This window comes from Phycodurus eques, chromosome 15 (assembly GCF_024500275.1).
Source record: "Phycodurus eques isolate BA_2022a chromosome 15, UOR_Pequ_1.1, whole genome shotgun sequence".
Taxonomy (NCBI): Eukaryota; Metazoa; Chordata; class Actinopteri; order Syngnathiformes; family Syngnathidae; genus Phycodurus; species Phycodurus eques.
This window is the reverse complement of record NC_084539.1, coordinates 12,363,918-12,508,096: the sequence shown is the minus strand read 5'-3', so window position 1 is coordinate 12,508,096 and position 144,179 is coordinate 12,363,918. Positions and strand designations below refer to the sequence as shown.

Genomic DNA, 144,179 nt, shown 5'->3' with positions numbered 1-144,179 from the left:
CGGTGACAGATTGCCGCTCGGCCGTGGTGGCGGAGAAGGCGAGGGGAGGACACCGATTGGCTCCATTGGTCAGGAAGTGAACGCTGAGCGCTGGAGAAGGAGGCGGAGGAGGTAAGGTGGATGACAAGACCTGACTGAGTGACCTTTCTGGTATAGCGTAAATTACTTAAAGGGGCATGGGCCCTACCGTCAACAGGATGCTTAGCAGTGATTGCCGCTGTGGTGGTTGCATGCCCAACATGGATGCCAGGACAAGAGGAGGTGGCCCCTGGTGCAGAGTTGCCTGGTTGTGCCCAGGACCCTGCTGTCTGCACAGAACCTTAGTGAGGAGAAGTAGAGGACGACTAGTCACGCCTAATAACCTCTTCAACATTAGAGGTGATTCAAACATCTATCTTAGACTCTTCAAAGTCATCACAGAGTTTGAGGAAGGAGTTCAGGCCCGGATCCAAAATGAGAGGGCACAATGCCTAAAGGTAAAAAACGAACGCCAAAAATTTCCACAAAACTTTGTGAACGAATTTGAAATGGACCATGAAATAAATCACTAAATTATGGTGCTGAGCCATGTTTTTTAAAATGTATTTGTTGTGCAAACTCATTCCACGATAGTGGACATATCTTATTCCCCTTGGGTTACTTGCTGTTACCAGATTACCATGATACATTTTTAAAATAACGTTCTTACTACCCTCCTTCTTTTGGAAAAAGTGTCACAAAATGTCCAATACACATGCACAGTGAACCCTTTGATATGTAATATACTTGTAATATGATATCTGTAATGTGTGATGTCCCTGAGAGGCTTGAGTGATAGGATGTAGAGAGTCAAACACTTATGTACATGCGTAGGCCGGACAACTTGATGAAGGAATTTAACTCCCTAAATTGCTAGGGGAAAAGTTTTTCGAAAACCTTTGTTCAAGCTACAAATTGTACAACTTTTGGGGCTGCAGGTTCAATGTCAAATGTATCCAACCAATTTTGAAATTTTGAATTTGTTGACTACCACACACAAGTTTTAGTGAACATGTACAGGTATATATATATATATATATATATATATATATATATATATATATATATATATATATATATATATATATATATATATATATATATAATGCATAACCTCCTTAAGTAATTAGAGTCTAGATCAGAGATCTAGACAGGAGAAACAACTTGTGCAAACATGTCCCCAGAAAAACTAAAACTCAAATGTTTAAGTTAAATACTATCTGCTAAGTAATCTGGAAAACAGTAGACTGATGCCTTGATTTCAAATGTAAAAACACAAAAACAAAGTGACATGAAAGTACATATTTGAACAATTTAGCAGCAGAGATCAAAACTGCACAAATTCAGAGCATTGACCATGTGTTCATGTACAATGTCATCAAGGGGAAGGGTTTTATCAGGTCTAATTACTCCCGATAGCTGTAATTTACAGGTTTGCAGGAGGGAAAAGTCGGCCAGATTCACACTTGTGTGGATCAGCATCTGTCGCCATTACTGCACAGTGCATGCAGCCGGCCAGTCGGAGTACGGAAGGCAACGATAAACAACGAGCGGCGTGTGACAGATTAGCCGCGTGGGCTAAAGGACCTTCCACTGACACATCATTTCTCTTGCTAAGCGAGTTTATTTTGCAGCAGATGTCACCAGTAAAGACAGAAACGTAGGAGACGGGGAGGGGAGGTAGTGACACCAGAGGTGGCTTTTGTTCCCGATCCAGATAGGAGGTGAGGCTGGTGAAAGGGGCAGGGTATGAAGGACTGAAGGCTACTTAGTAGCAGGAGTGCGACCTGTTTAAGTCTACTTTACTTTTTAATTGAACATTAACAGGAAAGCCAACTTTATACTCCATGTTTGTTCTGACTGTAATTATCCTCACTGTTTTCATTTTTAGCTCTGCAGGACAAATTGCCAGTGTCACCCTGAAAAGGTAATTTCAGTGCCATTTGCATCAGCCTGTGTAGTGCATTTGACAGGGAGATATTGCAGAGGCTAAGCATGTTCTCTTAGTATGTGTGAATATTTTGTTCTAACACTCCACCGCTGCAAGTGCTTTACACACATATTGCTTCCTCTACACTTCATCCTGCATCTGCCTCCAAGTTACACAGGTTCTCTGGCAAGCCCCTGTACTCTGTACTGTCCTGGCAAAGCCATATGTCCTTGACCTCCAACAAGAGGATAAGTTGTTTGCCCACACACGATATGACTGCAGCTATAACAGCTTTGACTCTTCTTTAAAGACTTTCTGTACAATCTTTGAGTGTGTCTTTGGGATTTTTGTCAATTCCCCCACAAGAACATTTGTGATGGAACCACCCAACCATGCCTTTATGGACCATGCTTTGTGTAGGCCTACTGGGCTACGGTCATGCTAGAACAGAAAACAGCCTTCCCACTAAGAGCCTGAAATAGCTGGTGCTAAATTGTGTGTTCACTCCAACAGATTGTGGGTGCTGTTGGTGGGCATATGTTGTGCGTGATCTACTAACATTGCAATCATTTGCTAAGATCCCAAATAGCAGATGATAAATTTCACATATGCTCATTCCAACAGACTGCGTGTGCTATTGGCACCAGGTGAAAAAGTGCTAAAGACTGCTTTATTTAAGAGGTTTTTGCGCATTAGCTAGCTTTGATGGTTTTTACCATGAATCTTTTTGGTGAGCACCACGAAGGGCAAAATTAAGTTTCAAGTGGTGGAATTGGAAGTGTTAGTGGAAGAGGCAAATAAACATATTGAGTTACAGAAAATAACTAGATCACTTTGATTTTGAGGAAGCCAGCAACCATATTGATTTAACTCGTCCTCAGTGCATGGCAGTTGTATCCATGCACCGATTCTGCGTAACATTGTGTTTAAAACTTGGAACAGTACACTTACAAAAATGCCCTGGGAGAGGCCAGTACCAATTTTCGCAGTGCGCCGAAATAAGACTAGCAAAGCATCACAAGTGATAAAATCCAGCATCTGGTGTTACGTTCCAGACTTCAGGCTGTAATTGAATGCAAAGGATTTGCAAACAAGTATTAAACAGTCAAAGTTTGATTTATAATTGTTAATTTGTCTCATTACTTTTGGTCCCTTAAAAAGTGGGAAGCACATATACATACTGTTGTAATTGCTACACCATTCACCTGGTTTGGATTTAAAAATTCTCATATTAAAGCTGCAAGTATTGAATTAAAGCGTATCCTTCATTTCACATCCTTTACGTTCATTTTAAATGCTCTCCGTTGGTCTTTAGAGCCAACACTATGAGCTAATATTTATGTTCCAATATTTATGGACCTGACTGTATCACCAGGTGTTAAAGATGATGGCATGAAGCCATCTTAGTCGAATAAAATCAGCCATCACCCATAGGGAAGGTCGACACCATGACCTGTTTGTCAGCCTAGAATAGCTCGAGTGCAGCAACCTGTAACAAATGTTTTGCTTCCATTCAGCCAATGAACGCTTGATTGTGAGCTGGCCAATCCCCACGCCAATTTTGGACCAAAGGACTGCTGTGACCCTCTCATTGCCACTCCCTCCTGAGCTGAAATATTGAAGCCCTCCACCAGACAGTTTAAACTGAAGCAGGGTATTGGATTAAAAAGGTACATGGTATTAGGGGACATTCACACCACAGCAACCAAATAAAAACAGAAACGTATGTATGTAAGAGTCACATACAGCATTGTCAAAACAATCCCTGTTCTGGCAGGAGGTGGTGCAAGTGTACAAGTGTGTCTAGTCCAATTAGCAAACCCATCTATAACACGGGCCAGGGACTAGGTGTTCTAAGGTCTGCTCCTGTCCTGTTCAATACCGAACAGGAGACTGCCTGGTGGCTGTGCACTGCCAACCTTCAGAGTCTTCTTCCACTTCTACTCACAAGTGCCATATGGACGACCGAGCCCCATTCCATTAGCAAGAGCCGAGCAGAGAATGGGAGCAGGTCTGGGCCCCAGCCCTCCTGGCCTTCCCCTGGCACTGCCACAGGGCATGCCCTGCCCACTGCCAGCTGCCCACACTGAGTCCAGAGACACAACAGCCGCTAGCTACCCGAGTTTGGCGCCCAACTGCGGCTCAGTACACTGAGACGCAATCCATCAATGTGGAAGATCTTCTAAAGAAACTTAAACAACAGAATCTCTTTGGCCAATTCACTCAGACAGCGTTGGTTGACACTGGAACTTAAACAACACTAGAAGACAACGGTACAACCAAAATAACTGCAGGCCCATAAACCTGTCAGTCAAGTACCAATAACGCTAAGCAAAGCTAAGCTACAGTATGTGCACACCTGTTTAACTAGAGGTTTGCGCATGCTAATACACACCCAAATTTGTGGAAGCTGATCTATTAACCAGACGCACCCAGGATTGTGTCTGCCAAAAAAGCAATTCGTTTTGCAGATTCTGGAAAGAATGGATGCAAATAGATTAATTTTGCAAGTGTAATTTGATTTATCAAACCTAATAAAAATTACGCTGTCTGATTTTGCGTCTTTAAAATATCGCTTCTGGAAGCCTAATGTAAAGTGGCATTGCTGTGGGTGACGACGACTGTAATTATTGTGACGAAGAGGAAGCGTAGGCAAAAAGAGAGGCAATGGGGAGAATTGATCTTTTCTACCGGTGTAAAAAATGTTTTTTTAATTGTTGTGATTCAGCAATGACATTTTAGAGCGTCTGAAAGTTATAAGGGCTGACTTCGAAGCAGTCAGATGAAGGAGTTATACATATATCACCTACGACAAAAATTCCATTAAACGCTGCAATTCCTTGTGTCTGGGTCATTTCAGTGCACTGTGACCACTGGTGCTGGCCTCTCTCAGAGCAGTTTTTTGGGTGTGCTTTCCCAAGTTTTAAATGCAATGGTATGCAAGATGGGCTGATACATGCAATTCTCACGCACTCGGGATTGGTTAAATCAAACAAAACATATTAGCTTTTATGGGGTTGCTGACTTCGTGGTTGCAGGTTTCTGACTATTCTGTAAGAGCAATACATTTCTTTCCTGTAACACAGTAATACGTTTATTTGCCTTTTCCACTAACACTTCCAATTCCATCAATTCATTTTGAACTTCATTTTGTCCTTGCAGTGCTCTCCCAAATTATCTATTGTGAAAACCATCAGAGCTACAGTACCTAAAGCACAAAAGCCTCTTTTAAATACCGCAGTCACCGCCACTTTTACACCAGTTGTCAAAAGCATGCACAATCTGTTAAAGTGATCATGGATTTAATGTGCTAGTTGGGATCTTAATAAATCAGGCCTGCAGAGACAAACTTTGCCAAAGATGATCACAAGGTCTTCAAGGTAGTAAAAACAAGTACTACTGTATTTTATTCAAGATATAAATTCATTATCATTACATCAAAATCCTCACCTCAATGGTCAGGCTCCCACTTACTTGATCAATCTGGTGTCACTTTATTTTCCTGTTAGAGGCGATAGAGGCATGCAGTCTGATGCCCCGAAAATATGTAATGCGCTTCCATTTACGCTAAAAGCTGCCTATTCTGAACACATTTTTAAAAAGTACAATAGTGAAAAATACAAGTGTTTAGAAAAGCACTCCAATAGGACTTGTTTTGAGTTGGTTTTTTTTTCAGTTACCACCCATATTATGTGTGTGACTGTATTTTAGCCATGTAAAAGCACTTGGTAGGTCCTCTATGTAATAAGTGGTACTTCCATAAACATTTTGCATACTTATTTACTTATTTATGCACACCTTTTTGTTTGTTGTTTGTCAATTTCACAGTTTTAGATATTAGGAAGCCCTTTCTTGAAATATTTTAAGGTGATCCAAACTATTACCCGTCTTTTGGTAATTGGATTACCAGTTAGTTCTATAGTTGACAGGTGCTATGTCAAGGATGTAACGAGTAACTGGTATTATAAGCCTCTATCTGGCCGGCAGTGTTACAGCAATTCACAGCATGTTATTCCTTCATGACAGCTTTTTCCTCTAATCCTGACATCCCATCACCTTGACCTTTAACAGTTGACTGAACATCCCTGAGGAAAGCTAAACAAAAGGCCATCACTGTGTTTCCTACTGATATCTCTGATGGGATATCAATTGGTATCTTGTAGAGAACGGGATTTGCTTCGCTGCTGCATGAAGCTCTCTTCATCTCAGAGCATGGCCGGTTAGAGGATGTCACAGTGTGTATAAAAAAATAAATAAATAAAAGAAGAAAAAGGGGTGTGGGGAGGTCTTAACCACCACCCATCACCCCAAGGACGGCATGGGAGGGCAGCGAGAGCGCTGATTGAGAGCACCACCTGTCAGGTACCTTTCGCAATTGACGGTGCAGAAGGAGCGTTGAGTCGACTGCTTGTGCCGCTAATATTTGACGTGGCTACTACGGCACGTCTCCAGAGGCGGGATGCCAGTGTGCAGGCTCACAAAGGCTCATCCGGGGAACACATTCCGGCTAATGTCTCCCTGAACAGAATGAAGTGCGTTGATATGCTCTAAATACATTTCATTATCATCATCATGATTCTATCGCTAATTCTGTGTTGTGGGTAATGTGCTGCAGCAGCGCCCTCCTGGGACATGTCTGAGAGACTGAATGATTAAAACGTATGATGAAGCGTTCATCAAAACGTCCCTCCAGGCTTCCACACAAGATACATGTAAGCAGCTCCACTGACACTTGGAGGCAGCCAACAGCAGAGGAGGTGCTCCACTGAGGCTGAAGACGAGCCTCCTGGTAATCACAAGAATGCAGTTTGATATGCAACGGGATTGACCTGAGCTGAGCTCATCTATAGTATATTCTTAAATCCACATTATACCTTTGGTCATGACTTGAGTGCAGCTATTCTTCCTGTAGAACAATAGCAGTTTCACTGTTTAAAATCAAAGGCGGTCTTCTTTGGCCTGTGTGTATGCATTGGCCTGTTTTTGTGTGGCTGGAAAGGCGAGGATAAAGTTTTGTGACAGCATTTGATGAATGTTTAATCCTACATTCATACATGGCAAACTGGGATTTGGTCCCCAGTCAAAACCCACCAAAGACACACAGCAGGTGTGTGAAATATTCATTGACTACACGCTTCATTAACAATGAAACATACCGTGGTCGCCTTTCATGTATTCATTTCGATTATTGAAACAAAAGACAGAAAAATGGGAGATTAAAACATAGTGGGCGTGCTATTCTATATTTGTCTTGCAGATTTGTAACCATTTGTTTTGTGACAAATAACTCTGTCTGCTAAAATCCCGCTGTCATCTTGCTGGGAGTCAGGCAGCGTTCATGTTGTGGGCTGTGACAAATGCCTGCCTGCGACCCTTCAGCTCTGCATGCCGCTGCAGCAGTTTGACCTCTGACCTGTTCAGGAACATCTGCTAACTCGTCTCATGAAGCAATCTGCTGAATGTCCGAGCCATGTACTGATCAGTGTTCCTATTTGTATTAATTAACACTGAAATATGACAGGGAATGATCTGTCAACTGTGCTGACTGACAGCAGATGGATAAAGTGACTGATGTCATGCCTTGCAGGGATGGAATCTGTTATCTTTCCCACACAAAGTGATGGCTATGTCACTGTGGAATGTCAGCGCTTTTTCAGAAGAGAGCCCGCCTCTTTGAATGGATGTGTCATGTAGATTAACAAATTTCCCAGTGGAGATCATTAAAGTTTCATCTAATCTCATTTAATTAAAACATGAATGTGCAAGTCCTTGACACACTGTCCAAACCTATATAGTTCGGCCGCATCAGGGTTCTGACAAAGTCATAAAACAAACAAAATGTAGTCATGCAACATTTCAAGACAGTTTTAAGGTCAATACACCTTATTAGGAAAAGAACATAAACCGGGCGTATCATATTGCAAAACAAAATGTTCCTCATTAGCCTTCACTCACACACTCTTATCTGCAATCTGCCAGAACTGGCTTTGTTGTTTAAATAATCTTTTTCACATAACACAAAACAGCAAATACAGTAGTAGGACAGAGTTGTGTCATGTGGGCCAGTAACAAACCCACTGGAATTTGATGAGGAGCTCGGTAAAAGTTAAAACACAGTAAATTTATTTTTACAGTTACAGTCACTAGAGAATCAATGGAGCCTTCCACTCCTGAGAATCATAATGGCAGCACCCATTTGTTTGTCAACCCTCATTAACCAGAAAGTAACACATAGTCCTGAAACAACGATACTGTTATTTTGAGGCATGTGCAATTGTTTACCTTGATGTATGTAAGTTCAATTCGTAGCAGATGGCCAACTGGAGGTTTTAATGTTAAATATTTGTTTACATGCGACGGAAGCTAGTAATAGCCAATAATCTGAGTGAGGGATGGTGGTTAGTTCAGACACTCTGGTCCTGATTTACTAAGGATCCAAATAGTAGTTTCTAAATTGCGTGTTCACTGGAACAGATGGAGTGCGTTGTTGGTGGGTGTGTTGCGCATGATCTACTCAAATTGCAATCTTTTACTAAAAATACCAAATACCGACCTTACAGCTCACATTGCATGTCAGAGCAAATGAGAATCATGAGGTCAAAGGAACCGCCTGAAGAGCTCAGAGACAGAAATGTGGCAAGGCACAAATCTGGACAAGGTTACAAAAAACATTCTGCTGCACTTAAGGTTCCTAAATCCGCTGTGGCCTCCATAATCCTGAAATGGAAGATGTTTAGGACGAGCAGAACCCTTCCTAGAGCTGGCCGTCTGGCCAAACTGAGCAATTGGGGGAGAAGAGCCTTGGTGAGAAAGGTAAAGAAGAACCAAAAGATCACTGTGGCTGAGCTCCAGAGATGCAGTTGGGAGATGGGAGAAAGTTCTAGAAAGTCAACCATCACTGCAGCCCTGCACCAGTCGGGGCTTTATGGCAGAGTGGGCCGACGTAAGCCTCACCTCAGTGCAAGACACATGAAAGCCCGCATGGAGTTTGTTAAAAAACACCTGAAGCACTCCAAGATGGTGAGAAATAAGATTCTATGGTCTGATGAGACCAAGATAGAAATTGTTGGCCTTAATTCTAAGTGGCATGTGTGGAGAAAACCAGGCACTGCTCATCACCTGTCCAATACAGTCCCCACAGTGAAGCATGGTGGTGGCAGCATCATGCTGTAGGTGTGTTTTTCAGCTGCAGGGACAGGGAGACTGGTTCCAATCGAAGAAAAGATGAATGCGGCTAAGTACAGGGATATCCTGGACAAAAACCTTCTCCAGAGTGCTCAGAACCTCTGACTGGGCCGAAGGTTCACCTTAAAAAAAAAAAGGCAATGACCCGAAGCGCACAGCTAAAATACCGAAGGAGTGGCTTCAGAACAGCTCTGTGACTGTTTTCGAATGGTCCAGCCAGAGCCCTGACTTAAACCCAATTGAGCATCTCTGGAAAGACCTAAAAATGGCTGCCCACCAACGTTCACCATCCAACCTGACAGAACTGGAGAGGATCTGCAAGGAGGAGTGGCAGAGGATCCCCAAATCCAGGTGTGAAAAACTTGTTGCATCATTCCCAAAAAGACTCATGGCTGTATTAGCTCAAAAGGGTGCTTCTACAAAATACTGAGCAAAGGGTCTGAATACTTATGGCTGTGTGATATTTCTGTTTTTCGTTTTTAATAAATCTGCAAAAGTTTCAACAATTAAATTTTTTTCTGTCAATGTGGTGCTGTGTGTACATTAATGTGGAAAAAATGAACTTAAATGATTTTAGAAAATGGCTGCAATATAACAAAAAAAAACTTTGCGTACCCACTGTACCTTTTGGAATTATGGCCAGTCAGACTACAACATATATTCCCACGTGTTTGAGAGAATTTGCTATGGTCCTTTTTATTCAAATGAGTTGTACAGGTTATAGGTGGAAAATGTTTTGAAATGAATTATCTTGGTCTCATTTTTTTAATATCACAAGAACCTGACATTTGAACAGGGGTGTGTAGACCTTTTAAAGCAATTTACTGCAATCTGTAATTACGTATAAAATGAAATCTTCATAGGCCTCTAACACTGCTCGGTAACTAGAATAAGACAACTAAATAAATAGGGAACACATATTTAATGCATATTGGCACAGATCCTCAGCTCAAAGAGAGATTATAAAAACACACACAGATTGTACAAACATGTTCACCAAATTGAGAACATGAGTGAAAATTCCGCCAACATATTACGAAAGGTTCCTGCAGAAAAAGGATGCTGCAAAATCAGAAACATGCTAAACTCCACTGTTTGACAAGTGAAGTTGACTGTACTAAGCCAAAACCCTAAATACTGCACATACGTTATTTGTTTCTATTTGTTTGCGTTATCTATATCTATTTATTTACCAAAGTTACACTGTTTGAGCTGTCAAGGCTACCTAAAAAGAAAATCACTTCTTTGCTTACCCACTACCCAGATTCCTATGTAAGTTTTAATTTGCAGTGGGCTTTCAAAAAATAGACTTTACATTAATAACCTTGGGAAAGAACAAAGCTTCAAACAAAAGGGGCCAATTCAAAATGTCTGCCCTTTTCCAAACAATTTTTATCCAGTCCTTCCCACATGGTTTTGCAAGGATAAAGGCTGTAAACACCCAATTCATTTTATGTCACAGCTGTCATACCTCAGTACGTATGCGTCAAACACCTAAAATAAATACTCAGAATAACAGTAATGCTGAGTGCATCTTGCAGCCATAAACAGAAATGGTAATCAAGGAGGAGCAGACAAATGTGTAGGGCGACGCCTTCATGTGTCTCTCTCTCTCGAGGAAGAAAAGGTGTAGGCACTTTAATGTGAAAATGTAAAACAGATGTAACATTTTTATGCACAAGGTGATTGTTGAGTTTTGACCCACCAGCTGTCAGAGCTGGCACTGATCAAATGTGGAAAACACGTGCCTGATCTCTGAGATGTTGTCCTTTGAACTCATCACTTCACTTGAACGCCAATCATTACACCACACAGGGCCTGATTTACTCAAGGTTTGCGTGTGCAAAATTTGCCGTAAATTTGATTGCTCATGCATGTGGAAGCTGATATACTCACCGGATGCAGACAGGACTGTGTCTGGCGAAATGTGCGAAATTTTCATTTTCCACTTTCTGGGAGGAATATACGCAAATTTAACACATGAAAGGGTTTTACAAACCTGAGTTGAATTGCAATGGCTAATTTTGCGTCTTTAAACACCGCGTCTGAAAGCACAAATGGCACTGCTGTGCATCACCAGCAGGTAAACTGAGAGGCGACAAGGAGAACGAATCGTTTACGTTTGTGTAAACATTTTTGAAATGCCAGGAACCAAAAATTAATCACGACATATCGTCCATTTTTGAGCTTCTGAATGATCTAGGGGTTGACTTGGAACCATTCACAATGAGGAGTCATGCCATATTACATTATACTGTATATACAGTGGGTACGGAAAGTATTCAGACACCCTTAATTTTTTCACTCTTTGTTATATTGCAGCCATTTGCTAAAATCATTTAAGTTCATTTTTCCACATTAATTTACACACAGCACCCCATATTGACAGAAAAAAAAATTGAATTGTTGAAATTTTTGCAGATTTATTAAAAAAGAAAAAACGGAAGTATTCAGTGCCTCGGCTCAGTGTTTAGTAGAAGCACCCTTTTGAGCTAATACAGCCATTTTAGCTGTGTGCTTAGGGTCATTGTCTTTTTTGAAGGTGAGCCTTCGGCCCAGTCTGAGGTTCTGAGCACTCTGGAGAAGGTTTTCGTCCAGGATATCCCTGTACTTGGCCGCATTCATCTTTCCTTCAATTGGAACCAGTCGTCCTGTCCCTGCAGCTGAAAAACACCCCCACAGCATGATGCTGCCACTATCAACTTCTATCTTGGTCTCATCAGACCATAAAATCTTATTTCTCACCATCTTGGAGTGCTTCCGGTGTTTTTAGCAAACTCCATGCAGGCTTTCATGTGTCTTGCACTGAGGAGAGGCTTCCGTCGGGCCACTCTGCCATAAAGCCCCGACTGGTGGAGGGGCTGCAGTGATGGTTGACTTTCTCCCATCTCCCGACTACATCTCTGGAGCTCAGCCACAGTGATCTTTGGGTTCTTCTTTACCTCTCTCACCAAGGCTCTTCTCCCCCGATTGCTCAGTTTGGCCGGACGGCCAGCTCTAGAAAGGGTTCTGATCATCACAAACGTCTTCCATTTCAGGATTATGGAGGCCAGATCTGTGCCTTGCCACAATTCTGTCTCTGAGCTCTTCAGGCAGTTCCTTTTGCCTCATGATTTTCATTTGCTCTGACATGCACTGTGAGCTGTAGAGTCTTATATAGACAGGTATGTGGCTTTCCGAATGAAGTCCAATCAGTATAATCAAACACAGCTGGACTCCAACGAAGGTGTAGATCCATTTTAAGGATGATCAGAAGAAATGGACAGCACCCAATTTAAACATACGAGTGTCACAGCAAAGGGTCTGAATACTTATGGCTGTGTGATATTTTGGTTTTCCTTTTTTAATAAATCAGCAAAAATTTCAACAATTAGGTTTTTTTTCTGTCAATATGGGGTGCTGTGTGTACATTGATGAGGAAATTATTAAATGAATTTGTTAAATGATTTTAACAAATGGCTGCAATATAACAAAGAGTGAAAATTTTAAGGGGGTCTGAAACCTTTCCGTACCCACTGCATATTTGGTACAAATACGACAATGCTCATCACCAAAGAACACCATAACTACAGTGAAGTATGGAGGTGGCAGATTCATGCTTTGGGGCTGTCTTTCTTTATCTGGAATGGGCCATAGACAAGGTGAAGGAAATTATGAACAGTTAGGAATAGCAGTCAGTGTTAGTACAAAACTTTCGGTGTTCTGCTACAAAGCAAAAACAACAACAGGATAAGGTTGAAGGTGAAAATGAACTGTGGACTTATTTTTGGGGGACTTTTATTTGAAATGTAACACAGAACATGTAAAATATATTAGCAGAAATTGAGTTTTGTGAATACTTTGTAGACTAATGTGTGTACTCCTCTCTCTAATAATGTTAATAGGCTTCCACTCAATAAGTTATGCACCTTGGCTTTCATGCATGGAGCCTCCGTGGCACAACAAGTAACTTCTCTTATTTCAATTCAAACAGAGGACAGTGGTCCTGTCTGACCGCTTGACTCATTTGTTAGCTAGAATTCCAAGTCAGGTAACTCCTACGTAACAACGTAAACGCTGACCTACAATTAAAGGCAACAATAATGACGACGAGTAATGATAATATTGTGTTGGTATTGAGTGGTTGAAATTAAGAAATGTGCCACATATCTTGGTTGAAGCCAGGTCGATGTAAGGCATCACTCGAAGGCAGCGTATTGTTTTGTGCAGGTAGAGCGCCCAGAACCCATTCGCGGGGACGAGGGAAGGATTGAGTGGAGCAAACATTTTTTAGGGCAATGGAGTGTTGATGTATTTTTGTTATTTAAATATTACGTTTCAACGAAGTACTGTATGGTTTTACAAGTTTCTAGGCTGTTGAATTATTTTTTTTAAATCACTAATTTTTTAGGCGTGCTGGGATTCATTTTAGGGGAGCTTCAGCACCCCCAAAAATGTGCTAGAAACGCAATGAATTTAATTGAGTTGTGCAGGTTATAGATCATATTAATGGTGAAAACGTTTTGAAATGACTTATCTTTTATCACAAAAAACCTGCCATTTGCATGGGGTGTGTAGACCTTTTATATCCACTGCACAACAGCACTTATTAAATTAAGCGTAATTTAATTATAAACATCAAATAACAAAACATGATCGATCAAACATTATATAAAATACTTTTTTATTCCTGAAAAAAAAAACAGAGGAATTTACGTCATCGCTGACGCCACTTCCGCCAAACAACAAATATGGCTTCCCCCTCCGAGCTGTCTAATGTTGCGGATACTCAGCCCCAAAATGAACTTATTCAGATGGAGTTAGAGTCCGCTGAAGATGGTGTCGTAAGGAAGCGGGACGTGCCGGCGAAACGGGATCCGGCAATTCCGCTCTTGTCACCGCTGACCGGTACGCGGCCGCTTGTTTGGTCGGAGGATCACCGGCTAGCAGTGTGCACCGCCAGCTCGTTGGCGGTGCTGGAGTTGCTTTGCGACACCCACAGCATCAAACAGGAGCTGATACTCAACAGGACTTCCATTCCGGTCCCGAATAATAGTTATGAAATGCGGGTAATGACGCTCTAACTTTGAGCACTTTCAACACGAGGGCAGCAGGCTTCTCAAGGTTCAAGAACATCTACACAGCTCAACTACATTCAGACAACATACAGATTGAACTCATTTTAATCAGGTAAAAGTGTAAGGTAGCGCTCCTAAAATGAACTTAAGTACAAAAGTAAAAGTGCATTTTTCGACGGTCAATTATATACACTACCCGTTTTGATAACAATGGGGGGTACCTTTTTCGTTCCCAGGATCCCACTAAATCAAATTCTCAAACCAAGTTGACGACCTTTTTTTTTTTTTTTTTTTTTAATAAATATTTTTTAATTTTTATTTTTTTTTAACATCATGTGGTCAAATGCAAAGGTTGGGGGGGAAAGCAACAGGCCTACTTTGACAGAGTGAGGAGTAGGAAGTACAAAATCTGTTTTCAAATGTAGGGAGTAAAGTTGTCGAAAACTAAATGCTAAAGTACAAATCCTTATGTACAGTACTAACAAAGTACTTGTACTTGGTTACATCCCACAACTGCCGTTCATGGTTAGAAATACCTTCACGGTGTTAACAAAAAAACGGATCTGTTCTTTCATAAAGAATGAAATTTCATGTTCTTTCTTTTTCCAAATTACTGCACACCTCACAAACAATCAAACGGAAATAAAAAGTTCCTTGACAAGTAAATACAGTATAATAATTTGGAGATTGCTTCTCTTTCTGATTTGATTTTTGATGACCTTGGATTTCCCCTAGTAATTTTTTTTTGTTTTGTGTGTGTGTGTTGTTAAATGTCTAGGTTGGACCCCCAAAAGAGCAGGTTAAAGCCATGAAGCACTTTAAGACACACCCTGACCTGACCACAAGGCAAGAGTTTCAGCTGGATCGGGTGATGAAACCCTTGGGAGGAGTACACAAAGGAATTAAATACGCTAGTTGGTCGCCGTTTGGGTGCGATTCCAGCGGCCGCTGCTTGCTCGCGTGCCTAACTCTTGACCACAGACTCACCATCCATCACAGTCATAAGTGTCTTTTATGGAACACGCTGGTCAATCTCACCGACAAGTACGGTGAGATACTACAAGAACGAGGCTATGCTAAAAAAGACGAGAAGCTGCCTGAGAAAAACCTCTTGGACTTTGAGGAGCTGCAGCGGCGTTACCAGATGCAGACCCCTGTGAGGATGGAGTGGTCGAGAATTTACACGCTCAAACAAGTGCAGTCCGACAACTCGTGCCTCGATGTGGAGATAGTCTTCCTCGCCGTCCTGATGGAAAACGGCGACCTTGTTTTGTGGAAGTTTGTGTTGCCCTTCGAGAACGGTGTGGATGTTTTCTTTTACGACGCCATTGAGTCAAGTGTTAGCAGCCCAATTGATTTGGCATGGTGGGAGTATAAAAACGCAGATCGGCGAATGAGCGGCTTGATCGTCGGCAGTGAGTTGGGCCCTATAAAGATCATGCCAGTCAACTTGGTGGGGGTCAAGGGTTACTTCACTCTGCGACACCCCGTCATCCTCTGGAAGGAGTGTGACCGGATCCCTGTCGAGAACATCAAATGCGTGTCGTTGGTCCACCCGCTTCACAAATCAAGCTGCAGCCTCATCGTGGCATCTCGCGGTTGCTACATCTTCTGGTGTTTGCTGATGATTTCGCCAGCCGGACTCAATGTGCACAACTCGCACGTGGTGGGCCTTCACTCTCTCCCTGTGGTCTCGCTAGCAGTCGGCCAGCACGGTGTTGTGTACACGTGCTCCAGTGACGGGTGGATCAAAAAGCTGACACCAAAAATCACAGAAAGCACGCTGACTTTCAATCAAGAGGACATGTTGTGCCCTGAAAGTCTGACTAACCGGCGCCTGTATGGGATTGCGGTGAGCCACAATGAAGCCTATATTGCGCTGGTCAGCACACAAGGTTTGGTTGACTCGTTTCACCCAATTCACAGGACCTACCATGTGAACTTTATTTCTTTAAAATTGCCAGAAACAGCAGCTGGGCTCCTGCTAAAATCTCCCTCGCAGAACCTGTACAAGCAGGCCGACCTGCTGGACCTTGTTCGGTGGAACATCTTAAAAAACAAAAGCATTCCCAAGGCATTGCTGCAGGAGCTTGATCAAAAGATCCGTGAGGTGGACTCTCCCTACTTCTGGCGCTTGAAGCTATTTTTGGTTCGTTTTCTGCACCAGTCACTTCAGACACCGCTGACAGACCACCACTGGAAACCTTCTCAAGAGATCAGCAGTGTGCTCAATCAGGACGAGGAGGAAGGGGCCGGAGAAGAGGACAAAGATTTGACTGGAGAGTATGATGCGCCCGACTGCAGTAAAGCAGGAAAGCAGGAGAATGCAGAGGAGGAGATGGAGCAGGTGCAAGCGTCTATCAATTTGGTGGAGACCCACCTTGTGAGAGAGAGAATGAAGAAGTTGCTTGGGGAGGTGTACCTCAACACCCAGAAAACACAGAAGACGTGCATTCCAACTAGCGGACTGGCTGAGCACCTCTTGAAGGACTCTGATGACAGGAATGTGGAGGTAACACCCTCTTCACTGTCTTTTGTAATCTCAGCTTCTTAACAGAAAGCCCAGTCTTTTGTAACCTAGAATCCTGAAATGAACCCTTACCATTCAACGCTTGTTGTATCTGAACAGTTTGAGAAGCATTTAAATCAAACGTGGTAATTGTCAGTGGTGTCATGCTTACTGGTTAATTCATTAAGTAAACCTGCTGTAATGCAAGACAGCCAAACATGTATTATACCTGGTCAGGGAACTTGGACACACACATTGTGCTTGCATTCATTAAACAGCACTAGGATAAAGAAAGCCACTCTACAAATATTCAAAATAGTTCATGCATATGAATAAAAGAAACTGCAGTTGGATGACATTTTGGTATTGTATTTCTGAACTTCCACTTTTGAGTTTGTTTTCCCATTTGAAACTGCGGATGCATTTGAGCTAATAAAGAAAACAAAGATATCTTATTTAATGCTTTGCAATGATAACTGCATTGGTAAGTACATGAAATAAAGGCTACATACTCTCCCTTCACTTCAAAGTAAATTGAAAGTTCAATTCACTCATATGGGGTCTTGGATTAAACTTGTCTCCATCTTTGTCTGTGGGTGGTTAGGTCCTGATTGGTCACATCAAGAAAAAGATGAACAAGCAGACATTCCCGGAGTGCTGCAGCTTGTGTCAAGAGGTGCTGCCCTTCACGGACCACAAACAAGCAGTGTGTAAAAACGGTCACATGTGGCTCAGGTACTATACTAACCTGTCAGGCAGTCTGGACCCAAAGTGAATGTTAATAACTAGATACTTTTTTTAATGATTTATTTACCTCCACAGAGCCGTAATGATGCCGTGTAATATTTACACATGCAACTCACTCGTCTGACATCCTCACTATCAGCGCTCATAATTTTCCTATGATCTCGTCTAGGTGTGCGTTGTCCTATCAGGCTTGCCAGGCTCTGACGTTCAGACGCTGCCTCTTGCAGGATAGCATCTCCGGAATCCCAGAGCCTGATGGTAAGATGCACTTCCTATCTTGTTTATTATTTCCTATATTAATCGTTTAAACTGTATCTATTCCACAAACTATGATACCAAAATGTGTTTTCATTTCCAACTCATTTTGCAACATTTCCCTTAGTAAATGGTTGATGATTTGATTTTGGAAAAATGCATCCGAAGGGAATATGTACTGTACATGCACGTAGCGAAGAATCTCCACAACGCAACTTTACAACACAACTTCCACTAACAACCGAGGCTAAACTTAGCTCCTCCCTGTCATACAAAGCTGCTGTTTCAGTCGAGATACATCACTTTAACATACTTCCTTGACAGCAGTGTCCGATTTAGACAGTGCTTTGGCCGTGTTTCAGAAAGAGCACAAAACATGTACATGAATAGTTGAATTTGTGAGTAGTGAACAGTGAATATGTGCGGTGGCACAGTGATGAGTGGTCACTATATCAGCCTCACAGTTCGAAAATTAGGGGTTTGAATCTGGGCTCTGGCCTTCTGTGTGGGGTTTAGTCCTGGTACAGTGGGTGGGTGGGAGGTATCCCACCTGTCAAAAACATGTATGTTAGGCCTGCTGCACACAAAGATAATCAGGGTGTTTTTGTCCCAATTTTGTTCCTACCTAACCAAGGACAACAAAGGGAAGATGATCTTGTTTTATAAAATTATCCTAGAAGATTATCCTCTGGTCTGAAGTGTATTAAGAGGGAATTTGTCCCAATAATAGGGACTGAAACGTAGGGTTCGGCGATCTGGCAAAAAATAATGATCATGATTTCAGAGCTACCAAATGTTACGGAACAACCGTATTTTGTTACGGAAATCACTGAACGTTGACTCGATAGGGCCATAACACTGGATGTTCCTGATATTGGAGGGGGGGGGGGGGGAAGAGCATCTGACATTACTGGCGGATCCGAATTGAACAGCTGCTTGTTGCACACTATTTTATTACGTCTCCCCGGCTGCCAAGCTGCAGAGGCGAAAGTTCTCTTTGCGTCCAGTGTCAACGCATTGTAAGTCATCATCGGCACCATAGTAACGAATAAGCTACAATTGCATGCACATGCTTCTTACAAAAGTGTCACAAAGGGAGGACGAGGAGTGGATAGGCGAAGATGATGTCAAAGCCATGCTAATTGCTAAGCTATCGTGTCATCCAGTCGCAAAACATCGAAATAAGTGATTTGGTGAAAGAATACTTGTCACATAGGTCTGGAACCACGTTTTCGCAGAGTAACCAACTTTGAACAATAAAATCACAGGCCAATTAATACCCGTTTAAAAATATAAATATAAATAAATAATACATGTTCACACAGGGTGCCGCGTCTGAACTGGAAATTAATTAGTACGTACTGTCACTGCACACGTAAAAGTATATTTGTATTATTAATAAATATTTGTAATAAAAGATAAGGTAACCTTTATTAGTCCCACAATCGGATTTGCATCGTTTCAGCACCTATTGTGGATATAGGAAATATAAATATGTAATACACTGTACATAGCATGCAAGAGATGTATTTACATCACTTCTTACATGTACAAGAAGTACATTGTACAAAATAGAAACAAAAACTATTGTCCATACTTAAACTATCCAATTCGGTATATCAGCAATGTTATTTGTTTGTTTGCTGAAATTTAATTTTGATATTTAGCCTGTTTATGATATATATCAATCTGCTTTAATAGACGTGTTTTTGTTTGTTTTTTTTGTTACCAGGGTTTAAAACAGAATTGGCAGAGGTGAATTAATCCATAGACACAGATATTTTTGATGATGGAAAGTCAAAATCGCATATACTGGTACTTTGATCCAGGCTGCAACTGCATACACCATTGCAAGGTTGATTTAATAAAAACATTTAAATGAAAAATACTGAAGCCATAATTTATTAACAATTATGATTATGACTGTCGAACGGAAATTTTCTTGACAAAATTTGGAAAATATGAAAATTCAGACAAATTTGGACAAATTGTTCTGGAAGTGAATTTTTATGGGTTGGCAGCTCTGTGATGATTTTTTTTATATTGTCTAATCTTAATTATCATCACAATTAAAAACATTTTTTTTAAAGTAGCCTGTTTCAAAGCGTTTGTGCTGAAAACTAAAGAAGCTAGAGAGTTGTTCAACATTTTATTAATGTTTTTTGTTAACAACACTTCTCATAGTCAATATTTAAAACAGCAACCCCAACATGATATGAGCATACTAATCAAATAAGGCCAATAAAATAAATATAGAAAAATATAAGAAACATTTTCACTCAACAGTGAACAAATGTAGAAAAATATAACAACTGTGCATTAGTTTGAAGTCCTGAGTATTTTTGGAGGTACAAGATACAAAATAAACAAACTGCCCCCTCTGGCATAATGAGGACACGTTGGATTGCAAACATTATCATTCTCCAGTTATGATGCTGTATATATACCCTGTTAACATTATTGCTACTTCAAAATTTGCATCATCTTTAATAACAATACAGATGAACTTGTTTTGCCATTTTACAAACCACCATAATAATGATGACACGATTGATTGTTTAGTCGGGTGCCCTCACCGCTAGCAGTGGCTAACTACACCCAGAGCTCGTGGCTTTGTGTGCTGGCAGCAATAAGTGACAAGATGTACTGACTGCGCTCACATTTTTATGCGTTCCACATAAGCACTTGGGTGGTGGCACGTCTTCAAATGAATTAAGACAGTGTTGCCCGTTTGTGAGGGCGCCAACACACAGTACCTTGCACATGGCTAGTTGATATCATTGTTCCATGTTGCTTTGGAGACGGTGCCACACAACCGACATTGGCAACTCGCAGAGCGCCCAGCCGCCTCCATCGCAGGTCCACAGCCTTCTTTGTTCTTGTTAGATCCTCTTTGATCACGCGAGATTTTTTTGTCTTGGCGGACTACATTCAAGATGGGTGGTGGAACATAATCTTTATGGTATGTGGTGTTTGTTTGTGTTGAAATTATCGGAGCACATCATGCAGGCTGACTATGGCCATTATGGACAGGGACTTTCAAACAGGTAGAAGGGGAAGAGCGAGGCATCTGAAGCTTTTAAGGAGCCCGTAGCAGCTCAAAAATTATGACCAAGACTGCTAATACATTTTTGTCTTCTTTTGAAAATACGTATGGCACGGAATTTTGCACCAGGGCCGACCAATCACCCTAGAGACGCCCCTACTGCTCCCATGTTCCTAACTGATTGACTGATTAGTGGGTGTACATAAGGGGCAAAATGATAAAGTGATGCCCCTGATACTTATTGTTGGCATTCTTAAGAGGCCTTATTCCCCTTCACAGCACAAGCCGTGTCCCAGATGTCTCAGGGTTTGATGTTAGTATCATCAAGAATTCTCATTTTACAACACCCAAAAGGCCTGGTGGAGTTCTGCCGACTGGGTAGATATACAAGGGAAGAAGAAATTATGCAAATTAGATTGCGCAAGTACAAAATGATCTCTACTTCCTTCACTTTGGTTCTCGGCTGACACTCACACACCTCAAAACGCCAAATCAGAGTAACTAGTTCAAGCAAGTTTTCTTCAAGTATATGTACATGGATTATTGTTCTAAATTAGGGCTGCGCAAACCTTTGTGCTTAAAAGCCACATTTTATTTTTAAAACAGACAGATGGGCCTGGTCATACTTAGACGAGGATAAAAAAAAATGTAGGAAAAATGTGTATGTGAAATCCATCCATCCATTTTCTGAGCCGCTTCTCCTTACAAGTGTCGCGGGAGTGCTGCAGCCTATCCCAGTTATCATCGGGCAGGAGGCGCAGGGTACACCGTGAACTGGTTGCCAGCCAATCGCAGGGCACATATAAACAAACAACCATTCGCATTCACACCCACGGGAAATTTAGAGTTGTCAATTAACCTACAACGCATGTCTTTGGGATGTGGGAGGAAACCGAAGTTCCCGGAGAAAACCCACCCAGGCACTGGGAGAACATGCAAACTCCACACAGGCGGGGGCGGGGATTGAACCCCAAACCTCAAAACTGTGAGGCAGACGCTCTAACCAGTCGTCCACCGTGCCTGTATGTGAAATATACAGTATAAAAGTTTGTTTTAATAAAAAATACAATAAATGAATATCATTAACCAATTAGTTAATTATTTATTATTATTTTACCGTTTCTTTTATTTTATTTTGATTTACCTACCCCCAAAAAACTATCAACCAATTATTTAATGACATCAATGAATTAAAAAAAAAAAAAAACTTAACTAATTTCAGCAAAAAAATGGCAACAAATATTCCAGGGCCATATTAAAGAACGGAGTAGGCCCCATGTGGACAACAGGCCATAATTTACCCACTCATGTTTAAGTAAAACTCCCAAAGGTGTCTATTGATTTTGAAAGGGTATCTGATCCAAGATGCTTGAAGTCAAAGTTGCTTGCGACTTTCTACCAATGGGTGGATTTACATGGGGCCTTCTTTTCCGATTACAATCGGTTTAGAAGCCCAAACCGAATGAAAATCCTCCATATAAACACCTCGGTCGGAATAAACGGGCTGAATCCAAATGGAATTTCATTCGGTTTCACAGGGGTGAAATATTCCTTTTGCCAAACTGATCAGAAGTAAATTTTCTTCACGTAAATAGTGTATCGGAATGGTGCCGGGCTGCGCTCTATCTGCGCATTCTCTGTCTTGACGTAAATGCGCACCGACTTCGTTTACGCATGTAAAAATGGCGGCATCCAACCAGAGCTCGTACGTGACGAAGATCTTGTTTTTAACTACTTTTAACTTGCTTTAATTAAGCTATTGTTTTAATAAAAGTGTGAAAACAATCCCAACTACTGTGCTAAATAGACGCCTGAACTTCATCTTGCTAAATGACGTCAATGTGTGCATGTCACACGGCTTTTCCGATGAAATGTTGGGCACATGTTCTGTATACGCCCGATCGGAATAGATAACGTCACATGCAAACAGTTGACCAGAGATCTTCAATTGGAATGAATTCAATCGGAATGACAAAAAAAAATTGCATGTAAACCGGACTTTCTTCACCAATCAGTGATGGCCTCTCTGGAACTACACCATGTCATCTTCCATAGTTTTCTATTTCATGATCATGTGGGTGTGCTTTCAGAGTACGCTCCTAATGAGAAAACCCTCGCATTAACTACAGTAATAGATCAGTGTGTCCTACTGCACTGCATCCAGGCGATGGAGAAATGTGCTACAGAAACTTCACAGATCTAGTTGAACTGCCCCTTGCTCATACTAATGGAAAAGTTATGTTCTCGCTTAGCTCGTTGTATTGTATCATATGTTCATATTGTTGATTTCTTTCCCTTAGACCCACAGTGGATAAAGAAGATACTGGAGGCGCCGTGCTCACTATGTGACTCGCCGATGATGATCTAGATCTAAGCAGCAGGAACATCAGCAAATTCCTGCAACCGCTACAGTTTTACAATCACTGCAACATATCTGTTAATTATATCATGTTATATTTATGTCTTAAAATTGGAATTAAAAGTCTTTGAAGATATGTTGATGCTTGTATTTCTTCACCAGCCGAGCCTGTAAATGAAGCTGCTTAGGCTTTGAATTAGTATTTTAATGAGGTAAAACATTGTGGACTCAAACTTTATACTACCCCCCCAACACCCCCCCAAAAAAATCCCAGTCAGACACAGTGTTTGCACAAGAATACAAAGACAAGTTTGAAATATGGTTATATCTGGAGGCTTTCATTATTCAGTAGAACTTGAGGGCACCATAAATAAGTTGCCTTGTTTTTTTTTTTTTCATATTTCTCCTATATTTCCAAACCTTTGGTGTAGTTTTATTGCAAGTAAGTGGAACTTACTCCTAGACCTATTTTAGTAATTTTATACTTTCTTTTTTGAGTGCAACAAATAATACATTCTGAATAAAACATAGTCTTGGAAAAAATATCTCAGCGTACCTACTTTAATTGGCAGCGTAAAACAATTTCCATGCTTTGGGAGGAGGAGGAGGGTGGCGGTGCTCAGTCATTCTCTCAGATGAGGACTTCCGCTAATGTAAACGCAGAATAGAAGAAACGGCGAGGCAGATGAGATGAGCAAGAGGCAGGAAGAAAGTGAAAAGTGCTTAAAAACCTGCCGTGCTCCCTCCCGCGGGAACAGCTTGTAATGAGATTCAGCAGTAATGAGGGACAGAACATGGTGCCAGATGTGATTCTAATTCTAATCAAGTACGGGAGGGTGGTGGCGAGGGTGTGTGAGCATATTGTTAAATACAATTAAATTTTTTTTATTTATTTTTTTTTAATTTGGATGGTATGAGCTTAGGGGAGTGGAAACAGTCTTGGTGGCATTTTCTCCATGCCTTCATTGGGCCCCTTATTTTGTAGTGTGTCGGTGTCTTGGGAAGGGAAGAGGAAGGTGAGCCTAAGAGAGTGGGTCATCGGCACGCCTCTTTGTAGGGTCCCTAGCTTGCCAGACATGGCGTAGACAACAGCCTGACCTAGTAGTAGATGTTCACAACAATCTTTGGAAGATTTTTCCAAAAAGTGAGTTTTCAGAATTCCGCTAGTTTTGATAGCTGTACAAAGTGTAGCAAACTTAGGATAGGCAACCATCCATCTACTTTCTGTGCCGATTATCCTCACTAGCAGGTGATCTAGAGCCTTTCCCAGCTGAATTCAGGTGAATGGCAGGGTGCACCCTGGTCTGGTCACCAGCCAAAAACATTTACACCGCAGGACCATTTAGAGTGTTCAATGAACCTGACACACATATTTTTGGAAAGTGGAAGGAAACCAGAGTACCCGGAAAAATTTGCAAATTAGTTATGACAATGTGGAATTAAAAGAAGCTCTTTTACATCCTAATACAATAAGAAGCACAGAGTTTAACCACAGATTGAGGGATTTTCCACAAGGACCATTGGTAGGTAGTGGTTCACAAATAAGTGTTTCTCAATAGATTACATAATTAGAGTATCATGGAAAAGTAAATTTCAGAAGTTCAATTCAAAAGTCACTACATAGACTGAAATGTTTGTTTTAAACATAATTTTTGATAATTATAGTTTACAGCAAACAAAAATCCCATATTCACCATGTTTTGTTTTAATAAGACAAATCATCAATCATACAAGTGAGTTAGAAATTGGCCTACTGTAAAGTATTTTGCTTTGAGCTTCCCTTTTTGAATTGAACTGCAGAAATGAATAATTTTTCCACGATATTGTAATTTTGTGATATGCACCTGTAGATTACTTTTGTGCAGCTGGTATGGAATCATTTCCCACAGGGATCTCCATTCACAGCTGCCCTTTATTTGAATGGTGATCCACCAGGGTGTCTTCTGCCTTTCAGCTCAAGTCACCTGGGATAGGCTCCAGCTGTGACCCTGAACAGGATTAGCAGTAAGACTAGAGGATGCCTGTTCCCAAAAAGTACAAAACAACTTAAAATATGACACAATCACATTTGGGTCAAGAATTTTGTGCTGTCTGTGCTGTGGGTGTTATATTGAGATTCCTGTCACTGATCTGTAGAGGCAGACAGAGGGTGGCTGTTTTTGGTTGATCCTCCTCCTATTTCCACAATAAACTGCCAAAGAGCATCTCCACCAGTAATTACCTTCTTCTCCTCCCATCTCCCCCACTGTCTCCCCTCCGAAGGCTTCAAACAGGGTTTTTTGTTCTCTTTGCATACAATATTTATACCCTTTATGTTAGTGTCAGGATGGTGAAGATCACTGGCGGAACCTTTTCACACCTTAATTCCATGTGATATTCCTTTTGTTTAGACTTGATTTGGAACATGATCCTCCCTGCTGTATTGTCTCAAGAGTATCAGTTCATTCCGTCACATTCAGTTTATGCTGTAAAGCACAGCCTGCATCACCTGATGCGATAATGATGCTTTTCAGTGTTCTCTGTTCACAGGGGTCTGGTTAGAAAAATGGCAAGCAGCTGCTGTGCAAGACATAACAGTAGGTTTCGACATTTCTGAATAAGGATGAAGTTTTGGCAAGTACTATACACAAATCAATCAACATTAGGTTTAATATTACATATATTTTTTTGAAATTTCCATTGCACAGCACTGCATCATACTTATTTGTGTCATTTTGCTACGAGTCATAATATTGGATTTTGAATCTTAATAACATGCAGCGTGCACACACACTCACACAATCCATCCATCCATTTTCTGAGCCGCTTCTCCTCACCAGGGTCGCGGACGTACTGGAGCCTATCCCAGCTATCATCGGGCAGGAGGCGGGGTACACCCTGAACTGGTTGCCAGCCAATCCACTCACACAATAATAAGCAAAATGAATATTTCATTGTTAGAGTGACATTCAACTGAGTATTAGTGTATTTGTAAAGGCAGAATTTTTGTTACAGGTCTTGTATTAGAACACATTAGTTCGTGCAGATGTGCCCAATATTGTGTACTGTATGTTTTTTTATTCCCAACTTTGTTTACTACATATTCTACTATCTGGTGTAATACCCTCCCTGATTTTTCTGTCTTGAACCAGTGTATTTTTTTTGTTATTTCAAAGCTGTTAAAACCATCCATCTATCCATTTTCTAAGCAGGCGCCAAGTTGCATTTTCAGTCGCTCTAACAGATTGCACAAGGGTTTTGCCCTTTAAGTAGCTTTGGTGGTTTTCACCACAGAACATTTGGGAGAACACCGATGAAATTTAGAGTGATGGAACTGGAAGTGTTAGTGGAAGACACACAAACATATTACTGAGTTACACAAAACTGCTGCGCTGATAAATTTGGAGAAGCCCGATTTAACTTGTCCCAAGTGCCCATCCTGTGTTGTGTTCACAACTTTAGACAACATGCCTGAAAAACTGCTCTGGGAGAGGCCAGCATCAGTCATATTGCACTGGAATCAAATGACCCCGAAGCAAGGAAATGCTGAGTTGAGAGGAGTGTTGTTACAGGTGATATGGCATGACTCCATCTTGTGACTGGCTCCAGGGCAGCCATGATCAGCTTCCACATCTGTTTGCATGAGCAATCAAGTTTTCACCTTTTCCATGCAGAAAAAAACTGTAGGTAAGTCAGGCCAATAGTCTTTCCAGCGTGTCCTGGAAACCTTACTCAAAAAAACCTGTGCTTTTTGGCTTGTAATGTTTGATCTGAACAATACAGATAGAGATGTACACCAGTCTTTTGTTGCCTGATATCAGACACACACACACACCCACACAGTCAGTGTTAATGAAGTCAATATGCAAGGTTGTCTTCTGCAGTGTGGCGCTGATGGGGTGAACATGGTTGTCAACTGGTTGACTTTCCTGCTCTGCCATCCCTTGGGAAGGGGAGGGAGGGCGGCCAGTGACCCGAGAAGGGCTGAGGGGCGCTTGTGTGTCCCGTCATTAGAGTCCCGATTTGTCTGTGGCTTGGAGAGCACTGAAGTGGAACTAATACTGAACAGCAGAAAGGACATGAAGAGGGAGGGCCACTTTTTACTGCTACATTAATTAAGCTCACTCTCAACATGCTTCCTGTCTCTTCTTGTTCTGCTGTAATTAAGAGGGGGGTACGACTGCCTTGACCTCTGTGATGTTTAACAGCCCCTCGCTTTAGAAGGCACTGCATTTCCTCAAGTAGTGTGTTTTAGTGCACGATAAGCTTTCACTTGAATTTATGCATTTTAGATTTCAACTCACTTTGTGATTGCTTAACACAACCATGCAAATTTTAATGTGCTAGCATCATGATTCCAAAGTACTATCTGGTTAAACCTTGCATGATAGCGTGGTCATTTCTCCAAATCATTTAACAAACAAAATATGTGGCTCCTTTTGCACCAGTGAGCTTTTACTTCTCAGACCTAAGACGTAATGGTTCTGCAACGTTGGACTTTTGGGCAAGACGGTCACTGATACATACAGAGGGATACAATTATAGACAAGAAAGTAATGATGGCACGGCATGGCACACTTAAGTGTCTGATCAGATTGCTCTGACACCAGTCCTGAAAAAAAAGTGCAATGACAAGTTTTATCATGTTTTCATAAAAAAAAAAAAAAAAAAATTTCCTCTTGCTGGCTCGACCTGTATTTAGCAATATTATTGTCCTAACTTAATCTCCTTATTTGGCATTTCGTCTAAAACACAGCATTGCTTAACATTCACATACAATTTTCTACTTCAACTTTGAAATGTAGTTCACACTAGGAATACGTTTCCACAGCAGATTGTTTAGATGTGTCCAACAAGGAGCCCAAACCAAAATATATGGTTTATAATAATAACAACTGGAATGTTAGATTACAAAACATTGAAACTAGTGTGTGCGGCCGACTGGTTAGAGCATCAGCCTCACAGTTCTGAGGTCTGGGGTTCAACCCACGGCACCGCCTGTGTGGAGTTTGCATGTTGTCCCCGTGCCTGCGTGGGTTTTCTCCGGGCACTCCGGTTTCCTCCCACATCCCAAAGACATGCCTGGTAGGTTAATTGACGACTCTAAATTGCCCGTATGTGTGAATGGTTGTTTGTTTTTATGTGCCATGCGATTGGCTGGCAACCAGTTCAGGTTGTACCCCGCCTCTTGCCCGATGATAGCTGGGATAGGCTCCAGCACTCCCGCGACTCTTGTGAGAAGCGGCTCAGAAAATGGATGGATGGATGAAACTAGGGTGCTGTTAATGTCTCCTTGAAAATGTTGTCCAACCCTAAATGTTCTAATTTCTGAGATGGTGAACTTTAACTGAATGGGTTTAATATTTCATGTAATCACTGACCATTTTGTATATGTAAAATGAAATAACATTACTTATAGTATAAACTGGTATGAATCTTCAGTTATTGATAGATGAAGAGATTACTGGTGTATGTATAGAGCTAATAGGGTGCAAACCAGGTCCATTTAAATGAGGATTTAAACCTGAAATCCTGACTTAATTATCCTAAGAACTGTGAAACTAATCAAATATAAAGGAATAACTCCATAATGAAAAAAAATTGTAAACTAAGCATTGTTTACACTAGTATGCTTGTGGCTGAATTAACTTAAAAAATAAACGAAATAATTTGCTCCTTGAGTATGTGTTCTTTTCACCCTATTGAGTCTATAGACGTCAGTAAACATTTAGTGACCTGTGTCATGAACGGAACCGAGGATAGGACTCAAAAATGCACGACTCCAAAACAAATGGACAGTTTCAAAAAGAGAGGTTCAATATACGGTTAGAGGTCGGTACACAGGCAGGCAATCCAAAAAAAGGCAACAGTATCCAATACGTGAGGCAAAAAGGCAAGATCGGTAAACTGAACAGGGTCTAGTCTTACTGTGAGTCGGTGACGTGGAAACAAGGAATGCTGGAACGCGACGACAAGGTACAACGAACTGGCGACCAGAAAGAATGAGACACGAGGTTAAATGCAAGGGGTAATTAGGGTGAACGAGGCACTGGTGGTGAAGATGCTCTCAGGAGCAGGTGTGTACGAGACAGGGGGAAGACAACAACCGGAACACACACCCATGACACCTGTAGCTGGTCTTGCTGCTACTTTTTTCATATTTCTTCAACGTTAACGTTGTCTTTCTCGATTGTTTATATCCTGACATACAGTATATGACTATTAAAGAGGCTGCATACAATTACAAGATAAATATTTTTTTTAGTCCCTGCTTGACATAAATTGAACAATGCTTGTAAACTTATACTCACTATTTTAAATTACTTCAGATTTAAAATTCAATTGATTTGCTCAAAATATACACTATATATTAACAATGACATGCAGGGACAATTATGTAATAATGCGATGAGGCGATTAAATATGCATTACAGTATATGATTTTCACAGTCATAACGGCCCTCTGAGGGAAACCATAACAACCATGTGGCCTGCAATGAAAATGAGTTTGACACCCATGCAGTCGATCTCAATCATGCCAATCACCCCGTGTGTGGAATGCGAGAATACAAATATTGTGCTAAAATGGGCATAATGGATCCTCTTTAAATCGTTAACAGGAATAAATACTTGCTGCTTTTTCTGATGTTAAAAGTCTCGTTTCGCTAAGATTTTTTTTGATGTTGCTCTCAGAGAGATTGATGGACAGTTATGTTTTCATTGCATATGGATGGTAAAAGTTTCGTTTTTATTTTTTTTTTAATAATGTTTTCAACCTTAAGATGAGAGAGATATGAGAACAAAAAGCCCTTTTGGAAGTCTACCAGAATGCGCCTAAGCACATCTTAAGTGAAACACACTTCTCAGCAGGCCTGCAAGACATCACATGACGTGCAACGTGGAAGCGGCGGATGATGGATGTCTGTCTCCATCAGCGCTGCACCGTCAAGTGACAGCTCTCGGTGACGGTGACAAGTGAGGTTCCAGCCGAGACAGATTGCCTTCAGGTGGCTCACTTTTCAAAATCTCGCCGAGAACGTGCTGCGCTTAACTTTCCTTTTGAAGGCGGAAGGGCTCTCAGTGTCATTTTTTTTTTTTTTTTACAGTATATGCCACATTTCAACGGGAAGAAAAACTGGAGAGCGGGGGTGGGGAAATGGCTCATTTGAGAGTTTGCTTTAATATCTGCCTTTCGGAGATCAGAGTCATATTCTCACACCTCATATTTCAAAACGTCTATCACAGGCCATGTAAAATTCCCTTAAAAGTGCATTATGCAATATAATAGTAGTTTTGAGTGACATTTACCTGCCAAGGAGGGGGGTACCTGCTGCCTGTGCTAAAAGGATTTGTTCACGCAGGAGACCTCAGCTGTCGCTGTTGACGAAAATTAGAAACGAATGTGCCTCTCTCGTGGATAAATGCATTTTAACAAGTTAAAGCTGCTCAAAAGCAACTGTATTATTTTGTGGTGTAGTTCTAGTGACTGTTTAAGCAGTTGATCTGGATAAATCTCCTGCCTTCCTCTGTGTGTCTTCTTGGGGAGGAGAAATTATTTCAGAGCCTGGTTATGCAGAATTTGAAATGAGTATTTTTGTTAGAGAGGGAAGAAGAAGATGAAAATACCGGTAATAACTATGTGCAAAACCATTAGAATACATATTTATGTTGCTTGTTATGAAATATTCATTAAGTTGGTATAAAAAAAGAACAGCCGATTGGGGCTGCAGAGGAAAAATGTGTGTTTATTTGCGTGTTTGTGTAAAATGAGGGCGATGGGGCACTCATCACCTCTTGCACAGGGGTGCTGACAAACCCCTCAGATTGAATATCTGACATACCTTGTTTTGTTTCCTTCCATCTCTTGCCAATTTTCTCTCTTCACACCTTAAGTCTCTCGTTCCATTCCTCTCCTTTCCGATATTTCATTCCCTCACTTCCCAAATTAAGAAATTAATGAGGGATAGGTTCTTTACCAAGTGTGCCGGCAATGTTTACCACTGATGAAATTATAATGTTGGCCCTGCTGTATTATTTATGAGCCAATTAGGCAAAGTGTTACTTGGTTTGATGGGGAGACGACACACAGTGTACATTTAACTAATGGAGACCAAGAGAGTAAAGGGAAGGAGGGGTGGGAGGACAGCTGAGGCGGCCTATTCCACACATTGCTCTAGGATTACGTGGCTAATTGCCCTGCTTTATCTGTCTGTCATGGATAGCCATGCATATTTTAGCGTTCCCAAACACTTTGATTGTTTGCACTCGTGTTGGGGCTGTAACAAATAGAGCAGAGGCCAGAGTGGAGTGTAGTTACAGGGCGGTGGTGGAGAAGGGGGGGGCGAGGACGTGGGGGTCCCGAAACTCAGACACAGTGACAGGTGGACGGAAAAGTTTTCACAAAGAGCAAAGGTGTATCAAGTTGGAGAAACAAGGCGTTTCATACAGTTGCTGCAATTAGAAGGAAGCTCGAATTCATTGTAGTGTACTTATATTTTCCTGTAGCCCAGTAGATGTCCTGATGTACTGTTGCAAATTCTTTATTTTTAACTCTCATTTGCACTTCTTATTTGCGCCATACTGTGCCAAAGTACAGTGGTAGCTTTATAGTCAAGCACAGTCAGCAGTCAACTCTGAAACACTGGTGGACCACCAATTTTGTTCAAATGTATTCTTAATTGGGGTCAGCCAGGGCAAACAGGTCCTTGGTGAAGGGACCAGATGAAGCACAACACAGAACCCCCATGACAAATAAGAACAATTGAAAAAAATTTCCCAGGCCCCCCACTGGAGCCAGGCCTGGAGGAAGGACTCGATGGCGAGCAGCTGATGGCTGGGATAGGAGCCATGGCTCAGCCCAAAACGACAAAGTGGGGTCCCCTTCTCATGGGATCGCCACCTGTGGGAGGGCCCAAAGGGGTTGGGTGCATTGTGAGCTGGGCCTCTCCACTCTGGAGGTGCCAAGCAGGTGTGGGCATACTTATCGCCACCCAGCTCCGTGCCTGTACCTTGGGGTGGACGAGAAGGTAGCCTCCCTCCGCCTTCGGGTGAGGGGACGGGTCCTAACTATTGTTTCTGCCTATGGACCAAACAGCAGTTCAGAGTACCCACTGTTTTTGGAGTCCTTGGAGTGGGTGCTGGAGAGCATTCCAGCTGGGGTCTTTCTCATTCTACTGGGGGACCTCGATGCTCACATGGGCAATGAAACCTGCATGCAGATCCTGGAGCAACTCTGACTGATGAGCTCTTTGAAAGACGATCAGACACTCATACTACGAAGGGGAAACTGGAGCAAAGGGATCCTTAATTATCTGATGAAGGGAAGCTTATCTGAACGGTTTCTTTTTCTCTCCCTTTTTTATCCTGCTGTATCGTGTGGCGGATCTTTACATAACAAAAGAGCAACCTGGCTGACCCGCTTCATCTAAAACTCCAATGTGATCCGCAGACACTGCATTTGAGGCTGTCTCTTCTTTTTGTTAGTTTGGCTCAACTTACTGTAAATGGTCATCTCTGAAAAAAAGTATGCGGTAAAAAGTTCACACTAGGGCATGTTGGTGCAGGGATGGATCTTCTCCTTTCCATGAGTATGTAATTAATTCCCAGTTAAAAGTATTAGTATATGACTTTGTGCGGTGATTTATTTAAAGGTTCGTACAAGGAAACTCTGGCTCAATTTCCTCCTTTCGGAAATAGGTAATAATATCCTATGCCAGGCCTTGTTTTGCATTCCTATCACCACACACGCTTCCATTGGAAGCCCACACATAGACCAGGAGCTCTGTCACCAACGTTGACACCATGTTAACTTATTCATCCCTGTTAAGGCCCATGTAAGGGGATAGCTGTTAATTAATATAGCTGTCGGGTAAATGGTTGCTGCCGGACGATTGCCACCATCCATCAGCAACATAATCTCGGGCTTGTTTTCATGCCAGGCCTCGGGCTCAATTAAGATAATGCAATGCAAACGAGGTCTCTCGCCATTAGCCTCATCAAGAGGGGCTGTTAATGGAGTAATCGGGCCACTCCAAGAACAATTACTGTGGCATCTCCTCCCGACTGATGAGTAATCGGCGTGAGCATGACTGAGGACTCACGGGGTGGGATGGCCAGACAGTGAGTTGGGCCCGCATGATGACCCTGGAGGTGGGACAGCAGCCGCTGGGGGGCTCAGACATGCGACAGCAGCCAAGTCTGGCCCCTCTATCTTCTCTGATGGAGACAGCAATTAACATACTGTATGAGGCACATACTACTGTATCTAGCAAAGTGCCTTTGGTTGTCCTGAAAAGCTATACTGTAAGTGTAGTTTATTATCATCCATCCATCCATCCATCAATCAGTTTTCTGAAATTGTTGTTGAGTTTAGCTTTGCATATTTTTCAAAGTACTACAACTAAAAGGTCAGCTCAGTTTGGGAAAAAAACACCTTGAAGAATATGTTTAAATAAGCAGAGAAGTTTTCAAGTTTTACATTGTTTTGAATTTGACTATGAGTATTGCTTGTTTTTAGTGATAATCTTCCGTTTTAATATAGCCTCGATATCACTTGAAATATACATAATCCTTTCTGATCATTTCAGGATTTTGTCTGGAAAAACCCAAATTTGCAGTTTGTCTGAAATAATTCCTGGTTGGAAAGTTAAAACAAATTCTCTGTTGAGTAAAATCCTCAGAATTAAGTGACAAATCAAGGTGGACTGAAAAACACCCCCAGAAAGGTTAATAACACTCGAAAAATGAAGAAACTGTGAAACACAACTGTTACAGTTGACAAAGTATATCAATATAAGTTGATGATTTCCTTGCAAACTGGTTCATACCTTTTCACAAACTGCACTGTACTGAAAATGAAAACAAAGAAAAAAATTAAGCAATTGCGCTATTCGAATACACAACAATGGAAGAAATGGTGCCGACTCACACCGTGAGCCTGCCATCTAAATTTCCAGGAGACTTTCACTATGCTGAGTTACAGTCCCACACATTTTCTGTCACATTTCATTTGTTGTTGATTTGCAGTTTCTGCCCCATTCAGGAGCAGAGACAAAAGTCACATCTCCACAATGCACTGAACCTTCCTGTATGTTGTCTGCCCACACCTCCAGCTACATGACTCACACCTTCGCACACATCTGCCATAGGCAGGGTCGCATGAGCTTTAATGATCCCTCTGACGTACATTGAGGCACATCATTCCACAGCACACCACAACTTTGCAGCAGCTCAGGGCCCCGAAACCTCATTTCCAAGATGTTTTCATCGGTGTGTGTCTATGTGTGTGTATTTATGGCCATGCAGCTGAAGAGTGGCCAGCTCCTTGGGAATTTTAAGAGTCAAGCCCCTCTAAATCTTCTTGTTTCAACTTCAGAAAATCAATAAGATAAATATCCTGTTTGCCTCTCTTGTACTTAGCAGCACCTCCAGCTCGCTCGGGTAACCAGAGCGGAGAATCTCGCTCTAACCTCAGGCTATGTTTAAAATAATCCTCCCCCCAACACTCCCTCACCCTTTTTAAAGCGCTGAACGACCAAGGATCTCAGATGCATCTTTTTTTTTTCTTCATCCCCAAGCAAAAAGCAGGCTTGTGTAAACATATGGCACGTGACAGGTCCAGGAGCGCCACTGGCTAAGTCTTGTGATCGACCTGCTCCTTGTGTGATTAGGCTGGTGAAGCTGAGCACAACCCAGACACAGATCGAAGAAGACACTCTCAATATGGATGTGAGCTTCGCCGGCCACATCCTACTGCGTTCATTGATTTTTTATTTTTTTTTGCCCTCAATTATATAATGGAATCACTGTTCTGGATTTGAACTCAAATCACAGTTTTGTGAGCATGCCTTATAAATCAAGAAAGCATTTTGACTCATATGAAATTGGGGTTTCATCGACTGCTTTGGCAGCCCGTCTGGAGAGATTTGCGTTAGGACAACATGCTGAAAGTGTGTGTCTGGTTTTATCTTTTATTGTTCCAGGTGACTGGCCCTCAGACAAAGGAAACGGAAACAAAAACCTACATTTCTGGCACAAATATGTTTAAAGAATACTGTTAATGACCCTGCTATTACTTTGCTCTGTACATTTTTGCTCTGCTATTACTTTGCTCTTCTAATTGGAAGTCATCCATTGGCAACAGCTGACAACCAAAACGTCTTTGTTCTGCGAGGATTACCGATAGGAAGCGTCAATGTGAGTGGAAGCAAACCTTGACAAGCCTGTGACTACAACACAGAGGACTATTATTTTTAGACTACAGTTCAGTCCACTTCAAGAAAAAAACAGACCTTTTTTTAACTTTCATTTTGTCAATGGAGCATGACATAGTACTGCCAGAAACATATATTAGATAAAAACTTGGGAGTTGGGGTAAGGCGTTTGAAGAAAAAGTTGCAAAACAATTTAACATTGAACAATTTGATCGTCATTTGAGCGGGGAGAAACGTTTTTACTAAGGAGTTATCGAGAAGCGTTTTAGTGTGGATTTATTCCATGCAGCATATACCTTGTTCATAAAAAGAAGGGAAAGGTGGCACAGATCTGTCCTTGAGTGATCCAGCAATCCATTTTCCATACCGCTTATTCTCACTTGGGTTGCGACTTGCGGTTGAACAGGGGCCTATCCCATCTGACTTTGGGCAAATGGCAGACCACACCCAAAACTGGTTGTGAGTCAGTCACAGGGCACATACAGAGACAGTAAACCATTGTCACGTTGACACTGGGCCTCATTCACTAATAGTGCTTATGCAAGCTTAAATCGTGCGTACGGATGTCTGACTCACAAATTTGTGCGTAGTCTTCGAACAAATCGTCAGACCATGCGTGTGCACAAATAATGATCACTTTACAAAAAAAGGTTTTCCCCAAGATGTACAATGTATTGCATTTTTCTAAAAAACGTTAAGATAACTGAAACCGGGACTGTGCTAATGAGTTGACTAAATGTCCTAAATAACTGTGAAATTAACACTTCTCATCACTTTCATCCTTGTTCCATTCAAGTGCTAGTATGGCCTGTACGTATGTGTATTGGCCGCAGGCAGTCACTCAACGAGCGATCAAGCATGTACTCACGCAACTAGAACAGTGATCGAACTACTTGCATTTCCTTGTTTATCAAAGGCTTCAAACCTTTTGTATCAACCAATTACACACACTACAAATCACAAACATTTCCCTAAATTTACCATTCACAAACAACTGTAAAACAATTTACAATTTACTCGCCTAGGCAAGTAAGTTATTCTTTGAAATCCCTACGATAATCTGAATTATATAGTTTTCTGTTATTCTACAAAATGTGATGTAAATTGATCGATTCTCATTGCTTCTGGACCCGCTGTTGGTGTGGTTGCTTGTGACGAAAATCCGACCGGCATATGACTCATATATTTTCTGTCGCTTACAATGCTAATTTCACGAATTTGATCAACTACAAATACCTCTGCTGGGCTATATTTAATCCTCACTATGTATTTCACAAAATGTGCAGTGTTTGTTAATTCTCTGCTCTTAATTATTTTTTTCTTTGAATGTTTTGAGTGTCCCATTCTCAAATTTAACTTTGGAATTAATAAAAATAGATAACATCATTATTAGGCTATATGTTGTCAGATTCTGTGTTTAGGAAGCTTTCCGATGATACCAACCTTTTAAAAATACAGTATGATAAAGAATAAGAAAGTTAGGAAAGTTCTTTCGCAACTTTAAACTCTAAGTAAGTCTTCAACTTACCTAAGAAGTGTTTTTTTGAAAACCTATGCAAGCACGGGGACAACATAAACTCCACACTGGAAAACCAGAGCCCAGATTCAAAACCCAACCTCAGAACTGTGGGGCGGATATACTAAGCACTCATCCACCATGTTGGCTTTGTGAAAATTAAATCACATAATATAAGACATAATTATCTGCAATAATTACTCATACTTGGCAGCTCCAAAAGCCCAATTGTTAATGTATTCACATTTCCAGTGTTAAAACCCCAACAGACATAGGAACGATTATAAGGCAATATTTGTGTGATTTCTGTACAAAGTGTAAAATTGTTGTGCGTTCTTTTTTGACCATCTTTACTGGAATTATACTGCAATTATCTATACCTTGAAATATAGTGCACCTATTTGAAATAGCATCGTTTACAATTTTCTTTCATCCACTTTTACCTCATGGATGTGCTTCTTGTCTTGATCTGCTAAGAGGGCCCGCTTCTGGTTTTGTTGATTAGTGCTCCACTTGTGCTGAGCAGATCCATGAAAATTCATCTAAGAAATTGAAAATAAGATAGACCTGAGAAACCGTTAAAAGAAGCATCTGACAATACAGAGTGGGTACAAAATGCAGCTGTTTTAGGAGGGGGGGAAAGGCCTGTAAATATTCATGTAGTGTATATGTGGAATAACCGATCAGTCTCAGACCCATTGCACTACCCCTAATCCATTTGATGTGGACAACGTTATCTCTGACAGCTTGACTGACTGCATGTCACTGTAACCTGAAGTATTTCATGCATTGCAGACCTGGTAAATTGACCCATGGCAGTCTGCGCCTACTAACATCAACCTCATTTTCGCTCACCCCACGATTGCTGCAAAGGAGAGCACCGTCATTATCGGAGTGCCATCAGACACCTGGAGGACGAGCACGCTGACGAGGCGGCGGCTGAGGATGACTGAAGGAGGGAGATTCACTTAGATGGGAGGGAGGGTAACCTGAGCCGTGATGCTAATCTGACTACGCTCTGACATTTTGGGGGATAATTGTTGCGTCGACTGAGCTCAGGTGAGATGCAGGCGATCCTCGTTCGAGATAAGCCGTGTCGCTCACATCGGTTTGCTCTTCTTCCTCTCACATATCCTGCCCCCGCTGCTTAGTATTAATCGCTTTTTCCTCTCCTATAGCCTTCCGCTACTACTTATGAATATTCTGCGGAACGCCTGACATACCCACAGTGAAATGCAGTGGGGAAGGGTCGTGGGCGCAACTTTAGCTGGAGTAATGAGGCCTAATCCCCTGCTGACTGGGGCTTGTTTAAACAGCTCCTGGCTGAGCCGCTCAGTAATAGAGTAATTAACCCCAGCGCCCTCTTCTGCCCAGCAGATCTGGTCTTAACCATGAAGGCCTTCCATTTTCTACTCCTTCATTGCTGCGCTGTATTTTGCCACAATGTGTAAAATGAAAAGAAAAGGTGTTTTTGGTGACAATGGACACATTGATGATGTCATAAAAATGTAAACATTTCACAAAATGAAATGTACCATAATCTAAACATTTTTTTGACTGCTACATGTTACCGCTTATTGTAGTGAACAATCCAAGCACACACCGTTTGTCACACTACAGTGGCGGCCAGCTTTACAGTGGTTATGGGGAAATTGTGAGAGTGGGTGCCTCGCTCAAGGGTACCTCCACTAGAATTGGTGTCATCAGGCGCAGAAGTCGGAATGTCCAGATTATGCATTTTGGAGCTACAGTATTTCAATTGCTGTCAAACAGGACTGGACTGAAGCAGTAGGATTGTTCGGCATTGGCTGGGGTCTGCACTCTGAGTGGTGTCCTTGTCAATTTTTATTCCCTTGGGTCCAGAAATGGCTTTTAGAACTTTTGGATGACGTTGTACCACCTGTTAGTTATTAAGGTTTTTAGCAGGTAGCGAATACTTAAGTGTTGTCACTAGTGTTCATTGTTTTTGTCTTATGTTGAAACACATTCTGCAGCATGGAACAAGATGGCAACAGTTCAAGGTTCAAGGGTCATTAAAAGCACTGTGAATAACTTGAGGCAGACTGTGCATTCAGGTGCAAAACATACCTCTCTCTCTCTCTCTCTCTCCAGTGATCTGATTTCCAGACAATCATACACGGCAGATTCTTTGTATTTGCTTTTGGTGGGCTCACGAAAACAATCAGCACAATCAAACAGCGCACACTACACAGACATCCCATCAAGCCGCGATCGCAAAAACCTTGTGTGTTCATGTCCCAACTCTTGCCGTCTCCAGCTAGCTTAATGCAGGGAGGTGCAGGGGTGTTTGAAGTCAGCAGCCACCGCACATTATACCAGATGAAATGCTATCATGCGTGGTCGATGAATGGTTTGTGTCATTAAGAGAATAAGGCAAACAGGGAGCCGAGCACGCTCAGAATCTTCCTGCTTGCACGCCTTTCTGAAGGAAGGCAAGATTAAGGGGATGTTCAGAGGCTCTCGTCTGTCAAGACTTCAAAGATGCCATCGACACTCCTTGTTTCTGCCGGTGCAGCAACCAAATCGCACACACTCTGCTGCCTCTGTGGCTGTCAAAGCTCCTCTGACATCCCCTTCATCAGGTATACGGGCTTTAATCCAGACACAGATAAATAAATCAACACAGAGGGGTCCCGCTCCTTTCAGCACCTCCTGGTGGCAGGGTATCCGCACAGCCAAGAGATGCAGAGAAGATCTCAAGAAGTCATTAGTCGTCTGCTAGTTACAACAAAGGGAGGAGAATCGCATGTTACAGAAAGGATCATTAATACAACATGCAGATGATAAAAGAAGTGATTTAGCCAATACACTCTGTTTTGCAAGTTTGAGATCACTGAATTGGGCAGAAACCCCTCCTGCATTTCTAGAATGATTTTTTTTCTTTCTTCTATGTCAATCTGACAGTTCCACCTTTTTTGGGGGCGGGGAGCAGAGATCAACTTTGAGGATCAGAGAACAGAGGCCTTTGCATTAGATACGACACATTGACATACAGTACGTGCAGTATATTGGGCACATGGATGGACACATTACTATGTTTGGATACCAGGGAATCCACTGTGAGATAAAACACACAGCAGATGGGGGACCATGGGAAGCAATCTGAGGCATCAACAGTGAAATAAATACAGCAAACCAAAAGAAGCAGCACTGTGTACCCAATACGACTGCTTTAACTCACAGAGAAAGGAGCGGGAAAGAAAAACACAAGCTGGAGAAGCAGAGTGTTGTACCTGTCGAGGTGCGTTTCTGTTGGCTCTTTTCATTTTATTTTAACAGCAAAAGCGAGGCAGACAGAGATCACCACAACAGAAATATGTTGTCTGAACTGAGAGGAAAGATCTGTTGATCCATTGTTCTGTTTGTTTGTTTTGAAGACCGGTCTGGCAGCACATAGCACATCCCTTTCAGAATACAAAAGATGCCTTAGAGGCAACATAAGTGAAGTTTTATGCTGATGACTGACTGCGTGACAAACATCGGGTGAAAAACTGCAACTCCTTTCAGCAGGGTACCTGATTTATTTGTAAAAGTTAAAGACAAAAAGGAGGTTTAAAAACTGACAGAACACATGCACACACACGCGCACACACATGTCTAATTTACTGTATATTCTATAAGAAGAATGTGAGGTGCCCACGGGGTCCGTGTTAGTTGTGAAAAATTAAATGAGACGGATTCAAACTGTCCAATTTCCACATCAAACAAACGCAGGGCTCCATGCTCCTGGAGAGGCTGCCTCATTTCTAACGCATAGCTTCAGAAAGAGGTAGCCCCCCCACCACCCTTCCATAACCACCACCTCTTCTGCCTCCTCATCCTCCCCCTGCCGCTTCATCCTTCCATGAGTCCACCGCTGCTGCCACTTTTTACCCCTCTTTCTTCTTTCTTTTTATTTTTTTTTTTTTTTAAAACTGGTACTCTCCATTTCCTCAATAACCCTGCTCTCTAATTCCCCTAAGCACTGTACTGGTTACACTAGCCACTGTCTCTCCCCTGCCTAATTATACCCTTGTGAGTCTATTAATCAACTTGTGAATTATTTAAGAAGGAGAGCTCCTCTGCCTGTAACTGGTTTTGACACTGTGAAGGGGAGACAGAAGAGAAAGGCAGCGGGTGAGGGGGAAATGAAGGCTCAAGCAAAGGGGGAGATGAATGATGGAAAGGAACGAGGGAAATGTGGGTGAATGGGAATGTGGGTGAGAAGACGGAATAAAAGAAAAACAAATAAAAAGAAAAGCGAGGAGAAATCAGGGCCTTCCTGCATATGTCCCCCGAGGACCGGGTTGCCTCGTGCTGCACCCAGACGAGACAAAACCTCCATCAGCATTCACCCTGTTTGTTTTGTTTTTGTTGTTGTTTCCCCCCATATCACCCTTAATGCATAAGTTTTCATGATAAACAGACATTCATGAATATATGGAGTGTAATAGTGACGAAGGGAGCAAAGGGAAGACGGAGGCTGAGGTGAAGGGAGAGAAACAGTAAGCAGAGACCGGAGGGAGGTCGGGGTGCTACGGGGGGGAATTATGCAGACAGCGCACACACAAATACATGCGGACGCCAGGCTTGTACTGTTTGACAGGAGGCAGCATTTCCCCTGAGCAGTAGGTATACAGTACGTGGCCATGCTGATGATGATCATGATGTTTGTGAGCCTGCTTCAGCCTTTCTTCCTCTGGTCCCCCCCGCTGCAACCACTCCTCATCAGTCGAAAGGAAAGCACAGCCTGCCTAATGACTCGCATTGACACTGACGCCTATCATAAGTAGTAGGGGCAGAAAAAAAAACACAGAGAAAGTGAGATCATTAGAAATTTCATGTTTTCTGCTCTCAGTCGGACCACGGGTGAATTGAGCACCGACCAAAGAATTGCAATGAACTTGATTCAAATAAATATGTGGTAGAAGGAATATACATCCATCCATTTTCCTCACAAGGGTCGCGGGCGTGCTGGAGCCTATCCCAGCTATCTTCGGGCAGGAGGCGGGGTACACGCTGTACTGGTTGCCAGCCAATCGCAGGGCACACATAAACAAACAACCATTCGCACTCACATTCCCACCTACGGGCAATTTAGTTGTCAATTAACCTACCATGCATATTTTTGGGATGTGGGAGGAAAATAATTGACTTCAGTCATTGTCTGTTTCGCTTCATTTGTCACTATTACCAATTTCAAAGGCTAATCCCAAATGCATCCTCCATAAAAATATTAAGTACAATATTTTTATTGGCCATTATTAAATTTGAAGTTAGTTCATTCTGTGTTGTGACATAATCCCTAAATTTGCTCCGTTGCTTAATACATTTAACTTTAACATCCGTAAGAGAATTAGATAGATGTAGGCATAATTAATAAAAGACACGAAAAAATACAAAAGAACAGTGCAACAAATATGACACTGGCTGATCTGATGAGCAAAAATGTTGCTTAAACGTAAGAGTAGCAATAGAGGATAGTAGCAATAGAGTAGCCAAATATTGTACTCAAGTAAGAATACTGTTAGTACCTATTACACAACCCCAAGATATCACACTTTTAACGACAGAGGTTCTTTTTCAGTGAGACGGTGTTGCTAGTAGCTTGTAACATTATGACAGCGGAAACTGCTTTGCCATCTGATCTTTCCACCGAAAATCCTAACTACGTTGCTGTGCATGAAGTCCATTGCAATATAGACAGTGATGATGACGCAATTATGTTTCATTTTTATGTCCACATCTCTACAAGTTAAGACAGAACTTAGTGTACCCCAACCTTTATTACACCAAGGCACTCATTTTACTTTAGAAAAATCTCTCGGCACACAACCAAACACAAAATGTCACAAAAAGTATGAATACTGAAACAATGATGATCTCGTCCCAATTTACTCACAAATTGCAATTGTACGTTGAGGAACATCGTCCTTCAACTGTTCGACTATTTTCTCATGCACTTGTTCACTGGTGAACCTCGCCCCATCTTTGCTTGTGAATGACTGAGCAATTCAGGGAAGCTCTTTTTCTACCCAATCATGGCACCCACCTGTTCCCAATTAGCCTGTTCACCTGTGGGATGTTCCAAACAGGTGTTTGATGAGCATTCCTCAACCTTCTCAGTCGTTTTTGCCACCTGTCCCAGCTTTTTTGGAACGCGTTACAGCCATAAAATTCGAAGTTAATTATTATTTGCTAAAAACAATAAATGTTTATCAGTTTGAACATTAAATATCTTGTCTTTGTAGTGTATTCAATTAAATATAGGTTGAACATGATTTGCAAATCATTGTATTCTGTTTTTATTTATGTTTAACACAACGTCCCAACTTCACTGGAATTGGGGTTATATTTGGGGGGACACTTTGTATCCACCCTTCTTTATGTAACGAAGGGGGCTTGCACGCTTGTGTTAGGAGGGTTGTGCACATGTTTGTAAATATGTACACAAGGCAAATCTTATTAGGCCTGAGAGGTGCTGTTTTTTTTTAGGGGGGTGCTGGGAGGGTAAAAATGTCCACACTGCGCCATCTCTGTGGGATTTTTATTAAATTAATTAAAAGTTGCTTAAGGCGAGCTGTACAAGTCAATGCCCAAGGCTTGGCTGTGATTGGCATGTTCCTCTGTCCTGAGTTCACTCCTGGGTCCTGCATGGATTTGCTTTAACTAACTGTCCATGACTGAGAAGCCCAGCCTGGCATAAAAAATGCCTTCCCGCAATCCTTCAACTTGTTCTTTTAGATATGCATGGTATCAGGTCCAACATTTTTGAGGAAACCCTTTGAAAGTTATACCCAGTTTTACATTACAGTGGACAATTTTCCTGCGCTGAATCCAATGCGCATGCACAAGGGTCAAGAGTGACGGACTCCACAAACATGGATGATATGCCGCAATACACTCCACAAAGATGGAAACATGCTGATGTTATGTTTGGGTGCAGTCGCCCTTCAGTATATTTGAAATGTTTGGGCCCAAAATGTTACATTCTGCCATTATTTCAAAGTACTTGTCATGTCAGGGAACAGCATTTTCAATTCGCTTTGTCTCACAAACAAAAAGCTTTTAAAGGAAATTCCCAAATTTGTCAAGAAAGGCATGAACCATGCAGGAGAGAGAAGAGTTATAGCGAAAAAGAATATTAATCAGGGAGGAGCAGAAGAGACTCTTGTGGGAAAGATAAGTCACTTTTGTTAGCCATTATACAACCATTTCTGACTTCACACAAACACTTAGACTACTGTTATTATGTTCCAATTAAACCCAATAGAAAAGTCTGGCATTTCAAACTCTTCTGAGAAATCTGCATACTGACTTTCATGGAAAAAAAAAACAAAGGGAAAAATTAAAATATATTATCATCTTTTAAAAATCCTTTTAAAAATAAACAAGACAAACACAAACAAAACATAACAAAAAAGCCCCACTCTGTGTCTTCCACTTTCTTTCTCTCTCACTCGGCTCGGCTGGGTGACTCTCTGAGGAGGCGGAAACTGAGAGAACGTATTTGCATATAAACTGGGAGAGGCAGGGATCGTCATCGGCGGCACATTAGATGCAAGGAGTGCGACGGGAAAGGATTGTCATGTGCAAATTTCAGCCTCGCCAACTCAGAGCATTATTATTTCATCAGTGCCTAAGAAGCAAGCCCCTTCGTTCCCCGAACCCCGCCATCATCCCCACGGACACTTCAAGATTCAGACCAAATCCCCCCGTTACGCCTCGTCCCCAGAAGGCCACACTACTGAGTAGCTGTTTACACCAGGGCCTACGACGCAGGAGGCGTCAATCCGCCTGTGAGAAGGATGAGAGCTCAGATAAGAGGAAACCGCAGGAAGAGGACACATATACACCGAGTTGTGACCAGAAATATTGGTGTTTCTTGCATTAATTGCTCTTAAACTACCAGGATGGAAGCTTGCTGGCTTTCAAGTTTAAAAAGGGAGATTATAGCCAATTAGCAGCCCTTCTGAAAACCCTTTAGTGCCTGGGGAATTGTAGCTGATCCCAAATGTGGGACAGCTGTGAGCAACAAAGAAACAGTCGCAGCCTTGCTTTTGAAAACACGCACGGCAGGCAGTGCACTTGCAAAACACTTATATTCCATGCAGCTCTGCATAATCGCTCACGCAGACAAGACAAAAATACCCCTCACTGATAGCAATATTAGCAAAGAATCTCTAATACAGCATAAAAAATGAATGAGTGCAACTACAATATGCAAACAGACAAACGCGCATCGTATGCAAACATTCCCAAAGTGACAAAAGGGGAACAGACACAGAGGTAAATATGTTTTAAAAGGTGACAGGGAATACTTCTGTGGGACAGGGAATGTATTTCATCCTTTTAAATCAATTTGTCAGCTTCGTCTGCATTACCAAAAGCGCAGAGTGTTTCCCTGTAAACTGCCATCTTTAATTTCTTTGTCTGACATTCTCCAATGTAACGCTCCACACAGGAGACAGAGCGAGAGGTGAGCTAAAGGTTCAAAGCCCAGATGGGAGCAGCGCATGTCTACCCCTGAACGTTGTGGATTACCTCATTCACTCTCATGTCAAACAGAAAGCAGGAAGAGGAGGAACACAAGTCGAAAGATCTCCACAGGCTCCGTAATCTGCAACGATTTATACCGAGACCCGCAACTCGCATTACGGGTCTCTCTCGATGATTTCCTTCTTCCTCTTCTTTCATGCCACTTCGTTTCCATCTGTGTACCTTTCTGTCATGTTCGCCGTGCACCTGCTCAACACCCCGCCGCCCTGCCATCTCCTCCCTCCTGTTCCTTTATCCCGGCGCGCACATTAGCAAAAAATAAAAATAAAATAAATAAATAAATGCTTTCTGACAACTATTTCAACTTGTGGGAAAGAAGATTCAGATCCTCTATTTGCGCTGAACTATTTCCCCTACAAAGGAAACGTCGGTTAGCGTCAAGATAAATGGCTGAAAACGATGTTGTAGTTCAACAGTTTAACAGCTGTTAAAAGATGAGACTTTCACTCGAGCCCTGGAAAAAATGTTTTTTTGGGGAGTTTTTTTAACAGCCGATTTTCAAACTGTGTAGAATAGAGGTTTAATCTCAACTGCTTCTCCAGGATTTGCTTAAAATGTACAATTTATAAATAAGTGGCTCGGCAGGCTAAAAATGGACTTCATGAGTAGCCAAACTGGTCTGTTTTCACAGATGAAAAGTTAGTAAGATGCCCATTGAAAACTTTGGAACAGTTTTGGATTTGCTTATTTGGGATTCATGTTCATGAAACAATATTAATTGTAGCCTAATATTATTATTAATTAAAAATATGTCGACACCTGAACCCTGACTGCAAAATATAATGCTTTTATTCGCAAGATATTGTAATTCTGAGAGCAATATGTCTAAACGCTGATGTTTTTTGGGAGGTTTTCTTTTTTGCGAGTGATCCTATCTTGACAGATTGTTCTATTTCCCTATTTTTAGATTCTCGAGAATACATTAATTAAAAAGATTTGTTTAATCCTGTACAAGTTTTATGAGGTTAGTTTGTGTTTTTATAAAAACAACCTGCACAGAGTAACACCACGCTACCGAAGAACTGTGGAAAAAAAGGGAGGGAAATGTTTGCTGTCGTGTTTGTTTGTCCAAATGTTTGTAGCAGGCTAAAATTGAATTTGTATTTCATTTTGATTTTTTAATTAACCTTTTAAATGCTTTGAATAACCTCATACTTGCGTTTTCACTATTACTTCTGACGTGACTGGACAATACTTACCTGCCTGCTGTGACATGCCTTTCTGTGTTCATTTTACTGCTGCACCTGGATACCAGAATTTCCTTTACAATCAATAAAGTACCTTACTAACCAACCTAACCCCGAACCAAACATATTCGTTCATAGAAAAAGATGTAAGATCCCATTTGATTAAAAACAAAAATCTTTTTGTGAGGGGAAGTAAAAATAAACAATGGAGATAAGGTGGTTGCACAAGTGTGCACACCTTCTTATATCCTTGATGTGCCTATGTTCAGAATAAACCAATCACATTCAAACTCATGTTAAATGGGAGTCAGCATACACCTGTAATGAATTTGGGTGCCTCTGTTCAACACACAAATAAAGTTCAAATGTCCTGGTAGACTTTTCCCGACATTTATTTTATTTTTTAATTTTATTTTTTTTGGCTTTCTAGCTGCAGCGTCTGGGTTTTGTGCTAACACTGACTGGCGTTTGGATCATAAATAATTGTTCATAATTCCATCCACCTAAGCCCAAAGTTCCAGCTAAAGAAAAACAGCCCCAAAACATGATGCTTCACTGAAAGTACAGTATGGTGTTCTTTTGGTGATGAGCAGTGATTTGTTTGCACCAAACACATGTTTCCGAATCATGTTCAAAAGGTTCAACCTTGATTTCATTGGATCATGACAAAATATCCCAAACACATGTGGGAAAATGTGTTATGGTCCTATGAAACCAATGTTTAACTTTCATCCATCAATCCATTTTCTGTACTGCTTATCCTCTCAAGGGTCGCGGGCATGCTGGAGCCTATCCCAGCTGTCTTCGGGCGAGAGGTGTACACCCTGAACTGGTCTCCAGCCAATTGCAGGGCACATATAAACAAACAACCATTCGCATTCACATTCACACCTACGGGCAATTTAGAGTCTTCAATCAACCTACCACGCATGTTTTGGGGATGTGGGCGGAAACCGGAGTACCTGGAGAAAACCCACGCAGGCACGGGGAGAAGATGCAAACTCCACACAGGCGAGGCTGGGATTTGAATCCCGGTCCTCAGAACTGTGAGGCAGATGTGCTAACCAGTGGGTTCACCGTGCCGCCCAAGGTTTAACATGAACAGTGTAAAATAACAGTCAGAGTCATCACGAAACCAAAAGAACACCTGGAAGAATTTAAAATAGTCTGCTCGAACATCTGTAATTTATTTGGTGTTAATCAGATGCTCTTTAAATGCTGGCAGGTGTGTGCTTACGACCATTTAACATAAGTTTGAAACTGATTGATTAATTCGGAACAGTCACATCTTAGTTATAAAAGGGTGCGTACACTTCCACAACCATACTTTTTCAGGTGTTTATTTTTATTTCCCCTCTCGAATTTGTAGTATTTTAGGTGGTGTCACTCTAGTAATATAACAACAAACACTGCATAACAAAACGTATACATGTGAAATGTCAGAATATTAGTATAAATCGTGACGAAATAAAAGTGTGCAATGCTACAGTAAAACGGATCAACAACAGACACGGCAAGATTATGGCATATTGTGCTTGGCAGGGATAAAGAAAAACTATTGCTGGTGAGCATACAGTATAGCCCTTCATCACCTTCATATATGAATCACCTTCATATTCATTTGCGATGAGGGTAGTGGGTGACATAGTCCTGGGGATATTTGAAAACTCTGTTCACAGATTCAAAAGAAGCTAACTGCTCCAGGATTGCGGGAGGGAGCTTGTTTCAATGCATGTACTGTACTGTATTTTACAGGCATATTCAGGGGCTCAAAAGTCAAAGATCTGCAAGGTAACCATTCTGTAAACAGTATGTAATCCTGGATGAAAACTTTGAAATTATAGTGATCTTCGCGTCTCAGGCTTTTTTTGTGTTGCTGGACAATGTCTGTGTGTGTGTGAGACTGTGTATGAGAAGGTGTGCTCCTAGGATTATTTGTTTACAACATAACCCTCTCAGGAGTGTGACTAGCAGTTTTATTTCAGGCTTAACATCACCATTTTACAACATGATGGGTTTTGCCTTTTAATACCTCCTGATTAAGCACATCCTAATCAGAGCTAATGACCTACTCATTAAAGGGCTCCACAGCTCTCTAATTAGTATTCCGAGCTGCATGCTGGGAAACACCGCATGGAGGTCACAAATTTCAGAAAGAAGTTGTAGCACAGGGGGAGACTGACCAGAAATAGCTACAAACTCGCTTATCAAACGGCATTTTTAATTTTGGATAATCAATATTCAAGGCAATGGATTTACCACAATTTACATATGCATCAAGGATCATAAATTCTTAATGCTTTAAAAAATTCCCAATGCCCAAAGAATTTCACTCACCAATTTTATAGCAATCTGGCAAATCAAATACGATTAATTATAAATTGAATCATTACAACACGCTTCGCAAACTCACGTTCACAAATTGCATCCGCGACTACAGTTCAACAACTTGCTCTCCTGATATTTCTGCAGCTCAAATGTTAAATTAGCGAATGATTGCAAATGCAGTGTAGGGACGCTCTGTAGCCATTTATTTATTTATTTGTATTTAAATTGCCAGAGAATCACGGAAGTATTCAGAATGTGAGATCACACAAAACCTTGTCTTACCTCGCTTCTTCTGACAAGCTCTGCAACTTCTGAGACTAATTTTTTGACTGCGACCTACAGTATTAGTGGCTACTTTTATTGATGCTTGCTCACAGATTTTAATTTTCCTCTGAGTTTAATTCATTGGCAAGTTATACAATGCTGCTATGATGTTTTAGTATATACAGTGCGCCCAAGCGGCGCCAACACCCAGAGACGGACACACGAATCTGACCAGGATTTAGAACGCCTGTAGCTTGAAACAGAAGAAGCAAAGACATTAAAGGAATTAAAAATTACAAATCAAGCACACAAAATTAGACACAACTACAAAAGTGTGGAAAACAACTGGTATTTCAGCACAGAACAGGATGTAGAGCGATGGCATCTTGAGGCAGGGGGCTGGTGGGTTGGGTTGGGATCGGGTGAGAGGAAGGGACAATCAGGCATGGGTGGGAGGAGGGTGCTCTAATGGGCTCTGGGAGAATGGCAGGCCCTGCTGGGGGGGCCACAAGAGGCCCTAGCCTATGGTCTTGCCTTGGGCAGGGCTGCCGCAGCAGCAGTCAGGTGGGCTGGCAGGCTGAGGGTGAGGAGGGCCTCCCCATGTGGGATGCCATCAGCCCCTCCCTCTGCACAGATGTTCGGGGTTTGGGGGTGGGTTAGAAGGGACGGTTAACAAGCTGTGCAGCAACATACAAGCACAAAAATTCCATATTACTAAGTTACACCTGAGAGCCATCGTTGCCTGCGTTGGTCTAATTGAGTCGTCTCCGGTAGTTTTTAATTCAGCCTTAAGCATGTGTAAACATCACTGCTACGAGATTAAAAGTTAAACACTCATGCAACATGTAGATGACTGAATTGTGTCGTTTACGAATTAATGGTGATTTATCATCATTAATTGAATACCAACGCATGCCCTCAGTGTCCACACTGAGTAGCTTGTTTTGTGCCACAATGAAAAGAGCAGCCATGAGTGTGACTCTTTGCATTAACTGTCTAGTACTCTGTCTTTACAAAGTCAACCTTGAGACTTGCGGTTCCCTGATGCCCCATTCAATATAGCCCACCATAGGAAGTAAAGATCATGGCGGCCCGGGCAAGATTCGTCCCCTCCTGACCGGTGAGGCGTGAAGCCTCTGGCATGACTCTCAGCATGTGAAGTGCAGGTTTATCACCTCTGCTGCAACACATTCCAAAGGGAGACAATCACGCCTCACCCAACTCCTATTTGAAGCTGCTGGTTTAGGCCGAAGGTTGCAGGAAGGCAACTTCAAAGTTTTCGGGGGCCTGAGTCAATGCACACATCACACAGAGGAAGAGGAAAAGGGGGCAGGAGGGACAGACGAGGAGGAGAAGTTGTCTTCACTCAGGAGGGAGGTCATGATAAGGCCATGTTTACACCAGCTAAGAGCACACGTAAAGTATATGTCCTGCTTCTCAACACTCATACAGGAAAAACTCCAAGTTAGAGTTTATGTTGCTATGTTTGTGGGTGCAGTATAGGAGTGGGCATCGAGAATCGAGAACCGATTAGAACCGGGACTAACGACTAACGACTAACGACTGACTAACGACTAACTAACGTCCCGGTTCGCCCGGAATCGTTCAGATTTAAACATTTCGGTTTCTTAATCTATTCTGGGTCATTGCAGAGGGTAGACCCTATCTCAAATGACTCAGAGGGTTTAGACTGCCCATTATATCTGACCGTTTGTATGACAATGGCATTTTGGAGAGTAAATATGAGTCTCAAACTGTTGTTTTTTTCGCAATGCCAAAGTTATTGTTCCAAAATAACCCTGAAAAATGCTTGCTGTATGTCCAAAAACCAAATTCTACTCAATACATGTAAGCAGAGACTTCACAGAAAAGTGTGGGGAGAAAAATGGACAGAATAAATTGTCAGTCACCTAATTAATGTGCGAATTGTACAGTATGTGTTGAGTGTTTTGGATCATTTTGGATCTCTGTGCGAACAGAGATCATTTTGACAATGTTGTCACCTGAACATTTTCAAACACACAGAGACCTCCGTTTATAGAGCTTGTGAATGAACGTTTAGGACCAAAAAATAGCCTGGAATGATCATCAGTCAATCAGAAGGCAACAGTGCTTTTCGGCACATGTCATCAGCTACCTAACCAATGGCCTCTCAGTCTCATGCAAAATACATTTTGCGCTGTGGTAAATGGAAAATGGTGAAAATGATCCAGGTAGTTTACCTCTGTTGTTAAGAGACAGATTGAAACTGGAATAGCACTCAGTAGAGTGCAACTCTCTAGCAAAGCAAAAAATCACAGTTTGGAACAGAAATAGATACCCGACTCCTGTTAACCTTCATTTTAGCTGTTAAGAATGAGTCATTATTTAGTAAGAAAATTAATGTAGATACATGTAATGTTAGTAGCGTGTGCATTGGGAGTTGAGTCCAGTGAGAATCCAGTTTTGGCTGCGCAGGCTGATGATAAAACGCTACAGTAAACTATCTCGAGTAAACTGGTTTGATTTGGCTGCATGTGGCCGTTAAAGAAACAGGCCGCTAAGAACAGTAAAGAACAATGACTGTGCAGTGTTTCTCAAAGATGTTTACAGACCTGCTGTGCAGCTCTCATATTTACAATCCAATTAACCCATATCTCTTAGACACAGAGGGCACTGAAGACAGCAAAATAAAGTCAAACTTTGCCTTATCACGAGTGTCAAGTGGAGTATGATAGCATATTTGAATAGGAAATCCGGCAAAGCGACAACAACAACCGAGTACACTCACTCAGAAGGCAAGAAGAGGGTTAAATGAACAAAGCCTTGAAAAAGAGTACAATTCTCTAGCTCCTGCCTCAATCCTCACTGTTACCCCCACAAAGTACACAAGAAAAAAACAAAATAGTATCATGCATATCATTCATTAGCAGCAAATAAAAGAAATTCTCTCTAATAGTGCCCCCAAATCCCCAAGCTCTGTGCACCATGGAGCGGGGAACTAAAGAAATGGGGGAGAGAGATGCAAAAGGAAGCCGTCTCCCTCAAGTGCTTGTTAGGCCCAAATTATTATGGCGATGAATAATTTTAAAAATAAATAAGAAAATAAATAAATAAAAGACGAACCATTTATAGATCTAAGTATTATCAGAGGAGCCGCGGGTCTGTTGGCAAGCTCTCTGGGCCCGTTTGAAATCTGCCTTTGTTTTTCACTTTGATCTTTAACTGCTAACCTATCCATCACTTCACCTGCTCCCACGTTAGCGCTCCCTCACCCACTTCCTCTTTTTCAAACTTCCTTGTGCAAGGTGCACCAAGCACTGCCCGCTCTAAGTGGTAATCATAATCGCATCATCATCACCCTCCTCTGCATTGTTAGTCATTTGCTGTTCTTTCACAACAATCATTAACATACGGCGCAGGGGGGCGAGATTAAGCGGCAGGATGCAAGAGTAAATGAGGGAATAGTGGGGAGGAAGCTATCTTGGAGTGAAAAAGAAAGAAGAGAGAAAGCCCCAAGTAACTCATCCACTCTTTCTCACTCTAATTTTGTCTTTTCCATCCCATTATTTGCTCTCTTCCTCACTAATCTGCTTGTATTTTCAGTACTTCTAACTGTGCCTTCCCTTCTTTCTCATCTTACTGATCTTTCATCCCATTTTGTCTCCTAATTTAATTTTGCTGTTCATTTTCTTTAATTTTCTTCATTCTCACCTTTTTGTGAATTTGTCTGTGATTTCATTTTCAATGTTGTTTAGTCAACCCCAAAATTACATATGGTTTTGTTAAAACTGGACAGATCACCCCCTCCTCCCTAAGGGTTAAATGCAGGTAACCTCAGCATTATTCCACTGACTACCATTTTCAATTGTTGCTCCATGGTCTATGCACCTTTAAAAGAGACTTTTTTTTTTTTTTTTTTTTTGCAATTTAAAACACTCACCAGGGGTGGGTGACATGCTTGTGTCAAAATACCTCAAGAAACAAGAACACTTTATGCATCCTATTCTTCGTCTTACTGAAATGAGCCTGCTTTGAGGGGCGGTCCTGTCTCATCCAAGAGTGCATAAGCCAACCCATCCCAAATACTGCTGGGCCAATAGCGAGTACAGATTTTCTTACAGTGACGACTAGCACTGGGGTCGGCAGCACTTGGAACCCAGAATCTAAAAACAACAACTGTGAAATGCAAAGCACATGCGAGCCCCCACAAAGAAAGCGTATCTATTTTCCTCCGTAGAAGCAGCACTTCATTAACAAGCTGCCTAATTAGACTTGTCAATTAGTGTAGCGGATCAGTGGATGTGGCGCACACAGCAGACACATCGCCAAACAATATCTCCCCCCCCGTTCCCACAACTTCAAATTCTGTAAGTGGTACTGCGTCCTAGTCTTCTTTTCTGATGGAGAAGACCCAGTGGAAGCACTACGAAGCGATGTCTGCCAGTTAGTGGAGAACGACATTATTACAACTTAAAACAGATCAGGTTTGGTAGAGGAAACATTTTTATCATTTTCAAAATTTTTAATCGAGGGGCCACTCTGAGTGTGGGTAAATATGTGCCTCTCATAAAAAAGTATCGCTGCTAGCTAACGGCAATCTGTGCATCCAACAAACCTCAATGCAGATCTGCTTATCTTTGGGCTTTGACAGAGAATTTCAGACAGCGTACTCTGGTTGCCGCTTGAAACTTGCAACTCATCGCACACCCTAGCTACCGGGTCATGGGTGGAAGAACTTGATCTCAGCACCATTATTTGACTTAGTCACACTGTTAAGTAAACAGGCGGCACGGTGGACGACTGGTTAAAGCGTCAGCCGCACAGTTCTGAGGACCCGGGTTCAATCCCCGGCCCCGCCTGTGTGGAGTTTGCATGTTCTCCCCGTGCCTGCGTGGGTTTTCTCCGGGCACTCCGGTTTCCTCCCACATCCCAAAAACATGCATTAATTGGAGACTCTAAATTGCCCGTAAGTGTGACTGTGAGTGCGAATGGTTGTTTGTTTGTATGTGCCCTGCGATTGGCTGCCAACCAGTTCAGGGTGTACCCCGCCTCCTGCCCGATGACACCTGGGATAGGCTCCAGCACGCCTGCGACCCTAGTGAGGAGAAGCGGCTCAGAAAATGGATGGATGGATGGATGTTAGGTAAACAGTCGGGGAAAATGGAGAAAGGCATTTTCAGAAATAGGCAGCAACTATCAGATTAACTTGGTTGTTTAATTTCACATGTGCGAGTGTCATTGTGGCAAATTCCGATGACAGGGTAAATCCTATCAGATTTATAGGTAGATATAGATTATAGATTTATAGATTTCAAATTCACTTAAGATGTTAGAGAGGCTGCGATTGGCTGGTGACTAGTTCAGGGTGTACCCCGCCTCTCTCAAAGATAGCTGGGATAGGCTCCAGCACGCACGCGACCCTAGTGAGGATAAGCGGAACGGAAGATGAAGGAATGAATGAATGTCAGCAAGGCCTCATTCAGATCTGAGGATGTCCAATTTCATGTGCTTGAACTTTGTAGGGTCTAGGCTTAATCTCCACAACCACTTTTACTCTTGTCATGTCATATAATTTTGTTTTGCTCCCCATTTTCATAATTTTGTCTACAATCACTAACTTTTATCCACGACATGTGTTGCCTCGATGTCTCCCCTTGATATGCAGTATCCCCTGCCCTCTGCTTTCTCTTGAGGTTTCCGGCCTCCAGTGCAGGGCCGCTGTAACCTTGTACTACTTTATGCTTGGCCTCTGGTTGATATTCTAATGAGACTCATCCCAACAACCCTTCCTTTCTGTACTTTGCCTCCTGCCATTCGCTTATCTTTCCTGGTATCCTCTGCTCCCCGAGCCCCAAAGTGGCTCGCTCGATTCCGTTTCATCACACATCAAACACGCTTGATGCGCTCCGTGCGGGCAGGACCCGGGGACCGCAACATCTGCACAGGGAGATGCGTGGGGTTATTGCGCATGTATGTGTAGGGAGACCTTGGCCTCTGAGGAGGGTGTGCGGGGCGGACGAGGCATGCTACGAGCAGATGTCACCAGGACCTGAACAGCAGGCTTGGGGGGGGGGGGGCCGCAGGGGAAGAGACGGAGCAACGGGGCCACCCCTGCGGCCCAGCCTGGGGAAGGAGGAGAGTAGAGATAAACCAGAGTCTCTCCAAACACTCCACCTCTGCTCACCTTGCAACACAGCTCCCACACACTCCCTGGTTTGACAGTACAAAAAGATAATTAGTGAACACGGTGCTAATAACATAATCATTACTTGTCTGCGTGTGTTTTCCTTCCATTTCAAAATCAGTGTCCTCTACAGGCACTCCCATGAGTCCTGATGAGGAGGTGGAGGGGGGGAAAGGTGAACAATTACCTTTGTCTGGCTAGTCCCAGTGGCACAAAGAGAACCAAGGCTCTGATCCAGACCAAAGCAAAGACCTTTTTTTAATGGCGAGAGAGAACCTGCTCTTTGGAGAGGGTCACCGTTGCGCTCACATCCATTAACACCGGCGGTATTTCATCACTAGCTCCTTCTGGCATGCGGGAGCTGCGGAGGGACTGTGATCAGCCGGAGCTGAGCACAGATGCTGACATTCCCCCAGTTAGTGAACGTGGCAATCGGGAGCTTCCACTGTCAATGAGTCATCAAAGGGCTTGTCTGAGAACAGCTGTTGATGTCAGTTCACTGCCACAAGCATTAACCCCGATTGAAAAGTGAAGTTTTTTTTCCCCTTTCTGAATTGCTAATGGTCCTTTTATCGGTATGGACAACATGTGCATGTCTCAGGTCTTTTGTCCTAATTATATCTGCCATTAGAGTGTACCTTTTGTCAAGTTTCAATCATAACTTAAAGAATAATTTGAAACATTAAGCAAGTCATTGAATAAAAATTATTCTTTTATGCATTACATTCACTCATTACAAATCCATCCTTCGATCCACAGGAACACACAGCCTTGTCATTCTTGAATGAGCCCAGTCCAGCACATAATGAGTGTGTCAACACAGAAGACTACGGCAGAAAAAATGACCATCTGTTTTTGGTTTTATTGCCGCAGTCATCCACTATGTCAATCCGCTAGTTTGTGACAAAAGAGCATATTTATGTAGTAATATAAACCGAATATGAATATGTGCATCATATTAAAACAAAATTATTCAGCTAGTCCATCCATCATTTTTTCAAACCACTTTTCCCCATTAGGGTCACATGTAAAATGATAATAATAAATTCACTTAAATGGTACAGTGCCATGTAATATACTGTATATAATAGTGTCTGTCAATGCCACTGGGGCCTTGTCTCACCTACTTACTGAAGAGACAGACGCTCAGATGGACGGAGAGACTGATGGATGATATATAGATTCCAACAACTATGAGTTCACTTGTACTAAACACCTTCATATATTTGTTGTTATTAAATACAGTCCTTAAAATGGATATTGACAGAAATATCACAACGAGTTTTGAGTAAGTGTTCTATTATTCCCATTAAATATTTCTAAAATATCCATGTAACATTTACCACAGAAAAAAAGCTACTCTTTGCCATGAAACCGCCATTATAATTTTGTCTTGTGTTTTTGCTTTGTGGAGTTTGGCTCCCCCGCTGCGCTCGCCACTGACAGCTGTCGTGTCGTCATCTTTATTATTCAGATTTCTGGGAGCCAAACAGCTGTTTTGCATGTCACATTGAATCACCAGCTGATACTCATGTGACAACCAGATTCAAGACAGTCTTGAATTACTGTATAGTAATGCGTGAAAAAGATAATCGTTACTGGTTTAAACTGATAATATAATCCACTGTGTACCAACAAAAAAGTAAACCATTTTTTTCTTTTTAATTGTGGGGGCTGTTAGTGTGGATAACTCTCAGAAAGTGCACATCCATACTTAGATCATAAATTAAATCTCAAAATGAATAAAACATCCAGACTTAATGTCAGGGATTTTTTAACTACAAAGACAAGTGTCAGAGCAGAAATAGACAATTAATTGCTGCAGCTAGTAACAATATTTCTCCTGTATCAAACTGCTGCAAATGAATCAGTGGCAAGTGCATAGTACGCAGTAGACTTTATTAGATGAACCGAATACATTGCTTTAGTTGACAGCAAAGTCACTGCACTTTATCACAGTCCGAGTAATGAGAAATAACTTCCTAGCATCTGTGGGAGGCGAGTGCTGTACAACAACCTCCATGCATTTTTTATCAACTGCAATTACTCAGAGCTTGTTGATAGTTCCCCATTCGTTTCATTTGGGGAGCATTTGCATCAGAAATCCAGAGGACTTCTGCAGGACTAACTCATCTGTGCTGTAAATCATAAGACAACAACTGTTCAACTGTTTATTTCATGGAGATAAAGCTAATGGCCAGGCGGCAGCATTAGGGATCAGCTGGATGCTTTTGACATCTGTCTGTTAACAACTCACCTCAATGACCACATTGGTTCATAATTCCTGTGTGAGAGGAACTTTGATACAAAGCAAAAGGCTATGTCTGCTCAAAACCACAAGCTTTACTGCAATTTGGTGGAAAGTTTGATTATGAGTGTTATGTAACGCTTATTTCAGTTTTGTTTTTCACACTTAAAACGATGCATTTCTTCCAACCACATCCACAGCTAACATAACAATAGTCCTATGTGCTAAGCTGGTCGATATGAGCAAAATGTGCCTCAGTGGCTATCCTAGCAATTTTAAAGAAAGAGGGAAAAAAATTACGACAGACCCTAAAATAAATGGTGCACTTCAGGCACAGACAAATGATACTTATGGGAAAGATTAAAGTACAGTGGAATGCTCCTAAGTTTGTACAACTAGGAATTAGACCAATACTTCCCAGTTAAATACCGTAAAGTTGCACAAAATACTAGGGCTACAACTAATGATTAATTTAATAATTTATTAATCTGTCAATTATTTTTTCAATTAATCCATAGCTCCGATTAAAAATGATTAAAATAAAAAATAATCAGTCTGCTTTCTTGAAGGACTATAGAAAAATAATAGTTACTGTTGAGAGGCTTAAATCTGAGGATTTGGACAATTACAAGGTTTACAAGGTTTCTAAATGATTAATCGATTATCAAAATAGATTAATTGGATAATCGATTAGTTGTTGCACCTGTACAAAAATAATCAAGGCCCAAACCATAGTCATCCACGACATCACCCGAGACCTCAGCATATCCTACAAGGCTTCAGCCTTACTTGTGACAATTCAGCTCAGTGCACATTTTGGGTCATATTCTCCCGTGTGCCTAAATCAGAAAAGCCGCGCAGCTGCTTTCTCTTTTCATTGGGCGTATGCTACTGTCCACTCACATCTGTCAGTTATGCACCCGCAAACTAGATACGCAACCATAAAATGTGGGTGTTCCCTGTCAAATTTGGCCGTGCATGCATTCTGCGCGCATTCTGCCGTGGATTTAAGCACTTTTCCTCTTCTGCACTCCAGAGGCTGTAATAAGTCCAGCGCACTGTGAAGGTGAAACACCATATTGCAGTTGACAGAAAAATGCATCCAAACTAATTGGGGGAAGACTCATCGTGCAACAAGACAATGACCGAAAACACACTCCCAACACAACAAAGGACTTCATCAGGGGGGAAAAGTGGAAGGTCTTAGACTGACCAAGTCAATCACCAAACCTTAATCAAATAGAGCATCCATTTTACCTCCTGAAGATGTGACAGAAGGTAGAAACCCCCAGAAACAAACGAACAGAAAGGGGATGCAGTGAAGGCCAGGAAAAGCATTTCTAAGGAAGAATGCAACAGTCTGGTGAAGTCAATCGGTTGCAGGCTTGATGCAGTTATTGCAAGTAAGGTTTGTGCTGCTAAATATTCAATGTTATTCACTTTAAGTTAATTTAGTCATGTCTGTTTCAATACCTTTGCTCACTTGAAAAGATGGTGACTTCAAACAAAAGATGCTCTATCCTGAGTTGTTAAACACATCTAGATGTAAATACCATGAAATGAAAGCTGGAATTCTCTACTCATCTTTTGATCTCAAACCCAAATGTCTTCAGTATACAACAAAAACAAAGGAATTGACCTTGCCGTTCTAATACATTTGGAGAGGACTGTATATGTTATATCATATTAATTGGCTAAAGATATTGGCGACAGCACAGTATTCTAATTAAATGACTGTTATTGCATTTATTTAATCCATCCATCCATCCATCCATCCATTTTCTGAGCCGCTTCTGCTCACTAGGGTCGCGGGAGTGCCGGAGCCTATCCCAGCCATCATCGGGCAGGAGGCGGGGTACACCCTGAACTGGTTGCCAGCTAATCGCAGGGCACATACACACAAAAAAACCATTCGCACTCACATTTACACCTACGGGCAATTTAGAGTTGTCGATTTACTTACCATGTGTGTTTTTTGGATGTGGGAGGAAACCGGAGTGCCCGGAGGAATCCCACGGAGCAAACTCCCCACAGGCGGGGCCGGGGATTGAACCCCGGTCCTCAGAACTGTGAGGCAGACGCTCTACCAGTAAAACAAATCTGAGTTTGAGCAGAATCTGGAAATTATTGTCTTTGTCTCTGTGGTTTCACTGAATAATCCAGTAACACCTGTATGGACAACAAGGCATACAAGATGGGGCAGCATTAGCTGTTTACCACTGGTTCCTTGAAACTAACTGGGTAACTGCATAATAAAATAGCTTACATCTTATACAGAGGATATAAAAGGTCAATACACCCCGGTTCAAAGGCCATGTTTAGGTGATATAAAAAAAAATTAGAACTTGGTAAATACTTTCAAAACTTGTCCACCATAATGTGGCATAACCAGTAGAACTCAACTGAAAACAAATCTTTTGAGGGTGGAAGTAAAAATAAAATGAAATAATGTGGTTGCACAAGTGTGCACATCCTCTAAGTGGGATGCAGCTGTGTTCAGTATTACCCAATCCCATTGATAATAATAATAAATGATGAAAAATAATGATAATAATAAATAAATACATTTCCACTGTTCTAGTAGGCTTTTCCTGACATTGATTTTTTATTTTTTTTGCTTCGTAGTAGAATTCAGGTATTTTTAACTGTTCAGAACTCTCTCCATCTTGACTAAGGTATCTGTTCCAATCTTCAAAAACGTGGGAAAATGTGTTATGGTGCTCTGATGAAACCAAGGTTGAAGTATTTGTACGTACCAAAAGACATGTTTGGCGCAAACACAACACTGCTCATCACCAAAAGAACACCATACGTACAGTGAAACATGGGTAGTAGCAGCATCATGCTTTTGGGCTGATTGTTTTTTTTTTTAATGCTGCATTCCATAAAAGTGGGAAGTCGGAGTTTTCCGACCTCTGACCAGGAAAAGTGCACTGGAACGCCACTCAAACTGGGAGGTCCAAGTCAGAAAGCCAGAGAAAAAATATCTACCCCGATTTCACCAAGTTGCTTGAATCTGACATCCCTCGACAATGGCGACACCCATGGAGACACAGACCGTGAATGTTAAAACATAATTTACTAGATTATAAAATATTTTTCGGGACAGTTCCAAATACCAGCTAGTGTTAGCACAAAACCTTCAAGCTTCTGCTCGACAGCAAAAAAATATCAGGAAAAGCGTACATTTGCACAAGAACATTTCAACTTTATTTTGGGTTAATCAAAAGAACTTTAAATGGTGGCAGGTGTGTGCTGGCTCCCATTTAACATGAGATTGAATGTGATTGGTTAATTCTGAACACAGCCAGATCTCACTTATGAGGGCGTCCACACTTGTGCTGCGGTTGCACAAGTGTTATCTCTTGTTTATTTTAACTAGTCTCTCGATGTGTTTTCCCCAAATTGAGTTGTACAGGTTATAGGTCACATTAAAGATTGAAAAAAAAAAAAAAAAAAAAAAAATCATTTATCTTGGTCTCAATGTTTTATATCACAAAAAATACTGTCATTTTAACAGGGGTGTATAGACTTTTTATATCCACTGTACATCTACAATAAACCTGCAGCGACATGTCAGTTGAGTCTGTGTAATGAAACTAACTATGTTTCCAAGATGCAGTTTTTTTTCATTCAAATACAGTATGTCATACAACAGTAGGAAAATACAGTATAGGCAAACAATAAGGGACACAAATGAAGATTTTTCAATACCACCACTAAAGAGTGTAATAATGCACCTTGTGTTGTCTATTTATATGCAGTGGTGCACATTATTAATCAATCTTAATTAGCAAGAGTTGTCTTCAATTATCATTGCAGACTGTGGGAGGTGATAAAAGGCTGAATATCAATGTCTCCCTGACAATACGGAGTAGATTGACAGGCTGACTTCTACCTCGATCAAGGTGCAGAGTCCAGGGTGGCTGATTCCTGCAGTCCCAGATTTGTTGTAATTGACAGGTGCAGAGAGCCCAACTGGGGTCCTGATGGAGCTCCGCACCATTTATGCTGATTAACACGTCAAAAGTACAAATGAATAAATAAACTGGTAAGCCAAATCAGGCATTTAGCCTGAGGGGATGCCTTCGTTAGTAGATTAAACAAAGTGACTAATCAGAAAAACAATCCGCTACTGAAGTAGAGGAAGTCAAAAGATGCCAAAGCCTGAGGGTAAAGAGCTAAATAATTGTAATTATTTAGCTACTGGAAAACAAAGACATGAATTCATTATCAACAGAACAGTGACAGAAGATATTTTTTCCAAGATATTCTGCATTATGACAAGGAGGGCTGACTGTTTTGATCAAAGAGAGAGTGCTTGTCTTTCCACATTTTTTACATGTTGACATGTGGGTGAATCAAATGTTCACCAGGATGTAGATTTTGAATTTCCAAACTACAAATGAGCCATTGGGACCAGATCACTAGTAAGCCACATATTCGCTCAGCTGCAATCAGTCTCTGGTACCCATTGTAGACTCCTTGGGGGAATTACTTTGGGTCAGTCTGCAGAAAAAGGTGGGATAACAGACAAAGAACAAACAGGACCCATGCCGGGTGTTTTTGACACTAAAAAGAAAATCCCACTTCCTTTGAAATCCAAATGAGCAGATGCAAGGTCCTCTCTCCAAACCCATGCCACTGCCCGTGAATCAAATGATAATTTTCTTAACTAAAACGTTTTTGTTTTTTTTTCATGATGTTTTTTAACCTTACATTGAACCTCTCTAGCTTGGTTACAACGCGGCTGGCCAAGAACTAATTCCGCTCAAACTGGCCAAAAAAGCACCAAGTGGCTCTCAGACATTCCTCCTCACTCCAAAGACTTCTTCCTCCTTTGACCTTCACACCAAGCCATGGTCCAAACGTTTAGCTATTGAGTTTTCCATGATTCTGTTTACTTCTTATCTGCGCACTTTCCCAGCTGCTTGGAGAGCATCATTTGCCCTGAGGCGATCAGCAGGGCTCCGCTTGTTCCAGTCTTTGATCATCGTTCAGCCAGCGGATTAGCATATGCACACTCTCTTCCTTCCTTTTGTCGCTGAGCTTGATAATAAATCTACGGCCTTCCTCTATCTTTCTCTCCCCTTACTCGCTGCAATATGGGAAGAGCCATGAATCAATCACACCGCTTTACGCTTCGTGTCCGACAAGGATGCAAATCACAGAGGGATCTGCGGTTAAAGCTCTGCTTATTAAAACCCAATGCCTGACTCATTACAACCTGCTCATGCACATTGCCTGTCGCCAAGATGAACAGCAGGTAGGGTGAGATGCAGCAATATTGGTGGAGATGAAACAGACGACATTATCGATTTCGACAAGAAAAACTATTGTCTCAACAGAGAGCAAAGGTTTGAGGCATACACGATCCCAGTTAGCTTTTTCTTTTTTTCACAGGTCAGGGATTCAGGGGTTTAACACTGAGAATGACTTTGTAAGTAGGGCACTAGATAAATGTGCATGATGCTGAGCTGAAAAAAGAGAAAGTGTGTGTATTTCCAGGCAGACAGGTGACTTTTTTTCATTAAAAGCATCCTATGTGGTTTCTCTAATGGCCATAGTTGAGATGCACCCTCACTCCCCATCACCTTTTTTTATTTATTACGACCTAATTATATCAGTGTGTCAGCTAACCAGCTACTTGCCCTAAATGCCATAATGTTCTCACAGTTGAGATTCTTGTTTCCATGCCGTGTAAAATTTAATAGCACACCAGTTAGCACACAGTATTCACTACATAGAACCAAAGTTCAGTTTGGTTGTCAAAAATTGGAAAGGGAAGTAAAATAACAGATTCATACTATATTCCAGTTGATTTGCTAAGGTGGAACAGAATCCTTTTGTAGATCCTGGTCGACCTTTCGTCCATTTGTTTGGATTTAACTGGAACTATGGGTAAAAAGAAATAATACACTCCTGAGTCAAACTTTCACTAGCAGGGATGTATAAGTGACATTTTAACTTGTTTTATCTTACCAGTTGTACAAGTGTAAAAGTACATTATATTAAGATGTAAAGTCTTCACTTTGATGAAAAAGGAGATTTGTGTATAGCAGTGTATAGCATTCTTGCAAAAGGAAAAGCAAAAAATGTGTGTAGAGTTATTCTTCATAGAGGCATCTCATGTAATGTCATCCATCCATCCATTTTCTGAACCACTTATCCTCACGAGGGTCCCGGGCGTGCTGGAGCCTATCCCAGCTGACTCTGGGCAAGAGGCGGGGTACACCCTGAACTGGTCGCCAGCCAATCACAGGGCACACATAGACAAACAACCATGCTCACTCACATTCACACCTGCGGGCAATTTAGAGTCTTCAATTAACCTACCATGCATGTTTTTTGGGACATGGGGAGAAAACCCACGCAGGCACGGGGAGAACATGCAAACTCCACAGGCGAGGCCGCATTTGAACCCGGGTCCTCAGAAGTGTGAGGCAGATGTGCCACCCATGTATCAGTCCATCTTTTGGAATTAGTGGTGCAGAAAAAAAGTCAAACATACAAAGTTAACCCTTTGTGTTTTGAACGCCGGGTTTCCAAATTTTGTATCACTTTAGAGGCATATTCCATCAATCCATTTTCTTCTGCTAATCCAATTCAATGTCACGGGTGTATTGGAGCCTTTGCCAGTTGGCGAGAGGAGGGGTACATACACCCTGGACTGGTCGCCAGTCCTTTAGAGGTATATTGCCCCCCAAAATTTGACTTTAGAAGTTTCACTGTACTTTTTAGCCCCCTTCTGAGTGCCAACCATCACGGTGATAGTCTAGAACATATCTAAAGGGTGTAGCTATAGACTGCTGTCTTGATTAAAGAGAATCATCACTTTTATATTATTGGTGAGATTAAAAAATAATAATAATAAAACAATCAAAATTAAAAAAAATTAAACCAAGGTTGTCCTCTTCTTGCAATTAACAACCATTTTCCCAGAATAAAGACCATCAAATGTTGGATTTCCTGCCTTTTGTTTACTGTATCATGTTCCTCTTTGATAAAATTATTGCTGGGTTACACAACAGTGTCACGATGCTATCATGTCACACTGTATATCTATGTGGCCGAGACACCCTGTAGTGAAAACACAAGCCAGGTCAGGGTTTAATGTTCCAAGTAAATTCATCACTTTTGAAACATGACTAAAGTTGTTAAATTGCACTCATTCCTGTTTCGTCCATTCAGAATGCAAAGGATGAGGCAGAAAATACGATGTATTGAATAAAAAAAATACCATAACAACACAAGTTCAGGACTGTCGGGACGAGGAGCGGTGGGGAGAGTAGTGAGCGGGCCTGTCAGGTGCCAGAGCTGAAGCCCTATTAAAAAACTGAAGCCCAGCTAGTCGGACAAGATCCATCGCCTCACCTCGGGAAAAACAACAACCCCGCTCACCCTGACAGAGAGACAATCAGCCGTGCGCTACTCAGGGTGAAGTTGCAGTGACCCGGCGTGCACGGATGAGGCTGGTTCTACACACTGATGAGCGCTTTGGCAGACATCAAACGTCGGCGCCGAAGACCCCCCTATGACCTGCCAGCGCCACCTTGTCTCCTGCTATCTGCTTTTATTTGAGGTTGATGCGGGCAGACAGATCGGCAAATATCGATCACTGCACGTAAAATCCTCCCACCGGGTTTGAGAGGTGATTACAAGCCTCAAGACCCAGTTACTGCAGACCGCGTAGGCATGTGTGTGGTGTGTATGTGTGCATATGTGCGTGTGTGTACATTTGGGTTTTTCATTACCTACCTGTCTGACAGGCCAAGGAAAGCAGACCCACATTGTTTAGTTCAAGTCTCTCCAATGATCTGTGGAAGAGAGACATCTCTAAAGAAACACCCAGGCAGACAGGCGGGAACACTGCAACACAGAAAATACAGAACACAGAATAATGCATGTGGAATCCAATCATCGGAATTCAAATGATTTGAACGCCTCCCCAAACAGCTCTCCTCTTCTTGCCTGCCTTCTGTTGAGGCCTCACAACTCACATACAGGATCGGAAGGATTCAAAAGGTTTGCATTGGGAATGGCCCGTTATTAATTAAGCTGGTGGGGTGCAGTTTTTTGACAGGGATCCCGAGGCGGCAAGCGGTGCGGATCTTGGCGCTGACCTGGCCCAGCAGGGATAGGGACTGTGTGGCTTTGAGGTGGTATTGATAGGAGGGGGTCTGAGGGTATGGGTGATGGGAACAAGGAGGAGGGGATGATGCTGGCTTCATGCCGACAGCTAGGCCTGCCGCGTCTGCGCGCCCACTTTGAAGTGTCACCTTGAGGGAAGAGCCGATGGCCGGGAAGCCAGGAGGGCGGGAGCGGCGGAGAGAAGTGGCGTGCTTGGCATCGCCAGACACCGGCCTTTAATATTGCATGGGCTCCTGTCCATCTCTCTACACACTTAGGACATTCTTTCTGCTTGATTTAGTTTGAAAGTAGATCTTTGTTGTTGTTTTTTTTCTCCAGACCCTCCTCTCGCCATGAAGCAGCTCAACACCTGTACTGGTTTTGTGCTCATTCTTGCCTGAACAAATGTCAAGCTCTGCAGTCAGAGGAACTTTAGCAACCAGCTGCATTATGGCAGCTGACAGGGTTGCGTTTGGCCTGGCACATGGCTACTTAAGCCAGTGACATAAAGGCTCTTCCTACCAGGGACAATCCTGTGCTCAGCTATACCAGACTTAGAAAAGCCTCCACCCCAGAGTTGTGGCTGCTCGAAACCAGGCAAAAAAGGCAAAACAATAATTTACTCATTAAATACACGTGCTACAACTACAGAACAGGCCATATATTCCGATATTTACTTTGCCAAAGTAGACACATTTGTTTTCATGTCATTTGCGCAGAACATGTGAAAAGGCCAGCTACTATTATATTGTATGATTTTTAAAGCCTTGTTGCACTTCTCCACATCACACGTGATTTTGCACTAGCTGCCTATATTGTACACATATTTGTATAGTATTTGCTTGCCTACTCCAGTGATTCCCAACCAGTGTGCCGTGGCACATGAGTGTGCCATGAGCGATCTTCAGGTGTGCCGTGGAAAATTATCTAATTTTACTTAATTGCTTAAAAAATTATTCATTTACAATAAATAATGCGTCTTTGTTCCTCCATTTATGCCAGTGAGGCATAGTGACAGACAGAACAAATAAATGTTCTTCTATTAGATGGCAGGAAGTACATACAGTAATTACTGTGCATCTACTTTGTGACATTTTTGTTTGTTGGTGTGCTGTAAGATTTTGCAATTGTAAAATATATATATTTATATAATATAAATATATAAAATATGTAAAGGTTGGAAATCACTGGCCTCGTCCATGTCTTTTTGTATTTCAGTTTCTTAACAACAAAGTTATTCTATTCTACACTGGACAAATATATAAACGCAACACTTTTGTTTTTGCTCTAAATTTTTATTTGGAGAACTCAAAGATCTAAGACTTTTCTATGTACGCAGAAGGCCTATTTGTCACAAATATTGTACACAAATCTGTCTAAATCTGTGTTATTGAGCACTTCTTCTTTGCCGACGTAATCCATCCACCTCACAGGTGTGGCATATCAAGATGCTAATCAGACAGCATGATTATTGCACAGGTGTGCGTTCGACATCCCACAATAATAGGGCACTCGAAACAGGTTGTTGATTTTGGCCTGTTGAATGCTGGTCAACTCCTCTTCAATGGATAGGCAAAGTTGCTGGATATTGGAAGGACTAATCAGCAATTCAGCATCTTGATATGTCACACTTGTGAGGTGGATGGATTATCTCGGCAAAAGAGAAGTGCTCAGTGGCATACATTTAGACATATTATCGCACAATATTTGAGAGAGCTAGGCCTTTAGGTACACAAAAAGTCTTCAATTCAGCTTGTGAAAATTGGGAGTACACGCAAAAACATATTTTAGTTCAGTATATATTCGATGTATATTTTTTTTCTTAAATTTGACCTCAGAAAGTTGAGGAAATGTACTCACTGTATGTATTCACCATTCTACTACAATAAAATACCACTTAATTATCTATTATGATTTGAACACTTGAATTTGATCTAAAAAGATTTTGCTTCAAGTAAAACAAGACAAAATTGCTATTTGGATCACCACCAAATTGTATACCTGCATAAAGCTATCTACCTTCCAAATGCCGAAATCTAGTCACAGACTAAGTTTACATGTATATTTGGATGCAGTACAAGATCACTGAGAAATTTGGGAAAATGTTGAAAATTTCCACAGAACCAAAAATCAATTATATGGAGCGCTGAAATATAATGTTTTTGTGTGGTCCATGCCCACCACAAACATTGGAAATTCATAATAGTTTCTGTTCAATCCTGCTACTGACTACACGCTAAATGCTACAACATTCCCTTCAATTAATGTACATTATTAGGTGAATAATTGAAAGCAGAGTGCTCAAGAAAATGACACTGACTAAACTTAGAATTGTGTTTTTCCTTTTAAAGTTATGAGTTTGCTGGCCAGGAGTTACACCGTGAGAGAATCAAACATGGCGGTAGCTTGAGGCAGAGCATGAGAGGGTGTTTATCACTACAGTCTGCTGAAATTAGGTGTTTTTAAGTGAGAAAAAAAACATATTTAAAAAAAAAATAATGACAACAATAATATATTTTTTTTAAAAAAACATTCACACTGCAGACAGTTTCTGCACACTTTAACAACCGTCCCAGTTCACAAATAGGAGTTTTAACTCCCTGATTAGCACTGACATCTGCAGCCTTTCATCTCTCCCTCCATCTTGTTTTTTTAATCAGATTAACCCAAACGGCATCCTTTAATGGCCTCTTTTTTTAGGAGAGCTGAAAGAGGAGAGATAATTAAAATAATTAAACCGCTGGGACCGGACTGTGCATGCGAGTCTCTCCAGCTTCTTTCTTTTCTTCTCCCTTTAACTTTGAATTCTGCGTGGCTTACTTACTCAAGAGAGAGACAGACGCATCATCCCCATTTAAATGCATTCAGTTGACTCTCGGAGGTCCAATTGTTCTTTTTGTTTTCTCCACGTCCAATGCCAACGACCAACGTAGGACCTGATATTATAGGTTCATGTCCGTCACATCAATATGGAAATGGAGGGGGAAGGGCATACAGTATTTCTAAACAGCTTTTATACAGCATGTTTTTATCAGTCTTCATGTTTGCATGAGCTTGAAGATTAAAAATGGGGGAAAGTCTGCTTTGCTCTAATCATTATTTATTCATGAACTTTTAAGCTTTTAATGAGGACAAATGAAGCCGTTTTCCATCGTGTCAGTATGTAGTATGCTTACCCAAAATATTCTTGTTTAGCATTTTCTTTTGCACTGGGTGTCCGTGAGTAGTAAACACTAACATTTAAATACACAGTCACTAGAATTTTAGAGCAGATCAGATTATATTGAGTTTGCATTAATATAAAGGCCCACACAACTTTTAATGAGATGTGATGATGTTGATAATTTATTAATTGACAGTAATCCTTGTAATTAAAGCTAAATTCTGATATGTTAGTGGTTGACCACTGTATCAATTTAGTTGCAGCCTTTGACAGTAGAAATGTTCCAACTTCTTCGGAACTTTAAGAAACAAAGCAACATTATAAATCAATAACCTACCGAATTGAACAAATATATTCTGTGTCATATCAATTATTTAAACGTGTAACTAATTCTTATTCATATGAACATATGTGTAGTACATTTGTAACTTCCAAACACTGAGTAAAAAAAGTAGGTTATGTCGTGACGCCTGATTTATTTTTTGCATCATGGGTGTACATACAGATTATTCAATATTTTAATTACATATCTTCAGATGTATTCAAAACTTTACTTCCTGTCAAAAAGAATCGAATGAATTCTTGTATGAGGGTTTTACCAAGAGCATGAGCACCAACGCTCTCCATGTAGCGCAGCCACAACTTTACACAAGTTGGATATCTTTTTCAACACCTCATATACTGTATTTTCATTTCATTCAGATCATTTTCACAGGGCTTCATCTCAAGTTGGCACACACACAAAAAGGAAAAAAATCCCTTTGCTGGAAGTACTTAAGATTTATATTTAAATTTTCATGGAATCTTTGAGAACATTGAGGAGCAATTTCACATTTGCACTGACATCTAATTTCTCAAGTACTGTCTGAAAGCACAAATTGCCATGGATTCCCTATGTGCCCAATTATCCTGCATCAATTTTCTTGACCTGGTGGAATGCTGGTAAATTAATCATAGCACTTTTTGGACTCTCATAAAACACATATGCAGGCGTTTGATAAAGTAATCATAGTTGGTTGTGCTCACAAAAAATAATTTATATTTCACCTCAATAGCAGAATGAGTGTTCCAACGATGCCTAATTGGGATTCGGGAGTTGGTTTAAAAAAAAAAAAAAAATTTAAAAGGTGGGGGCGAGAAAAGGGGGGGGGGGAATAGTACAAACATTCACATTCACACACGCACACACACACACACACTATGATAAATTTTAAGATTTTGTGTTTTAATTTGAATAAAGCTGCTTTTCTCTAATTATTTTTTTTTTTTGGTCTGTTTTTTTTTTTTTTGACCAATTACTGGTCAGACTATTATTTGATGCAAAATGATGAGGTCGGAAGGGGGCATACATTAAACTCTTATATACATAATCGATAATGCTGTGGAACATTCAGTTTAATATAATTTAGAGTCTGTGGAATAATAAAATTACCAGCAATTATATGATCAGCATCATACAGTATTTACCTAACCTAACCTGTTGATCCCGTCATGGATGTCCAAGGTTTGGAGTCAGTTTCTGAGGCTACAGTGCCCTCTGCTGGAAAGAAATAAAACAACAAGCATTAACGTGGATAGGAATACAATATTGTACTCGTGTACTGGACATAATAACACTACTGGGAATTTCCTTTCGAAAAGAGATGGTCCATTCTTTTAAATAAATTATGGTTTGTGCCACTTTAAAGAATCTGGAATATATATTATCCGACAGCATTCTAAAAACATTTTTTTAAAACCTGAGGGAAATCAAATACAATTGCAAATCGTGATTAGCATAGTTTAGCATAGCGTCACGAAGCAAGCTTGGCTAGTTAGTCATTCATATCCTACATTTCGGGCATGGCACAGAAAATATGGGTTTATCTGCAAAGAAAAACTCACCTAACACCCAATAACTAATTAGCAAAACAAACCTATTTACCCATATCGCTCACCGTCATTTTTAAGTGTTCTCGTAATGTTTCTAAATATTTCAGACACGGTCCTGCATAAACAAAAAAGGAAGGAAACCAACTGGTCAAGTGAATTGAGAAAAAGCCTAACAAATACAAACGCTCAAAATGCTACACAGGAAAAAAAATTAGCCACAAATTTTGTTTTGATCAAGATCGAAATATTTAGTGCCGCCTAAAAAAATAAAACATACTTAGATCTCCAAGTACCATGACGTAGTGCAGAAGGCCTAGGTGTTCATTAAAAACGAAACAAGCGTTATTACGAATTTAGATTTATTATAAACCACTATAATTTTATGTATAATTGGGTTCATGGCACAAACTTCATAAACAATTCTTAAGGTTAAATGCAATTGTTTGAACTGTACTTGAGGAAATTATTCTTTTGTTTTCCACGAGAGGGAGCCCCGTACCACTCGTGGTATCTGTATCACACTTAAAAAAATATATCAATTTAGGCCAACATTAAGCCCATCCCCAAGTGTTGGCATAATTTGCATTTGTCAGAACATTTAACAAATAAAGAAATAAAAACTAACAGGGTTTGATGGGATTATAGATGCTGTAATGGGCCAAGATGATCCAGTTAAATGTGCGATTTCCCATATTTTCTGAAAAACTGGTACTAAAATATTGCAGCACACCTGCCTCACAGCTCTGAGGTTCAGCTTTCAAATCTCAGCTCTGGCCTTGGTGAGTGAAGAATGCATGTTCTCCCCACAGCAAGCAAGCCCTTCTCTCGGCTTCCTTCCAAAAAATGCTTTTTAGTTTAATTGAAGACTAACTGTCCATAGGTGTGATTGTGAATATGAATGGTGGTTACTCTATACGTGCTCTGCAATTGGCTGGCGACCAGTAAAGGGTCACCCCACCTCTCGACCAAAGTCTGCAGGGATCAGGTGGATGGGGGTATTTCTAATTATTATATATATATATATATATATATATATATATATATATATATATATATATATAATATATAGTACTTAATGTCAGAACAGAATACAGTATTCTCTATACACATTCAACGGTCATAACGACAAACCACTCAGTATTGTAGTGCAAAACATTGAAGACGACCTTTATTGTTCACAGTTAAACACAAGCCATTGCTTTAAGAACTTCCTTTTTTGCCATGTCATCCATTCAAGAGTCCTGGTTGCTTCGGTTTGTGCAGATTGTCCCCTCCATCTTAGGTTGCTGTAATTACTACGGTTGGCATTTAAAGTGGATCGTTGAACATGCTATAGATAGCGCGGCAGAAGGACATGACAGCAGGAGATCCTGGTGGACAACAGGATTTAGAGAGAGGACAAGAAACATCATTGACTGTTGGTGCAGCAGGGAAAGAAAGCGATTGGGTGCCAACATGAGGGAAAAACACTTCTGTTAAGAAGTGTGTGCATTTTGTCACAGTAAACGATTCCTGGTAATCTTGAAAAATATGATGGTCAATACTAATATTATAGGTCTTGTATTACAGGTCTTGGTCACTTTGTTATCTAAATTCATATTTATATGTGAGCATCCTTGATTGGATAAATAAAATTTTAAATACATGTCAGAATGTGGTACATCTATAAAATGCATAAATAGTCATCTGTTTCTACCACTCATACACTTTCCAATTTGCAGTAAGTAGAATTTGGAGGCAAAATGAAGATGTGCGTCATCTGTTTGTATGTTTAACATTATAAACCACACGATCATGGCGTAGGGCCATAGGAGCTTTGTATGGATGGAGGAAAGTGGAAAGATATAAACATTGTTGTTGAATGGACCATTTAAAACTCACCCAAATTTCCAAGTCTCAAATGGCAGTTTCGTTTTCTGTTCACATTATGCTTGTGTTATCTTAAAGCATTTTAGTCGTACCCGAGTTCACGTTCAAAATCTCCAGTGCCAATACATAGTTTTGTCTACGTCTCAGGATGATTTGGATATTAAAAAAACAAAAAAGTGGGGGTGAATCCTGTTGTCCACTCAGAGGAATGGAACAAATAATACTGCCTCTTAAAGAGTTTCTGACATATTACTCTGACTGATTTTTAAATCCTTTGAAACTTTAGCTTCGGTCTTCCCGGTTCACTTGTGTCTCTCAACTGGGCTCATGATGTGTTTCATTGTAGTCCATAATCTTTAGCTGCTGCTGCCGGGGTCGACCAGTCCCCAATGGGCCCCGCACTATCTTCCTGCGGGGGCTTTCCTGACTTGGGGCCTGCTGCTTGGGCTCACAGGAATCCTTGGTGGGTACAGTGAAAGAAGCAGCCAAAGTAGGGGTCGGAGTTGGGATGGTTGGCATGGGAGTGGGAGCGGGCACAGGGCTGAGGTGGGCAACGGAACTCGGGCACGGCAACTCCGTGTACAGTTCAGTCTTCAGGCTGTAGGCAAGGCCAGCAAGACGTGGCGGCTGCAGATGCTCCTCCTCTTCTTCCTCCTCATCGTCGCACTGACTCTCGCTTTTGTTCCGAAACAGCTCGCGTGCCCTCATACCAAGGAAGCTCTTGGCACTAGGGTAGGAGCCTACAGTAAGTGGTGTGTCAGATGATGTCAGAGTTGCAAGCAGGTTGGTGTGGGGGCAAGACGGAGGGGGGTCCACTATTAGAGATGGGCCCGACTCCTTGCTGCCGTTAACCGAGTTGGCAGTGGTCTTGGAAGATTTGCTTTCCTTTAGTTGCCCTGGTAATAAAGTGCTGCCGTTGCCGCAGGGTGAGTCGTGTGGTGGTCTATCCATCGCCTCATTGGTGCAAGCTTTACTTGGTCCATCATGCACCAGGTTGCTGGAAAGGAGAAAAATAGATTTTAAACCACTGAATTTTAAATAATTATTATATTATATAATTAAGAATTAGTTGAGAATAAAAATCTCAATAAACAAATTAAACAGACTGTAATTGACCACTACTCACTGTGGATGGGGAGCCAATAAAGGAAAAATGTGCATGATTGATCCCCCCCAAAAGGTTTATAATTGCCCATATTAAAAGTTTAAATATATACACCACAAACTATGATCCTCGTTTTACCCTTACCTTTAAAATAAATTACTTACAGATTACTTGATTTTGAAAAAATGGACTGGAAGTGGCAACGACTCTCACCTAACTTGTTTAGCCAACAACTTCGGCTAAACTTCAAGCTCCCCCACAACACACAAAACTTCTCTCTCAGTCGAGATGGATCTCTTCAACATACTACTTTCCTATAAGTAGCAATATGATAAGTGATTACAATGTGTGTGGAATTTTCTTGGAGAAAAAAACAAAAAACAAAAAAAAAAACATGGAAGGAGCACTTCAAAGGCCTCTAAAATCATCCACAGCAAAAAATCATGGATTACTACTCTACTGCCCACATTGCTCTTGTCACGATGTATGTTGCAGTTGTGCTACTTAAGTCGAATGTTTGGGGTTTATTGGTGGGTATTTTTAACTTACATTTATCAGCCACCGGAGAAGGGGTTCTCCAAGTAGCAGATGAAACAAAAAGGTTGAGGAGAGAAATAATGAAGTTATACCGTTTGTAGTGCCTTGAAGACAAATTTAGAGCTCGATGAGCAGGAACTTCCTAAAGCATAACGACAATAAAACCAAAGCCATGCTCATCGGCTCCAAATTACAACACACCTCAGCACCACCCATTGCAGTCACCCTTTATCCCCCCAAGTCAAGTGTCTCGGCGTCATTCTGGACAATATCCCTCTCATTTCCACCTCATATTCAAAACATCACCCAGACTGCATTCGGTCACCTCTGCAACATCTCCAGATGCCACCCATCACTGTCCCAATCCAATCCTGGTTTACTCATTTGTATATCCCACATCGACTACTGTAACTGCCGCCTCACAAGGCACCCCACCAAAGAATGCAAATCATTCAGAATTCTGCCACCCGGATCACCACCCCTGTTCTCATGCAACTTCACTGCCTGCTTGTACATTACCGCATACACTAGAAACCTATAAAGCTCTCCACAACCTAGCCCCACTTACCTCTGCGACCTCGTTCATGAATACACACTCTTCCGCACCCACCGCTCAACCTCTGCTGGACTGCTAAACATTCCCACATCTCACCTTAGTACCATGGGTGCCTGAGCCTTCAGCTGCTCAGCACCCAGACACTGGAACTCTCCACCCCCCCGCTACACATGAGACAGTCAGACTTCATCACATCATTTGAATCCCAACGCAAAACTCATCTGTTCAAACTGACATATTCCTTCTCACTGGACGCTGTGTACCTCCACTTGATTTTTTTATGTTACCGTTTTATTGATGCTTTTGTTTCCCATAATGTGACCTTGGGTGACTTGAAAGGCACCTCCAAATGTATATTATTATTATTATTATTATTATAATTAATAATAATTCAAGTAGACACAATTTCAAGCTCAGAATAAGATGTTGATGTTGTTTTAAGCAGAAAATACAGTGTATTTTGGTCCAATCCAATTACAGTATGCTTTGCTGTACTGAGTTACACTCCCAAACCTGGAGTCAGCAGATATGTGTCGATCAGCTTTGACCCCTGGTGGCAAGCCAGCACTGCTAGTCGGAGCCTCCATCTCAACTTTGCTGTAGAGCTGCAGGATTTCAGTCTGCAGTTGTTGGGTGATTCTCTCCTGAGCCTGGTACCTGCTCTCTGAGGCCTGCAGTTCTGCTCTGATGAGAAAACCAGATACTGTGACAAAGAGTGTAAGACCTGGTACACACATGAGAATCAGTTGCAGAGCCCATACATGATATATAAAAAAACCAAAAAAACTTTTAATCTGCCATTTACAGTAACAGTTTTGGTTGTACTGCGTGTTGTGTCCGCCAATAATTTCAACACAGAACACCAGACACAAAGATTCTGTTCTGCCGGTGATCTAGAAACAAGTCCTTCAGGGCAGAAATATTGCGTGATCACACATGATCCAACAAAAATGAAGAACAAACACTTCCGGATATGTTGCGCCGATGTTTCCCAAATGTTTCCGAAGGGACCGGAGGCGGGAGTGCTGTAAAACGGTATGTCGTCAAAAAAGACTTTGGAAAATGCCACTGCCCGCTGGGGAACCCACATTCATACAAAAAAACGACATCTGGTAGAACATGTTTGCTTTTATTTATGGCCGCTTCATTGTTCCTCAGTACGGGTGTTTCTTTGATTGGCTATATTCCGTTTCACGCCACACTTCACTGAGTCATGACTCAAAAGTAGTTATTTCCTACACAGATGAAGATTTTTGGTTGCAAATAAAATATTGAAAACATTTAATATTTAAGATTGTTGGCCCCTATTATCGGGTCAAATTCACTCATAACACACCCAAGACCACAGGATAATATTATGGGCTAATCGTATAAAACACTGCATTCTATAACATGGCGTTTGTTATCTTTGGTCGGGAAGGGGTAAAATTTGAAAAGAAACAGCCCGATTATCTCCGGCAAAGTTGGTGAACTTGAAAAGTAAGGAAAAGATAACTAAGAAAAAGTAAACAAATAAAAGTGGGAAAAGAATTCTGCAGAAAGACATTGTGGACTTGTAAAAAAGTCAAAATCATGTTATAAATTTAGAGGGGATGTAGATTTTACCTCAACAAACTGACACTCACTTTGCTTGACATTTCACATCCTCAAGAAACTTCTTCTGTTCTGCGATGAGGTGTTCTTTCTTGGAGAGGATGGTCTCCAGCTCAACGGTTCTCTGGTGTGCTGCTTCAAGTTTCTGGCTCTGAACTAGCAGGTTCTGTCTTAGAGCCTCCACCTCCTTCCTGTAGGACACTTGTAGCATCTGGGCCTCCTGGGTGGTGGGTCGCTGCACATCATAGGAAATGTGTTAGAGAGGTAAACTACAGGGATCAAAGCCTTGCGAGTATTTGTTATTTTCTAGTAGAAATCATCCATTACGAAGCCATCCTGCCACCATACCTTGGTATTATCTGCACCTACATACTGCATGGACAGTTTATGTGCCTCCCCAAGGAGCAGTAGCTGTTTGTTCAGGAAGCTCATCTGCTGCTGGGTGCCCTCACTGTTGCTTAACTGAAAGAGGGATGAGATTTATTAAAAAAAAAAAAAAAAAAAAAAAAAAGCAAGTGTTAAGTTAAAAGTTAAGCAGTGTATTATATTTATCAGCAGATATACACTACTGGTCAAAAGTTTTATTAAAACACCCTGATTTTTCCAGCTTTTGTTTTTTCCCAAATGGAAAATTATGCAGTTCATATGTATAAAAGAGAAACAGAAAAGACAGAGCACGGTGGGTGACTGTTTAGCACATCTGCTTCACAGTTCTGAGGACCGGGGATCAAATCCGGCAAATCCGGCCTCGCCTGTGTGGAGTTTGCATGTTTTCCCCGTTTATGCGTAGGTTTTCTCCGGGTACACCGGTTTTCTCCCACATCCCAAAAACATGCGTGGTAGGATGATTGAAGACTCTAAATCGCCCATAGGTATGAATATGAGTGGGAATGATTGTTTTGTCTATGTGTGCCCTGCGATTGGCGACCAGTTCAGGGTGTATCCATCTTGCCCAGAGTCAGCTGGGATAGGCTCCAGCACACCTGCAAACCTAGTGAGGATAAGCGGTACGGAAAAAGGATGGATTGAAAAGAGAGAGAGAGAGAGAGAGAGAGAGAGAGTGAGTGAGTGAGTGAGTGAGTGAGTGAGAGAGCGAAAGAGAGACTTGTCTATAGTAAAGACACACAGGCAGCTTTTTGTCATTATGATTTCCTTGTCTGCATCCTAAAAATGTACCTATAAAAAACAATGAAACAGCAAACAAATCCTGACAGATTGCAGTCATAGAATTCTGACACAAGCATACAAGTGTTGCCAGCAAAACTGAAACACATGTTAAAAATGTTTACCTTGATGGTCATCTGTTTGAGCAGGTGCCCAGTGTGACACACTCTGTTATTTGCCCCCTGAAGCTCTGCCTCTAATTCACCCATCCTTTTCTGACACTCTTGTAGCTTGCTCTGCAGACAGACAAAAAGAAGGATGAAAAAGAATTTCCAAACCTAAACGATCAGTGTCATAATTAGTATAATAACATGTACCTGGAGCTCCTGGTTCTTCGTGTAGTAGTCATCTCGTCCCTGCTGCAGCTGTCTGATCTGACTGTGCAGACGGGTCACCACAGTCTCTCGGTCGTCCCACAGCTGCCTGTAGCGCTGCTGCTCTACCTGCAAACTCTCCCTCAGAGACAAGATGTCCACACTCTGCAGGTTCAGTTGGTCCTTCTGCAAAGATGCGCACAAGTTAGTCAGAAGAAGAAAAACGAATGATTAAAGCTACAGTGGAACCTCAAGTTAACGGACCCAGAACCAATGGACTTTGGATTCAACGGACAAAACGGTAGTCTCCGGTTAGTACTCAAAATGCCACCTTTTAATCGGACAAAGTCAGTTAGTTCCAGAATTGGCTGCTGTTTTTTATTGGCGGAATCAACAGACAGAGACTGGTAGTTCCGGCTTCCGGGAAAAGCTGCGATTGTCACATATGTAGACTAGATACTAGTGCTCAGACTCAAGGTGTATATCCCAACTTGTTATTCGTGAGGACGTGCACAAATGACTGCCGAATCAGATTTGAATTGTGACTCCTCGTACTATTAAAAAAATTCAGATGTATTGTAAAATGTCATAGTCCAATCAACGAATAATCCAATGTCACTATGTGAAAACGATCTATAAACTTAACTAATATTTAGTTTTGCATCCGTATATTATTGCAAAAGCTATGAAACATTTTTGGGTATGGAATCTTTATTTCTCTACCAGAAAACGGTACTGCCAATCCTCTAGCGCAGGGGTGTCAAACTAATTTTTGTCATGGGCCACATCGCAGTTAAGACTTCTATCGGAGGGCTGCTACGACTGTGGACCCGTATAAATGAAAGATTACCTCATATACTGTAATTACAGTATATACAACCCATTGATGAATAACCAGTTTTGAAATTGGAAGCCTGTAAAAAGTTTTTTTCAACTATTGTACTTCTTTTCGAACGGAGGTTGGCAACAAAAAAATGCTTGCAAATATCTCAATGGTATTAAACCAGAACACAATTAGTGATTTTGATTTGCTTTTGCGGGCCACAGAAAATGATGTGACGGGCCAGATCTGGACCCCGGGCCACCAGTTTGACACCTGTGCTCTAGCGGCTGAATCTAAAAAGTGTGTGCGTGCGTGTATTTAATTTTGCATGGAACAAAATAAAAAAACAAAGTGTTTCCATATGTGGGATGACGCGTTCCCCCCCAAAAAATATAAAAAATTTGCTTTGGAGCAGAAGGACACATGCACACTCACCATGGCATTGTTCTGCTCTTCGAGTGCGGTGGCGTTGATGATGCGTCGTAGGAGGCGTCTGTTGCGAACAGCGTGCTGCTCTCTCTTGTAGCGCTCATACAGCAGCTGGTTGTGCAGCAGGAGCAGCTGGCTCCGCAGCACGTGAAGCTCGTCAGATGGAGCTGACCCTGAGGAGATCACCATAATAATTGTGCAACAAATACATGGTCATAACACTGACAAATATTATAAATGAGTCATAATTTCAGGTCTAGCACTTCATAATAGAAGATGAGGATTCAAAGGGAACAACACATTTAGATTAACATTAATACATAACAGCTGACTACATAAAATATGCCTCCCAGTCGAGCTGTCCTGTCACATTATCTTGTCTTGACCGATACATTTTGCAATGTGTATTTAATACCTAATTTAGGCATTAAACCTCCACAATGAAATAATATGATACAAGTGAAATACCTTTTTCATTTGGCTCAGTATACACCAACAATATGATCATCAAACAAATCAGCATTGCGCTGCTGATTGATAAACCTAAATTAGTTTGTTGCAGTTCAGGTCTGTCTCATAACATGATTTAAATGATTAAATACTTTTGCATCCTAATTGCATTATGTAACTCTAAGCACGTGTCATCACATTCAGATACAAGATTATTTGCAGTGCATCTTAATTGCATTGTGTAAATGTGTTACCACCCATCAGCTTGTCTTTTTTAATGTTTGGTAACTTCAGCGAGTTGTATAAGCGGTGTAAAAAATGGATGTATGTACTGTTAAAAAAACTAAGAACAAAATTATCATATTTGCTTGTAATGTGTAATGAGTGACCAATATACCTCATGTCAGGGTTTTTGATAAGTTTGCCTTTTTGTATGCACCAACACAATAGATTTAAAAACAAGTGTGCAAAAGAGTGCAGACATAGCTTTGAATTTTCACAAAAATATAGGATTTAACTAATTAGGAATTAGTCATTTTGTACAGAGTTCCTCAATTTTCGAAGGTTCAATTGTATTTAGACAATTGGGATAACTGTAAATATAACCACATGTGTTGATACTTTGAAAAAAACATTTGTTGTCAATGACTGCCTGAAGTCTGGCACCTATGAGCATCACCCAGTTCTGAGTTTCCTCCCTATAGATGCTTTGCTTGGCCTGCAGGTACTTTTAGCTTGCTGTTTTTGTGTGGGTCTTAAAGGTTTTTTCTTAAGTGACACATTTGCAGTATGCACTACTTGGTCAAGATGAACTGAAATTTGGTCACTGAATAATATTTCCCTTCTTTGCCTTCAAAAGGTTTTGAGTTGCTTTAGCGGTATGTTGAGGGTCATTATCCATCGTTATGGTGAAGTACCATTAATTTCAGTTTTGTAGCAATTGGCTGAATTTAAGCGGCGCATAGCCCTATACACCTCAGAATTCATCTTCTATCAAAGGTCACATCATCACCAGTGAGCATGTTGAATTAGCAGCTATATACTGAACTGTAAATCGAAGCAATCAAACTGCCCCAAAGCAGTTTTTACTCACCAATTTCACCTTGGTTTCATTTGTTCTAAGAATTCTGATTATTTCTTTTTTAAAATGGGACTATTTTTCCTGTTCATTAATGTTTCCATTGGTTAGCTTTGCACCTTGTTTTAAATCCTCTGTATTACATTTATTGAGGCACCCTTTGAATATGGAGTTTGACAATGTTACTTCTGCCTTCTCAAGAGTAATCTTGACTATGGGTGATGATGGGAAGGACTGTGTGATCATCAACTTCAGGTCTTTCTGAAAATTACCGCAAACAACAAGCTAATTCTAAGGAAATGGAATATTCTTCAATGGCCAAAGGTACTGGGCTGATCCCAACCCAATCAAGCATGCTTTTTACCTGAAGCATTCTATTCACCTGAAGACAAAAGTGAAGGCAGCAAGAAGTAAATTTGGTTTCCATGGGCTCCTGACATTAGCCAGTCATTGACAAGGCAAAGCTACCGTATAAAAAATGTATGGTTATATTTGCAATTATATCAGTTTGTTCGCTTGTGAATTGCTATACATTGCTTTGCTGGTAAGGCACACTGCTGTCCGAATCAGTCTATGTATGCTCACAGAACCGAGTACTAAAACTGCAATGAATCAGTCTATGTTTCATCCATCCATCCAGCCATTTTCTATACAGTTTATCCTGTTCAGGACAACAAAGGGCTAGAACCTATCCCAGTTGACATTGGGCAAAAGGTAGACTAAACCCAGGACTTGGTCACAGTTTTAACCAACCAGCTATTGACTCCCACATTTGATTCTTGCTCGGTCTGACTGAGTCTATGTTAAGAAACGGAACGTTGTTTATATTGAATAGGGCTTTGAATTTCTAAGACGTGTCGTTCAACACAATCATTGTGGGAACACTGAACAACTTCTCCCAGTTTTAATTTGGTGCACACGTTCCATCATGACGCTTCACTATGCATGCTGAATAATGCACAATGCGCAACATTCAGAATAGCTTCTTTTATCAGTGTGCAACAGTGTAGAAGAGGGAGAGAATTACCTCCAAAGTGTGTCCAGTCAGCTGACTTACTTGGCAAAGGTAATCTGGAGAAGGAGAGAATGGAAGAAAAACCTTTCCTGAGATGTTTATCTTCTCTGGAATCAAATCATGTCAGTCATGCTACGCTTACCAAATATAGGATGCTGTGAATGTGACTTTTTGGTACTCGTGAAATTTGAAATGAAAATGAATTTTGATACACTAAGCTACAGTCCCAACAAAATATTGAGTTGTTGGAAAGTTAATTGAACTTTGACATCAAGTTAATAAGACTGACCTTTTTGGATATTTAGTTAACAAATGAAGACAGTATTTGGCCAACACAACAAAAATACCCCATCAAAGAATTTAGTATTTTAGTTCTGCTGTCCGACTGACTGAAAATTGCCTTTTGAGAAAACAATGAACGATTCTAGTTCTGTTTAAGATACAGCTGAAGCAGTGGGACTGTAGACTAACAAATTGGGTCAGCAACAGAATAATACTAACAACTATACAAACCTTATTTACTCTAACCCTACTGACTCCATAGGCTGCATGGCGAACAGCATATGACGCACTGCTGAGGTTGGGCACCCATTTTCTACAGCAGGTTGGTAGGACATTGACATTACCACCACAAAATGTACTTGGAGACAAACTATACGGTATGCAGTATGCAGTGTGTGTGTGTGTGTGTGTGTGTGTGTGGGGGGGGGGTTAACAAAGTGTAGCAACAGTTGTGCTGTTTTTATACATTTAACAATTTCTTCTGAGATGATCATGTGGACCTTTGTTGGTTGAATTCTCCTTGACTGGCTAAATTTTTATTACACTCGGATTTTCCCTTGAGGAAATATAATTAGTACAGCACAATAAACTTCACTTGAAAAGATACACTGAAAGGACAAACCAGGTGGGCCATACTTTTTAACAAGTTTCATGGTAGGCCCCTTAGTTGTCACTGAATCTTTATTACTCAATAGTTGTCACTGAATCTTTAGATACTCAATTCAATACATGCAATTTTGGATGAGTCGTTTGGAAAAGACCTTTTTGGCTTCCCAGATTGCGGCAATATGAAAGAATTAACTCCATATTTCCTCTCATTTCCACTTTCTGCATGTGACCCGGCATCAAATACATTCATCCATATACTGTATCATAACTAACAAACGAAATGTAGGTATGATATCAAAGAGGAGATATATAAACAGCTAAGGCATCTTACCTCTTTAGGACTTTATCATGAGTGTCGCTCCCCTGCTGAACAAGGCGATCCAGCACCTCCAGTGGTGAAGCAGTCATTACCCCCTTCTCCTCCCCATTCTCCAGCCCTTCTTCCTGTCTCGAAGGCCTCTCCAGTGTCGCTTTGTGGACCGCCTCAGATGTCTTCTGGCAGATGTAAAGAGAGGCCGCTCTGGGCAAAGCCAGGTCAAAGAACACTTCGTATGGCACCGGGGCAGGGGTCTTTCTGCACGGACTTGGCGAAAACATTCCAAACTTTCCCACATCCTCTTCCGGGGCAGAGGGGCTCCAGTGCAGGTGGTGATCAATGGGGGTGAAACCTGAGAGGAAGGGCCAGGACTGATCAAGGCAGATGGCTGCACTCCGGCTGTCTCCTATTCCCCCTCCTTGTTCACTCCCAACATCAATGGTGCTTGCAGTATTCTCCACTTTATCTGGTGTTGACACTGGATGGCGTGTGTCTAGGATGGACCCTCCAAGCTGGCTGTTGGTGACGATTTTGTCTTGTGCCTGACAGCCAGTCAGTGTCTCAGTGGTACGGTAGAAAGGAGAGTCGAAACCCCTCAGGCCTGAAAGCTCCTGCTTAACCTCTGTGATCTTCAGCTTATCCTCTGTGATCTTGAGCAGCTCCTCTGTGATTGCAGCTAAAGATTTTTAAAAAAGCAAATATGGAAGATTTTCAGCAAAAACAATAGGTAGGTGCCAAGCATTTGCTGCACCACACAGAGAAACTGTGCATTCAGAGTTTATGTTCTAATTATTTGTCCATAAAGTATACCCATGTGACTCAAAAATGTGGATGTGGTTCTGAAAAACACAAAAAGGTCAGTTCTCACCCTCCTCTTTTTCTTTTTCCGTTCTCAGCTGGAGCTCCAACTCCTGTTTCTTCATGAAAACTGAGAGCTCCGTCAAAGTCATGGACACATTCGCAGCATCTGCAGCATCTAATAAAATGCATCTGTCACAATTGCTATTGACTGCAGGAATCAGAAGTGTTTAACAAAAACAAACATGTTAGAGTCATGTTGTGAAAGGCTGTCAAAATCTAGAATCTGACTGGAATAAAACTTATTTAGCAGCACTAATAGAAGTAGATTGGCACTTGACTATGAGCAAGGAATTACACAATTCAATATTTCAGTCTATGGCCGATAAAGTCGCTGACTTGAAACTTGAGAGACCCTGGACTGCGTACTAGTCAATCGCAGGGCACTTATAGACAAATCCTCACACCAATGGGCAATTTAGAGTGTTGAAAATGCATGTTTTGGGACAAAACAGAAAGACACCTATGCAATCACGGGGAGAAAATGACGAACACATGAGAGTCCAAGTCTAGATTCCAACCCAGATCCTCAGACATGTTGGCAACTACATCACTGTGCTGCCTAATGTAATTAATCTCAAAATCCTTTATACAACAGCTAAAAAAAAAAAAAACCATGTAAAACATTAATGGCTCTGACCACATTCAGCTGTCCTCAAGATCAGGCATTTATGCAGAGAATAAACATTATGGGTGAAAATTGATTCTGTGTAGATGCGAATGTGATGAATCATAACATACCTCTGTTTGTGGCTCTACTTTTCTCAGCGTCTTTCACAGGTTCCTGTCTCACCAGTACAGGTTTACCACTGTCTACATGTCTGCGTTCCTGAAAAGTCCCACAGTTTTTTTTTTAATAGTCAAGATCCTCACAGGGTTCACAAGCCAACTGTTAACAGGGATCAACAATATCCCCTGGTCTAAAACCAACATACATGTACAACAACAATAAATACCCAAAACCCTATTTGGGGAAAAAGGAATAAAGCTTCAGGACGGATCCTCCTTCAGAGCTGCCAACCTAAAAAAATTAACTTTCAGAACAATTTGCCCAAAGTTGTCTGAATTTCCTTATTTTCCAAAGTTAGTCAAGAAAATTACCATGCGACAATCATAATCCATCCATCCATTTTCCATACTGCTTATCCTCACTAGGGTCACGGGTGTGCTGGAGCCTATCCCAGCTATCTTCGGTCGAGAGGCGGGATACACCAAGAATTGGTCACCAGCCAATCGCAGAGCACATATAAACAAACAACCATTTGCACTCACATTCACACCTATGGGCAATTTAGAGTCTTCAATCAACCTAACACGCATGTTTTTGGGATGTGGGAGGAAACCGGAGTACCCGGAGAAAACCCACGTAGGCACGGGGAGAGCATGCAAACTCCACACAGGCAGGGCCGGGATTTGAACCCCTGTCCTCAGAACTGTGAGGCAGATGTGCTAACCAGTCGCCCACCATGCCGCCTCAATCATAATCATTACTAAATTATGGCTTCAAAATTTGCCGTTTATTTATTTTTCTTTTCGCTTTTATTACATCAACGTTGTAATGGTGGACGCAGTTGCAGCCTGAATCAAAGTACCAGTAATTCAGTATCCAGTATTTCGGCGTTCCATCATCAAAAATATCTGTCTCTATGGTTTTAAACCCTTGTTAAAAAATAAAAATAAAAATAAATCAAAAAGCAAGTCTAATAAAGCAGATTAATCAGATTTCAAAAGTCAAAATTAAAACTCAGCACTATATTTTGCAAATAAATAAATAACATTGCTGATATACTAAATTGGATAGTTTATGTATGGAAAATAATTTTGGATTCTATTTTGTGCCATGAACTTCTTGTACGTATACAAGAAGTACATGTAAGAAGAAGAAATATAATTACATCGTCTCGTCCATGCTACTTATATTACATATTTACAGTATATTTCCTCCCCTCCTGGAGCCGTCACCTTATAGTGGTGGAGGGGCTTGTGTGTCCCAATGATCCTCGGAATTAAGTTGTCTGGGGCTTCACGTCCCTGATAGGGTCACCCATGGTGATGAACAAAACAAATTGATGTAGGTATCCCTTGCCCGGACGTGGGTCACCGTGGCCCCCCTCTGGACCCAGGCCTCGGGGTGGAGCTCAAAGGCGAGCAGCAGCCGGGCCTGCACCCATGTAGCAGCCGGGCCTGCACCCATGGGGCCCGGCCGGGCACAGCACGAAAGGATAACGTGGGTCCCCCTTCCCACGGGCTCACCACCTGTGGGAAGGGCCATAGGGGTCAGGTGCAGTGTGGCCGAAGTCAGAGACCTTGGCGATCCGATCCCCGGCTACAGAAGCTGGCTCTAGTAACATGGAATGTCACCTCTCTGGCAGGGAAGGAGCCCGACCTGGTGTGTGAGGTCGAGAAGTTCCGACTAGTTATAGTCGGGCTCGCCTCCACACACGGCTTAGGCTGTGGTACCAGTCCTCTCGAAGGGGGTTGGAGTCTCTTCCACTCTGGAGTTGCCCACGGTGAGAGGCGCCGAGCAGGTGTGGGGTAAACTTATTGCCTCCCGGCTCGGCGCCTGTATATTGGGGTTAACCCCGGTGGACGAGAGGGTAGCCTCCCTCTCCCTTCAGGTGGGGGGACGGGTCCTGACGGTTGTTTGTGCCTATGCCCCAAACAGCAGTTCAAAGTACCCACCCTTTTTGGAGTCCTTGGAGGGGGTGCTGGAGAGCGCTCCCGTTGGGACTCCATCGTTCTGCTGGGGGACTTCAATCCTCACGTGGGCAATGACAGTGAGACCCGGAAAGGCGTGATTGGGAGGAACGGCTGCCCCGATCACAACCCGAGTGGTGTTCTGCTATTGGACTTCTGTGCTCATCACGGATTGTCCATAACGAACACCATGTTCAAGCATAAGGGTGTCCACATGTGCACTTGGCACCAGGACACCCTAGGTCGTAGTGCGATGACCGACTTTGTGGTTGTGGTGGTGATCAGAATGGAATGGGAGATCGACAGGCGGATTGGTGCAGTGTGCGCAGTGATGCGGACTTTGCATCGGTCCGTTGTGGTGAAGAAGGAGCTAAGTCGAAAGGAGAAGCTCTCAATTTAGCAGTCTATCTATGCTGCTACCCTCACCTATGGTCACGAGCTGTGGGTGAAAGCGAAAGAACAAGATCCCGGATACAAGCGGCCAGAATTAGTTTCCGCCATAGGGTGTTCGGGCTCTCCCGTAAAGATAGGATGAGCAGCTCGGTCATATTTATATTTATATCTCTAAATACGTATTTATTGGCCTATTATTTAGTTGTTTAAAGTTGGTTACTCTCCACAAAAATGCGATTCCAGCCAGACCTACCTACGTGACAAGTGTGCTGTATCACGAAACCATGTATTTCGATGTTTTGCGACTGCATGACGATAGCGTAGCAATTAGCATGGCTTTGACATTGTCTTTGCCTATCCACTCCTCGTCCTCACTTCGTGACGCTTGTAAGAAGCATGCTAAGAAGTGTAGTTTATTCAATACCATAGAGGCGATGATGACAGCGTTAACACCGGACACAAAGAGAACTTTCGCCTCCGCGGCTTGGCAGCCGGGGACGTAATAAAATAGCGTGCACCAAGCCTCAGTTCAATCTGGACGCGCCGGTAATATCAGACGCTGGATTTTTTTTCCAATATCTGGAATCAGTGTTACGCCCGGAACAAGTCATCGTTAAGTGATTTCCGGAACAAAATACGGACATTCCGTAACATTTGGCAGCTCTGCCTCTTCCATGATGACCATTGGTGAATGGGGAACGTTGACCACATGATACAATAAATACATGATATTCAATGTTATTTCAAATAACAAACGGCATGAGAGTCCATTTGATGACCTGAACTTCTGCAGGTAGACGCCTCTGTTTGCATAAATAAACATCTGGTAGATTAGGGAAACTTTGCTGAATTGTTTTGTGAGGCAAACAACCAACAAAAATTACAGCTATCACATTTTTCTTTCTCTTGTATATTTTCTGCTGTCTGCAGAAGGTATCAAAACTGACAAAATGACTTCAGACTTCTCTTTTCAGGTGGAACAAAATGTATGCAGAAATATGTCAAAACTTGCAATCAAAAAAGTGTAAATTTATAACATATACCATATGAACATTGAACTGTTATTTTTGTTTTTGATTAGGTTTACACAAGACAATTTACGAAATGTCCGTGTGTGCATGTGCATTTTAACTTACTTTTCTGGGTGGACTGGATTGGACTGTGTTGGCTGGTAAGGAGATAATAGGAAAGTCATCCGATAGGGTGGGTGGTGGTGATGAGGTGGCTGGAGTACTGGAGGCAGATGTTCCTTTCCCTCCTGCTCACAATAAGCATACAAAACACAGTTAAAAGAAAAATTCGAGACTTTTTTCTTTTTTTTTTTAATCTAAACACTAATTTAAACCGGGTATTTGTGGATTTAAGGACATCACATTTAAGACTTAAGACCTTCTTATCACTGCCATTGACGGCTTTGGAAGTCAAATATCCATGTTAACTGGGAAGGCTGGCAGTGAATGAGTAAAGCCCTCATTCACTAAATATGATCAGCAAGGCCTTTTAACACTGCACTTGGTTTTCTCAGTGTTCGCCGCAGGGCAGCGCAAAGGACAACGTGCCCCGGTGCAAGCTCGCCCATATTTGGATGTGCTTGAGTAGCAGCCTAGCCAGGAAGGAACAGGGACGCATTTCTCTCTGGGTGGTCTATTGGTGTTAACACACTGCAATCACTCCGCCAGCCCCTCTCCTATTGGATGCCCCTTCTGACGTCACCTCGACGCCACTCTGGAATTAAACCTTTTTTTTGTTTTTTTTAATTTGAGGGCGTGACAAATGCCCATCTTGGCATTTCGTGCTGGTGCCGTCGCAGCACATACTGTACACAATGAGTGGGTTCATCGAGGGCGCACTTCACGTTGCTGGATGCAGTGTGAAAAATGTCTCACACTCAACACAACTACTGCTCTGTAAGTCAGATCATTTTCATTTGAGCATTCCATGGTCGAACATTGACTACACAATTTAGTATTGTTCACAAAGACGTTGTGAATCTTGGGAGAGATTCCAGTGAGTCTGTCATAGTAGTATTGACTTAGATAGCCAGCTAACTAGAAAAAGTATGCGTGTAAGGTATAGAGTAAAAGAGACTCTTTCATTAGTTTTTAAATTTTTCACATTTAAGATATACACGTCCTCAAAAGGTTGCCTCCACTCTCACAGACTCCATGTCCAAATTATTCCCCAACTGCATTTCAAATTACCCTAACTCCTCGCTACTTTGTGCAATTTTAATCATTCAAAGTGCCCATGAAAGCTGTGAAACTAATAAATGTATCTATAATTATGGTACTAAAAGGGTTAAAGAGTTTTTAAGGACTTGTTTAAATGTTGGAAATTAACTCACCTGAATTGCAGTGGAAGCGGCTTGGAAGGTGTGAGGCACTGTGGGAGAGCTCAGAGTTGGGCGACATGCCCCTAGATGAAGGGGGCGTAGTCATTCCGCACAAAGAAGAGGGGCTCCACAGTGGGTCCTTCCCGCCATAGGAGGAGTTAGGTTCACTGGTGGAGTTCTATAAAAGAAAAACAAAAGCTTTCTGATTGATTCTGTGACTTTTTTTTCGATTACATTATACACCAGCCACAACAAATATATATATAATTGTATTATATATATATTTTTCTCTCTATACCAGGGTCTTTCACCTGTAGCGGGTGGGAACGTCTGGAAAGTATCCCCTATGATAAAATGGACTGCCTTTACAAAGGTAATATTGCTCAGTAACAATGCTGACACAGTCAAAGAGGTACTCATATACCAATAGGTTTATTATTGTAGTGGTATTGTTCAGTGGTGTAGAATTGTAATATATTACCTATAACAAATGTACTTATTTTTCTGGTAATTGGATAAATTGACATTATTGTACTGAATAATAAAACACTGAGTTTCAGGTCATCTGCTTCTTACTGTTCTTACCTGCCGCTTGGTGGTCTGTGGGCTACGATTGGTTGAGTGTGTCCCTGAGAAGGGGGGCAAAGACAGGGGTGTAGGCAGCGGCTGCCGTGGAGTGGAGAACGGGGTTGATGAAGAGCTTCCTGTTGTCAAGAAGACAAAGGGTCTACAAAAAATTTCTGTAATGGTTTTCATGATGTTTTAGAATGAATTGTTCACTAACCAAAGTCGAAAGGCATCACTAAAAAATTCTCAATTGTAACAGTACTCAGGAAAAAAATACATTTAAAGTAGTAACAGGAGCACAATTTCAACTATATTCAATTTATATTAATACAAGAGAGAAAATGCTAAATAAAAAAATTATTTCATCAAATAAACTTTACTTGTACTTGATAACAGCCTTATTTGAGTCAAACAACTGATGACCAAGATAAGAACTCTTGAACTAAAAAGGCCTTTTTTGAAAGATAATAATCATATAACAATAATAATACGCCTTGTGACAAGTTGTCACTGTGAGAAGAAAACTTCTAGGCTTGAGCACAAATATTGTCATTACTTTACAATTTTTATTACAAAAACATTCTTAATTCTTAATACCCCCTCTTTGAGCCGACACCTTATCGCGGTGGAGGGGTTTGTGTGGGACAATGATCCTAGGAGCTAAGTTGTCTAGGACTTCTCGCCCCTGGCAGGGTCCCCCATGGCAAACAGGTCCGGGGTGAGGGACCAGACAAAGCACGGCTAAAAGACCCCCTATGACGAGTAAATTGATGGAATCACGTTTTCCCTTGCCCTGACGCAGATCACCAGAGACCCCCTCTGGAGCCAGGCCTGGTGGTGGGGCTCGAAGGAGAGCGCCCGGTGGCCGGGTCTGAACCCGGGGAATGGGGGACCCATGTTACCCTTTTGGGATGTGCCTTTCCATGGGCTCCCCACCTGTGGGAGGGGCCGTGATCCCCTGCTACAGAAGCTGGCTCTATAGACGTGGAAGGTCATCGCTCTAGCAGGGAAGGAGCCAGATCTGGTGTGTGAGGTCGAGAAGTTCCGACTAGACATAGCCTCCACACACAGCTTGGGCTCTGGTACAGTCCTCTCGAGAGGGGTTGGACTCTCTTTCACTCTGGAGTTTCCTACGATGAGAGGCGCCGAGCAGGTGTGGGTATACTTACTGTATTGTACCCGCCTCGGCGCCTGTAGATTGGGGTTCACCCCGGTGGATGAGAGGGTAGCCTCCCTCTGCCTTTGGGTGGGGGGGACGGGTCCTGACTGTTGTTTGTGCCTATGCACCAAACACCAGTTCAGAGTACCCAGCCTTTTTGTGGTCCTTGGAGGGAGTACTGCAGAGCATTCCCGCTCGGGACTCCATCCTCCTGCTTGGGGATGTCAATGCTCACCTGGGCATTGACAGCGAGACCTAGAAGGGCATGATTGGGAGGAACGCCTCTGACACACCTCTGCAACATTGCATGGACATCGGGGACAGTACCTCTGGATTGGCAGACAGGGGTGGTGGTCCCCCTTTTTAAGAAGGGGGACCGGAAGGTGTGTTCCAACTAGACTTTACACAAATTTTATCAGGCTGATCGGTATCGGCCGATATTTAGCATTTTATGCTGATCGGCTTTAATGTCATAATTCAATAACGTCATTGATCGGCTCCGCAAAAGACATTTACGCCGCGTCGCCGCGTGCACAGTATATTTGAATCCAAAAGCTAGTTTATTTTTAGCCTTGTCGCGTGTCTTTTAACGTAGTAAAGTGTAAATATCTGATGGCCAATTAAGTTATTTAAAAAAATAAAATAAAATAACATGTCGGCGGTGTGGGACAGACAAGACATCGGAGACATGCAACACGTAATGCCCGGCCGGATCAGACTACAAGACAAATTTGCTCTTTCACGATTGCAATGTCAGACTACTGCAATAAAATCTTGTATTCCGATACCACTGCATCCAGTTTTTTATGATCATTGGGCTTTATCTTGTCAACTCAGATGCGACCAGATACACTCGTTACCGTGGCGACGACAAAAAGAGTGGAGCGCCGACTTTGTATTACAGGGACAAAATGGGGGAAAACGTGTGTTGGTGGTCACCGGGTGCTCAGGACAGGAGAGGACGTTCGTTTAAGGCTTGCTTGAGGTATGTTCACGTACTGTTAATACGATACTGCTCACAAGCAGGAAATAAAATGTTATGTAGCCTAGCAAGCTAGTGGTACCACGAACGGTTAAAACATGCCGCCATTCTGTCGAATCATCCTCTAAAGTTTCGGTGTGGGTGAAGTTATTGAATTAAAAATAAAGTCATTTAATTAGAGTTAAAGTTAGCACCCATTATTTCTGTCATGTAATGTTGGTTTGACCTAACTACACGATCTGACTACAGCAGTGATTTCCAACCTTTATGGAGCCAAGGAACATATTTTATAATTGAAAAATCTCACAGCACACCAACAAACAAAAATGTCACAAAAAGTGGATACATTAATTACTGTATTTACTTCCTCCCATCTAATAGAAGACCATTTATTTGTTCTGTCTGTCACTATGCCTCACTGGCATAAATAGAGGAACAAAGATACATTATTTATTATAAATATAACTTTTTGATCAATTAAGTACACAAGTATATACAGTAAATGAACAAGTCATTTAAATAGACACATTCCTCCATCATGTGATCGGCCCCAAAAATCCTGATCGTGTAAAGCCTCGTTCCAACTCCAGGGGATCACATTCCTCAGCCTCCCTGGTAAAGTCTATTCAAGGGTGCTGGAGTAGAGGGTCAATCAGGACGTCGAATCTCAGATTCAGGAGGAGCTGGGTGGTTTACATCCTGGCCATGGAACAGAGGACCAGCTCTCCACCCCCAGCAGGGTCCTGGAGGGTGCATGGGAGTTCGCCCCTCAAGTCTACATGTGTTTTGTGGACTTGGAGAAGGCGTTCAACCGTGTCTCTCGTGTGGGAGCTGCTTTGGCAGTAGGGGGTACCGAACACAGTTATACGGGCTGTTCAGTCCGGGTCTGACGAGTGTCAGAGTTTGGTCCGCATTGCCGGCAGTAAGTCGGATTCGTTTCCGGTCAGGGTTGGACTCCACCAAGGCTGCCCTTTGTCACTGATTCTGTTCATAACTTTTATGGACAGAATTTCTAGCCGCAACCAAGGTGTAGAAGGGGACGGTTTGGTCACCTCGGTATTTCATCTCTGCTTTTTGCAGCTGGTTCTGTTGGTTTAATCAAGCTGTGTTCTCCAACTCTCACTGGGGCGGTTCACAGCTGAGTGTGAAGCAGTTGGGATGAAAATCAGCACCTCCAAATCTGAGACCATGGTCCTCAGGCGTGCCATCTCCAGGTCCAGATCCTGCCCCAAGTGGAGGAGTTCAGGCATCTTGGGGTCTTGTTCACGAGTAAGGGAAGAATAGAACGGGAGATTGACAGGCGGATCGGTGCAGCGTCTGCAGTAATGCGGACTTAGTATCGGTCCGTTGTGGTGAAGATTGAGCTAAACCGAAAGGCGAAGCTCTCAATTTACCTGTCAATCTACGTTCCTACGCTCACGAGCTGTGGGTCGTGACCGAAACAACAAGATCCTAGATACAAGCGGCCGAAATGAGTTTCCTCCGCAGGATGTCCCAGCTCTCCCTTAGAGACAGAGTGAGAAGCTCAGTCATCCGGGAGGGGCTCAGAGTAGAGCCTATGCTCCTCCACCTTGAGCGGAGCCAGATGAGGTGGTTCAGGAATCTAATTAGGATGCCTCCTGGACACCTCCCTGGTGAGGTGTTCTGGGCACGTCCCACCGGGAGGAGACCCCGAGGATGACCCAGGACACGCTGGAGAGACTATGGCTGGCCTGGGAACGCCTCGGCGTCTCCCTGGAAGAGCTGGATGAAGTGCTGGGGAGAGGGCAGTCTGGGATTCCCTGCTAAAGCTACAGGTACTTTCATTTTCAGTGACTTCTCAACATTTGACCAATTCAAACAGGAATGAGGACTTTCCAACTGAATTCACCTTTTTTATACCCACGTCAACCTGACACTGGACTCTGTAAAGGCCTTTTCACACTGCACTTGGCAACACACAGACCGCCAATGACTTTCCCAGTCATTGTCCATGTGCTGAGGGGACGACACCACGGAATGCCGTGTTGCGGCACGGCAAATGCAGAGGCTGGCTGATGCTTCGAGGTGCGCCCCTGAATCTAAAAATTTTCTATTCTCAAACGGTGTCGTGGTAATGGCAGAAAGCTCCTCCAATAGGAGAAGGGCTTGGCAGAGTGACTGCTGAGTGTTATTTTGGTGGACTTTTATTGTAAACGGCAAGGGGGGAATGGAGGAAGGCATAATAATTGCGGTGCCCCACTGTCCTAAACTTTGTGACAATAGAAAAATTATATACAGAGATATCTCTGCAGGATGCTTTCAAACTCCTTTTTAAAGCTCCTTGCTCAGCCTGAAATAAAACTCAAAGCACTCTTCTTGGATCTATAGCTCACAAACGAGCATAAACTCTGAGATCCTGGCGTGAAATTAGGATGGGATGCATCCATTCCCTTTTTCATCCTGCCTTTTTCACCTCCTTCTCCTGAAAATAGGTTAAGGGCTATCTTGCGGCAATTACAAATACAGATTGCCGAATTGCAGTCCACTCAGCGGGGAAAGTCTTTCGATTTCCTTGTAGGTTGCTACGTCAGCGCTTTCAAATATGGGCATTGTTCACAAGGGGCATCCATGTTCGTTGTGCTTTGCCACGCAGACCCTTCCTACTGAGGAAGTGCAGGTGAAAAGGCCTCAAGAAATCAGAAAGATGTTTCTGTTCAGGAAAGCAAGTAAATTATAATTTGACATTTTAATTTAGAAATATTGTCACTTACTATTTTTTGTAAAATACTAAATCTGACAATAAAGGGATAATTATATGTTAGCATGAAAAAGATAATTTCAGTCAAAAAGCTTATACATGCCGGTGTAATACCAAACCATGAAAATTTCTTTTTGGAACTAACCATGTGGCATAAACTTTACACTGGGTGGTGATCCAATACTGCATATTTGTTAAGCACTGTATACGTAACATCGCTTTTCTCTCCTTTTTGAACTAACCATAGCTGCTGTGGAGGTCTGTATGGGGGCTGGAAGTGCAGTCTTGCGGTCGCAGATGGATTTGAGGGTAAAAGTTCTCAGGCATGGTGGCGTATCCCTCCTCACAGGAGGCCTCCTTCGGGTCTAGAGACACTTTGGCACATTCAATGACGATATCGTGGATTTCATATTTTTTCCACCTACAGTAAAAAATTTAATCATTAATCCCGCCTTATCAGGGCACATGCCATGAAAACCCTGGCAGATGGTGTGAGACTTGCCTAGTCGGGTCAAGCTCATGATCCTTGGTCCCTGTCACTAGTTCAGGGTGGATACGGACATGTTCAAGCATTGGCTGAGTAGAGAGGTTTTAAGCAATCTCAATCAATGTCAAAAAAAAAAATCATTAAAGAACAGCAGTGTATGGTTGCACCTCACCTTGACCACCTCCTCAAATGTTTCCATATTTTCCTTCATGCTGTAGTGAGAGCGCAGATAGGACACAAAGTTGCACGGGTACATGCCATACAGGCGGTGGAAGAGCGAATAGACGCTGGCGTGTAGGTGGATCAAGTAAACCTCTGAAACGTGCCCTGAAAAGATACAAAACTGAAAATCATAACAGTAACAAGACAAGCAGGAACCACCCAGTTTTAAGTCTTGTCAAGTCTTTGTCAACAAGATCATGCAGAATTGTTTTAAATGTAACAAAGCAGATTTGAGATGCAGTGGGGCAAAAAAAGTATTTAGTCATCCACTATTGTGCAAGTTCTCACACTTAAAAAGATGAGAGAGGCCTGGAATTTTCATCATAGTTATACCTCAACTATGAGAGACAAAATGAGAGAAAAAAATCCAGAAAATCACATTTTCTGATTTCTAAAGAATTTATTAGAAAATTATGGTGGAAAAAAAAGGATTTGGTCAATAACAAAAATTAATATCAATACTTTGTTATGTACCCTTTGTTGGCAATGACAGAGGTCAAACATTTTTATTCTTAATTAAATATAGTAGTTTCAACGAAGAAATAAGCAATATGGCCTCGGCCAAAAATAAAGTCACCCTTCTTTAATATGGTGTTGCTCAAAATTTAGCAAGGGCAGTGTTTCTTAAAGCAATATATAAGCATCTGGTACATGTCAGCTGATAGTTTTTCCCTATTCTATTACATAAATTGTTAAAATTATTAAGTCCTTGATGTGTTTCACCCATGACAGATTTCAGCTTTTTTGAGCAGTTTTCTGTGGGTTTGAGAACTAAACTCTGCTGGCCAGTTTGAAACAATGTTTCCTTCGAAACCATGATTGTGTGCTCTGGATAGGCCTATGTGGTTATGTGGTTGCCTGTCATTATTACATGTATGAAGACCTTGCTGTCTTACAGAATCACATATCGTATTAGTAACGCTCCAATTCTAAGTCAACAAATTTTAAGTTATTTTACTCATTTGAATATATGATGTGGAGAATTAAATTGACATTCCACTGTGTATTTTTGTTGCCCACCGCACACATTTACATACATATTCAAGGAGAGATGTCACAGGGCTGCACAATTGGTACTGCAACCCTGAGCTGACATAGGGTGTTTTAAAGGTTTTGCTCAATGGCTTCAGCGGGACAGAAACCATGGTCCTTAAGTTCCAAAGCCCAAGTGCAATCATGATTCCTTAAATACATTGAAAACCTCCACTACCTGAAGAGGTAAAACAGCCCAACAATATAATTTCTCTGATTGACTGTCTGTCCGTCCAGATAATCTTTGGCAAAAATTGTGGGTACAAGTAATGGTGACCAGAGCTGTACTGTTTTGGAGGAAATGGGATGCATATCTCACCAGGATTCTTCAGATTCCAGGATGCCAAACGGCCAAAAATGTCAAAGTACTCCCACAGGTGTTGTTTTCCTGCTTGAGGAATCATGGGAAGCAGCGTGATCAGCACCAGCACCCCAGTTATCAGCACCACGACATCCGTATCGCTCTGCCAAGGGGATGAAGTGAAGATGTGACAAAGCTGTTTTGATTATATCGCGAAATGCCGACAAAATAAGTAAAATGCAAATGAAATAGGGACTCTATTAATACATGAATGTGATCATATGTACTGTACATGCACCCAAAGAAAGGAAAGAGTGGGTGAGCGGCCTAAATGTTAGGAAAATGTTTTTCATTATTTTTGTTCTACGAGTATGCTGCACAACGATTTGTTTTATTTTAGTTAACAGATTGTTTTAGCTCGCTGCTTTTTGTTACAATAAAGTCAAATATTAGTGCAGTTGTTAATTCAAAGAGATTTTTAGATCGTTTGTGACTTCACCGTCATCTTACTCGGTGAGAGATGTGTAATAATTCCATCCTTTCACATTATACCTTTAGGCATTTGAGTAGCGACAGGAGAAGAGGGTATCGTGCAATCTTGTGGATCCAGGATGGCTGCTTGCGGATGACATGGCCGAGCATGGTGAGGGTGGGCAGTCGACAAACTTGTTTGGTCATACACTCGTTCATCTTGTCTAGAAGGTGCTGTGAGGGCAAGTAGGGAGGGACGGGGGTATTATGTGATAATGTTGGCACTTACTGGTAGCAATTTCTTTTCATAAGTCAGACATATAATTATGATAACTATTAATTAGAAGCCTTGAATCCTTTATTTTTTTGTAATGACTTTCCATGTGAGAACTTTTTCAGGAATTATGTATCCACATACTCAACAATGGAAGACGCTAATGCAAACTGTTTATCAGTCATCAAATGAACTGATTTTTATTTGCATTTGAAATACTTTAAAATAAATAACTCTTTCTTTCTCACTTCAAATGAAGTGGTGTGAATGAATATGTGAGTTTTCTCACCTTGTCATGTGGCTCTCTGACTGAGCAGAGGATATGGATGGCCTCTAAAGAATTTGTTTCTAAAAAGTAGTCCACCAGCCCGTTGAGCAGCACAGACCCTCGTTCTACAAAAATATGACAGGTAGCACATTCTGAGACACAAATAAAAGCATATAAATTATGTTTAAAAAAGTTAGGATACCAGTACTGAGTTGCTCATTAATTAGGCCTCTGATCTCTTCTAGCTGCTGGAGGTCGGCGGTCTCCAAGAGCGGGAGGAGGTCCCCCATGCTAGGCTGCTCTCTTGCCATGGTGGCAGTGGTGTAGGTGGAGGGGAGGCAGTGTCCCTGTCACACAGTGTCTCTACCTTCCTTCCTGCCTGGAGGACTCTCTTGGGGCCACCCACCAATTTCAGTCTCCAGGCACCTCTGAATCACAAAAATAGTGCCAAACATTTCACAAATTAGTCATGAGTATAACATTACAAATTCATCAGTCATGTGACAACTCCACAGCTGTTTTTGTTTTTTCATTTATCGGCAAATATTTGTTTCAAAATAATGTAAACCTAAATAATTGTAATAAATTAATAATTGGAAATATGCATCCATCCATCCATTTTCTACACCGCTTTCTTTATTAGGGTTGCACGTGAGAGGGAGAACAGGCAAACTCCACACAGGAAGGCCAGAACCGAGATTCTAACCCCGTACCTCAGAACTGTGAGTGAGATGTGCTAACCCGACCTTGAATTACCGAAATAAAAAAACTAGAAATCAAATTACTTTCTATAGCGCTTGTTCTCATTAAGGTTGTGGGTGAGCTGAAGCCTCTCTCAGTTAACTTTGGGCAAGAGGCAGAGTACACCCTAGACTGGTTACCTGCCAATCGCAGGGTATAGTTAGACAAACAACCAGTCACATTCGCACCTATGAACAATCAAGTCTTCAATGAACCTAACAAGCATATTTGTGAATCTGGAAAGAAGCCGGATTACTAGTAGGAAACCCAAGCATGCATAGGGAGAACATGCAAACTCCACGTTTGAACCACAAACCTCAGAACTGTGAGGTGGATGTGCTAATCATTCATCCAAAATGTCGCCTAAATAAAAACTAGATCAAAGGATGAAAAAAAATCCCCAGCTCTGTACAGATTTGTATTGCAAAATTCAATCTGAAAAATCATATGACAGATAAAGTAGATTTCACAAGTACTTAAATAAATCAGATACATGGAACTCAAACACCATTAATATTGTACGTGACTATGAATAAGGGAACATTTATCCTTCCTGAGCAAATTACAAGCCTAGATGTGTGCAAGTCACTAGGAAATAAACTATGAAGGAACAATTTTGGAAAAGCCTGGGAATTGCTTGATAGGACAAAAAAAACATGAACAGGCTTAAAGAGAAAAAACATTTATAGTGACAAGATATTCCAATCGCTAACAAACACCCAACACTGTGCTACCAACACTAAAGTAGCTTTCAAGCAGACTGACAACAAAAACAGTACAGTAGGACTGGGAGATAGATCAAGGTAATAACATTTCTATATATTTATTTTATTTTTTTTAAACATTTTTAAGAGACATTTTTTGAGGGGGGAATAATTTTATTCCTCTTGGCGGCTTCCGAAGCCTGCACTATTTGACTCAAACTGGTTTGGGTTTGCAGTGTCAAACAATGAGCAACAAGCTATGTTTAAAGACATCTGAAACCAAAGCCTGTAGCATGAAAGGGAAAACTCTCTCAAATGAACAGATAATCAATTAGAATTATTTCACATTGTTTTACATATGACAAAGAGAAGCCTTGTGGAAGGCAATCACAGAGTTGAACACGCAGAACATAAAAAAAAAAAAAAAAAAAAAAAAAAAAAAAAAAAAAAACATCAAAAACATGGTGCCTGTTTATACATTGCAAATGCAGTCATTTAATCGCACACTGATCCACTTCAGTAGAGGCGGTGCCTGTTGTGATAAACTACATTCAGTACTATAGTTTACCCAAATGCAATACACTTCACCAGGGTTTATTTTATTCCCATCAAGTACTTCTGGTGGTGTCACTTGACAATAAGAGTGCCCGGATGTTCACCAAACTTTACTGCAGCATGAAATAAAGTTCAAGCGGCGGAATAGTACGGCCTAAAAATCTCTCTCGATGCCTAAGTGCCTTATCAGAGAGGAGAGCTGTAGACATGCTTATTTTCCTTGCTCTTTTTTTTTTTTTATAAAATCAAAACTAGGCAACCTACCTGCCATGCACCTGGAGTGCTAAAAATGTATGCAGAATTTTGTCTACATTTTCAGGGGCAAAGGTTATTTTTTCTTGGAAGCAGCAAATTTTGTCCATCTTATGTTCAGTGACAGTTTTGTTTGTAATGTTATACTTGTTTGTAATGTTATACTCATGACTAATTTGTGAAATGTTTGGCACTAGTTTTGTTGATTATTAATCCCAAAGAGAATTTTTGTTTTAAATTATTGATGGTATTGTTCAATTGTTGAACATTTAAAATGTTTTATTAAAATGTATTAAGGGTTGTGGACTTTAAAGGGCCACTTCTTCCTAGTTTTGACAAATGTCATTTACTATTTATTTTTAATGGCGGGGAATCGATTAAAATCGGAAATTAGATGTTGAGGAAAAATATCTGGGATTTTATTTTAAACCATATTGCCCAGCCTTAAATTGCAGCATATTCAACCTTTTATCCACTAAAGTCATGTCAGACAAAAAAAATCCCCTCAGGGAAGAAATACACGATAAGCGACACCAAGTTCCCACAAATAAAACGGATAATAAACACTGATTAATTCAGAAGTCACATTGGAGCTGTTTTCGCAGTTACCAATTTTGAGCTCAGTCATGGGGTGTGTTGGGCAACAGAGGGAGGATTCCACTGTCATGGTCACTTTGGAGCGTGTGAGCGAGCAAGAGGCAAGGATAGGTCAGTAGAACCAACAAGAGACGTCCTTACTGTGATCTCGGACAGCCTAGGAATGCTCGGGAATACACAAAGGTCCTTTATACAGCAAAAACACTTCCAGATTACATTTGGCTGGGTACAAGTTGTTAGCAACAACCTCCTTTGCTCCTGTACAAGCATCTAATAAGGCCATTGCATTATTCAACTAGACGGTTCTTGTGTTAATGTGGCCTAAATGTTGTGTTCAATTTATATTTTTCAACAACAATATCATTGTAGTACAGTATGTATATTATATAACATAAATAGTTGTGTCTTGGGGAGAACATACAAACTTCACACAGTAATGCCAGAACTGCAATTTTGCCTCCAAACTTCAGAATTGTGAAGGTGACGTGCTAGCCCTACTTTGAAATAGCTAAATATAAATATATAAATAGCTAAATATCCATCCTTCCATCAAATTTCTACAGCGCTTGCCCCCTCATTAAGGTTGTGGGAGAGCTTGAGCTTATCCCACCTGACTTTGGGTGGTAGGTGGGGGACACCATGGATTGGTTGCCAATTAAGCACAGGGCACATACAGACAAACAAACATTCATCCGCACCTTTACACCTATGGCAAATTGTCTTTAATTAAACTAACAAGAATGTTTTTGGATTGGGCGAGTAAACCGACGTACCTGTAGAAAACCCACACAAGACCAAGCAAACTGCACATAGAAGGGCCAGAGCAAAGAAAAGACAAAAATTTGTTTGACACCCCTGCTCCAGTAGCTTCATCGATAAAAAAAAAATAGCAACAGACATAAGATATGACCGTGAAGAAGCCCGGTGACCCATTTTTGTCTCAATCGTGAGGCTGTTTCTATTTCATACTATAATTAACATTATTATACAACTTTACACTGATCTGATCGGTATTGGCCGATAATTAGCATTTCATGCTGATCGGCTTTAATGTCATAATTCGCCGATCCGATCAATGACCACAAAAGACATTTACTCCGCGTCGCCATCATGTACAGTATATTTGGTGGTGTGGGACAGACAACACGTCTGAGACAGACACTACTATACTTTTAATACGATACCGCTCGCAAGCAGGCAACAAAACGTTATGTAGCCTAGCAAGCTAGTGTTAGCACTAACGGTTGTACATAAACATGCTAGCATTATGTCGAATCATGCTCTAAAGTTTCGGTGTGTGTGAAGTAATTTAATTGCAATAAAGTAATTTAATTGGAGTAAGTGAGCACCCATTATTTCTGTCATGGTGGTTTGACCTGACTGATTAGAATACATTGACCTGAATAGAGAATAGTTTTGAAGATACTCATTATACAGTACACAAGTATATACAGTAAATGAACAAGTCATTTAAATACACATTACTCCATCTTGTGATCGGATCGGTGATCGTTTTTTTTAAACTTGCTGATCGGTCCCAAAATCCTGATCGTATAAAGCCGATTATTATATTTTGTGTCTCTGATAGTAATAGTTGTGTTTCGACTTAATCCTACTGTACCGCAACAGCAAACAAATGGGGCATAAAGAAGACCCGGACTGTAGAAGGCGATGCCAGGGCTCAACTCAAACAATTAACCAGGAGACGACGTCAACCCCCTATGTTACAGTGTAACTAAAAGCAGAATGCAGCCCATGTGACGGCAATAATTTTTCACCTGCAAAAAAAAGGACTAGGGAAGAACTGTGAGTGTATTTTGTTTTATTATAAGACTGCAGTTTGAAAGTTTTTTTTTTTTTTTTCATTTTATTTTTTAAGAAAAGATTAACTCAACTCATTCATCCCAATATCATCACTTAACAAATTGGAAAGGGATATTGTACATAATCACTGTGCCTGTTTTTAGTCTGTTATGAATCTTTTATTCGTCATATGCTATGATAAGTAAATATCTAACTACATCACATTGTACAGTTTGTTGCAATTTGTTTTTAATTATATTTATTTGTACTTGCTTTTCTTTTGCCTTGTTTTGCCCTGCTGTCAGGTCAGTATTGGAAATGAGAAACGGTTCTCAATTGCCTTACCTGGTTGGTTGGTTAGTTGGTTGGTTAAATAAATAAATATTCTGCATATCTTTAAGTGGTGCATAAATATTACAGTTTATACAAAGTTATTTCAGGTAGTTCTAAATGTTCCACTACTACCACTTACACTACAGTCTGCTGGAAATAAATGAAAAGAAACCTAGAATTATACATTTGGTAGTTTTTGTTGCTTTTTCCCATTGTACCGAACTCGCACGGAACCGTGACCCAAACACCGAGGTACAATGTATAATCTGCAAAAATTACACAGGATTGCTCTTTGCATATTCAGTATCTTATATTCAAAATAAAACATGTACATTTATATTATAACTATTTTGATAATACTGATATCCGGGAATATTTTGGTCACTATATTCCTAACGTGAATTTTTCATACCGTCTCACCTCTAATATAAACCAAATATATCACAGCAATGACGCATGGCGATGCATGCTCCATCGGACTGACGTGCGGCAAAAAAGAGGTTTAAATGCACACGGGAATAAATAAATATTGGTATTCATCTTGAGGGAAATACATAAGGATAGACTGCAATGTGTTTTGCTTCTGTGCCAAAGCGTGTGTGAACTGACCACTGCCTGCTGCTGCGTGTCGTAAACAACTCGCAGAGAACAATGGCCAGGGTTGGGTTTACTTCATCCGATTATAAAAATATGCAGCCACCGTTCCTCCGTAAAGATGAAACAGCTTCAACCCCAACACCACACGCAGGGAAAGTGCGACGAAATGTTTGAAGGGCCAAACGCAAGTGAAAATCCATTACCGCGGCTCTTTGCAAAAACAAGTCAGTCCCACCGCCACGAGCTAACGTTAGCTGGCAGCAGCGACCAAGACTCGGACGGAATGTAATCTTGCCTGTCAAACACAGTAACCCGTGGAGAGCGAGCAATACAATGAGACGTTCATAAAGCAACACAAACGTGTTGGGATTCTTCATATAAAAATGGGCGTGGAATTAAATAATCGCAGCTGTTTACCTGTTAGAGTAGCTTCACTCCACAGGGCGCCGCCATCTTGAAAACCTCACAGCCCACCCCACTACCACAGTCGGCTTCCGCTGAAAGCATGCATGCAAACTAATCCCACAAGTTAGCGCCCTGAAAACCACTGAAAACTACTTAACTCATGCACTTATATGAAGCATGAATTAAACATGTGACTACAGTTAATACTAGTCGAGGTTTATATTGATCCGTTCTCAATAGGAATAATTGCTCTCCTGCCACGACGCGAGTGTTGGTCGCATCGGTTCATTGGCGGATGTCTAAAGTTTTTTCGTGATGCGGTTTCGCGTGACCCACATGTTGACAGCGCACGCGCAGACACTTTAATCACGTTAATGCGTGAAAAATAAAAAAATAAAAAGTACTTTACCGATCAGGTCATTTGGCTATCAATAAGTGGCCCGAAGAACCTTGCTTCAGCGTCAAATGAATAAAAAAATCGAATAAATCTTGTAAGTGAGAATATTTATGTGCAAATTAAAAATATCGATAATAATTTATATGCATTAGGGTGATAACAAAGTGGGGTCATATAAGGCAGAAAAAAACAAGAACAGGCAGCGACATGGAGGAACGTGAACAAGCATTAACGACGACAGCAACAGATTCGGAGAAGCAGTATATTATGGGAAAATGTTGCGGTTCCAAGAATGATTTGTGGTGAATGCACTGTCCAAAAAAAACTTTAAAATGAGCTTCTGTCGTTTGAATTTTTTTTTTTTTTTTTTGTAATATTACAAAACTCATACACGTCAGGTGTATTTTTTCAGTTGTCATTAGCTAATTTTAATTTTTGGGAAACTGTTCTCATAAATCTGCACACCAGAGACACGTGAATAATTAGCACTGATGAACAATTCATGCCCGGCAACATTTGATTTCAACAATGCAATTGAGGCAAGGACTGAGAATTCATTTGTTACCCAGTGTATTTCATGAACCACTGACATTTGTGAGGATTAATTGTTCGAGGCGATCATTTATGCCGTCTATTGCCCTCACAATCGCTTCGTGACTCCAGCACATGCACTGAAAAAAAAGAGTCCTTTGAATTTACTTCGTTTGAACATGTACATCAGTTGCACATGATTAAAATTTGTTTAAATTTACTTAATTTACCCCTCTTCTCCTAAAAAAATAAACGTGATTTTTTTTTTGTCAGTGTGCGTGTCCTCTACTGTGTATTAAAATAATAAACTGAGTAATCAAAAAGGAGTCAAAGTTTTCGATATCTTCTTTGATATGCTGATATGCTTCTATTTGAATTCAAAAGATTTATTACAAATATCACACATACAACATTTACGCATGAACCTTTATCTCACAGGGCTGAGTGTGGGTTACTGTATGAACACATTTGTTATGACTTATATAAAAAAAAAAATACATGGTATTAACCTTGTGGGGTGATCATAGTCTGCCACGTCCACCCATCACCCCTGAGAGAGCAGCATCACCCATGATCGCAGCGATTCTCTCTTCGAACGGGGTGAGGCCCTCCGCGCCGGGTTTTTTTTGGCCACACTTTGGCGGTGAGCAGCTGTCCTCCGCTTCACATCCACCTTCATGTCTGACCACTTCTTTTTTACTTCAGCGTGTGCGCGCTATTCTGTGTCCACAGCATTGACAACCGCACACGCGCTGTCCCAGTCACTCCTCTTTCACGTGTTGCCAAAGAACATTTTCTTGCGTGCCTACACTTCACATTCAGAAAAAAATATTTTTTCTTCATTACCTTGCTCATTTTCCTTTTTTTATGATCATGCAGAGATCGGCATCTCAGGTACCCTCGTGAGGAAAAAGCGGTACGGAAAATGGATGTATTATTATTTATGTACAACACTTTGTTTGGGCTGCGTAAAAGGCACAGTATCAACTTTGTCCACAAGATGTCGCACTAATACTTCCCCAGTTATAACCCACATGCGCAAATACAGTACCCGACAGTCCGTGCAGATTTCTTAAATTTAATTTGTTATTGCATGTAACAAGTTAGTCATCACCATCTATATTCTTATTTTGTGTGTGCGCGCGTGAAAGGTCATGCCATATCTTAATTCCAGTTTTGCGTTTGGCATATGACACGATCACACACTGACTACTGATTATTATATTGTATACACCAGTAAATAGAGAATTAAAAAGTCAACACATTTTCTCAGACTGGTTAGGTGTGTGTATCTTTGGAGGTGCTACAGTCTCATGTGACTTTTTCGCCATTTAAATCACACGCGCAAGACTTCACGCAGTGGTAAAAACATTAATAAAAATCTTGTCAATCAAACATTAAAATAATATTTAAAAAAATTTTTAGGCGAAAATAAGTATGTTTTTTATGGTCTGTACATTTTAGTTTTGCGGTTGAAAAACAGTCGAAATAAGCAATTTATAAAAAACACACATAACGACACAAACCTACAAGCATGACGCATCATTACCGTATTAACTTTTGCTAACTTTGTCTCTCTCTAGCAGTCTTCGTTCAATATTCCACCCTGCAGCTGTGTGCTTAGTGTAACTGTACAACCAGGAGGCCCTGTGTCTTCTACGCAAATTGCCTTTTGCAGGTTGGGTCTTCCATTGGTTGAAACCACAGTCAGATTCCCCGGCGAAATTATCTGATTGGAAATCAGGGAGGGGAGGAAAAGAAAGAGCAACAAGTGCGATGCTTTTTACGCTGGTTTGCTTTTGGGACTTGAAGGAAAGGATTTTTTTGTGAGCCACACTAAGATCTGAACGCCGAAAAAGAAATATATTTCCATTGGATCTTGTTGAGTTAATGGTGAGTTTCTGCTATACCTGAAAAGTTTAAAAAAAGCTTGACTTTGTCGTCTAAAATAAAAACAAACTGTAATCGATTGATATTCTGAATAATATTGATGTAATGATTTGTGCACTATTTACACAAATAACATTGTTCGCAATTTAAAAAAAAAATCTGTCTGACAAAATTTTTATGAAACGTTGTGTAATTTCCGTTTTGACAAAAGATAAGCTTTGTTTAAAAGACATTGAGATGAATATTTACTTTAGGTTTCTTTTTAGAGTTTAAGCAACGCGTTATTTGTGCTTATAGAGGAGACATGCCCCGATCATTCCTGGTGAAAAACAAACGGAGCACGTCATTTAATGTGCATAGGTTGTATGAAGATGAGACAGGTAAGTTTGAAATGTTAAAAGTGTTTCAATAACTTAGCAATTATAGTAGAAAGACTTGACTGTCAACTTCTTTCATCATTATTCACCCCAGTCCAGTTAACACACATTTTTGACACATTTCAATTTTAAATAACTGAGAACTAAATGAGGAATACATTGAAAATTGATTTGGTTTTATTTAGGAGCTCTGGGTTTTTATTTAATAACCAAAATGGTCTGATAAGCTTCAGTTAACTGCATTGTTTTGGATTTAAAGGTGTCTCACCTCAGGGTACGGACTCTTCAGACAGGCCTAAGTCTGAGGGCCTGCATTCCCTAACAGACCTCATACCATTAGAAAAAGAGGAGACAGAGCTTCAAAGTCCTTTACCTGTGCATGCAGAGCCCACCAGACTCCCTTTGGCTCCCACAAAGCCGTACTACCCAACAGGTGAGCACCGCATTTCCCTGCATGCATGACCATAATTACAGAGGTTAAACTACGAGGGGTTACAGAAATGTTCTAGGACTATATGTCGTGTCATGAAAGATATTTTTCAAACCCAAACTACAAACAACCAGTTTCCTCCTCAGTGTGGGCCAGATGATCGAGCAGGACGACTATAAAAAGATCTTGCATGCGTTTGCTTAGTTCAGTGAGCGAGAAGAGGCAACAGGACCACTTGTGGCTGCTTCACCATGACAACGTGCCTGTTCACAGTGCCCTGAGCATTTGGCAGCTCCTCTTTGCCAAACTCAAGGGGGTCATCAAGGGGACCCGTTTTGAAGATGTGAACGACATCAAGATGGCCATGACGACAGAGCTGAAGAGGATCCCAGAAGAATCCTTCCAGAAATGCTTGAAGGTGTTGGGGAAAGTAAATTAGACTCCAGTAGGGTTATTTCGAAGGGGAAAACTTGCAGTTTGTAGTTTGATTTTGAAATCTATCTTTTTTGACACCCGTTCTGGAATCTGTCTGACGTACCTTGTAAGTTTTTTTTCTGTGCTCCTCAGATCCACAGATGGAATTCCGAACTTACTATAAGCCGCCATATTCCTGGGAGCAGGTTCCTTCTCCTTATCAGTTGGGTTTCAGCCCCACGGTGCTGCAGCATGCCGCCAGTCTGTACAATACGCACATCAGCCGGAGCCCACAGCACCAGCAGCCTCTGGACTGTAGTACACACTACTCCCCAAGCTCAAACACCTACCACTGTATCACCTGTGATAAGGTATGTTATTTAAGCTAAACGGGCCATTAAAGTGTGCAACCCATACAACATACACTAATAAATAAAGGTTCTACATAGTACCCACACATGGTTCTTTGGCTTGTATGCATTGAGGAAATGCTTTTGGGTACTACTTAGCACCCATTTCTTAGTGGTTCTATACAGAACCAATCAATATCCAATGGCACCAAATGTGAAACAAATGGTTGGTGGTGCAAATTTGGAGATGTTTTTTCTGTCATTTCTTGGATATCATTAGTAGGTGCAACGTCGAACCTTTATGTAGCCAGTGAAACCAAAGCCATCAATGGGTATTTATTTATTTATTATGAGGCGCCACAAGCATGACTCGCTTCTGTGATCTACAAAAGGAAATGAACGAAATAACTCCATGGTGCTACACTGCAAACATGCAAAATCGTACCGAGTGTAGAGTGAATCTATCTTATTCTTAGTGAAAACATCTCACTGCACTTATCGTAAGACTGTTTTTTGTTTTATTTTCTTTCTCATATTTTTCCCACTGCAAACAAAACATTTTCTCCCTAAAATAAGTGAAATAAATCTGACAATGGAACTAGTATGAATTGACTTGATAAGATTCCTCAGATAGTATCTTGCATCTTAAAACAAGTATTTTCGTCTGCTTAAAACCCTTGAAACTGTCTTAAAATAACTACAGTAAGATGTTTTCACTAGAAATAATATAAATTCACATGGAAGATTTTGCACTTTGCAGTGTATATAGAACTATCACCTTTCTAAAGAACCTGTAATAAACCCCTAAAGAACCCTAATGGTGTACAATGGTGCGATATAGAACCAGGAGTGCAGCTTCAGAACCTCTGAAGCACTTGGCACTTGTATTAAAAACTGTTTATAATTCGGTGAAATTACATTATGAATGCTTAGTAAATCATAATTCAAAAATTAGACGTGAAAACAGGTTACACCAGTAAGTTTGAGCTCACTATTTGACAACTAAAGTTGTCACCATGTGACCTTACTATTTAATGTCCAATATAAAAAAGCCTGTACTGTATCTCCAATGTTTTGTTTTTTGTTTTTTGTTTTCAAAGTTACACTTAATATATATATATATATATATATATATATATATATCTGTGGGCGGCACGGTGGACGACTGGTTAGAGCGTCAGCCTCACAGTTCTGAGGACCCGGGTTCAATCCCCGGCCCCGACTGTGTGGAGTTTGCATGTTCTCCCCGTGCCTGCGTGGGTTTTCTCCGGGCACTCCGGTTTCCTCCCACATCCCAAAAAACATGCATTAATTGGAGACTCTAAATTGCCCGTAGGCATGACTGTGAGTGCGAATGGTTGTCTGTTTGTATGTGCCCTGCGATTGGCTGGCAACCAGTTCAGGGTGTACCCCGCCTCCTGCCCGATGACAGCTGGGATAGGCTCCAGCGCGCCCGCGACCCTAGTGAGGATAAGCGGCTCAGAAAATGGATGGATGGATGGATATATTTGGAAACAAACTAATAACTTGAACATGCAGTATATGCTTTTGACAAAAAATGTTTTTTTCTTTTTAGTGGTAGTAATAATAGTAGTAGTAGTAATAGTATAGCAGGGGCACAGCAGTGGAGCAAACATGGGCTCACTTTTTGCCAAGCAGTAGGGCACACACTAGCTGAGACTTTATTAAGTCTTTATAAAGCATTAACAATTGTTAACAACTAATTGATGAGCAGATTATAAACCTTGCATGTAGAATAGCGTTAAAGCTTTAGATTTTAGGTGTTAGACTATACTGTATGTGTACAGCGTCTTAAAGTTGTCAGTCAACTGTGTTGACATATCAACTGTGCTTCAGGTGTTCTCAACGCCTCACGGCCTGGAGGTTCATGTCAGGAGGTCCCACAGTGGAACGAGACCTTTTGGCTGCAGCATCTGTAAAAAAACCTTCGGCCATGCAGTCAGTCTCGAGCAGCACATGAACGTCCACTCTCAGGTAAAGTCCCTGAAATGTTGTGCATGATTAAAAATGTTCAATATGATAGAATGAAGGATATGTTACAATGTGTCAGCTCACAAACCTGGGCTATTGTAAGGGACATACAGTAGAGTCTTTTAATAATTGAAATAATTGTACGGGTGGCAAATATAGATAGTGTTAGATGCTGATAAAGCCATATTCTGCAATTGTGTATATGTACTCTACTTTCTTCTGTTTATCATCAGATCAAACATTGTCATCAAGTTTTCAAAATGTATCCAGGCTTGGATTTAAAAAAAAAAAAAAATAGAATAGGACATAAATATGCACAGGAGAAAATGGTAATGATGTATTACTCCTAATTAGAACTTTAAAGCTTTTCATACTGTACATCATCACATTGGTTCAAAGGCTGGACTAATTGCAGTTGTATGATATTAATTTTCAGTTTTTAATTAAAAAAATAAGTTAAATAAAATAAAAATGAATGACCTCTTCTGTTTCTGGCCAATGGCAAAATCAGAAATTCATTGAAGTTCACCTTATGGGACACATTTTGTTTTTGCCTTTGTCCAGGAAAAAAGTTTCGAGTGCAAGATGTGCGGGAAGTCCTTCAAGCGCTCCTCCACTCTCTCCACGCACCTCCTCATTCACTCTGACACAAGGCCGTACCCGTGTCAGTTCTGCGGGAAGAGGTTTCACCAGAAGTCTGACATGAAGAAACATACATATATTCACACAGGTATGACTGTGCTGTGCACCGATCTTTGTATAATGTTATCAATACATCGTTTGGCTGGGGTGATCATCTGATTGTAAAGTAAAGTTTCCAAGAGTGATATCACGACTGATGAATCTGAGAAAGACCAATGAACAAAATAGTGTATGGCTCTTTTCAAGCAGCTAGCTGTCAGTGAAACAGTTGTGGTTCAAGAAAAGTATGGATAAAAATACAAACATTATCTTTATGGTACGGTCTGTTGCTCCCACCTTAGGTGTAGTGACAAAACCTGATTTTCCAGAAGCAGAGTGATTTGTATAAAGTAGACAACTGTTCCTTTGTACAAATAAATGAGAAATATAAGAATATACTGTATAAGAATAAGAAAATAATCCAAGATTCTTTGGTGTCGATTTTACCGGTTATGTGTGTTGCGTCATATTTTGCAGGTGAGAAGCCCCATAAGTGCCAAGTGTGTGGTAAAGCGTTCAGCCAGAGCTCCAACCTGATCACCCACAGTAGGAAACACACAGGCTTCAAACCATTTGCGTGTGACATTTGCTCCAAAGGCTTCCAGCGCAAAGTGGACCTTCGCAGGCACCACGAGAGCCAGCACAGCAAGTGACACATCAACAGCAACCATTTTTACATACTGTATGTCCATTCCCAGGTCTAAGATCAGAACTTTAAGGGGGCTCAGTCCCCAAATTAGAATGTCGAGCACACAGTACATTGCAATTCATTTAGGTACACATTACGGTGTGACAGGAACCTAATTATTGGGACATCTAAAGCACATATCCTATTATTCGGAAGTCACTAACGAACACTTTGCCAAATGTATTTTGTCGCATAAAGCCCACAGTACTCAGCGCCCTCAGAGGCTAAGCTAATAACCTCCAGACATCATTTTCATTGCAAATACACACGATAATGTGTGTTTCAAATTCAAATACTGCACCACAGACTTGCGTCGTAAAATCTGCTCTGAAACGTGATTCAAACAAGCGATATGAGTGATAACAAGTCCTGTGCTGCCAACAGAGGAGCGATGTACAATTATGTGACATGTCGCGCCAGCTGTTGCAGTGCATTCTGGGACTGGGTAGTATCAGCTGCGTGTCCGTTACTGTATATACAAATTGGCCAATTCAGTTGTGTAAAAATGTAACAAAAAAACGTATAAATAAACATGCATTGGACGTTGTGTATTTTGCATTCTTAGAAGACAATGTTAAGTATTAATAATAACAAAATGGATTGTACAACTACTGAGTTAATATAGTAGAAGTTATCTGCTTTCAAGTTGTGCATGCGTAGCTGTGTGGGAAATGAGTTGTTGTCTTTTAGGTCCAAAAATTATCCCTACATACATGTATGAGTTCTTTGCTAACATATTTAAAATTTGTATGGATGTCATGCGAGAAAAGCAAATTATCTTCATTAGGTTTTCCATGCTGTCTATAAAAATAAAGAACAAGCTGTAGCTGTGGTTGTTCTGTCCTATTCCCTCCCGGGTAAAATGCATCTAGACTGTTAGTCTAGTAAAATGATGTGATCAACTCTGTCAATACACATCTTTCAGCTCATTCTGGTTTGGTTCTTTGTGTTTGAGCTCACTCAGTCACTCTGGAAAGATCGCATGCTCACCTTTAAAATGAAAACAGTTATTATTGGGTACAGTGCTTTTGAAAATCTCTGCAATCATATACCCTACTGTATGTGTATCTTAACTGCACTCAATTGTACACTTCATCACAATCTACGTACCGGTACTATAATACAGAACAAGAAAGGTACAGTGGAACCTTCCAAATCACACACGAATCACAACACAATCCATTCTAGTATCCTTCAAAGCATTTTGCCTTTTGGCTGAACTCTGAATTAAATACTTTTTCTGGTGTTCTTGTTAACTTTGGAGGTTTTTACTGTCTCTAAAATTATGTTTACTAAAATAATAATCTGTTTAGCAGTTTTGCTCAGCATAATGAGATGCGTTTCCAATATTTTCCAGTTGCCCTATTTAGCTATGTACGAGTAGCTACATATTAGACCGAATTAGAAACACCAGGAACGCAACAGCTAGGTTAATACACATACTGTTAAATTAATACCTTAAAATTAAGCTCTGTTATCTTTGTACACAAACACTTTTTAATCAACCTCCTGTATTTCACGAGGATGGTGTTATCCTGTACTCAAATGACAAACAAATAACCAAGCCCAGTGAAATAATGAAAAAGTTAGAGTCAGTCCTTCTCTTCAATTAACAACTGAAGATGTAATCACAGCTGGAAATCAGAATTACACAAACCATCAGGTGAGGCTTGATTAAAGTCTGGACACACACATCTCCATACGTCCACTGTTGCTGCTTGGTTTTAAGAGTGCACTGGGGTGACTGGGATACAGGGATTAACTAATAGGCTGTGAAAAAGGGATTGATTGCTTAGTCAACTGTCACCACACCCATCCACCGCGTTGGATTTACTTTAACAAACAGTCTCACCACCTTCCTCAAACACCAAACCAGTTAGCACTTTAAGATGCTTCAGGCAAATCTGATCATCACCTGGGTTTGTTTAATCTGAGAAACAGGATGAAGCATTGAGAAAGATAAGAACATTAAACGCGACCAACCACCATCTATTTTCACATATGTATTTTTTAATGCATAAAATTGCTACTCAAACCTTTAAGCCTCATACTGAACTAGTACCCACAATTGGCGGCAGAGATGGAGGAAATTCAGCATTGGTGCCCTCCGCATTATGATAAAACTTGTTTTCTCATCTTAATGAATCTGATCTAAAATGTATTCAGCTGGTTTAAGGAAAAGTGTTAACAGATGGTAGTGTAACAATAACTGTAAATGGGTTAATGAGAAGTACTCCGATTCGTGTATATAATTCTGCAGAAATCAGTGTCTACGTGGGCAACAGAGCAGATGTGGAGGCTTACTGTCTGGCAAACAAATCTGAAGTCTTTATGCAAAATTCTGGGATATCACAGAGGAAACAAGGCCCCCTGTGTCAGTGTAACAGTTACAGGGCTGCAGTGACATCCTGGTCTGAGTGGGACCAAGCTAATCAAAATCCAACACATGTAACCAACAGAAAAGAGAGGAGGAGGCTCATTGTGGGTGGGGTGTGCAAACAGGACACAGGTTGTAGGGGAGGGGTCGCACGTAGCCTCAGGAAAAACGGAAGAATAGGGTAAAAGATGTGCAGCATGCACCAGAAACATTCCTTTATCACTGCTGGTGTACAAAGCTTTACGCATAAAAATGAATAAAAAAATGTTTTCTGAATAAAGCAGAAAAATGCATTGCAGTAAATATAAACTCTGTTAACGTGGATGTAGGCCCACTAGACCCCTTTATATTTGCATATGGCCACAGGTGTTATAAAAGTTGTAAATATCCTGTCCTTGATTTGCTTTCTAACCGTGCAGCTGCCTGTCACTAAAAGGTTCACTTGCAATGCTGCAGAATACTACTTTTAAAACGGTTTCATATGTTCTTTTTAAACCTGTTTTATACATTTATGAAAGTGTCCACATTTATGAGAAAAATCTGAAAGAAGGAAAGGACAATTGCACCAACAAGAAACACAAAGATAAAAAATAGCAAAGTGGCACCTCACGCTAACTGTAACTTTGTCCCTCCAACCTGCTCCATTAACACAAGACAACCACATCAGCCCAGGGGATGGAGCATAAATGCAAATTTGTCTTGCAAATGTTCTCCATGCAAATGAGCGGTACCTGGTGTGTGCAACCTAATGTGCCCGTGGCAAATTCATGGAGCGCATAGAGGGAAATCCAAGAGAAAGGTTATCATTCAGAAGATAGGGTCATAACAATTATGCAGTGCTGCTAGATAGCTTCACCTAAAACAAATGTGATGTTAATTTGACAGTTTTGAGGTCAGAGAGGAATTTGTTTGTATTCATCAGTGTTATTAATATAAATAACAAACTGCCAGCAGATTTCCTCCATATGACCAGACAAAGGAAGTTTCTGTATGATCACATCTGCTGTTGTCATATATGTGCAGATGTGATACTGTTGGATTGCCATTGTCACAGTTGTGGCCCAGCATGTCCACAGATAAATGCAACAATGACTTGGCTTAAGGACACTCGTGCAGTGTCATTACAAAAGTGACGGCAGGGGAAGATCCGAGTTTCCTGTTTAGTCACCGCAGAAGATCTTCAACATCAGAAATGCAAGCCTCCAGTTAAATATCTTTCGATAAACATGACCATCACTGATTATTAATGCAGGCTGAAGCATACATGAATTTTCTTCAATAAGGTTTCAGACATTTTTCAGCACAACATACTATTGAAATGGCCCTCATAAGGTCCATCCATCCATTTTCAATATACCGTTTATCCTGAGGGTCAGTGAGAAAGAAATAATGGCTATATGCTATCCAATAAATCCAATTTCACTTAATGTGTCTCAAAATTATGATTTATTGATTACAAATATATCTTTGAACATCTATCTATAACAGCAACATATAGGGAAAGGCAGAACAATTAAATGTTCTTCCTTTACATGGCAGAAGATACAGTAAGTCTGTGTATCCACCTAACGCCAACAGAATAAGTAATGGATTCTTGCAACTATATCAGCTTTGTGTTCAATTAAACAGACCCAGATTCCACACCGAGCAAGTAAAGTTGTGTGTAAATTGAGTCACAATCATCATTATTTCAGTATTCATACTTTTTACGACCATTTTGCTTAGTGGGGTGCCATGAGATTTTTCTTTTGTAAAATAGTTGCCTTAGCTCATCACAAGTTGGGAAACATATAGCTATAGTATAAATAGATACAGAAAGTCATCAAATGTGTCTGCGTGACCTCACACCGACATCACGCAGACACACACCAAATATGGGCAGATGTATAACATTTTACCTTCCCAACTGTCAAAACAGCCAGCTGCAGGGTTGGAGGCTGGCCGTGCAAAAGCTGAGACAAGTCATAGGGGAGTGTGGTAATTGAGAAGCAAGCGTAAGCAAAAAAAAAAAAAAAAAAAAAAAAAAAACACATGAAATCTGAGTGCAACAGGCTCTTCCAGTGAAGGCCAGGCAGAAAAGTGTGTCTGATAATGCTATCATGGTCTCCGCACACTTCAACGGTTGGACCAGGCCAGTCAAGAGACAAGGAGGAGCGGACAAGGCATCGAGAGAGATAGCACCAAAAGACGTAGGAGTGTCAAACATATCCTTGTAAACTAAACTAAAAGAGTACATCATCACGTCAACATGTCACCACAGCACACAACTGATTGTCAGTCAGTGCCTTTGGTACCATCGTGACCAATCCTACACCCATCCCCCAATTCTGGCACTGAACTGTAATGTTATTTCGACTTATGACAAACACTTTGATGACCTCTGTTGTGTAATATGCAATTTGGATATTCTCTAAAGTTAAGTTAGAAACTTTGAATGTCCACGTTGTTGACATGAATGTACAGTACAACTACGGAAGTGTCAATTTTTAACCCCGTACAATCATTGCAGTGCAGGTTATTACAATACTTCTTTACTTTAGCAACTTTTGCTAAATGTGTTCTGAATGTCAATATAACTGTTACAGTTACTGTATATATAACAGCACAATGCAGTATAATGTGCTTTTATTTGGTTTAATATAACTTAATATTTTTCATTATATATAATGACCCTTTTTCACTTGGCCGGATACTTCATGCTACTTTTGCCCAAGCAGAGGTGCCAAACTCATTTTTGCCACTTTGTAGTTATGGTTTCCCTCAGAGGGCCATTGATATTGAAACCATATACTGTAAGTGTATTCATTCAGAATGCTGCAGCTCAGGTTCCCTTCACCATATAGAGTAATTACTGTACATAGACACAACAAATTGATTGAAAAATATTTAGCTATTTTTTTAAGAAATGGGATTTGTAACAAAAATAGATTACAGTAGCTCAATGTTGTCAAAAGTGAAGACAATTTAAACATTTTTTACACATTTTAGAATACAACATGAAGTAGATATGATTGGTTTTAGCGGGCTGCATAAATTGGCCCCGGGCCCTGAATTTGACACCGGTGCCTTAGCGTGAGTGTATACTTCACACAATCATGCAAGATGGTAACAAAGAGGGAGATGTTCTTCATCATGTCATATATATTTTCCTCAAAGTGTTATCCTTTACAATACCCCAGGGCTACTAAAATAAGTCTAACTTGTTGAAAGCGAACACTTTATCGCAACTAAAATAATTGCCTATATATTAGAAAAATAGACAAAAACTGTTTCTTTTCCTCTCTGAGTGATGTGAGTGTGTTGACAAATTCTGGGAGGGAGAGGCCACAAATCCTATTTTGTGAAATTCTTCTGTCAATAGCGTATGATACTCAACAGATTCCATGGCTTAGACTTGCAAAAGTGTCAAAATCCTTTTTGTCGCGGGCCACATTGCAGTTATGTTAAGTTTATGGAGACCATTGCTGTGCCACAAATTGTGAATGCTGAGACAGTTGACAAACTTTTTGATAATTTCACCTGTAAAATCTCAACTGTCATGAATGCTGTCACTCCTATTAAAACGAAGACAGGAGCACAATATTGGTAAAGACCTCTAAATCAAAGTGTAGGAAAGCAGGACGTAAGTGGAGAAAAACTTAACTCCAAATTAACTATGACCTCTACAGTCAAAGTCTTTGGAATTTTAACCAAGAGTTAGTCAGGGCTAAACAGCAACACTTTTCTGAAATCATCAGTAAGAACTTCAGCAATACTTGCACTCTGTTTGCTGTGGTTGACAAGCTCTTTTTTTCTCATGGTTTTTGGAGGATTTCCACTTTTAAATGATGTTTCTTGCACTGTATGCTATTTTAATTGTATTTTAATTTTTTTTCTCTTTGTTTTAAATGTTTATAAGCTGTTTTTTTTCTTTGTTTTAAAACGCTTTTAATCATGTAAAGGACATTGATTTACCGTGTGTATGAAATGCGCTATATAAATAAATTTGCTTTGCTTTGCTTTTCTTATGGTTTCCCTCAGAGGGCAGTTATGACTATGAAACAATATAGATGTTTAATAGCGTCATCATATTATTATACATACGTACACAACAAATTGATGGATGAGTGGTTTTGAAATCAAAAGTCAAGGATAAAAGTTTGTTCAACTATCGTTCAAGCTGTAAAATAAGTGTCGTAACAAAAAAATGCTTCCAATAGCTCAAGATTATTAGTTATTACATATGGCAATTTCAAATGTTGCTACAGATTTTAGCAAGAATCATGGAAGTTGACGCGCATGATTTGCTTTTGTGAGCCACATAAAATGCTCTGGCTGGTCGGATCTGGCCCCGAGGCCTTGAGTTTGACACCGGTGGTTGAGATAATAAAATATGCTCCCATTTATTTATTTATTTTCTTGGCTTGGCAGCTGTGGGTCAGTTGGTAGAGCACGTCGTCCATTAACCGAAGGGTCGATGATTTGAATTCCGGCTCTGAGTGTCTGCTGTCGAAGTGTCCTTGGGCAAGACACTAAACCCAAAATTACTTCGAGTGGGAACTAGCTGCCAGTTCCTTGCATGGCAGCATCCGCCAATGGGTGTATGAATACGTGTGAATGGGTGAATGTGTGAGCATCTGCAAAGCGTTTTGTGCAACGATGGTGTAGATAAAGTCCTGTACGAGTATGTCTCAAAACTCACATACTGTAATTACCACATCATTACAAAAAATCTAATGTCTTTGCGTTTTATTGTGACTGTCATACTGTATGTCTTAATTAAAAAATATCTATCTATCTATCTATACAAAGAAAAAGAAAAAAAAAAAATATATATATATATATTGTAATTTAAAATCAGTTTGATATAATAAATTGAAAACAAGCATAGTGCTGGAATTGAAACTTTGTGGCCTTTATTTTTGACTTTTTTTAAAAGGTTTGCCACGCCACCGTGTGGCCAATTATGAGGCGATGACGCCCCTCTAAATTCGATGTTTTCTTTTAATATTAAATACTGTAATTGTCCATATTTCCAATGTTAGAGAATTATGTATGAATAGATGATACATTTGAGAAGTTGTATACACGAAAAGAGTCATATTATAACTTTGATAAGAATCTGGAATTGATTATATGGTAAATTGAGATGTTTACGTTCTTGGAGAAATTAAAACAGCAGAAATATTTTTAAAAAATAGTATCACACAAATAAATAATATAATAATCTCTGTCGTCCTAAAATAAGGTCTATCAAGGGCTATCGTAAAATAATTACCTAGGAACTATGTGACGATAAGCGTTTCTAGCCGGATTTATTTTGCTCCCTCTCATCATAAATGCCAGCTTGAACTGGGGAAGATATTTCGTTTCCGCACGTTTTCATTTGGTTCCTTGTTGCACTCGGTCTGGCTATTTAGATCACATTATATGAAATGCAACATTTACAATGGAGGATCCCAAAGATTTGAAATTGGGGTTCACGCTGAAGCAGCTGACGTTTTGTGGTTTGAATGAACAGGACAATGTGTCTGGCAGCTCGTCCACGTTGGAGCTGAGGGACAACAAGCTGGTTTGCGTGGAGTATCCAGGGTTAGTTTCCAGCGTGGACAAGATGCTCGAGACTCTTGGCGGTGAAAAAACATTGTCTGAAGTAAGTGAATGAAAGCTAAAGAAAGAGTGAAACACATCTTGCATGTGATTAATTACAGGTATGTACCCAAAAATTTGAATATAGAGGGAAAGTCAATGTATTTAAATAATTTGTTTCATAAAGTTAAACTTCTATTTTATATGAGTTTACTACACACAAAGTGAAATATTTATATATATTATTTGTTTCACTTACGATGATTAGGGCAGAAAGACAAAATAAACAAATCCAGTATTTCACAAAATTTGAATATTTCATGTGACCAACAAAAAAGGATTTCAAACACAGCTATGTTGGCCTAAAAAGTGTGCCCTCAGTACTTTGTTTGGCCGCCTTTTGCATTAATTACAGCATCAAAGCAGCGTGGCATGGAGGCGATCATCCTTTGTGTTATTGTAGCACAAGTTGCTTTGATATTGGCCTTCAGATCGTCTGCATTTTGGTGTTTCTGTTCCCTCATCTTCCTCTTAACACTACCCCATCAATTTTCAATGGGGTTCAAGTCAGGTGACTTTACTGGACAATCAAGTACTGTTATTCCATGGCTATTAAACCAGGTATTGGTAGTTTTTGCTTTTAAGGGCGGGTGCCAAGTCCTGCTGAAAAATTAAAGCATGAAGTGCTCTAAAATGTCCTGGTAGAAAGCGGCGTTGACTGTGGACTTGATGAAAGCCAATGGACCCACACCAGCAAATGACATGGCTCCCCAAACCATTACTGACTGTGGAAACTTCACACTGGACTTAAAGCAGCTTGACTTTTGTGTTTCTCCAGTTTTCCTCCAGACTCTGGGTCCTTGATTTCCAAATGAAATGCAAAATTGTATTTCATCTGAGACCAGTACTTTTCCTCCTAAGCCTAGCACAGACACTTCTGATGATGTTTTTGGTTGACACATGGAATTCTCCAGCTGTAGCCCATGTCATGCAGACATCTGTACGTGGTGATTCTTGGTGCACTGACACCAGCCTCAGTCCACTCCTTATGAGGCTCCCCCAGATTTCTGAATCGCCATTGCTTGACAATCCTGTCATCCCTGTACCTTGTGCATCTTTTCCAGCCACATTTTGCCCTTCCTCTTAACACTCTGTTAGTGTACTTTGATACAGCGCTCTGTGACCATCCAGCTTCTTTTCCAATTTCCTTTTGAGGCCTTTTCTCCTTATGGAGGGTGTCAATGATGGTTTGCTGCACAACTGTTAAGTCAGCAGTCTTCCCCATGATTCTGAAGCCTACTAAGCCAGACTGAGACCATTTAAAGGCTGAGGAAAACCTCTGCAGGTGTTTTGTGTTAATTAGCTGACAAGATTGGGACACAGGGAGCCTACAATGTTGAACTTTGTCACGATATTCTAATTTTGTGAAATACTGGATTTGTGTGTTTTTTTTTTTTTTCTTTCTGCCATAATCGCCAAAATTGAAACAAATAAAGGCCAGGTACAAGTTTGGAACTTATTAGAGTGTGCATGTGTACCTGAAGTATCTAGTGAGTATATATTACTGAACAAAGATATAAACGCAACACTTGTTTTTTGCTCCCATTTATCATGAGCTAAACTGAAAGTTTTTCTCCACCCATTTCCCTCAAATATTGTTCACAAATCTGTGTTTGTGACTATATCTTCTTTGCTGAGACAGTCCATCCACTTCACAGATGTGGCATTTCAAGATGCTGATTAGACAGTATGAATATTGCATATTGAATATTGCATATTGCCTTGGGCTAAAGCCAATCTAAAATGTGCAGTTTTACTGTATTGGCGATCCAGGGAGTTAGAAAATAAGTCAGTAAAATGTGTTACCACCATTCGCCTCTCACAGTGCAACACATTTACTTCATATAGAGTTGATCAGGTTGTTGAATGTGGCGTGTGGAATGTTGGTCCCGTCCTCTTCCATGCCAGTGGGAGGTTTCTGGATATTGGGAGATACTGGAACATGCTCTTGAATGCATCAATTCAAACCATCCCAAACATGCTCAATGGGTGACATGTCCGGTGGGTATACTGGCCATGCAATAACTGGGGATGTTTTTTTTTTTTAGCTTCCAAGAATTGTATACTACGGATACTTGCAACATGGGGCATTGTCATGCTGCAACATGAGGTGATAGTCGTGTATGAATGGCACAACAGTGGGCCTTAGGATCTTGTCACGGTTTCTCTGTGCATTCAAAATGTTTTGCCGAGGGCACCTTGACTTAACTGGAAAACTCTACATTAGAAAAAGTGTGAGACATCTACAAATTCTGTGTGCCTCCAGGGTTGTCAGAATTATCTGACACGTCAGAATCAGAATCATATTTATTTGCCAAGTATGTCAAAAAAACACAAGGAATTTGTCTCCAGTAGTTGGAGCCGCTCTTGAACGACAACAGACAGCCATTTGACAGAAAATACTTTTGAGACATAAAAACATAAAAACTCAGTACAGAGAGTCACTGACCAAAGAAAGGTTACCAGTAATGTGGTAAAATCCCAATCATGTCACAGCTTTTAATTGGCTCAAAGTAAGAACGAATAATTGGCTTAGAATGTTTGTTTTATTGGTGCGCCGGTCCACATAAGTAGGTATACACTTTTTTTTTTAAATTATACAGCATTTCAGTTTTCAGAACTTGTTTAAATTAAAATTCGGATGCCAGTGGCAGTGTAGCGGTTTAATTAGAATCTTCACACAAAAAACTATCATAACGGAATCTTCGTAGCTCCAAAAACATTCCCTTCAAGGAAACCCCACCAAAAAAGAAAACAAACAAAAAACGCACGTTTGGTGAGCCATTAACGTTGCATTGTCAAAGAGAGCAAGCAAGCCATTTTCAACACGTAAGACTGGTCAACAATTTGTCAAAAAAATCACACACACATGGGGCCTGACCAATAGTATAGATTTGTGAAAAATTATTATATTTACCATATAGGCACATAAAAGGTTTTGGCCCGACACCAGCGATAAGTAAACAATATTATGTGTTTTGTGAATTATTTTTGGTTAATTACATTTTTTTGTTCCATAGACATTCAGTCATCCAAACCTGAGGCTAGAGCTGCGATTCCGACCTCAGGACCCTTTCTGTCATTCTCTGTGCGGAAACCGCTTCTCGTCCAGCAACCTTCTCCTCCGTGTGAAAAGGAGAGTCCGGAAAAGAGACTCCAAAGTTGCTGACATCAACATGGAAATACTTGGAGTCATTGGAACAACATACAAATTTCAAGGTTCGATTGTAAATCCTTGCCCATTTTTTGTAAATTATCCTTTTGTTACAGGTTTGTGAATATTTTAAGATTGTTACAATTTTCTCTAACATCTAGTGAAATCCAAAACAAGTACTACAGTATATAAAAAAATAGAAGAGATTAAAGGATAATATTGCTAACTTTTGAATTAAATCTGTAAGGAGTTATTGGGATGTTTATTAATGCAATTAGTGTCAAATTAACGTGTAAGGTTAGCTAACTACACAGTTCGGGTTAATTATTTTCAGTACAGTTCTACACCACCACAAAACTGCACCCACAATAATAAACATACAGTGCAGTGAAAAAGTATTCTTGATTTTGTTGGGACAGATTCTGTTTAAGTGGTTTCTTGATTGAACGGGTCTGTAAGTAATCAGGCTTGGATCTGATCAGTGAAAATTAACCAAAAATTGTGATTAGCCACAATTCATTCATGATTTAACAAGGGGGGGCATTACTTTTTCACACAGGGCTAGGTAACTTTGAATAACTTTTTTTCCCCCTTAATAAACAAAATCACACTTTAAAAACAGCATTTTAAGATCCCTTAGGTTATATTTATTATATTTTATTTATTTATAACTAGCAACCCTTTATTGCTCAGTGACTGTTTTTGTCAATGTCTTTATGTCTCCAAAGTGTTCTCTGTCAATTGACTGTCTGTTGTCGTACTAGAGCGGCTCCAACTACCGGAGACAAATTCCTTGTGTGTTTTTTGGACACACTTGGCAAATAAAGATGATTCTGATTTCTCTGGTATTGTTTGATGATCTTAAACATTAACGTGGGGAAACAATGCAAAAACATAATTTGAGAAGGGGGCCAATACTTTTCACGACACTCTGTTGTTATATTCAACCCTTGTTGACATTGTTAGTCCACATTTTATATTCAGTAAATTATGTTCGTCTCTTCTAGGGATGGCAGACTATCAGTGCCTTGCTGTGCATTGTCAAGATGGAAACCACACATCTTTGTACAACAAAATCATCCTGCGGAAAACCGAGAAGCAAGAGTTTTTTAAGCAGCCCATGCCGTATTTCCTTCCCCCGGCCATCTTCTCACGTCTTGACACTCCGGTGGATTATTTCTACCGACCTGATGTTTCTCAAAAGCAGTAAGTGCCTTGCATGGTCAAATTTACCTCCCACAACATCTTTTGCTCAACTAAATAGTAATTTAATCTGTTGACTTTTTTATGGTTTTCTGTTTACATAAAATCTGTAGCGGCAAAAGATTATCAGGAATGACCTTGATTCTACTTTTTCTCGTTCATTTGTACAGACAAGCAGCTGTCCAGAGCAAGACGCATTTTATTGGTTTCAGCAGACCCCGTCGGCCCCACAACGCCATTTTCGTCAGCTACGCTGATCCTATTGTTCCCACCAAAGCTCTGGAGGCGGCTAAGATGCACTGGAAAAAGATTTGCTTGAGAGAGCATGACAAGCAGGCAGAGGAAAAACTAGTTGCGGTACGTTAGAAATTACATCTAACTTTTGATCAATGTTATATGAGAAATAATGCCAGTATATAGAGTATATACTCCACAGGAGGGGCATAACAACATTACACTGGTGTTTTTTTGTTTTTGTTTGTCTCAACTTGTCTAGGGAGAGATGAAAAACTAATGTTCATTCAGTTGAGCACAAATACTGCGTGTTAGGTAAATAATTCCAAAGGATCGAGTACAAGTTAAAAGCAAAAAAGACCCACAACTCATTAGCATCATAGAGGTATGCTTACTATTAGGTAAACATAGGCAGTTGCCTAGGGCCCATATCATAAAAACTGATTAATGAATCAATTCAAAGCAATTATCGTTTTAGTCTTAATTCACGGTTCACGTGCATGAAAACACATTGAAATGATTAATCTCTCATGATCATTTTGATTGCCACCCATTCCAATCTCATGCAATGGACTATTTTACTGCACATGTCCAGACTTGATTCAGTAAGATGGCTGCAAAACAAACTTGTTGGCGCAGTTGTGAGAAAAATCAACCGGAGTTACCCCAGTTGAGCGGAGAAAATGAGAATGAGTGGAAAACAAACAGTTTTTATCCAACTACAAACAGTTTCAGCCTTTTTCACGGTGACAAATGTGCGTAACTGACAGTGACAACAGCCGAAGCCAGACACTATTATTTATTGCACAGCCAAGGTGAATTACATTGGATAAGAAGTGGAGAGTGGCACTTTTCATCACGAAGATGTATTAAAATGGTTGAAATTGTAAACTGTGTTAAATGTCGATTGATGTTCTTATCAATTACAGTAAACATGTTGAGATGATTCACTTGTTAGATAATTAACCTCAAGAAGGATTTTAAGGGGTTTAGCTAGCTCGGGAACTAGGAGAATCTTCTCAGTCACACTTTTTAGTTAATGATAAACTGTTCAGAATCTTTGGTTATAAACATAAAATGGTTGTAACTAGTAACGTCAGCGGTCAGATAATTGTAACAGATTTCAAAAGCTTGACAAAGTGGTCTACATTACATACAGTAATTACCTTTTGTCAAAATTGAACTGAACTACAGTAATTGAGAAAATGCGTTATTTATATGAACATGAATGCGGATGGCCCCATGACTGGTTTGACTAGCTACGCCCCTGGCGCTGGAAGCCACACAGAACCTGAAATTCAGATCATGAGCAAAAACTATGCTTAAACAGAAGAAGAAGAAGAAGGAGGGACAAATTGGCTTTTATGACTTTTTACTGCACACACTGTCACGATGGTGTCAGTCATGATAAACAATTAATATATTTTATATATCACTGATCGTCATTAAGGCCGCAGGTGAGCTGGCGTTGGACGAGAGGCGGGGTACACCCTGAACTGGTTGCCAGCCAATTGCAGGGCACATATAAACAGATGACCATTGCAGTCACCCATCCATCCATTTTCTACAGCACTCAACATTTGCTGGGCTCGAACACTGTATGCATGAAAGTCACGCGAGTTCGCCATGACACCATCAGTGACCTAGTTTTAGTTGCAATATTATATAATGTCAAGCAGGCATAACTTTCCATAATTGTCCTGGGCTTTTATCTTATCTTAAAGCCACATTTTGTTCTTAGATGTTTGAGAGCCGGCCCATCTGGTCACGGAATGCTGTCAAGGCCAACATTAACATCCATCCAGAAAAACTCAAAATGCTCCTGCCTGTCTTAGCGTACTACATGGTGAGTTAAAAGGACACAGTGCACCTGATAAAGAATAAACATTATTGCGCACATTTCTTTCTTTTTTTTTTTTAACCTCCACAGTCACCCTGAAATAGACGTGAAAGACAAATAATACTAACTTTTGCTTGAGCCTTTTTATATTCACTTATATCCACAATGTACGTATTATTTATTCTGCATTCATATGGATGCATTCTTCTAAAACATCAAAGCATTTAGTAAGTGTGTGACTGTTTGTCATGTTGCTATTTTAGTTTAGGGGCATTTTCTCTTTGTAATTTGTGCGTGCGCTTCAACAGTGGAATCTGATTTAATGGATTCTAAAGGTATTTGCAACTTTGCAGTAGTTAGAAAATGTAAAAGAATATTCAGTGGCATCAACAAATGTGACTTACTGTATTGTGCCAACATCCCCACAAATGTTATTCTTATTCTTTACTCCTCCCATTTTTTCAGGGATAAACCACTTCCACATTTCTTAACCAATTCAAATAATTCAACATTCCAAGATAGCACAAGCATGCGATTATTTTTAACAATGCCAAAACTTCCCAGTTTTCCTAAATTTCTACATTATCCACCCAAAAAAAAACTATTTCCAACATTCCCACATAAATTTCACATTTTTTCAAAATAGAATTCCTATATTAAGACATATTCCACATTATTCCCTCCTTTCATATGTATTGACCGAATCAAACCATCCAACTTCAAAATCTTCAGCTCATTCAGGACGCCCTGGGAACTCGTACCATTCCCAAAAAAATTTCAAAATAAAAATCCAACATTTTTTTTTGTGTTTCATTCACCTTCCACATTTATTGACCGATTCAAACTATTACAACCTCAAATTGTTTGGCTCATTTGGCTATTCTTATTCCCCAAATTAACAATTATTTAAAAATAAAATTCCCAAATAAAAAGATTTTCACATTTTTTCCTTTTACTTCACATTTATTGATGGATTCAAACTATTCCAATTTCAAAATTTTCATCTCGTTTAGGACATTCTTGGGCTTTGTTACCATTCAAAGATTCCCAAGATTCCCAACAGTTTAAAAGTAAAATGACCAAATTAAGTTATTTTTATATAAATACCTCGAAATTTCACATTTCTTGATTAATTCTAGCTGTTCCAACTTCAAAATGTTCAGCTCATTCAGAACATCTTGGGAACTATTCGCATTCTCAAACTTTCCATATTTTTCAAAATAAAGTTGCCAAATTAAAAAATGTTTAAATATTTGCCTCCAGCTCCATGCAAACCATTGCAAGGCTCACTTTCTACAGATCAATCAATATTTGAATTCATTCTTCAGCCTTTCAGTTCAATGTTAGCTTTTCCGCATTCACATGCAATTTCTATAGGTATTGCATTGTCAAGTTACATGTACAAAACTCCAACTTGATGCAAAAGCTTTTCCAGTAAATACCGTCCCTCATTTAATTTAGAGGCACAAAGAGAGTGGATTTTATGTGTTACATTTTTAGACTCAGTTAGACTGTTGTTTGGAGGTGTCCTTTTTAAGTTATGTCATGAACTACTCTTGTCGGTGTAGTCCCAAAGTTGTAAATCAGTAAAGTCCTGTGCTAACTAGTAATGTGATGCAATAATATGTCAGACCCCTTCTTTCCAAGGTGACTGGACCATGGAGAAGTCTGTGGGTGATGTTTGGTTATGACCCCCGAAAGACAGTCGAGTCCAAGATCTACCAGATGCTTGACTACAGGATGCGCTGTAGCACCAAAAGCGGTAATACAAGAGCTGGAATGGGAAACAGATTTGATAAGTGCAGGAAACGCTTTTGGTTTCCTACAAATGTTTTGACATTTGAAGCACTGCGTTGTTTTAGAATGGTGTCACATTCAAATATTGAATAGCACTGTACCTTTGTATGCGTAATGCCACTCCCAGTTGATGTTTACTGACACACTAAACACACAACGTTGTGTATTTAAAGCAACATAGCTTTGCCTTAAGAAAGTCCACTTAGCTTAATGCTAACAAACAATGCAAAACACCATTGACATGCTAATTGTTGGCATCAATAGTTGTACTTTTAGAAGCAACGAATATTTGAAGACAAACGGTGGTGCAACACATTGAGACATTATATAACAATACTCACACATATATTCTTTATTCTCAATGAAACATGACTACCGTAGTATTACATCTTACTGAGTGACTTAGAGCAGTAGAAGTAGTCCATTCTTTTTGTGTTTGAAGGACAGTACAATATTATACTGCCTCTCGGTGGCCAAGGCGGGCATACCAGAACGTGCAGCACAATTAATTGGATTGCAGCATTAAATCATGATGCACAAACTGTATAATTCTTCACGTTCTATTTAATTATGTTATTACTCTGTTTTTATAAGTATGATACAGTACAATTGTATAGTACAATACTATAGAGTGCTATTTTTCCTTATTAAAAACCACAAACACCATTTTTTTTTTGGGGGTGGGGGTCTGGATTAATGGAATTCCCATTCATTTCAATGGGGAAAGTTGAGATATGATATGGTTTGAGGTACAAGCATGGTTACGGAACGAATTAAACTCTTATCTCGAGGCACCACTGGATGTAATATATTCTAATACTGTATATTATTAAAGAAGCAGATCGAGACTCTTAAATGATGTTGTAGATTACAGGTTTAATTTTTGCCCACCTTGTTGTGTCTGAAAATGCACCACTCATTATACATATATTATTAGATATTGACTTTTGTGTCTCTCTGTCTTGCATGTTTTAGCATATATGCTGTCTAATCTACTGGTGAAACCGAAAAGGAGTACCATGAACTACACCCTACCAATTGTAATCAACAAAACGGGTCAGTGAATGCATTCATTCAATTAAAGGTTTTTCATCATAGAAGCAAAAGAAGATAAGAAGCATTGAGGTAGATTTCAAATTGACAGTCAAGTGCTAATTCACATATTGGGGGTTAGCCACATTGAAAAGCTCTTGTGAAAACCATGATAGTGTTGTTGCCAGATTTGTTTTGCCTACAAGTTGAGGCCGAAACAAATGCATGAACATCAAAGTATCTTATGTCAATGTTCTGTCTTTTCCAACACAAAACAAGCCATATGTCTGTGGTTGATCGAGAGAATTATGTTTGTAAACCTAACTTTACACACAATTCTTACCTGTACATTACCTTTACCAATTAACTACTATTCAGTCAAACAATAAAACATACATTTAGCTCTGGGGGGAAAAACAGAACAATACTTGGGAGCAAGTTCTTAACTGACTTCTTCACGCGTGCATGCATGCTTAGTTCTCCTTCATCCTGGTGTCCAGGTCCAACTCCAGCCAGTGTGACAGAACTTCCAACTCAGGAGGGTTCAAGCACCAGTCGAGATCCCGTCCAAATCTCTTATAAGCTACAGGTCAGTCGACGTCATATCAGAGGAAGGTGTTACCTGCGCTGCAATTTAGATTGAATGCATTTCCCAATTTGAAGGGTGTCTTTTTATTTCCACAATATTTAGCGAATAGATTTTGTACATCCGGCCCGGTGGACGACTGGTTAGCACATCTGCCTCACAGTTCTGGGGACCGGGGTTCAAATCCCGGCCCGGCCTGCATGGAGTTTGCATGTTCTCCCCGTGCCTGGGCGGGTTTTCTCTGGGCACTCCGGTTTCTTCCCACATCCCAAAAACATGCGTGGTAGGTTGATTGAAGACTCTAAATTGCCTTGCGAATGGTTGCTTGTTTCTATATGCCCTGCAATTAGCTGGCGACCGGTTCAGGGTGTACACCGCCTCCCGCCCAAAGATAGCTTGGATAGGCTCCAGCAGCCCGCGACCCTAGTGAGGATAAGCGGTAAAGAAAATGGATGGATGGATTTTGTACATTTTTTACCATTTGAAAACATATACTTGTGATGGTTAAAATGAAAAGCATACAATGTTTAATGAAAAATGTATACTTATTGCTGCAATGTTTGATTCCCATAGGACTCCTCCTACATTTTCAGAGAGGGCATGCTACCTCTTCACCGGCAGATGTTTTACCAGCTGTGTGACTTGCACGTGCCAAGGTAGACGGCAGTTCTCTGCATTCACTGCTTATGCTCACCTTTTTGTGATGTCCCTATAGTTTAGTATACAATGGACTCCCGCATATTTGCAGTTCGGCATTCGCAAATTCACCTATTGCTGTTTTTTGGGGAACCTATGCTTGATTATTCGTAGAGAAACTTTTGTGGCAAAATACTGTTTACAGTATTTATGATATTTGATGCAGTTGTTGTTTTCTCATCCAATTAATAATGTAACTGCAGCTTTGTAAGATTTGGGATTGACAGTCAGTGTGAGAGGCCGGATCCTGTACACGGCGGTACCGGCCCATGTCTGCTTTGGCTCACTATAGTTTTGCCAAACTAGGACTAAACACGGCATCAAAACCAGTGAAAGCCGTAACAACAGCTCAGCATAACATCGTTAAACCTATTTACAGTACGACCGTTAGTTTGTGTTGTCACTGCAAAGTCCACTCCAAAGTCAGTAAACGCAGACGCATGAACAATTCTAGCGCTAACTGTTAAACCAGTTCCAGCAAGCACTTCTACAGTAATTCTTCATCGTCATCGTCATCATTATCTTCTTCATCAGAATTGTTGTTGACTTACAGGTACTGTACATTGTGTGTCTGAGTGATTAGGTGTTAGCTATTTATTGTACTGTATTATTAAGGGGACAGCAATGTTTGTAAGCGTTTGAAATGCTGTTCAAATGTTTTGGGATCATACTTTGTGGTATGAAAAATGGAATGGGCGGATCGGTGTACTGATGCGGACTTTGTATCGGTCCGTTGTGGTGAAGAAGGAGCTAAGCCGAAAGGCGAAGCTCTCAATTTACCGGTTAATCTACGTTCCTACCCTCACTTATGGTCACGAGCTGTGAAAAAGAACAAGATCCCGGATACAAGCAGCCGAAATGAGTTTCCTCCCCTAGAGATAGGGTGAGAAGCTTGGTCATCCAGGAGGGGCTCAGATTAGAGCCGCTGGTTCTCCACATGGAGCCAGATGAGGTGGCTCGAGCATCTGATTAGGACGCCTCCCTGGTGAGGTGTTCCGGCTATGTCCCACCAGGAGGAGAACCCGGGGAGGACCCAGGACACGCTGAGGGGACTACGTCTCCCGGCTGGCCTGGGAACGCCTCCGGGTCCCCCTGGAGGAGCTGGATGAAGTGGCTGGGGAGAGGGAAGTCTGGGCTTCCCTGCTAAAGCTACTGCACCCGCAACCCGACCTCGGATAAGATGAAAAAAATCGATGGATGGATGGACTTTGTGGTATAGTTATGGTTTAAACTGTTAATATAGCCAATTATGACTTTTAGTTTTCCGTCAATTATTCACGGGAATTTGCTATTTACTGTCGGCCTCGATTCCTCACCCCACAAATAGCAGGGGTCAACTGCATATCAGTTTATCTAAGCAACCAATGTTGCTTTCTATAAATGTTGGCACATCTTATGGTTGTGTCATAAGAAAGCAAAACATTTTTGCTGTGTATGTCCAGTATCCAGGAAGTCATTAATCAGAACAATGGTGTGGAGCAAGTGTGCGATGAGCGGGATGGCTGGTGTGCTGTCGGCACCACAGACAAGCTGAGGGACATCATCTCGACCATGGTCAAGAAGGTTATCAGAGAACAAAAAACACGTAAGGAAATTTACTACAAATTTCATGTAAATGTCATCTGTTGTAGTTGACTGCAAGTCCGATGTAAACCCCAATAGATAATATTGAATACTTACAACCTTATCACAACAGCAGTGACATGCGGTTTAATTCAGCTGAATTCTTCCCTTTTGTGAGGTGGGTCACAAAGCTGAGGAAACCCGTTTTGGGAACTTCACTTGGATAGGGCACTGCTCTACTGTATTTTGAAAAGACTGTGAGCTTCTAGACCTTTTCTTAAAAGAATATTTCTCCCCCAGCATTGCAAAAACTTTCCAAGCGACCGGTACGCGCGGTCCGGAGTTCCAAAGGCGATGCTGAGGATGATGAAGATGAAGATGATGATTATGAAGATGATGATGAAGAAGATGATGCGGAGGATGAATATCAGCCATCAGAGGGAAGCGAAAATGAGATGGAGACAGAAATACTGGATTACATGTGATAAAAGATTATATTGTATCAATTATTCTTTCTGCCTATTTCATTTTAGATGAATTAACAAAATACAACTTGTGGCTTGTATTGTGTCACTTTCATTGCGTACCACCATTCGAATATGCTGTGTGTGCTATTTGTGATAGTTTACGCATATTAAAAATGCTTGATTCACATAAAGAAAGTAACTACTAGACTCATGACTTTAATACACAAAAATAAACCAAGGTTTTTGTACCCTTCCATAAACGAAAGAGACAAACTAAACTGGAAGGACAAAAATGGTAGTCTTACCTTGATATTATGTTACGCAACCTTTTCAGGTATTCAGTGCTAGCAAATAATTTATTATACTCAAATGAGACTCGTGCAACTGTCCACAGGTACTTCGTCCCTCTCTTGAGCAAACTGCTCCAGCTGTTTGCAGTCAGCATTTTTCAGCTCCTTCCACAGATGTTCAATAGGTTTTAGATTAGGGTTCATTGAAGGTTACCTCAGAATAGTCCGATGTTTTGATCTTAGCCTTAGTTCTTGGGTGTTTTTAGCTGTGTTTTGGGTCATTATCCTCGTTGGAGGGACTATAGCCAAGACCAAGCTTTTTGACACTGGGACGCACATTTTTCTTCAGGTTGCGTTGATAGTCTTGGGATTTTGTTGTACTCTGCACAGTTTCAAGTCACCCTGTGCTGGATGCAGAAAAGCAGCACAGGTAGGTAATTGAGCCTCATCTGTGTTTTACAGCATGTATGCTGTTCTTTTCTTTCTATACATGGCGCAAACAAGATTGGTGGTACCCTCCTGTGGATAGAACAGAAACCCTTAGTGATCATTGAAATAACTTGAAATTGGAATTTGGAAAAATGCCATTATACAAGCCCAAAAAATGTTCTGTTTATGTTTACAGATGCAAAAATACACACACACACACAAATTGTAGGAATGTATTACTTGAACAGAAGGGATAGGGACCAACAATTTTGTCCTTAAGTGTATTTGTATATTGGCCGACAATGGATATATTCTATGTGGTTAGAGTCTACAAAGCCCTGTTCAAATGCCAGATTTTTATAGTATAAAAAAATAAGACCAGGATAAATTATTTCAAAACCTTTTTTCCCCCCACCATTAATGTAACTATAACATGTACAACGAAACAGATTTTTTTTTAATCTTTTCGAGAGGGGAAGTAAAAATAAACAGAGCAGAGTCAGCACGCACCTTCCACCATTTAATAATACAGTTCAACTGTTTGAGTAGCCTTTACCTGACATTTTTGCTTTTGCTTTTTAGCTAAGTCTGAAGGGTTAGTGCTAATACTGACTGCTATTTTTAACTGTTACAAAATATCCCAAAAATGTGCATGGGAAAATGCAATATGATCAGATGAAATCAAGGGTGAACCTTTTATCAATGCAGTGCTGTAAAAAAAGTATTGCCCCGTCTCAAATCCTTCATATTTTTGCATAGTTTCCCCACTTGAATGTTTAAGATCATCAAACAAATGTAAATATCAGACAAATATAACCCAAGTAAACTTAAAATGCTATTTTTAAATGGTAATTTCATTTATTAAGGACAAAAAAAAATATTCAGTTACCTGGCCCTGTGTGAAAAAGTAATGGCCAACCTAAACCTAATAACTGGTTGGGCCATCCTCAGCAGCAGGAACTGAAATCAAGTGTTTTCTATAGCTGGCAATGAGTCACATCTCTGTGGAGATATTTTAGCCCACTCTTCCTTGCAGAATTGTTTTAATTCAGCAAAGATTTAGGGGTTTCAAGCATAAACAGCCTTTTTAAGGTCATGCCACTTCATTTTAATCGGATTCCAGTCCAGGCTTTGACTTAGCCACTCCAAAACCGTCATTTATTTTTTTTAAAGCCATACAGAAGTTGATTTGCTGGTGTTTTGGATCGTTATCTATTCCATAATTTCTCCTTGTGTTTAATGGCTCTCCCTATGATTTGCTGGAATCATAAAGCTTTGAAATGGCTTTGTAAGCCTTTTCAGACTGATAGATGTCAATTACTTTATTTCTCAACTGTTCTTGAATTTGTTTGGATCATGTCATTTTGTTGCAGGTTTTTTAGATCTTTTTTTCTGACTTGATTTTGTAAGACAGGTTCTGTTTAAGTGATTTCTTTATTGAACGGGTCTGGAGGTAATCCGGCTTGGGTGTGATCAGTGAAAATTAACCAAAAATTGTGATTAGCCACAATTAACTCATGATTTAACAAGGGGGGTAATTACTTTTTCACACAGGCCAGGTAACTGAATCTTTTTGTTTCCTTAATAAATGAAATCACCATTTAAAAACACCATTTTAAGTTCACTTGGGTTATATTTTTCTGATATTTACATTTGTTTGATGATCTTAAATATTGAAGTGGGGAAATTATGCAAAAATATAAGAATTTGAGAAGTGGGGCATTACTTTTTCACAGCACTGTATGCCTGAAAGATACTGTGGGGCCAGCGCCATGCTTTGCATAGGGCTGTTTTTCTTCACCTCGAAATTGGGGCCTTAGACAAAGTGGAGGGAAATATGAACATTTCGAAATACCAGGACGTGTTAGCACTAAACCTTCACGATTTTGCTAGAATTAAGAAACATGTCAGGAAAGTCTACTAGAACCTTGGTAATTTATTTACCAGGTGTGACCTGCTGCCCATTTAACATGAGTTTGAAGGTGATTGGTTAATTCTAAACACAGCCACATGCCAGTGATAAGAAGGTTTGCACACTTATGCAACCACATTACTTCAGTTGTTTTTGTTTTTGGGTTTTTTTTAACATCCCCTATTAAAATGATTTAAAAAAAAACTCAATTAAGTTACACAGGTTACATGTCACGTTATAGAGAAAGTGCCAGAATTGTTGTCTTTTAGAGACTAATTGGTATTCTGGTTCTGTTTTCTCATCCAAAACTATATTTATTGTCTTAGAGAAAAAATAATTTGATTTGACACAAAAATATGTCAGTAGGAAGAGATGCTGTTAAACTCTAATTAAGCTGTGGGTGTGATGATTAACTTTGCGGTGTGACTTGGAGTTAAAAAGACAGCTGTGTCAACTTCCCTTACCAAACATCACTACAAATGCAGAGAAAACAAATCACATGTTCATAGGTGGGTCCGGGGGAGGGTCCACTTTATAAAAGTCCAGTGGCCAATCATCGAGGATCTCAGTTTGGTCATGATGGAGAAGCTGGGAATCTTGGTTGCCGTTGCAATGTTTCTGGAGACGGTGTCTGCTGCCTCTGTAAGTTACAAAATGTAATTCTTTTTTATCTTATCTCTTACAACATCAATGTATTGGGGGGGGGGGGGGGGGGGGGGGGGGGGGTGTTACAATGATATGCAACTCCACTTTTCTTTCAGAAAGAATAATGTGTCTGTTGCACCAGTAAACGGTTTGCTAGATTGGGGCAAACCAACATTAAATTTTAAAAGGGCAACATGATGAAATAGTGGTTATGGCATCTGCCTCACAGTCAAGAGATCTTAGTTCAAATCTCCATTGGGACATCTCTGCGCAGCGTTTTCATGTCCTCCCTGTTTTTACGAGGTTGCTCCGGCTTCCTTCCACATTCCAAAATTATGCATGTGAGGTTAACCGAAGACTAAATTGTCTTTCGGTGAGAATGTGAATGAATGTAAAATGTTTGTTTTGTCTGTATGTGCACTGCAATTAACTGGCGACTAGTCCATGGACTACCCCACCTTTAGCCAAAGTCAGCTGATAGGCTCCGGCACGCACACGGCCCTAAGTGAGGACAAGCGCAAAACAAATGTTAACATTTTTTAAATGAAACATTTTATACACACAGACAAACGAAAGAATAAAATGTAGTGATCTTAACTGTTGACGGTCTTCCACGATACATCAATGTCTGATGGTCATTTGTGTCTTTAGCTGGGGGTGGTGTACACAGAGGGCGGCATGGTAGAGGGAGAGAACATCCGTCTTGGGTTCCGTCACCACATGGACATCTTCAAAGGGGTTCCATTTGCCGACATTCCTGGAAGGTTTGAGAAACCACTGCGTCACCCTGGTTGGGACGGTGAGTTAATTGAACGTCGAATGAAAAAAAGCCATCAATCAAGTTTCATGATGGATACAATTATTTGGGACACTTGACTGCTACACTTTTAACTTAACCAGCTTGTTGATTAATGTAAAAAATAAACATCTGCTCTGCATTAATAAAGTCATAGTTCCTCAGTAGCAACGTTTGTATTGACCCCTCCAAAGAGGTACTTTTGTATGCTTAAATGACCAAACTTTGACACAACTATGATCAGGTGTTCTGAAGGCCACTGAATACAGGAAGAGGTGCCTTCAGTTGAACTTAATCATGACTGACACGAGGGGAAGTGAGGACTGTCTCTACCTTAACATCTGGGTTCCTCATGGCCGATCAGGTGAGAAATGAGTGAAGCCCATAAGCGGGTGTCAAAAACAAAAACTCAGTGTAGTTCACAGGCCACATATATCCTAATTTTATGTACCAGTGGGTAGGACCAGTAAAATCGTAGCATAATTAATATAAATAACTATACGTTACCGGTAGTGTGTTTTCCCTTTGTTTTAATGCAAAGCAATACAAGTACATATTTACCGAACTGGTGTTTTTCAAAAACATTAAGAACCACTTCAGATTTCTTGTATAAGAAATAAAAGGATCATTTTAGAACTCTTAATACAACAGATAACTGCAGGGTCCCTACAGTATTTTTTTCACTTTCAAATTCATCCTGTGGCTTTTTTTGGGGGGCATATACTGTATTTGACACCACTGCCATACAACATGTCATATTTGACCCGAATTAATCATAATTATCTTTTCTCCCGAGTGTCAACCGATCTACCGGTCATGGTCTGGATCTATGGTGGCGGCTTCCTGGCTGGAGGGTCGATGGGTGCTAATTTCCTGAATAATTATCTCTATGATGGGCAGGAGATTGCAGCTCGAGGGAATGTCATAGTGGTGACACTGGGATACCGTGTGGGAACTCTGGGCTTCCTCAGCACTGGAGACTCTAGTTTACCAGGTACTAGGTGGTGTTTGTTTGTTGTTGTTGTTAGCAACAGGTACCAGATTAAACATATATATATCATATTATTATTATTATTATTGTTATTATTATTATTTCCGATAACATAAAATGATGTTGAAGGTGTTTGTCCTTCGACAGGGAACTACGGTCTCTGGGATCAGCAGGCTGCCATCGCCTGGGTCCACAGAAACATCCGCTCATTTGGAGGAGACCCAGAGAACATCACGATCTTTGGAGAGTCTGCAGGTGGTGCTAGCGTGAACTTCCAGGTAGGGTGTATGGCCTTTTTTTTAAATAAACAACTATATCTCGTGATTCTCACTCGGTCACTTGCAAAAAAGTGGAATTTGTTTCTGTTTTGGGGGGAGTGAATCACAGAGTGGAAATGTTTCTCAGATTAGTGTGAACATTTGAAAGACATAGCCACATAGCTAAGCATAAAATGTTTTTTATGTACATTAAGGATTAAAAAAAAAACAGACATGTGGGCCCTTATTAACTTACCCAGTTTTTAAATTCATTTTACACACTTCTATTCATGCATAAAATGGACCAGTACTAAATCCACTACAAATCAATACTGCACGTTTACATAAAAAAACAAAAAACAAAAAATTATAAAAAATTTAAAAAAGATAGTTCCCAGTTAAAATAGTTCCCAGGTGCTTTCATTAAAATCCCCAAAGGATAAATGATTGCAGAACACTTCACCCTTTTTTTAAAGCCCAATTGAAATAAGCCCCTTTGAGGCATAGATCCAGTTTCACGCAAATCTGCTGTGGTGGCCAACACGAGTATGGCATTGTGTTACCATAATGACTTGGGCTTGAGGGCAACTTGACCCTTTGTCTGAAGGGAAAAAAAAAACAAAAAAACCTAGTCTGTAAAAGCATTGATGTATTTTCAATCATGGAAGCACCAAGTCGCCAAATTACATTACTTGGCAATTATTGTGCAGATATCTGCACCTAACAGAACACATTTAAAGTTCTCATTCTGATATATCTCCACTCACAGACCCTCACTCCCCACAACAAGGGACTCATCAAGAGAGCGATCTCCCAGAGTGGTGTCGCTCTTTGCCCCTGGGGTATCATCAAGAACCCCCGAAAGATCGCAGAGGAGGTACACAGATATTTCTCTTTGTCTATGCTTCACAGTTTGTCTTTTGGACACTCTTTTCTGTCATTTATTATGGCTGTAAAACAGTGACAGATGATTTTCGCCGCTTTGCTCAGATTGCTCTTAAAGTTAACTGCCCCACTGATGACCAAATGGCCGCCTGTTTGAAGATGACTGATCCTGTGCTCCTCACAAAAGCAGGCACTCTCAATTTTGACACCTCACCTGATGGTAAACAATATACCTTTCATCTCTTAATTTACTCATGTGTTGTCATGTTCTGCCTTACTAGAAAGGTAGATAAACTAGCACACAGAATTATTTTATTCATTTTCATTTTTTTTCGGGGCGGCACGGTGACCGAGTGCTTAGCACATCTGCCTCACAGTTATGAGGACTGGGGTTCAAATCCCGGCCTCGCCTGTGTGGAGTTTGCATGTTCTCCTTGTGGGTTTTCTCCGGGTACTCCGGTTTCCTCCCACATCCTAAAAACATGCGTGGTAGGTTGACTGAAGACTCTAAATTGCCCTAAGGTGTGAATGTGAGTGCAATGGTTGTTTGTTTATATGTGCCCTGTGATTGGCTGGCGACCAGTTCAGGGTGTACCCCGCTTCTCGCCCGAAGATAGCCGGGATAGGCTCCAGCACACCCGGGAACCTAGTGCGGATAAGCGGTACAGAAAATGGATGGATTTAGTATACCATTTATCCACAGTAGTGGTATGGGTGACCAGAGGCCTATGCCAGCTGACTTTGGGCAAGAGGTGGGGTACACCCTGGACTGGTTGCCGGTCCATTGTAGGGCACATGTAGACATACAACCAATTTCTAGAGATTTTGATTCCCTTTTTGCTGCCACTAGGGGTTAGCTAAAATCACAAGTTTTCAATACTTTAAGTCCACAGTTTGTATCTCAGAATTTTTCCTGCATTCTTAAGGGGGCTGTACAACTGTGTCACAACTCTCTACATTTGAAGGTATTGTGGCTTGCTCTGGTGCACCTCAGGAGTGCTATACATTTTCTGTCTGCAGCATGTCTTGAAGCTGTGACTCTCTTATCCATAGCAAAGACCTGACAGCTAGAGCTACTTCTAAAAAACATTTTTAAACTAGCTAAATCAAATGTTTTAATGCGGGATCAAAAAATGGATTGGTTGCACTGCAATGAAAGTCAAGACAAGTTACCAAATCCCATTGTATCCAACGCTCACCTCTCCTATTGATGGGTCACTGTGATTTCATGATGCTTTTCATTGTGTTGCAGTATTCATGGAAAGAAACTAAACTCATTAAAGATAGTATTAAATCGTCCAGTGAAAAAAATAAATGTCATGAAAGAAATATATATAATTACATAAAGGCTGTGAAGAAAATAGGTTTGAAAATAATTAACAATTCATCATTTTCTTATGTGCATATTTTAATCTTCAAGTTAGAAGGCTAAATGTATATATTAGGGCTGCAACAATATTCACGATATCGCAAAGTTAAAAGTGCCTCGATATCTTCATGGTCTTGTGTCGGTATAAAATAAGGAGCCGTTATGTTTAAATTTAGTTTTGAGTCGCCTATAAGGTTTGGAGGATATATATAAGGCTATATATAACGGCCACACCGTTTAGCAAGGCTGCTACAGCCAGATTACAATACTCCACTTCCTCATTGAGAGTATTAACGTATCCCTCCGCCAATACATTACATAGTCCCAAAAATGAAATAATGAAATAGGTCCACTCCATACAAATACAGATATCAATGCAAAAAATCAATCTGGCATACGTCCCTCTCTTCCAATGAAATGTCCACATTTCAAATGAAAACATATTACAGAGGCCGCTCAGAAAAAGAAATGATCTTACAATATCACTAATTAGAGGAAAAGAAACTAAGGATTCTTATGCCCTTAAGAGTGCACCTGCATTTATGACTTCACTTGAATTTTTAAACTCAAGCAAATAAATCACTGTTAGTAGCCAGTATCCAATTTCTAATGTTATCAATTTAAAAAATGACAACACAGTAAATACTATTAAATTATTGAACAGACAATTTCTCAGTCGACAGTTTTGTTACTGTGAGCTGCAGCAATAATACTGTTTTGGAGGTAGAGTATATGAATGTAAACATTGGATGCACAGGGATAGAAGTGCACGGTAATATATCATTTGAAGCTGTCGTTTGCACAAAAACCTGTGAGAAAACGGACAGAAACTACTCAAACCTTTAAGAAGGACTCGGCAAGAGTTAAGAAGAAGAAGAGCATGAAAAAAAGAGAGGTTTTTCAGTTCTCCTGCTTTCATTTCGTTTCGCTTTTGTACCGTGAACCTTCTTGCAATACCGTGTGTCTTCTTGCAATACCGGGAGCTTTCCCACGATATCGCAATAATCATCGTTCCGTGAGATTTATACTGTGATAAAACGGAACCGTGAGATATGGATCTCGTGACATCCCGAGTAAATTTACTATTCAGTTCACAGGAAGAAAAGTCTCTTAAGTGTTTCTCCCTCCTTCAGCTCCCCTCGTAAACAACTTGATCCTGTCAGTTGTTATTGATGGGGATTTCCTGCCTGATGAGCCTTCCAAATTGTTCCACAATGCTGCTGATATCGACTACATCGCCGGAGTCAATGACATGGACGGACATTTTTTCACTGCCATAGATATTCCTTCAATCAACTCCCACCTAGTTGAGACACCTATGTAAGCATTTGCTCCAGTTATGAATATAGAGTGAGGTCTGAAAATATTTGTCCATGGGGTATTGACTTCAGGCAGTTATTGGCTAGAAAGATTTAAAAATTATTGCTGCCTCACTTTGCTTCTCAAGCAGCCCATATTGCTATTGCTCATACTTAAAGAGTATTATTATGGGACTGCTGCGGAGATGTCAGACCAACATCTTGCTATATGTTTGCATAGCAATGGTTAGCATGTTAGCATTCTCTTTTAAAATGGGTCCCGACCACAGGGTACAATGTAAGATCCTCAACAATCTGCCCTAATGCTTTCTGTATTCAGAAGCATATGTTAGCATTTGAGCTAACAATCAATTTTTTTTTTCTAATTTTCAAAATAAATGCTAAAATTAAGATTATTTTTACATTTGCAGATACCATTTTCCTTGACAGATTCAAATCATTTAAGCTTCAAACGATCAACTCTTTGAAGCAAACTTGTGAACCATTCCCAGTTCCAAAATTTCGCTTTGAAGCTTTCACAAGCGGCTTTCGGACTTGTACGAGTCAGCAGTTCCATTCAAACTTTTCACACGTATCCTATAGTTCTATTTACACGTATGTCAAATGAAATTAAACATAAACTACCAAAATCTCTATAATTCCTAAATGGTAAATGGCCCATCTTTGTTAAAGCTCTTTAATGAAAGCTGATAGTCTACACTTGTATTTCAAATCCTTTTTTCTCAAATACTTCTTAATCTCGCTCTGCCTTTTTTTTTTTTTTTTTTTTTTTTTTGCTTCGAGTGACAGGGCGTTGGCTAACCTTGCTTTCCCTCTTACTATCTCCTAATGCCAGTGATGACATGAAGAGGCTGCTGGCTACATACACTCAAGACAAGGGCAAGGCCGGTCTGGAAAAAGCATATGCCATGTACACTTCAACATGGCCAAGCAATCCCAGCAAGGAAGACATTAAGAGAACAATTGTGGACATTGGAACAGATTACATCTTCTTGGTTCCTACACAAGCTGCCCTTTATCTTCATGCTGCTAATGCCACGTGAGCATACAATTTTGCTATACACCTGTTACTGTCCATTATATTTGGTATTATTCATTATTTATGTTGCTTGTGAGTGTGAATGCTTATTTGTCTTTATGTGCCCTGTGATTGACTGTCTGGTCACCAGTGCTAGTTCAGGATCTACCCTGCCTCATGCCCACAGTACTCTGAATAGGATAAACAGTTGGGAATGCAGTGGTTGGTGCCTAGGGATACCAGTTGAATTTGTTGCGTGACCACGCTTCTAACTCAAAACATTCGTATCGCAAACCATCTTTTCCCATTGAAATGAATGGAAATACAATTAATCGGGTCCAGCCTAAATTAAAAACAGCAAAAATATTTATAATGTCGGTAATATTGTACTTTATAGAAACACACAGTAAATACATAATTAAATAGAATATAAATAAAGTTTTTGCCAAATGTTTTTCTTCAATTCAATAGGCATCGTGCTGCACACACAAAGACACACACACAAAGACAGGTTTCATAACCTGCTCAGTAAGCTGCAGTAATACCAGTCATTTGTTTGCAAAAGATAAATAATATAGACTCTTGAGTAGGCTATTGCTACATTGTCTACATGTATTGTTCCCCTGTTTGTGTTCAAATATCCTTTGCTTAAAGGGTTATAACACCGTGACATTGATGCTATTCGTTAGCTCATCCATGGCATTTTGTGTTGTTTGTTAGCATTACACTAAATTTACTTCATTAAGGCAAAGCTATGTGGTTACTTTAAATACACAATGTGTAGTCATCAGTTTTATGTTTAGTTTGACAGTAAACTTCAACTGGGAGTGGCAATAAACAGCTTGAAACCTCTTTTTTGTTCTGCCAAACTGTCGTGAAGTGAGTTCAGTTGAGTTCACTGCCACCATCCAGCGTATCTCAAATTTTTGCACGCAAGTCAAAGCAAAAAACTGGCCGAACGATAGCTCGTGTCTCCAAAAATTCTTAAGTCGGGCCACTCATATCTTAAAGCACCACTGCAGATGGATGGATCTTGCTTGTGGAATAACCCTTAATGGCATTTGTAGCAGTTTGTGAACTATTAAGCAATTGCGCTGGATTAGGTAATAAAGACAATCTAAAACTACTTTTACAACATTTGTATGATTCTTTGGTTGTTCTCTTCTTCTCTCATTTAAGATCTGGTCGCACCTACTCCTATCTTTTCTCTGAGACCAACCGTATGGCCGGCATTGGTAGGCCGTATCCCAGCTGGATAGGAGCTGACCACGCTGATGACCTGCAGTACGTCTTTGGAAAGCCCCTCACAACACCACTGGGATACTGGCCTCGCCACCGTGATCTTGCTCGCTACATGATCGCCTATTGGACCAACTTTGCCAAAACTGGGTATAATTATTTTGACCAAAATACAAGGACAGCTAATAAAAAAAATCGACATCAATAGTTCTCCCTCATTCATTTGCTTTGTTGTTTTCTTCATGTCCACAGAGACCCCAACAAAGGAGACTTGAGCGTACCCACCACGTGGCCTAAATTTACAAATGGACACCAGTACCTGGAGATCAATAATAAGATGGATAAGAACAATGTAAGACAGAAGATGAGGGTGCGTTATGTACATTTTTGGACCAGCATCTTGCCCAACATCCCAATTAACATCTCACAATAAAGACCAATACGTACGTGATAAACGGTCAGTAGTTATATTATCTATTGAATCTTGTGTATAGTGTACAAAACACTTCAACAAATGCAAGTCAGAAAATATCAAAGATTCTAATCATTGAGGCTAGATATGAAAATTAAAAGCCTTCAGTATGATGTGATGCACTGACACACCACTGTGAAGTGATAACAATAAACATTTTCACAATCGTTTCCTCTCCTCTCTGATTTGTTTTTGTTTTTAGGCCTTACAATGCAATTTAGAGAAACCGTAGTAGTAGCATTTATTCTCACAGTCCAATGAACGAAAACATGGACATTTCTAACGGTACTGAAAGGAATTCAGTCTCATTATAGTACTGTTAGAAAATTTCTAACAGTACTATAATGAGACTGAATCCTGTACAATAATAACCACCATTCTATTTCGCTCACATTTATTTCAAAATTGGAAAACAAAGATTTTTCCTCGGGAAATCAATGGGAGGGGTCTGCGAGTACATCCTGACAAACTGCGTCAACTGTCCTCCTTCAGGTCCGCAACTGATCAAGAAAGGAGACCAAGGGCAACAAAGCATTGCGTAGAAGCCTGAGATGGTGTCAGCCAATCAGAGAAAGGCGCTTTTACAGTCACATTTGCATATGTACACAGAC

The 144,179-nt window shown here is 40.7% G+C and overlaps 5 protein-coding genes across 8 annotated transcripts; 4 read left to right on the top strand and 1 right to left on the bottom strand.

Moving 5' to 3' along the window:
* The first annotated feature begins 13,863 nt into the window (after window positions 1-13,863).
* Window positions 13,864-23,215, top strand: gtf3c4 (general transcription factor IIIC, polypeptide 4). Of its 3 annotated transcripts, none has more exons than XM_061698681.1 (5): window positions 13,864-14,181; window positions 14,969-16,702; window positions 17,304-17,434; window positions 17,616-17,704; window positions 23,048-23,215. In XM_061698681.1, exons 1-5 carry the CDS (start codon window positions 13,864-13,866, stop codon window positions 23,113-23,115), a joined length of 2,340 nt encoding a protein of 779 aa, XP_061554665.1. In that variant the 3' UTR covers window positions 23,116-23,215. The 3 variants fall into 3 exon arrangements, with proteins under 3 accessions (XP_061554665.1, XP_061554667.1, XP_061554666.1); XM_061698683.1 differs by having other exon boundaries at window positions 13,938-14,020; XM_061698682.1 differs by having other exon boundaries at window positions 14,117-14,302.
* A 48,655-nt stretch (window positions 23,216-71,870) lies between these two features.
* Window positions 71,871-103,835, bottom strand: tsc1b (TSC complex subunit 1b). Of its 2 annotated transcripts, none has more exons than XM_061698197.1 (22): window positions 103,632-103,835; window positions 97,835-98,060; window positions 97,654-97,757; window positions 97,172-97,324; window positions 96,638-96,782; window positions 95,237-95,391; window positions 95,080-95,153; window positions 94,820-94,998; window positions 89,736-89,854; window positions 89,163-89,328; window positions 87,955-88,076; window positions 84,470-84,557; window positions 83,739-83,879; window positions 82,886-83,546; window positions 81,676-81,719; window positions 79,127-79,293; window positions 77,872-78,054; window positions 77,680-77,790; window positions 76,739-76,852; window positions 76,423-76,625; window positions 75,311-75,481; window positions 71,871-73,596 (listed from the first exon to the last, which is right to left on the bottom strand). In XM_061698197.1, exons 2-22 carry the CDS (start codon window positions 97,941-97,943, stop codon window positions 72,915-72,917), a joined length of 3,891 nt encoding a protein of 1,296 aa, XP_061554181.1. In that variant the 5' UTR covers window positions 97,944-98,060; window positions 103,632-103,835; the 3' UTR covers window positions 71,871-72,914. The 2 variants fall into 2 exon arrangements, with proteins under 2 accessions (XP_061554181.1, XP_061554182.1); XM_061698198.1 differs by having other exon boundaries at window positions 83,739-83,846; window positions 103,632-103,834.
* Window positions 103,836-106,128: 2,293 nt separating this feature from the next.
* On the top strand, window positions 106,129-112,289 carry gfi1b (growth factor independent 1B transcription repressor). Its single transcript, XM_061698692.1, has 7 exons — window positions 106,129-106,440; window positions 106,735-106,817; window positions 107,074-107,247; window positions 107,812-108,029; window positions 109,866-110,003; window positions 110,565-110,730; window positions 111,159-112,289. The coding sequence occupies exons 2-7, from the start codon at window positions 106,742-106,744 to the stop codon at window positions 111,332-111,334; spliced, it is 948 nt and encodes a 315-aa protein (XP_061554676.1). The 5' UTR covers window positions 106,129-106,440; window positions 106,735-106,741; the 3' UTR covers window positions 111,335-112,289.
* A 6,776-nt stretch (window positions 112,290-119,065) lies between these two features.
* Window positions 119,066-132,081, top strand: gtf3c5 (general transcription factor IIIC, polypeptide 5). The gene is made up of 11 exons (XM_061699253.1): window positions 119,066-119,378; window positions 122,395-122,593; window positions 123,536-123,734; window positions 123,902-124,088; window positions 125,707-125,811; window positions 127,453-127,567; window positions 128,578-128,658; window positions 129,135-129,223; window positions 129,794-129,876; window positions 131,359-131,501; window positions 131,780-132,081. Exons 1-11 carry the CDS (start codon window positions 119,175-119,177, stop codon window positions 131,962-131,964), a joined length of 1,590 nt encoding a protein of 529 aa, XP_061555237.1. The 5' UTR covers window positions 119,066-119,174; the 3' UTR covers window positions 131,965-132,081.
* Window positions 132,082-135,153: 3,072 nt separating this feature from the next.
* Window positions 135,154-143,537, top strand: LOC133414110 (bile salt-activated lipase-like). The gene is made up of 11 exons (XM_061699252.1): window positions 135,154-135,219; window positions 135,874-136,021; window positions 136,263-136,382; window positions 136,815-137,012; window positions 137,157-137,287; window positions 138,036-138,143; window positions 138,257-138,371; window positions 140,654-140,840; window positions 141,675-141,878; window positions 143,037-143,246; window positions 143,349-143,537. The coding sequence occupies exons 1-11, from the start codon at window positions 135,154-135,156 to the stop codon at window positions 143,527-143,529; spliced, it is 1,668 nt and encodes a 555-aa protein (XP_061555236.1). The 3' UTR covers window positions 143,530-143,537.
* The last annotated feature ends 642 nt before the right edge of the window (window positions 143,538-144,179 follow it).

Bases quoted from the DNA above. Each gene is read 5' to 3' on its own strand.
- gtf3c4 (XM_061698681.1), top strand. From the start codon at position 13,864: ATGGCTTCCCCCTCCGAGCTGTCTAATGTTGCGGATACTCAGCCCCAA. The intron at 14,182-14,968 runs GTAATGACGCTC...TTAAATGTCTAG, and splicing joins ATAATAGTTATGAAATGCGG to GTTGGACCCCCAAAAGAGCA. The intron at 17,705-23,047 runs GTAAGATGCACT...TCTTTCCCTTAG, and splicing joins CGGAATCCCAGAGCCTGATG to ACCCACAGTGGATAAAGAAG.
- tsc1b (XM_061698197.1), bottom strand. From the start codon at position 97,943: ATGGCAAGAGAGCAGCCTAGCATGGGGGACCTCCTCCCGCTCTTGGAG. The intron at 89,855-94,819 runs GTTAGTTCAAAA...TCTTGACAACAG, and splicing joins AGACCTCCACAGCAGCTATG to GAAGCTCTTCATCAACCCCG. The intron at 83,880-84,469 runs GTATGTTATGAT...TGATTCCTGCAG, and splicing joins AAGTAGAGCCACAAACAGAG to TCAATAGCAATTGTGACAGA.
- gfi1b (XM_061698692.1), top strand. From the start codon at position 106,742: ATGCCCCGATCATTCCTGGTGAAAAACAAACGGAGCACGTCATTTAAT. The intron at 106,818-107,073 runs GTAAGTTTGAAA...TTGGATTTAAAG, and splicing joins GTTGTATGAAGATGAGACAG to GTGTCTCACCTCAGGGTACG. The intron at 110,731-111,158 runs GTATGACTGTGC...CATATTTTGCAG, and splicing joins ACATACATATATTCACACAG to GTGAGAAGCCCCATAAGTGC.
- gtf3c5 (XM_061699253.1), top strand. From the start codon at position 119,175: ATGGAGGATCCCAAAGATTTGAAATTGGGGTTCACGCTGAAGCAGCTG. The intron at 122,594-123,535 runs GTTCGATTGTAA...CGTCTCTTCTAG, and splicing joins AACAACATACAAATTTCAAG to GGATGGCAGACTATCAGTGC. The intron at 124,089-125,706 runs GTACGTTAGAAA...TTTTGTTCTTAG, and splicing joins CAGAGGAAAAACTAGTTGCG to ATGTTTGAGAGCCGGCCCAT.
- LOC133414110 (XM_061699252.1), top strand. From the start codon at position 135,154: ATGATGGAGAAGCTGGGAATCTTGGTTGCCGTTGCAATGTTTCTGGAG. The intron at 135,220-135,873 runs GTAAGTTACAAA...TTGTGTCTTTAG, and splicing joins AGACGGTGTCTGCTGCCTCT to CTGGGGGTGGTGTACACAGA. The intron at 141,879-143,036 runs GTGAGCATACAA...CTCTCATTTAAG, and splicing joins CTTCATGCTGCTAATGCCAC to ATCTGGTCGCACCTACTCCT.